The sequence below is a fragment of the Moschus berezovskii genome, chromosome 11 (assembly GCF_049115385.1).
Source record: "Moschus berezovskii isolate FMDL1 chromosome 11, NW_MosBer_1.0, whole genome shotgun sequence".
NCBI classification, from domain to species: Eukaryota; Metazoa; Chordata; class Mammalia; order Artiodactyla; family Moschidae; genus Moschus; species Moschus berezovskii.
In genome coordinates this window covers 57918164-58057850 of record NC_142470.1, presented here as the reverse complement: position 1 = coordinate 58057850, position 139687 = coordinate 57918164, and the positions used below count along the sequence as shown (strand labels likewise).

Here is a 139687-nt window from a genome sequence, read left to right as displayed (position 1 = left end):
CTGGAGTTCAAGGGACAGCCAAGACTAAAGATATAAATTTAGGAGCTGTCAGCATAGAGAGATGAACCTTAAATCTGTGAACCTGAATGAGGTCATCTGGGTGTGGATAAGGACAGAAAGGCATAGAAGGACTGAATCCTGGGCCTTCCAGGGTTTAGATGTCAGGAAGGTGAACAGGAACCAGAAAAATATACAGAGAAGGAAGGGCCAGTGATACAAATGGGAAATCACAGAAGAGTGAAGACCCAGAGGCCAAATGAGGGTGTGTTCACTGGCCGTGAACCCCTGTGTTACTCATATATTTTGTTTTATTTTTGGTCACACCGTATGATTTCCGGGACCTCAGTTCCCTGACCAGGGATTAGACCCAGGTCACGGCAATGAAAGCCCAGGATCCTAAACACTAGGCCACCAGGGAACTCCTGCTATTGCTCATATCATTGACAAAGGCCCACTATCAATATATACATGGGTCAAGTCATGGCGCAACTAAACCCCAGCACCACAACTACCGAGCCTGTGCTCTAGAGCCCTGAGCTACTGAAGCCTGTGTGCCCTAGAGTCCATTCAGTTCAGTCGCTCAGTCATGTCCGACTCTTTGCAACCCCATGAACCGCAACACGCTAGGCCTCCCTGTCCATCACCAACTCCCGGAGTCCACCCAAACCCATGTCCACTGAGTTGGTGATGCCATCCAACCATCTCATTCTCTGTCGTCCCCTTCTCCTCCTGCCTCCAATCCCTCCCAGCATCAGAGTCTTTTCCAGTGAGTCAACTCTTCGCATGAGGTGGCCAAAGTATTGGAGTTCCAGCTTCAACATCAGTCCTTCCAATGAACACCCAGGACTGATCTCCTTTAGAATGGACTGGTTAGATCTCCTTGCTGTCCAAGGGACTCTCAAGAGTCTTCTCCAGCACCACAGTTCAAAAGTATCAATTCTTCGGCACTCAGCTTTCTTTATAGTCCAACTCTCACATCCATACATAACAACAAGAAAAACCATAGCTTTGACTAGATGGACCTTTGTTGGCAAAGTAATGTCTCTGCTTTTTAATATGCTGTCTAGGTTGGTCATAATATTTCTTCCAAGTACTCCACGACAAAAGAAGCCATTGCAGTAAGCCCCCAAACTGCAACTAGGGAGTAGTCCCTGTGCAGCGCCAAGGACCCAGCACAGCCAAAATAAATACATAAATGCACATCGGTGATTCTACCAGCATCTTGTCCACAGTTTCTCAGAGGAGTGGTGTCATGATGGTTACAGGAAAGAAAGGCCACCATTTTTAATGATCAATGGTTGAACAAACCAATTCCATTTAATTTAATGGTTAAATTTAACCATTTATTTTGATTAGCCATGCCCTAATCCCAGTCAGGTTCCCCTGACCTCCCACAGGCACAGTGATGGAAATCTAGAGGGAAGAAGCACTGGAGGGTGGAGGGGAGCAGGTTTGGTGGGGGAGACCATGGCTGGAATTCCAGGAAGGCAGCTGGGGCCTGAGATCCCATGATAGAGCTTTGGTCTCCTGGAATGCTTGTGAGACTCAGATGAGATATGAGCCCAGACAGAGTGCCCTGGCCCTTCAGGATAGTGGCGCCTTGAGCTAGAATGAGGAAGCAGGAAGGGGAGCCAGATCTCAGAGCAGAGAAGTCCTTTGATTTTTAGTGTTACTCACGTCACTCAGTCACGTTTGACTCTTTGAACCCCATGGACTGTAGCCCGCCAGGCTCTTCTGTCCGTGGAATTCTCTAAGCAAGAATACTAGAGTGGATTGCCATTTCCTTCTCCAGGGGGTCTTCCCGACCCAGGGATTGAACCTAAGTCTCCTGAATTGCAGGCAGATTCTTTACCATCTGAGCCACCAAGAGTCCCTCTCTGTGACCCCTGACCTGCCAGACCTTGGAGTCACCATTTCCTCACCCATCTCCCCAAGCAAGAATTCCCTCTCTGATTCCCATTCTAACCTGCCCCACCTCCATCTGTTTTTCTCCCTCTGGCAGCAAGGCATTCCAGTCCTCTCAAATCAGCAGGCCCTCTGGTCCATGGGCCTCTCTGCCACCACCTCATCCCCGGAGTCCTTTACCCTACAGACATCCTCACACCCACCCTAGAGCTGAGCCTGAGTTCATACAATAGCCACAGCAGATACTGTCTGTTCTTTAAAATAAATAATGTCTCCCCTTGTTCCTGCTGTGTCACTAAACAGGCACAACTCATACCTTCTGAAGCCACTGGCCCTTCTTATTATCCTGCTTTCTGAGCACAGAATCCCTCTGGGCACTCTGTGACCTTTATTTCTTTAAAAAAAAAAAAAGAATTTTTTTTTCTGGCTACGCCGTGAGGCATGTGGGATCTTAGTTCCCCGACCAGGGATAAAACCCTCATCCCCTGCAGTGGAAGCGTGGAGAATAAACCACTGAACCACCAGGGGAGTCCCTCTGTGACCTTTCGAGAGAGACCTGCTTTACCTAAGTGAACTTTTACGTAAAAGGTGGGAGGATGGATCTGGGCTAATCCCAGAGAAAGCCTGGGGATCACAGGGGTGGGGTGGGGAGGAAAGGGGAGAGATGATGACGGAGGAAGTCACCTGTCTCCAGCCGGAGAACTGTGCACCCCATTTCATGGAAGAACAGTCTCTTTTTGTCTTGCATTTGTAATTTGCAACACTGTCTACAGTTCACGGAACACAGTGTTCCTTCTCGGGATGATTCCATCCCTGGGGAGCCAGTCCACGGCCTTGACTTTCTGAGCAGTGACATTAACCGAGACAACTGCGTAAGAAGAAAACCCATGAGGCGTGGGGCCTGTGGGTCAGGGGGTGTGGTGGCTAGGGATGTGGGTGTGTCCAGGTGCAGGCTACAGGGCCTTGGAGTGACCCTGCAAGAACAGCACGCCCTCTGCCTCTCTCAATTGCGGCAGGCAATGTCATCGGCTGCTGCAGAGGGGCCTCACAGGGTCCAGCTCAGAGTTCATCTTGGAAGGGGAGAAGGAGAGTCCTTGCCCCTGCCCTGGAGACGTCCATAGTCTAGTTGTGCCAATGAGATAGGAACTCAAGGTTGTTTGAAAAAGGGAAGATATTAAGGAGGTGGGGTGATGATAGGGGAATACTGGGGTGCCCCAGATTTACAGGACAATCTCGAGTCTCCTTAGCCTCCAGGCTCCTCAGCTTTCCTCTCTCAGGAATGAGGTCAAGGCCATCTGCCCTTCCTCCCCTCGGCCTGGAGCATCCACATAGCACAGGTGAAAGGTGAGGAAGGGGAGACACAGTTGGAACCTGGGCTCCTATGGGAGTTTCTCTCTGGTCACCTGCTGTCTGTTCTCAGGACTGTTCAAAGCTGGGGAGTTGACAGTTCTCACAATTGACCTATATGGGAACAGAATCTAAAAAAAAAAAGTGGATATAATATATGTGGGCTTCCCTGGTAGTTCTAGTGGTAAAGAACCTGTCTGCCAATGCAGGAGACAGGGTTCGATCCCTGGGTTGGGAAAATCCCCTGGAATAGGCAAGGGCAAGCCACTACAGTATTCTTGCCTGGAAAATCCCATGGATAGATGAGCCTGGAGGGCTACAGTCCATGGGGTCTCAGAGAGTCAGACACAACTAAAGCGACTTAGCATGTACGCACGTATGTATATGTATCACGTTCATTTTGCTGCCCACCTGAAACTAACAATTTATAAGTCAACCACACTCCAATAAAAATTAATAATAATCTTTTTTAAAAGCAGGGCAGTTGATCTTTCCTCCTCGCAAGCAGAAAAGTTCAGCAGGATATGACCTTGTTAGTTGAGCACCAATAATCAATACTCCAACGTGTGATGTAGCTTATCTCTGGAAAGATACACAATGAACTGGTAGCACTGCCTTCCTCTGGGGAAAACAAGGCAGCTGAGCGAAAGGGGTGGGGGAGGGAGGCTTGTTTTTCTCTGGAATGTATCCTTTTATGCTGTTTTCATGTAATATCATGTGATCATAATATATAATAAAAAATAAATATACTTCAAACTTGAAAGCGATTGTAGTGGTTCCAGGAACCGGTTCAAGGTTGGGCAGAGCCAGGAACTGGCTTTCCTGGGATTTTCTCCTTTAGATCCCCCTCCTCTGACCACAAGAGGTAGGTGAAGGGATAGGAGGGCAGATGAAGGGTTTGGAGGGTCCTGCAGGCCAGGCTTCAGGTGACCTCTGGAGCTGGGTGTCTCATCACTGAGGGCTGCCAATGAGAAGAACACACCTGCCTCCCTTTTCCCCTCCAGCTCCATCACAGACCTTCCCGCTAAGCCCGAGGGCCAAGATAGTGGGGGATGGGGGTGGCAGTTGGCACAGGCTGTACCCTCCCACACAGGGCACTGTGTGCTCACCACCCACCAGCCCGAGCAGTCTGAATGCATCAGCCTCAGAAGTTGTGTCGGCGACGAGAGCCACTGGGAAGGTGGGGAGGGTCATGAAGGTGGGCGTGTGGCCACCCAGGGAGGTCAGGCACTGCTTAGGGGAGAAGGCAGCCCAAGGCAGAATGGGGCAGATGATGAAGACAGCTTCATTCAACCTTGGCATCAACGGGGAAGCCAGAGGTGGCCGCTGCCACTGCTCCTGGGCCAAACCTGGAGGGCTCATTCCATCAGCCCCAGCCCAGCAGGTGCCAGCCCCTGGTCAGCATGGCCAGTGAGCCTCAGTCTGAATGAGCAGCTGAGGTACCGGAGCTGCAATCCCCGTGGCCCCTTCCCCCAGATCTCAGGGCTCCCCAGGAGGTCTTCCCATTGTGCCTCTACCCCAGATCCCCCAAGTCCTGTTCTCCCTGCCTCTTCCACCTACCTGCTCTTCCTTCTCCTGAAACAAGTCCCTCCCTCTGTCTAAACTGGGCCTCCAGGGACTTCCCTGATGGTCCAGTGACTAAGACTCAGTGTTCCCAATGCAGGGGGAGCCAAAGTTCAATCTCTGGTCAGGGAACTAAGATCCTGTATTTCACAACTAAGAGTGCATGCTGCAATTAGCGCAGACCTGGTGCAGTCAAGTAAATAAAATTTTTAAAAAGAGTTCACACGCTGCAACTAAAGATTCTGCATGCCACAGCTAAGACCTGGCACAGCCAAATAAATAAATAAAATACTAAAAAAAAAAAAAAAAACTGGGTCTCCAGGAAGCCTGCTTCCTGTTCGGGTGTATCCCTGGGAGACAGGATAAAGGCCACACGAGGATGTGGTGACACCCTGTGGGCGGGACTCCTGGTTCTGCCACATAACTTTCTAGGCCTCGGCTTCTTCATCGAGAGCCTCCCTACGTCACAGCATTGTCACCAGGATCCCTTGAGGCACTAATTCATCCTGAAAGCACTTTGTAAAATGAGGCATATGTGTCACCTGTGTTATGTTATTGCATATTAGGTAACTGTTACTGGCTCATGGGGATGCGTGTCGTAAACGGATGCTTAATGAATCTTCATCTTGAGCTGATGATGCCTTTAGGGTGCCTAAGAGGGTGGGTGCCCCCCCAGCATTCTTCCCGTGGGCCTAGGCTCTGAAAGTGAGAGGTGAGGGCAAGTAGAGGAAAATCCACCCTTCTAAAGGAATAGGAAGAGCTGGAGACTTCTTCCTAAAGAAGTGGTCTGCTGGCAGGGACAGAACCTGAGGGCCCGGGGTGCCCAGGCCCTGCCTTCCCACTGGGCAGGTCCAGGTCCCAGCCCTGTTCACAGGCCACCCATGGAGAGGAGCAGGATTGAGTCAGAAATGCTACCCTAGCCCCAGGTAGGGTCTACTCCCAGATCCTCAGGGGGCCCTACTCTGCTTGCGGAGAAAAGGAGCTGGAGACCTAGGAAGGCCAGAGCAGAGGGAAGTGAATGGGTGTGTTTTCCAGGGCGGGTGGAGCACAGGAAGCTCTGTGTGCCTGGGACAGGCTGAGTTCACCCACCCCTCGCCTTGCGTCAGCAGCTGAGCTGGCTGCCAGGCCCTGGGAATTAGGCAGGAGGCTCCCAGGAGATTCCTGGCCTTGCCTCCCACTCTCGGGGAGAGGGTGGCAAGGAGGAGCTGGGAGCCTGGGTCTCCACTTCCCGGTCACTCAGCTGCCCCAGCTCCTAGCTTCCCAGGCCGTGAATGGCCCATGTGATTAAGAACAGTACACACAGCTCTGGGCTGCAGAGGCTCACCCTACCTGCCCAAGGTCTCCTTACTGGAAGACTTCCTAGAGTTGGTGGCATCTCCCAAGTAGATCTGGGGACTTTGGAGCTGGTTTCTCTCTGACCTCTATCATCCATGCTTTAAAAATGACCGTCTACCTACAGCAGCAGTTGCTACAAACGTGGGCAGGATGTGTATTTCAACATGGCCTTCCACCTTGCCCCTGCTCTATTAATGATTCATCTCAAGTTAATTTTGACAGGCAATTCACAGAGGGACTCCTGACTATGGTGTTTTTTCCAGGACCCAGCTCCACTGTTTGGGATTTAATGCATTGGTGAGAGCTGCACGAGGACTTCCCAGGTGGCACTAATAGTGAAGAACCCACCTGCCAATGCAGGAGATGTAAGAGATGCAGGTTTGATCCCTGTGTCCAGAAGATCCCCGGAAGGAAAGCATGTCAACCCACTCCAATATTCTTTCCTGGAGAATCCCGTGGACAGAGGAGCTTGGCAAGCTACAGTCCATAGGGTCGCAAAGAGTCGGACACGACTGAAGGACTTCGCACTCATGCATGTGAAAGCTGCTGGCACCTCTTCTTGTCCCTGGATCCTTTTGGGGTGCAAAAGTGTACTACCTGGGGAGCAAGAGTCTGGATTTTTTTTTTCTTTTTTTGGTTGTGCCATGATGCTTGTGGGATCTAAGTTCCCTCACCAGGGATTGAATCTGTGCCCCCGACAGGTGGAAGTGCAGATTCCTGACCGCTGGATAGCCAGGGAAGTCCCAGGAGTCGGTTCTACGTGTAAGCACCACAACAGTCCCCCTTCACCTCCCCAATTCCAAGAGTTTCTCAACAAGAGTGGGTGGAGTTTACGGGTCCTCTGGAGGGCACTGATCAGTCCTCCTCACTCTCTGGCTATCCTACCAGCCTTCTGTGGCCAGTCTGGGGCCCACTTCTGGGTTGTCCAGAGAGCTAAGCTGAGGGCTATGGGCAAAAGAAAGGTGACCCGAGCAGGCGCCAGAGCAGAGACACAGGCAGGAGCAGGAACATAAGAGCTCATGGAGGGCCTGGATCAGCCCTAACTTAGTGCTTCTAGTCTCTTCTGGACCTAGTTTCCAAGTCTCTCTCTCTCAATTCCTTTCTCTCTCCAGGCTTATCTTCTGCTGACCTGGTGCTAGAGTGAAAAACAAACATGCCTCCTCCTGCCACCTGCCATCCAGCCTCCCCACCTCCCATCCCCCCAGTCACAGACCTCTCTGCCCTCCTGGGGTCTTAATCTCATCTGCAGAATGAGGGCACAGGACAAGGTGGGCTACAGCTCCCAGTTCAGGTGTCCAGACGTCATCCTCCAGCCAGAACCTGTTTCTTATGATGTTCTTCCCTTCTCGGCCCACTTCTCAGGCCTTGTTCTTGGTTTTTCCGCTCCTCGTCTTCTGTCCTTCGAATTTGATTCCCTCGTTATCTCAGGATGGACGTGAGGCTCTTCAAAACTCACGTTTGCCTTTTACAAACTGTGTCTCCTGGGTTATCACGTCATCTAGACTGCACCAAAGATGGGGTGCTTCTCCCCAAGGAGCACAAGGAAAGCTCAGCGGGAAGTCCAACCTGGTGGGGCTGAGCAGGGTGGGTTGGTGAGGAGATCGAGGGGGTGGGAGAGGCAAGCCAGGCGCTGATAGAGACAGAATCCCAGGCAGTGTGTACTTGGCCCCAGGCCCAGGGGAGCTGGGACTATCTAAGTTGGAAAAGCCCTTAGAAGTATCTAGGCCAACCTCCCTGCTCCTCCCACCCCATTTTAAAGATAATAATATATAATGTGTTAATTACTCAGTCATGTCCAAATCTTTGCAACCCCATGGATTGTAGGCACCAGGCTCCTCTGTCCGTGGAATTTTCCAGGCAAGAATATTGGAGTGGGATGTCATTTCCTACTCCAAAAATCAAGCAACAGGAAAGAAAGTATAATTTAATACCAAAAAAAGAAAGAGAAACTTGATTTTTCTTAAAAGGTGGTCCATTAAATTGTTCTGCTTCATTGAATATGTGGATACGACGAACTGTGGAAAATTCTTAAAGAGATGGGGATACCAGACTACCTTACCTGCCTCCTGAGAAATCTGTATGCAGGTCAAAAAGCAACAGTTAGAACCATACATGGAATAACAGACTGGTTCCAAATTGGGAAAGGAGTACGACAAGGCTGTGTCATGTCACCCTGCTTATTCAACTTACAGGCAGAGTACATCATGCAAAATGCCGGGTTGGATGAAGCACAAGCTAGAATCAAGATTGCCGGGAGAAATATCAATAACCTCAGATATGCAGATGACACCACCCTTATGGCCGAAAGTGAAGAGGAACTAAAGAGCCTCTTTATGAAAGTGAAAGAGGAGAGTGAAAAACTGGCTTAAAACTCAACATTCAGAAAACTAAGATCATGGCCCCTGGTTCCATCACTTCATGGCAAACAGATGGGGAACAACGGAAACAGTGACAGACTTTATTTTCTTGGGCTCCAAAATCAATGCAGATTTGAAATTTAAAGACATTTGCTCCTTAGAAGGAAAGCGATGACCAACCTAGATAGCATATTAAAAAGCAGAGACATCACTTTGCCAACAAAGGTCCATCTAGTCAAAGCTATGGTTTTTCCAGTAGTCAAATACAGATGTTAGAGTTGGATCATAAAGAAAGCTGAACACTGAAGAATTGATGCTTTGGAACTGTGGTGCTGGAGAAGACTCTTGAGAGTCCCCTAGACAGCAAAGAGACCAAATCAGTCAGTCCTAAAGGAAATCAACCCTGAATATTGATGCTGAAGCTCCAATACTTTGGCCACCTGACTTGATGAGCCGACTCATTGGAAAAGACCCTGATGCTGGAAAAGATTAAAGGCAAAGTAGAAGGGGGCAGCAGAGGATGAAATGGTTAGACAGCATCACCGACCCAATCGATGGCCATGAATTTGAGCAATTTCTGGGAGATAGTGGAGGACAGAGGATGCTGGCAGACTGCAGTCCTTGGGGTCACAAAGAGTCAGACATGACTTAGCCACTGAACAAAGACAACGACAATTAAATGGAATCATTTTGCTTCAGGAAGAACTCACTTCTCAGGTGGTGTTTTTCTCCTTTTTTTGTCACCTACTTGTGACATCCTCATCATGGTCCGTGGATGTCTGAAAACCAGACTTTCCCGAAATCCTTCTGCTCCCGACACCCCTCTCTCTCCTCCACTAGATTTGCACAGTAGAGAAAGGAAACACCTGGGAGAACTTAAAAACACTTCCAAAATGATTTCAGCAGGAATTCCCTGGATGTCCAGTGGTTAGGACTCCGTGCTTTCACTTCGGGGGGCCCGGGTTTAATCCCTAGTCAGGGAATTAAGACCCTGCCAGCTGTGCAGCAAAAGCTAAATAACTAAATAAGAAATAGATAAATAAGGAGTTGTTTTTTTTTAATGAGCTCAATATTGGCATGAAAGTGTTAATTGCTCAGTTGTGTTTGACTCTTTGTGACCCCATGGACTGTGACCTCTCTCCGTGGAATTCTTCAGACAAGAATACTAGAATGGGTAGCCAGGATTACCAAGAGGAGGGGGATAGGAAACACAGGTGGGCAGAAAGAATGATAATTATAACACCAACGATGCCTAAAGGTCACATGTGTATGTGTATGTATGTTTGTTTGTTGAGAAAACAAGTCAGGGAGCCCCTGAAAATGGAGCATGCAGTCAGGAATGCAACCAGGCTTGACCTATATTCACAGTTGAAAGTGAAGTGAAAGTGTTAGTTGCTCAGTGTCCAACCTTTTGTGACTTCATGGACATTAGCCCTCCAGGCTCTCCTGCCCATGGACTTCTCCAGGCAAGAATACTGGAGTAGGTTGCCATTCCCTTCTCCAGAAGATCTTCCAAACCCAGGGATCGAACCCGGGACTCCTGCATTGCAGGCAGATTCTTTACCATCTGAGCCACCAGGGAGGCCCATATTCACTGTTGGGACTGTTATTAGGTACCAATCATTCGACTCCAGTACACGTCAGGGTGTGTTAGGCTAAGTATACATTCAGTTCAGTTCAGTTCAGTTGCTCAGTCGTGTCTGACTCTCCGCGACCCCATTAATCACAGCACGCCAGGCCTCCCTGTCCATCACCAACTCCCGAAGTACACTCAAACTCATGTCCACAGAGTCGGTGATGCCATCCAGCCATCTCATTCTCCATCGTCCCCTTCTCCTCCCGCCCCCAACCTTTCCCAGCATCAGAGTCTTTTCCAGTGAGTTGACTCGTCGCATGAGGTGGCCAAAGTATTGCAGTTTCAGCTTTAGCATCAGTCCCTCCAATGAACACCCAGGATTGATCTCCTTTAGAATGGACTGGTTGGATCTCCTTGCAGTATAAGGGACTCTCAAGAGTCTTCTCCAACACCACAGTTCAAAAGCATCGATTCTTCGGCAATCAGCTTTCTTCACAGTCCAACTCTCACATCTATATATGACCATGGGAAAAACCATTGCCTTGAGTAGACGGACCTTGGTTGGCAAAGTAATGTCTCTGCTTTTTAATATACTATCAAGGTTGGTCATAACTTTCCTTCCAAGGAGCAAGCGTCTTTTAATTTCATGGCTGCAATCAGCATCTGCAGTGATTTTGGAGCCCAAAAAAATAAAGTCTGACACTGTTTCCACTGTTTTTCCATCTTAGATAGATAAAATTTCTTACTCTCACAACAACTCTAAAAAGTAGGTATTAATTGCCCCATTTTAAATGTAAAGAGACCAAGGTTAAGGTGACACAGACGTAAAGCAACTGAGCCTTATTCAAAGTTAGGTCCTTTAGCCCCCAAATCCCATGTTTTTTCCCAGGGATCAGACTGCCTTTTTATTTATTTATGACCGTGCTGCGTGTCTTGAGGGATCTTAGTTCCCCAGGGACTGAACCCAGGCCCTCAGCAGTGAAAGCAGCAAGTCCTAACCACTGGACCACCAGGGAATTCCCAGAGTGCCTCTTTAGAAACCAAAGTGAAAAAGCATGCTGGCAGGTTGCACAGAACACATTCTGAGCCCCACAGTGTGGTCTTGTCTGGGAACAGCCACACTTTCAGGCCCTCCCCAGCTACAAGCCTGCATGCCATACCCTGTGCCCTGTTGGCCCTTCCAGGCCACTAAAGACAGCAAAGCACTCTGGGTAATCCACAAGCTTCTTCACTAAATGGCATCTCTCCAAGACTTGATCCCCCAGTTGGTGACCGTGCTTAGAATTTTCTAGAGTCTAGTTCAGTGGATGAGGGGAAGTGGAAAGGGGGTGTTTGGAGGGTGACTGGCATGGTGAAAAACAAGGGGTGTCATCTATCATCCGGATCACAGAAATATGTGCAGCGCCAAACTGTTCTCCCTGCATCCGTGCTGCCCTCAGACCCACTCAGCACTTCACAGCTGACGCGATCCTCCCAAAATACCATCCCTCCAGCACCCGCATCCCCCAGCTCAGAGCCTCAGTGGCTCCCCTTTGCTCACACTCATTACGGAGGACCCAGCTGCCACCACCTTCTCCAGATTTCTCTCTCACCACTGCCCCTCACACTCGGGAAGTTAAGAGACATAGAACAATTGGATAGCCATGAACTATATGTGGCCATCTGAATTTAATTAAAATTAATTACATTATAGGGAATTCCCTGGCAGTCTCGTGGTAAGGACTCTGTGCTGTCACTGCCATGGCCTAGGTTCAATCCCTGGTTGGGGAACTAAGATCCCACAAGCCACATGGCACAGCTGCCCCCCACCCCCCGCCAAAAAAAAAAAAAAAAAACTTGAAAAAAAGTTAATTACATTATTGTTAAAAATTCAGCTCCTCGGTCACTGTCACATTTCAAGTGCTATTGTGGCTAATGGCTTCTGTAGTGGACAATGTAACTATAGAATGTTCGTATTATCACAGAATGTTCTATTGGAAAACACTAGGTTAGATTTTCCTCTTATAAAGGAAGCCCTGACAAGGAACATTATGAGCTTCAGAGAGATGCAGAGTAGACTTGACCTATTCAGTGACTCTCTCAAGAAATATTTGGCACCTACTGTATCCCAGGTCCTGGATACACAATAGTGGGCAGTTGTGGCAGCTGGTCCTTTCCTGGGAGTGAAAAGCCACTTGCCTGCAATTAGGTGCCATTAGGTGCCCAAGCCCAGGCTGGGGCAGCCAGGAAGGCTTCCTGGAGAAGGGGACAGACATTTAAGCACACACCTGCAGTCTGAGGAGGCACCAGCGAGGCTGAGTTGCTCTCCAGACCATGTTCTTTTTGGCCCTCTGGATCTTTTGTCACAGGCTGTCCCCACTGCCTAGGGAGGGAAGAAGTGAGAATAGTTCCCTCAGCTGGGACCAAGCAGAGTCTCTCTTGAGTCACTAACTCTGAGCTCTTTTCTACTCTCCTCCCACAGGCCATGTGGGTTCAGAGCTAGGTAAATTCAAGACTTGGTGAAAAACAACAACAACAACAACAAAAAAAACAGGCACTAGGGTGGAGGACTCCTCCTGAGAAGTCAAACCCACATATCTGGTGAGGGATGCAGGAGTCTGTACGTGTTGCCAAACTCAGGTTCAGCTGCTCACCACTCAGAAGCCAATAATTTGAGAGGCAAGTGTCAGTGAAAGGAAAGGTGCTTTAATCAGAGAAGCCGGAAATCTGGAGAGAAGGTGGACTTGTGTACCGACACCAGCTGTGAAGATTCTACTCAGCCATACCAGTTTTTAAAGGGAAAATTGGTGGGAAGAATCTCAGGGAATCATCTAGACAGGAGGTTGGGTTCTCCATCATTCTCCATTGTGTGCAGACTGGCTGACTTTGTCTTCAGATGCTATCTTGCCTGCATGATCTGCCTGCAGGATTACTAAGTGGGTTATCAGGGGTAGACAGCTACTCATTTTGTTTTTTAATTTATTTGGCTGCAATGGGTCTTAGCTGCAGCATGCATTATGTAGTTCCCTGCCCAGGGATGGAATCCTCACCCCCTGCATTGCCAGCGAGGAATCTTAACCACTGGACCACCACGGAGGTCTCCACAGAACTACTCATTTTTTAACTGCTTAATTTTTCACTCTTACTTCTTTTCATTTAGGAAAAGAATCAACAGTTTAGACAAGGCTTGGGCTTCCCAGGTAGTGCTAGTGGTAAAGAGCCCAGCTGCCAATGCAGTAGACTTAAGAGACACAGGTTCGGTGCCTGGAGGGAGAAATGGCAACTCATGCCAATATTCTTGCCTGGGAAATCCCGTGGACAGAGAAGCCTGGCAGACAAGACTGAAGCGACTTGGCAAGTATGGAGTGCATTCAGGAGAGCTAAGGAGTAAGTTTCAATTGCTTAGTGATCTCATTCTTATAATTGGATTCTGTTAAAGTTAGAGAAGAACAGAAGTGGGCCAACAGGAAAGGGGTGAAAGAGCTGCTTTCAATTCCCCACTGCCAAACATCATTTCATATCTATGGGACTAGGGGGCAAAGATCCATTTTCTGTAACTTTTTATGCTGACAATGGGCACAGTGTTTATTCTCAGAGTGGGAAATGTTAACATGGGTCTGTAGCCTGTCTTTGTTGACAATTTTAGTTCCCTGCTGACATATATGGGCAGAGTAAACTACAGTCAGTTTGATGCTCACAAAGATATAGGTTATTTTGAGAGATGTATGTTAAGCCCGTTCTCTTGAGGCCAGTTCTTAGAACTGTGCTAGCCATGGATTCAGAACTGCTCAAGATGGAGCAGCTTATGTCATGGCTACAGTCTGGTCATTATGCAGTTAGGGTTTTTCCCCTCTGTTGGTAGTTATAATATCTGTAAAACAACTCAGGAACGTACATCAGACACTGAGTCTGTGACTCTCTTGTCCTCATCAGTAACTGCTTGGTTTGGTACAGGCAGAGGGGTGAGGGAAGGGTGGGGCCACTGCAGGGTTCTAATAGATTCCATTAGTATTCTGAGGCCCACCCTAAGGTGGGTCTCCACCCTCTCCAGCCCTGAGTTCCTGCCTGAGTCAGTCTGGGTAAAAAGTGTAGGGAGCGGCCACTCCCATCCACAGTCTGGAGGGAGCCAGGGCTGGCTAACAGAGCAGAGGGAGTCTCACTTGGGGATCCTAAGTAACAGGAGGGAAAGGGGCAGGGCACAGCTTTTGAAAGAGTGACATGGCCCAAGGACACAACATAAACTGATTAGAATCAAATGGGACCAAGATGGCAGACAAGACTAGATCTAATCCTCAATCAGGAAGTGAAATGACACACCCAGAGGTGCCATGACAGTTCCAAGGCACTGTCAAGAGTAAGGAGTGGGTGGTGGCCGGAATCCTGGAAATCTCTGCCCCTTCCCCAAAATAGTTGGAATAATCCTCCCACTCTAACAGATGAAATGACCCAGCTTATAAAAACTAACCACGCCCCATTTGGCTGCTGCACTCCCCCCTTTGCCACGGCCTACACTCTGTGGAGTGTGCCTCTCTCTGTAGCTGAATAAATTCATTTCTCACCTATCACTTTGTCTCTCACTGAATTCTTTCTGCCATGCAACAAGAAGAACCAGAGCTTCATTAGGTCCTAAAACCAGGTACTGTGGGTTTTGGCTGGGTTAGAGTCCCAGCCACATGGGTTCAAGTCCCAAGCAAGGTTTTGACTGGGTTTGAGTCCCAGTCACGTGAGTTCAAGTCCCAATCTGTGGTAAAAGGTTTCACTATTATCCCCCTGCTCTACTAGAGCCCAGCTGCTAGTCGCCTCCCCAGATGGATGCGCAGCAGCATCCACCCCCGCCTCGCCCTGTGCCCTCTGCCCATCCTCCTCCTCCTGGTGCGGCAGTAATTCACTGACCCGAATTCACACGCGTGTTTTTGAGGGGAAAGAAGGGTCAGAGTGCAGCCCATTAGGCCCTCATCTTCCACATGGCTCAAACCTCCCAACCATGGGGTAACTGGCAAGGAGGAGTATCTTCACCTCCGTTACAGGGATTAAGGTCGGGAGGGGAAATTTGCCAGAGCCAGCTGTGGTGAAGGCAACAACGCTTTCCTGGACGCCTAGCCTGGACCCCCGTAGCGCCCACCCAGCCTCGTGTTTGCATTTCACCCGCGCGCCCTCCTTCACCACCTCCCCCTGGCTCCCTCCCCGGAGCCCCAGCCTTGGGGAGAGGGGGAGAGCGGGGATCAGGGGGCTCCCCGCCCCGCCCGGGTGCGCAGGGTCGGTGGGCGCAGAGCTCGGGCTACCGCTAGAAGCAGGGGTCCGAGACCTCCGTGCCAGCCCGAGCGCCGCTGGAGACCGCTGAGCCGCCTTTTGTTTCGCGCTTCTGCGGAGTCACGGTCACATGCGCTTCCGGCACCGGGTGTTCCGGGCGCAGCGCCAGAGCCAGGGGACTTGCCCGCCCCTCGGCCCAGCCCGCGCGGGGCCGCCCTTCTCCGCTCTCCCCGCGGGCCGCCGGCTTATCTCGGAGACGGCATCCCTGGAGCCTCCCTCCCGGGGGCGTGCCTGTGGGCAGCTCAGCTCCGATGGCCTCTTGTCTTCTCTGAACAACACGTGGATCCTTCCATGGCGGCCTGGCGCGGTCCATACCCAGATGTTTCCTGGGGTCCGCCCGTCTGCCCCACCCCAGACAACACCCAGCGCGCAAAATCGGGTGCATCCCTACCCGATGGAACGCTCGGCGATAAATGGGTGGTGGACAAGTACTGAGCTCTGTTCTCGTCATTTCATGGGGTGGCCGAGCAGCCCCGAGCCTTTCTCCTGCCCCGACCCTGACTCCCGCAAACAAAAAGAAACAAAACTCAGCCCACCCAGGGCGGCCGCCACAGACCATCTAAGGGCCAAAACCCCAGCCAAGGGGCAGAAAAGGGGCCGGCCCTTCTGGCCTGGCCTGGCCCCCACTGCTCTAGCACTCCCAGGCCCAGCCTGTACCCTGGGACACTTGAGAACCTCAGCGCCTCACGGAGGAGGCTGCCTCTGCTTTGCTCAACAGAATTCAAGAATTCATTCAACAAATATTTATTTAAAGCAAAACTATGTGCAGGGCCACCAAGTCTCTCCCAGAGGCCCGCTCCCTGTTAAACCTCCTACAAAATGTGAGTGGATTCTCCTTGTGTTCAAGCAGGACTGCCCAGACTCTTCCCCCTTGAGGTTGAGCTTCCCCCAGAAGGGCTTCATTCAGAGCAGCTTGTGAGGCCATGCCTGGGGGCTGAGAATAGGGGCCCTGCCTGTCCCCTGCTTCCCAGTGGAGAGGCAGCAGGGAGTAGCAGTGCCAGGCTTTGGGTGAGAATGGAGTGGGGACTTGGGGACACTTTCTGTCTCTGGGCCATCCTTCCCAGGGGCCTGGAGGGACTGGGATAAAGGATGGGATTTGGGGGGTGGAAAACTGGAAGAGGAGAGGGAGACAGCCCAAGGGGCAAACTATGGGACCAGAGGTGAGGCCGCACATATGCTGTAGCGTCAGGGCTTGGTGGGGAAGAGCAGGCAGGTGAGCTGCCGGCTGCCACTCTGTCTGTCCAGGAGCGGTAGGGGGTGCTGCGTGTAATGCTGGACCATGGCGGCCACGGAGGAGAAGAGCTGGACAGGGAGAGGAGGGCATCAGTGAGGCCCTTGAGCCCTGTGCCAGGAGAAACTTCCTGAGGGACCTGGGGGGACTCTGGCAAGGGTGCTTTTGGACATTTTTCTACGTATTTTCCTTCCTGTTTGCCCCATGAAGCTCCACAGCATCCTGCTGCCCCATTCTAGGCCTTCCTTGTGATGGCACCAGTGCGCATTTCCCCAAACAACTCTGGGGCCTCTGCCCGGCACCTCCGGCATGGGGACCTGAGGAGTGACTGTCGCTGGTTTGCAGCCTAGCAAATGCTGAGTGCAAAGTTGAGTTCTTGGTACAGACAAAAATCTGGACTACCTAGGCCCTGCCCTCTTCCCAGCTGGGTCCATACAGGTACAAATGCCCTGACCTGGGCCCCGGGCAGGCTGGGCCTTGCAGGAGGGGGCATCTCCTCCAGAGTAGAGTAGGCCTCTTCTCAAAGTGCAGGCTTTTGGGAAAGAGTTCAGATTTATGGCCAAGGATATTGATCACCCTTGGAGAGGATGAGATGGATGGCATCACCGACTAGATGGACATAAGTTTGAGCAGCTCAGGGAGTTGGTGATGGACAGGAAAGCCTAGCATGCTGCAGTCCATGGGGTCGCAAAGAATGGGACATAACTGAGAGACTGAACTGAACTGATCAACCACTCCAGAAAAAGACAAAAATGTGGGGTTTTCCCCAGGGAAATGCTCTTGGCTGGGCCCAGGGGCTGCTCTACTAAGCTTCACCACTTCAGCACCCACCTCCTCATGGTTCCTGCCCTCCCGGCCCAGGGCATAGTGGCGCCCGTCAGCCAGCCGCCTGATAGGAATGTTGAAGACTCGGCCATGGAGAAGTACTGCCAGGGTGAAGGGCTGGGTGCCGCGAGGGCCTGAGCTGGGGCGCACGGTGTAGGCTCCATCCTGGGGAGGAGTGCTCATCCATCAGTCTCACATTTCCAACTGCAGCCCCAACTCCAATCCCTGCTCAGCTGCTCCCACCTGCCAGCCACAGCCCCTGAGCAGAAGGGGTTTCTGGGAAGGCCCCGGGGGTCTGCGGTGGGTGGCCCACCTTCTGGCATCGGAGCAGGGCGCTCTCAGCAGCGTGGCGGTCACAGTTCCCTGAGTACCAAGGCTGGCCCAGCAGATTGCCTTCCTGTACACATACCCAGCAGATCAGTGAAACGCCAGGGCACCAGATCGGGGATGGGGAGCAGAGAACACCCCGGCAGCATGCAGTTGTGTTCCTGTCGGTCTTCCCCAGGCTGAGTCCACCCAAGTTCAACAAAACGTGTCCTGTCTAGAGCCGTGCACACACATGCAGCCCAAGAGGCTCCTGGGAGTAGACCTGGGCTCTGCTCCTGAGGGCCTCCCCTCTGCCCCCCAGCTCACTCGCAGCCCCTCCTCACCTGGGCAGCTGAGGTGTTCTGGGTGGCAGCTATAGAAGAAAGAGAGGTTCTCCTTTCTGCCGGAAGAAGCAGATTATAGCCCTGGGGCTGGCCAGGGATTAGACCTGGGAGGCTTTGGGCCCAGCTGCGAGGGTGAGGGAGGTCCCAGGAGGTGTGCCAAAGGCTTGCCAGTGCTTCACTCCTCCCCTCCTAGGGCTCCCAGTAGGACCCACCGGCTAGGCCACGTGTGACCTCCAAGTGAGGAGTGATGTTAAGGTATGGGCTGGGAGCTTCCCAATTTGGTGCAGACCCTGGAAAATGCCCGGGGGGGTCCTCTCAGACCTGCTCTCAGCTGGAGTCAGAGCTACAGGGACCCCCTCAACTAAGCAGGGTGCACAGGGGCTGGCAGGCAGTCTGGGGCCTGCAGGGCTGTGGCTAGGGAGGGCCCCATGTGAGTGCTGGGTCCATGCTGGTAATGCCTGTACTCACCTTCAGAGGTGTCCTTTGATGCTCCCTAGGACACAGGATGTTGAGTCAGGCCTGCTCCTTTGGGCGGGAAGTCCCGCTCTGAGCCTCCCTCTCCCCCTCACTCCCAACTCACCTCCGCCCCGCCCCCCAACTCCACCCCAACCCCAGCCTCTTACATTCTGAGCTTCTTGTGAGGTTATGGTGGGCCTGTGGGGAGCAAATTGGGAAACAAGAGCTCAGGGCCTTTACCTCCTTCAAAAAAAAAGGTTCAGTGATCCCAGAGATCTCAGGGTCAAGGCTGGGGAAGCCTGGGTTGGCCATTCCACCCCACACACAAAAAAAACTTGGGGCACTCACCTGGGCCCCATGGATATCCTTGGTAGAGGGACTGGGGCCGTCAGGACTGGGGAACTCAGAGTCTGAGTAAAGGCCGGGACTAAAACAGCAGGGCTGAGCATCAAGCAGGGAACTCCAGGAGGCTGGGGGGCAGCTGCAGAGTCTTCTCTGCTTCTCTGCAGCTTGACCTTTGGGGAGTCTGTCCAACCAGGCAGAGTGCTGTCCTGGCCACAATAGCTGGGAAGCCCCCTGCTCTAAGGGGGGTTCCCTCCTTGGCAGGCACAGTGTGGGTCACTCTAGACCGGAGGCGTGTGTGTGTGTGTGTCTGAAGGCAGATATGTGTTGGTGGGGTACTGAGAGAGGATGGGGCAGACACTGGAGCCAGAAGACTGTGCTGTGCTGCTGGTGGGCAGCTGAGGGCCTCAGGGCGGGGCGGGCTGGGTTGGAGGGAGGGGTTCACCTGGACTGGGCTCACACTCCACATAGATGTCCTCATCGGGCTCCTTCGCAGGGCCTGGCACCTAAAATGGGAAGGGAGTGTGGTACCCAGGGTTTGAGCAGTGAGCGGGAAGGAGGAGGAAGCCATCACTTGGGGAGCCCCTACCCCCACCCTAGGTGGGAACGGAATGACTAAAAGTGCTCTTTGCCCGGAAGAGGGCACCCATGAGCACCTCCTTTCCATCCTGGGCTCAGAGAGCCTAAGAGTCCAGGAGGAGTTCTGGGCAGGCACCTCCCCGGGACACTGGCTGACACCCTGCCAGAGCCTCTGGCCGAAAGGGAAGGGGCCTGCTCCAGGCCTTTTCCCCTGGTTTAAGGGATATTTCCTGGCCCTCCCACCCCAACCCACGACCACCAACAACTTCCTAGCCAGTCCTAGAGTGAGGGGCCACTCACCGCTAGGGCCGGTTCACCAGGCTCTGGTAGGAAAAGGAGAGACCCACCAGTCAGGAGCAGCAAGAAGAAAGGAATTCAGTGATACTTAGGCTGGAAAAGCAGAGCTTCCTTGGAGCTTCTCTGAGGGGATCCTCAGAGCCAGCTTTGAAGTCCCAGGAGAAAGCCCTCCTCACCCCTACTTCATACCCCAGGGTGCCCCTCACCTGACCCAGAGACCTCAGCAGGTGCCCAAGGGGCCGAGGAGCCAGGGACTCTGAGTGAGGGCCTCAGCCTCCTCCTAAACTGCCTGCCTTAGGGGATCAGTAGGTAAAAATGAGGAAAATTGGGGGATGCAGTGACTGGGCAAAGCATGAGACCAGTGTGAGGCCAGCTCCACTCTCCCCGCCAACCCCATGGGAGCCAGGATTCCCCTTCTCAGGGCAGGGAATGGGTGGGCCTCGGAACAAGACTGGACATCTCTATTACCTCGCCTTCCAAAGGGCCAGCTCTGCTTCAGGGCCTCCAGTGGGCTCAGCGCTGCCTTGGGCTGTGGGCACAATGCAGTGGCATGAGGGAGAACAAGGGTCAGAGAGCAGCAGCATGAGGAGGGCAAGGGTAGCAGGATGGATGCAGGACTGTGTATATCTGTGCAGCTTGAAAAAAAAAAACACCCCGACTCTTGTGACCCCATGGACTGGCCCACCAGGCTCCGCTGTCCATGGAATTCTCCAGGCAAGAATACTGAGTGGGTTGCCATGCCCTCCTCCAGGGGATCTTCCCAACCCAGGAACTGAACCCAGGTCTCTTGCTTTGACAGGCAGATTCTTTACCTACGGAGCTACCAGGAAAGCCCCTGCCCCAAAAAACTGCAACACAAGCGTTAATGTGCAAACGAGGCGGCTCTCCTCTTTGCCTCTGTTCTATGGCTCTTTCTTTGTTGTGAACCTCTTTTTCTTTTTATTCCCGTACAATATAGGATGAAAGTGGCAGCTCTCAAAGCCCACACCCGGGATCATGGAGGGATGACAGCTGGCAGTGCCTAGCAGCTGAGCGAGGGCTTTCTTCACTCCACAGGCAGGGAGGGTCCTGAGGAGCTCTCAGCTTCGAGAGGCAGCGGAGCTTCAACGCACCCACCCACCCCCACTCCCCACTCCTGGCCCAGGCGACAAGGCTGAGTCTTAGGTGATGCTGATGGGGAGGTGCAAGGACCAGACCAGGCAGGTGGGAGGAGCCACTCTCAACAGGGCTCTGGCTTCCAACACAGCTAATTTTTCAGGGGCCTCTTGAATGCAGATGTGGGGGAATCTTGCATATGGGATGACTCTTAGATTTACTCACTGGAAAATGGTATGCTGGGGTGGGCCGGGCGGGGAGGCTGTGTACCATCTCCGGCTGGGGCTGTGGTGGTGGCAGTGGTGATGTGGGAGGGCCCAGGGGAGCCGAGTGATCTGGAAAACACTCCAACATTGTGACTCCGTGGGCTCCTCCCACGTACGTTCCTGTTTTCCTCTGGCCCCCTAACCCAGGCTCTATTCCCTCCTCTCTCCCTCCCTCCCCTCCCTTGCTCTCTGGCTTCCCGACTGCCCCGTCGCCATGGCAACTGGAGGCGGCCAGCTTCCCTGCCCCCACCTGGCCGAGCTGGGAGCTGTGGGGGTGGGATGCCAGCAGCGACTGGGACTCTCCTGGCATTCCTGTCCTCGCTCCGAGTTGTACAGGGATCTCGGAGGGGGATGGCCAGGCCCCAGGGACCCTGGCAGGCCTCCTGCTTCCCCGCTGTTGCCGTGAGCCCTCCAGGCTCGTCACCCCTTCCCACTCATCGTCCCTCTCCCCTCCTCCCTCCCTACCTCCATCCCTCTGCCCAGCCTAGAGGCCTCAGTGACTGCCAGCTGAGACCTCCCCTTGCTGCCCGAGGCCAAACAGAAGGGGACGAAGCAAAACCGGGGCCCTCTCCCCTTGTGGGGAGCCTCCCGCTCTGCCTCAACTTCCCAGCCCTCACCCAAGTACAGATAGTCGTCCTCAGTGCCAGAAAGGTGGGCAGGGGCGAGGTGGTGGAGTAGAGCCTCACAGGGGGGCAGCTCATATTTATCCTCCTCCTCTGGGGCTTCCAGGAAGGGATGCTGAGCACAGGAAGGACAGAAGGGACACAGGAGCAGTGGCGGCAGCCGCCGCCTCCTCCCACCTGCCAGCTCCGGCTCAGCAGCTGGACTTACCATGTGTCTCCAGGTCCCTGGGACAGACAGAGGAGATGGACAGGGTTCATCTTTTCTCCAGGCTTGGGAGTCTGAACAGGAGATTGGTGAGACTGGCCTCATCTCCTCCCCGCCCAGCCCCTCGCTAGCATAAAGACTTGCTCTCTCTCCCAGATATAATAAACTATCTGCACTTTTCCAGAGGCCTCAAAGGAACCATTCATGATGGGCTTTCCCAACACTGCAGTAGGACCAGTGAGGCGTTTTGGAGATAAGGGGCCCTAACGGCCTGTTCCACTTATGCCAGTCCTCCACCCCATGTGTGCGTGCGTGCTAAGTCATTTCAGTTATGTCTGCCTCCTTGTGACCCCCAAGGAGTGTAGCCCGCCAGGTTCTTCTGTCCATGGCAAGAAAGTGGAGGGGGCTGCCATGCCCTCTCCAGGAGATCTTCCTGACCCAGGAATGAAACCCGTGCCTCTTGTGTCTCCAGCATTGGCAGGCAGGTTCTTAACTACTAGCCCCACCTGGGAAGCCTGCCAGCCCTCCAGCCCATGCAGCTCTAATCCTGAACCAGATAGATGAAAGAGCTAGGCCCAGTGACTTAGAAGTGCTGAACTATAATGGGCAGGAGGTATCCAGAACCCCCAGGGGAGACTCTGAAGGACCCCTGGACATCCCAGGCTACAGTCCATGGGGTCACCAAGAGTCAGACACAACTGAGTGCACACACACACACACACTACACATCTGGGGGGGGTGATCACTTACTTGCACATCTTGGAGGTGGAAGCGGTGGCCCCGACCTGCAATTGGACTCTAGTCAGCTCTGCCCAAGGGGCCCTGAGTTTGTGTCAGCCAGACATCGCACAGCCCAGGGACATTCACAGACATGGCAGTGTGAATGGCACCCCCTGGAGTTGTGCGACAGCAGCCTGGGATCAGGAAAGTGGGAGAAAGAGTTGGGGGGCAGAGCTCATGCCCCTGGGTGCACAGCTTGAGGAGTTGGTGCTCCAGGGAAGCTGGCAGCAGGGGAGCCCTTGTGTTCCCCGGGCAGTGGAGGCACATGAATGATCTTACTGGGCATGGAAGGACCAGGCAGAATCATCACCACTCTAAGGTTGGCTGTGCCCAGGAAAGTTGCAGCGAGGTGGAAACGAGAGGAGGGTGGAGAAAAGAGAGGAGCCCAAGGACTCACCTGGCCTTTTTCCTGCTGAGCTTCTCCTGTAAAGGGTCAGGGAGGGGAGTAAAGGGGTGATCAGTACATCTAGGATGGCTCTCCGTGTCCGGAGTCCTGGGGCCCCAGGGTGGGCAGGTCTGTATATCAGGGGCTGCCCCAGAACCAAGTCTCACCATGGCTAGGGTGAAGGAGCTCTACCTCCCCAGAGCCCAGGTTCTACCACAAATGGCCTGGAGACAGGGGCCCTATTGTTCCTATCATTTGCATCTCTCAAGCACCAGGAAGGAGGACCTGCTGTGGCCTCTAACCCCAGGCCAACTTCACCCATGCCACCCCCAGCCCTAGCTTCCCCTCACCTCCCTTTCATCGCCTCCCACAGCTGAATCTGTAGCCCCTCTGCCCCGCCCCCCAAAAAAAAAACCAGGAGGAAGAACTCCCTCTTCAAAGCCCTGGCCCACAATGCTGGACCAAGGGCCCCCCAGTTTCCTGATCAATGTTCCCCTCCTCCTAGAGTTTCAGACTCCACTCAGGATCAGCCAACCCACACCCTTTCCCAGTTCACAGAAGACAGAGCATTAAATCCAATTAAAAACTGGAGATAGGCTTTCCCTGGTGGCTCAGTGGTAAAGAATCCACCTGCCCGTGCAGGAGACAATGGTCTGATCCCTGATCCGGGAAGATCCCACATGCAGCAGAACAACTAAGCCACACTATTGAGCCTGTGGTCTAGAATCCAGGAACCCCAACTACTGAGCCCACATGCTGCAATAATGAAGCTTGTGCGCCCTTGAGCCCATGCTCTGCAACAAGAGAAGCCACTGCAATGAGAAGCCCATGCACAGCAACCAGAGAGTAGCCCCAACTCTCCTCAACTAGAGAAAACCTGCACAGTAACGAAGACTCAGCATAGCCAAAATATATAAATAAATAAAAATTAAAAAAAAAAAACAAAACAGGAAACGATCCCTGCAGACACTCTTCTTAAATCCTTTGTGCCTGCTATCATTTGCTGGTGACTGGTGATCGATGATCAAGGAGATAAAAGTTACTGAAAAGCTCAGAAATATGTAGTTGTATTTAGTTCAACTGCTTTCTTTTGATTTATTAATTAATTTATTTTTGGCTTCACTGGGTCTTCTTTGCTGTGTGTGCTTTTCTCTAGTTTCGGGGATCGGGGGCTAATCATTGCAGTGCTTTCTTTTGTTGCAGGGCTCAGGCTCTAGAGCGCAGGCTCAGTAGTTGTGGCAGACCGGCTTAGTTGCTCTGCGGCATGTGGAATCTTCCTGGAACAGGGATTGAACCTGTGTCCCCTACATTGGCAGGCAAATTCTCAACCACTGACAGCCAGGGAAGTCCCTGATTCCTTTCTTGATGGATGTAGTTATTCATTTGATAGGTAGTTATTGAACGTCCACTATACACGAGGCACCATTCCAGGCGCTGAAGGTGCTGCAGGCAAGCTGAACAGGCAGGCATTACACAGATATTTCATCACTGGATTCTCACAATAGCCTCATGGTGTGGTTCCTAATTGTTTCCCTGCTTTACTGATGAGGAAAATGAGCGTATTAGTCAGCTCAGGCTGCCATCAGAGAGTACCCCAGGCTGGGTGATTTAAACAACAGAAGTTTATTTCCTCACTGTTTTAGAGGCTAGAAGACCAAGGTCAAGGTGGCGTCAGGGTTGATTTCTGGCTAGAACTCTCTTGCTGGCTTGCAGACAGCTTCTTGCTGTGTCCTCACATGGCCTTTCTTCTGTGCATGCAGGGAGAGAGAGAATTCTGGAGAGAGAGGTTTCTTTCTTTTTTTTTTTTAATGTGGAGTATTTTTAAAGTCTTTATTGATATGTTATGGACTTCCCTGGTGGCTCAGACGGTAAAGCGCCTGCCTACAATGTGGGAGACCCGGGTTCGATCCCTGGGTCAGGAAGATCTCCTGGAGAAGGAAACGGCAACCCACTCCAGTACTCTTGCCTGGAAAATTCCATGGACGGAGGAGCCTGGTAGGCTACAGTCCATGGGATCGCAAGGAGTCGGACACGACTGAGCGACTTCAATGTCAATTGATATATTACAGTATTGTTTCTGTTTTGTCGTTGTTCAGTCACTAAGTCATGTCCAACTCTTTGCAACCTTGTGGATGGTAGCACACCAGGCTCCTCTGTTCTCCACTGTGTCCCAGAGTTTGCTCAGATTCATGTCCATTGCGTCCGTGATGCTATGTAACCATCTCATCCTTACTATCCCCTTCTCCTTTTATCTTCAGTCTTCCCCAGCATCAGGGTCTTTTCCAGTGAGTCGGCTCTTTGCATCCAGTGGTCAAAGTATTGGAGCTTCAGTCTCAGTCCTTCCAGTGAATATTCAGGGTTGATTTCCTTTCGGATTGACTGGTTTTGATCTCCTTGCAGCCCAAGGAACTCACAAGAGTTTTCTCCAGCACCACAGTTAGAAAGCATCAATTCTTTGGCCCTCAGCCTTCTTTATGAACCAACTCTCACATCTGTACATGACTACAGGAAAAATTATAGCTTTGACTATACGGTTTCTGTTTTAAGTTTTGTTTTCTAGTGGCAAGGCATGTGGGATCTTAGCTCCCTGACCAGGGGTCAAACCTGCACCCCCTGCATTGGAAGGCAAAGTCCTAACCACTGGACCACCAAGGGAGTCCCTCGAGAGAAATTTCTGATTTCTATTTTCCACCAGCCCTATTGAACCAGGGCCCCACCCTTATGATCTCATTTACCCTTTTTAAAAAAATTTTTTCTCTAAGCCTTTGACATATGAATTTGGAGGGAGACACAATTCAGTCCAGAGCACTGAGACTCAGAAATGAAGTGACCTTCCCAAGGTCATACAGTTGGTAAGTGCTGGAGGTGGGATTCAATGCAAGCTTTGCACAAGCTGGAGCCTATGCACTATTCACTGAGCATCCTGTACCTCACCTAGGATTGGGTCTTGATCCTCCTTTCCTGTGATAGAATTAGAAATGTCAGTAGTCACATGTTTCCTTTAGACGCCCATAATATCCTAGTGCTCTGTTGTTTAGTTGCTAAATTGTGTCTGGCTCTTTTGTGACCCCCATGGACTGTAGCCCACCAGGCTCCTCTGTCTATGGGATTTCCCAGCAAGAATACTGGAGTGGGTTGCCATTTCCTTCTTCAGGGGATCTTCCTGACCCAGGAATTGAATCTGCATCTCCTGCTTGACAGGCAGATTCTTTACCGCTGAGCCACCTGGGAAACCCTAAAGGAGGAGGGAGGGATAGATTGGGAGTAGGGGATTAACAGATATACACTACCATATATAAAATAGATAAGCAACAAGGATTTACTGCATAGCATAGGGAGTTCTATTCAATATCTCGCAACAAACTGTCATGGAAAAGGATCCAAAAAATAGAATATATATATATATAGCACATATATACATGTACTATATATATATATGAAACTAACACAATATTGTAAATCAACTATACTTCAATAAAAAAGAAGTTATGGAAAGTCATTGGGGTGGTTTGAGAGGTGCCCATTTGGTGGTGTAGGAAAAACTAAAAAGAAAATCAAGAAAGAATCTGGGCTTGGAGTCTGGGATAGGGGTTTCCTCCTGACCTCCCCTCCCCAGATGACCTTTGTTCTATATTTGGACCATCAAGCAGGGGCCAACTTCCCCCCACCCCAAAGGGACCTCCTGTCAAACTCAACAGGATTCTCTAAACACTATCCTGATGCGAACCCCAAACTGAGTAGTCTTCCCAGTCCAGACAGCCCTGGCCTCGGCCACCTTCTCTCCTGTTCAGGGTTTTGCATAGGCAAATGCCAGGGCCTGGGTGAGGGAAGGAGGACGGAATCCATGCCTTCTGGGTGGGGGCACTGGCTTGGCAGATGGCTTTGTGTCCCGCAGCCAGGCCTGTAGCGCCGCGCTTCCCGCTCGTGGCTCAGGCAGATTTGGACAGCCTCTTTATCCATCTTTGGCACAGCACTGTCTTGTGCACGTAACTATAGCTATTCCTTTGGGATGAATTCCTAGAAATGGAATTGCTGGAAACTCACATTTTAAAGGTTCCAGTGCCCCACTGTCTGGCAGCATCTGAGTGTCAATTTTAAGGTCCTCCCACAGCTCCCAGTGATTCTCAGCTGCTGATCTCCAATGATAAGAGGCCAACATCCTCAGGCGCAACATAATCTAAACCCACCCTAAGAAAACAAACAGCTCTGGAGAGCAGTGTTCCCCCCATTTGTATGATCACAAGAATCACTGGAAGGCTTATTAAAGTCTTCCAGGTTCCCAGATCTTCCCTGAGATCTTAAGAATCGGACGTTCCAGGAGGGAAGTGGGAATCTATATTATTTTAAATAAACATCCTAGATGATGCTTACAATCGTTCAAGTTTGAGAAAAGCTACTCTAAAGAAACGCTTCTCATTCTGAGAAGCTGCAACTCCTAGGACATCTTTAGAATCACAGACAGCCTTTAGCTCATTGGGAACATGGGGGGTGCCAGCAAAGAAGAAACGTGACACAGACCCCACCCTCCAGAGGTCCCTCCCAGTGACAGAGAGGACAGACCCCAGGAGACGTTCCATCTCGCTAGGCTACAGTTGTCCTCTGTGTCAATGGGGATGAGAACAGGGCATTCCTGTGGTGTGGGCGCTTCTGCTGAATAAGATGAAGCACATGAGACACATATTGGGCTTCCCTGGTGGCTCAGTGGTAAAGAATCTGCCTTCAATGTTAGAGAAACGGGTTCAGTCCCTGGTTGGGAAGATCCCCTGGAGAAGGGACTGGCAACCCACCCCAGTATTCTTGCTTGGCGGGCTTCTCGCAAGTCCATGGGGTCACAAAGAGTTGGACACGACTGAGCGACTGAGTCACGTGTGCAGTATCAGCTCTTCCTTGCTGAGGTCCATGGTGGTGTCGCCAGCAGACAGGGAGGGTGGCCAAGGTTGGCTGGGGTCCCCAGCGTGTGTGAAGCACTGAGAGTAGGACGGGGTGGTTTCTGAGGACCTGATGGAGGACAGGTCAGCGGGCTGTGGTCAGAAGTTTCGAGAGGTGGGAGGGTGTAGGCTACGGATCAGGAGACGCTGGGAACTGTGGACCCCTAAAGGCTGAAGGTCTGCCATTCCCACTGACTGTGGAGCAATTCCTGCTTTTGGGGCCGCCTCCGTGTTGTAACTTCTTGCCTCCAATCCCAGAAGCCAGATGAGGCTTTCCCCGGCCTCCTTAACTGCTGGGGTGCAGGCACTCTACCAGCCAGGTGCCCCCACACTGGGCTTTGTAACCAAAGCTGGCACCCCAGGGCCATCTACCCTAGGGACGGGGTGATCGCTGTATCCTGTTTCCAGAGGCCAGAGAGGCTGAGACCCCAGTGGAATCAGGACTGGGATCAGCTCGGCCATGGCCTTTGGGACCTTGTTCCTGGCTCGTTCTCTGGTCCTCCTGGTAATGTAACCAGCTACAGAATATTTTTAATAAATTATTTTCCAGTCTAAACTAGCTAGGGCTGGTTTCTCTTCCTTTCAGTGAAGATCTCTGATTGACAGATGGAGCATCAGTGGGATCACCACAGGAATACCAAGAAGTCCCAAACTGGAGAGTAGGAGGCAAAGTAGAAATAAGTGTCATAGCCTTATATTTCTATCATAACTCTATATTTCTATATATTTTTCTTGAGCCTAATTTTTAAAACTAATGGACTTTCCTGGTGGCTCAGAGGTAAAGAGTCCACCAGCCAACACAGGGGATACAGGTTTGATCCCTGGTCCAAGAAGATTCCACATGCCTCAGAGCAACTAAATTCATGTGCCACAACTACTGAGCATGTGCTCTGGAGCCCGGGAACCTCAGCTACTGAAGCCTGTGTGCTCTAGAGCCCATGCGCCTCCACAAGAGAAGCCACTGCAATGAGAAGCCCATGCATCGCAACTAGAGAGTAGCCTCTGCTTGCCGCAACTAGAGAAAACCAGCGTGCAGCAACACAAACCCAGCCAAAAATAATTTTTTAAAAAAGTCAGCAAAGGAGGGAGGGATGACCTGGATTTCAGCTATGGGGAAGCACCGGGAGAAGGACAACCGAGGGGAAGGGAAGGCCCCGGGAGTGGGGTGCAAGGCCAAGGGGAGGTTCTGAGGGGCACCACAGGACAGTCAAGGTCCCTGAAGCCAGGGAAGTAGGGGGACAGGTGGGAAAAATCAAAAGCATAGTGATAAGACAAGGTTTCTTCTCCCAGGAGAACAGGAATCCATCAGGGCAAGTGGAAGAGGGTGGGTAGAAAGAGGGAAAGAAAAACTTTCTTTTTTTTATATATAACTTATTATTTTTGTCTGTGCCAGGTCTTAGTTGGAGCATGTGGGATCTAGTTACCTGCCCAGGGATTGAACCCAGGCCCCCTGCACTGGGAGCTTGGAGTCTTAGCCACTGGGCCACCAGGAAAGTCCCGAAAGAAGAACTTTCTGACCTCGAGTCAGGACCACGTGGGTGGCAGAGGATGGGGAGGGGGAAGTGGGGAGGGAAGCAGGACCTCTGAGGGGTAAGGGAGAATGAATGAGTCTTGAGGATTCCTAAGGATATTTTTACCTGAGTGGGTGGTCTAGTTAGAAGCCCAAGAAGCAAGTAGAAAGAGGCGTTAGGCCAAGTGAACTGTCTGCAGATGGGTTAAAGTTGGTCGGGGGCGATCCTGAAGGAAGGTGGTTGGCAGGAGGGAGAGAAGGAGTCTTCCTGGGCTGATGAGAGGAGGGCAATGTGGGAGCTGGTTTAGCACAAGCTGGCAGAAGCCCTCCCCTACCCCCTCACCCCACTCCTGGCTGCCACCCTCTCAGGCATGCTGACTCAGCTTACACTGGTGGCAGCTGTGACACGTGATGGAGGCTGACCCATGACACACAGACCAGCCTCCTAAGAGCAGTCTCCGGCCCCTATCCCTCCCTGACGCACCTTCATTTATTGCTGCAGCTTCAGAGCTTTGTGACCAGCCCTCCCTCCATCTCCCTGAAGGGAGATACAAAACTCGGAGTTCAGTCGGTATTTTTCTAGAGAGCAGAGCATTAGCTTTCTACAGATTCAGCAGTAGTTAGAGTTGATGGCAAGCCACTCCAGTACTTTTGCCTAGAAAATCCCATGGATGGAGGAGCCTGGTGGGCTGCAGTCCATGGGGTCGCTAAGGGTCGGACACGACTGAGCGACTTCACTTTCACTTTTCACTTTCACACATTGGAGAAGGAAATGGCAACCCACTCCAGTGTCCTTGCCTGGAGAATCCCAGGGACGGGGGAGCCTGGTGGGCTGCCGTCAGTGGGGTCGCACAGAGTCGGACACGACTGAAGTGACAGCAGCAGAGTTGCGGCTGAAAGCTGAGGTTGGCTTTCTCTGGCATCTAGAGTAAAGCTAGGTCTCTGTACCACCCACCCTGCACTTCCCTGTTCTGGATCACTAACTCACAACAGATTCGGTCATGACTCAGCTCTGCCTGGAACCCTTGCTTGACCCTCCCCCACCCTCTGACCCCTTGAATGGAGACAAAGGCTTCCTGTTGCCTTGTCAGATCAGCCCTACCTATCTCTCCAGCCCCACCTACCTCTCCAGCCCCAGCCTTTCCATTTTTCCCCATGGATGCACTTTCGCTTATCTTCTGTCCGTGGTTCCACCATGATTGGGCCCCAGGTGGCCCCAGCTACACCCTGTTGACTTAGGAAATTTCATTTGGAAGAAATTTAGTTCTTTACTGTCCTTACGGAATATGGCAAAGAGGGAGGGCACTCTAGGGACCTCCCTGACTGTCCAGTGATTAAGACTCTGAGCTTCCACTGCAGGGGGCATGCGTTCCATCCCTGGTCAGGGAACTAAGATCCCACGTGCTGCATAGTGCAGGGTGGGGTGTCGGGAGAAGAGAGGACACTCTTCAATGAAGTTTAAAAGAGAAAGAAAGGAAGAGGGACCTCCCTGATGGTCCAGTGGCTAAGACTCTGCACTCCCAATGCAGGGGGCCCCGAGTCTGATCCCTGGTCAGGGAACTAGATCCCACATGCCACAACTAAGACGCAGCACAGCCCAATAAATAAATAAATATTTAAGAAAGAAAAAATTACTTTCTTATATGTATGTTCTACTTCAAGAATTGTTACCATCGCCCCCAAATCCACTCTCATCAACTGGCAAATTTCATAGATGGTGTAATCACCCTGTCCCTGCCCCCAGACTCCAGCCTTCTCCCTCCTCAACTCCTTATCATGCAGATCCCCAGAACTCCTTTACTGCTGCTGCTGCTAAGTCACTTCAGGCGTGTCCGACTCTGTGTGACCCCATAGACGGAAGCCCACCAGGCTCCCCCGTCCCTGGGATTCTCCAGGCAAGAACACTGGAGTGGGTTGCCATTTCCTTCTCCAATGTGTGAAAGTGAAAAGTGAAAGTGAAGTTGCTCAGTCGTGTCTGACTGGTAGCGACCCCATGGACTGCAGCCTACCAGGCTCCTCCATCCATGGGATTTTCTAGGCAAGAGTACTGGAGTGGCTTGCCATTGCCTTCTCCTTTAGCTGTCCTTAAACTTGATGCATTAACCCACTGCCCAGATTCTGCCTGTGGGAGAGCCCAGCAGGTGTCCCAGTAGCAGGAAGCCTGGATAAGGTGGTGGCAGGGAGGCTTCCCTGGTGGTTCAGATGGTAAAGAATCCGCCTGCAATGCAGGAAACCTAGGTTCCATCCCTGGGTCAGGAAGATCCTCTGGAGAAGGGAATGTCTACCCACACCAGTACTCTTGCCTAGAGAATTCCATGGACAGAGGAGCCTGGTGGGCTACAATCCATGGGGTCGCAAAGAATCGGACATGACTGAGTGCTTAAGATGCGCTTTCACACACAGGGTGGTTGCCAACATGTGTAATGGTAGCTGGTTTGGTTCATCCCTTTCTAGTCTCAAACAGGCTCCTTACCTGGGGGCTGTGCACTTGCCTTTCTTCTGCAGGAACAACTCCCGCCCCTTGCCTCCCTCTTCCTTCAGGCCACAGATTCTGTGACTCTCAGAAGGGGTCCCAGACCAGGGTAGTGTGTCCCCCCCACACATTCTCAGGGCTCCCACTGTAATTAAATCTGTGGGTACATTTCAGGGCTAGACTGTGAACTCCCACTCAACTGCAAGAGCTCTACACGGGTAGCGACTGCGTCTGTCCGGTTCATTGCTGAATCCCAAGTGCCTGGCCCACAGCTTGGCACATACCAGGCTCTCAAAAACATTTGCTGTAACTGCACATTCAGATGTTATTCACTCTTCACTGCCTGCTCAAAGCCCCACCCCTCCCTGCAAACATCCTCCATCTCTTCCCTGAAAGGCCCATGGCTTGCTGCTTTCCTGTCACGGGACACCAACCACAGGCCTAGGCTCAGCACAGTGTCCAGCAGCCCTTTCCCTGTTTACGTGGGTGCAGAGTCGCTCAGTTGTGTCCAAGTCTCTGTGACCCTACAGACTACAGCCCGCCAGGCTCCTCTGTCCATGGGATTCTCCAGGCAAGAATACTGGAGTGGGTTGCCATTTCTTTCTCCATTCTCTGAGTATCTGCTTCTTTAAATGCAAATGGTTACCAAGAACTCTTCTCTGGGTACCTCTGACCCTGCCATCACCCTACTGGGTCCTTTCCTCTATTTACCTTAATAAGTAGAGGCCGGGCATCTATTTCTACCCCCACGTTCCCTACGCTCCACCCCTCTCATTCCCCACCCCCACCTGCACCCCCTTCTTGGTCAGATATAGAAAGGCCCTACTTAGGCTTCCTACTTCAGCTCCTATCTGGAGAGCCAGGCATCTCCTGTTGGCATTGCTTCCTTGTTCTTTCCGCCCATGACTGATGAGCCAGAAAGAGTATGGAAAACCGACCTGGCCTTCAATCTCCCCCTCAGGAGAAACCAGGAGCTGTTGTGTCTCCGGTCACACATCCTTCCTTGATGGGTGTGGAGAGCCCTGAGATCACACTCCCCACCTTTACCAACGGAAAAGCTGAGACTAGAGCGGAGATGAATGCTGGGCCTTGGGCCAAAGCCATCTGATTGTGTACACAAGACCAAAGCCCTCAGTGCCCTCCACCCTGTCCCGGCCTGCCACTGGGACCTGAACTGTTGTTCCACGGCAAAGGACGACCCCTGGTGGTGATAAGAGGCATGGCGGTCTGTTCCTTACCCCCTAGACCGGCTGACAGAGGAAAGGGCGTGGCCAGCAGGACCGCAGACTTGGTCTTCAACCAACTGTTGGTGTAAGGACTTTGCTTTGAAAAATCAACAGAAATTTTTGAACTCCTATGCAAATGCAAGATTAAATATATACACACACATATATATATACATACAAACAGTATTCAAAACCTTAAAGATAAATTCAACTATAATTCGACTATAAGTGGAAAATATTACTAAAATAATGAATTTGTTTCGTTTTGTTTTTTAAATATTCACTTATTTATTTGGCTGCACGAAGTCTTAGTTATGGCATGTGGGCTCTAGTTCCCCACCAGGGATCAAATCTGGGCCCCCTGGATTGAGAGTGCAGAGTCTCAGCCACTGGACCCCCAGGAAGTCCCTGTTTATGGTTTTAAAATCCTAGTTTAAACATACATTTATTGAAACATAGTTTTATTCATGTGCCAAGGATATCTCTGCCAAAATGGAAATCTTGCTGTTGCATCCAGATGTGTAACCAGGATAGGTGAAAGTACTTTCATGTACAGAATATGTATGTTTCTGAGTTGCTCCCAAGGCCCTGAAGAGGAAAAAACTCAACTTTTTTCTAAGTTTTTCTTTTAATTTTTATTTATTTATTTTTGGCTGCACTAGGTTTTTGTTGCTGCATGTGGACTTTCTCTGGTTGCTGAGAGCAGTGGCTATTTGCTGTCAGGCTTCCCATTTCAGTGGCTTCTCTTGTTGCAAAGCATGAGCTTTATGGTGCGTGGGCTTCTGTAGTTGTGGCTCACAGGCTCAGCTGCCCCACAGCACGTGGAATCTTCCTGGATCAGGGATTGAACCTGTGTCCCCTGGATACCAGCGATTGAACATGTCTCAACCACTGGACCACCAGGGAAGCCCAAAAGAACCCAGCTTTAGGTACACCTTATCCTTAGATCGGAGAAGGCAATGGCAAGCCACTCCAGTACTCTTGCCTAGAAAATCCCATGGACGGAGGAGCCTGGTAGGCTGCAGTCCATGGGGTCGCTACCAGTCAGACATGACTGAGTGACTTCACTTTCACTTTTCACTTTCACACATTGGAGAAGGAAATGGCAATCCACTCCAGTGTTCTTGCCTGGAGAATCCCAGGGACAGGGGAGCCTGGTGGGATTCCGTCTATGGGGTCACACAGAGTCGGACACGACTGAAGTGACTTAGCAGCAGCAGCAGCAGCATCCTTAGATATATTTCCCGTAATGACTTAATAATGCTGCCCTGTGATTTTAACTGTGTCCTGCCGATTGGATCTTCAGGAAGCAGGGTTAGGTGTTAAATGACTTTGGCATATCCCTGGCAAGTCACACAGGCTCTTACTGATTCAAGAGTCTGGTGCTAAGTCTTGGAATGCAGGAGGGAATGGGCTCTTATAGAGTGACAAGGACTGTCTCTAAGTTTCTATGGCACCTATCTTTCATCTCTAGGGGCAGAGGGGCTACTCAGCAAAAGATTGGTTGTCTTGTTATTGAGCCTAGGTTTGGTTGCTCGCTGATCAGAAGCTAATTATTAGAGAGGCAAGCTTCCCAGGTGGCGCTAGTGGTAAAGAGCGCACCTTCCAAAGCAAGAGACAAGATTCCTGAGTCGGGAAGATCCCCTGGAGGAGGAAATGGTAACCCACTCCAGTATTCTTGCCTGGAGAATCCCATGGACAGAGGAGCCTGGTGGGCTACAGTCCACGGGGTCGTAAAGAGTCGACTGAAGCAACTTAGCATGAACAATCAGCACGAAAAGTCAGTAGAAAGGAAAAGTGAGTGATCTGGGGAGAAGCTGGACTCGTGTCTAGAGACCAACTCCGAAGGTTCTGCTTAGCCATGACAGTTTGTTTTTTTTTAATTTTAAATTTATTTTTAATTGAAGGATTAATCTGCTTTACAGAATTGTATTGGTTTTTTCCAAACATCCACATGACAGTTTTTAAAGGGAGAAATGTGGGGGAAGAATCTCAGTGAATCATCTAGGCAGGACTTGGGTTCTCTATCATTCTCCATTGTGTACAGACTGATTGACTCTGCCTTCAGAGGTTATCTTGCCTGCATGATCTGCTTGCAGGATTGCTAAGGGGGCTTTTGGGGGTAAAGCGCTTAGTCATTTTTAAACTGCTTAATTCTTTAATCTTCTTTTATCTAGGAAAGACTCAACAGGTTAAAGCATAAGTCAGGAGTTAGTTTCAATTGCTCAGAGAGCTCATTCCTGTAACTAGGTTCTTAAAAGGTTAGAGGGTGGGCTTCCCTGGTGGCTCAGACTGTAAAGAATCAATACAGGAGAACTGAGCTCGATCCCTCAGTTCAGTTCAGTTCAGTTCAGTCGCTCAGTCGTGTCCGACTCTTTGTGACCCCATGAACCACAGCACGCCAGGCCTCCCTGTCCATCACCAACTCCCGGAGTTCACTCAAACTCATGTCCATCGAGTCGGTGATGCCATCCAGCCATCTCATTCTCTGTCATCCCCGTCTTCTACTACCCCCAATCCCTCCCAGCATCAGAGTCTTTTCCAGTGTGTCAACTCGTCCCATGAGGTGGCCAAAGTATTGCAGTTTCAGCTTTAGCATCAGTCCTTCCAATGAACACCCAGGATTGATCTCCCCTATAATGGACTGGTTGGATCTCCTTGCAGTCCAAGGGACTCTCAAGAGTCTTCTCCAGCACCATAGTTCAAAAGCATCAATTCTTCAGCGATCAGCTTTCTTCACAGTCTAACTCTCACATCCATACATGACCACGGGAAAAACCATAGCCTTGACTAGACGGACCTTGGTTGGCAAAGTAATGTCTCTGCTTTTTAATATGCTATCTAGGCTGGTCGTAACTTTCCTTCCAAGGAGTAAGCGTCTTTTAATTTCATGGCTGCAATCAGCATCCGCAGTGATTTTGGAGCCCCCAAAAATAAAGTCTGACACTGTTTCCACTGTTTCCCCATCTATTTCCCATGAAGTGATGGGACCAGATGCCACGATCTTCGTTTTCTGAATGTTGAGCTTCAAGCCAACCTTTTCACTCTCCTCTTTCACTTTCATCAAGAGGCCTTTGAGTTCAAAACTAGTTGATCTGATCATATGGACCACAGCCCTCTCTAACTCAATGAAACTAAGCCATGCCGTGTGGGGCCACCCAAGACGGATGGGTCATGGTGGAGAGGTCTGACAGAATGTGGTCCACTGGAGAAGGGGATGGCAAACCACTTCAGTATACTTGCCTTGAGAACCCCATGAACAGTATCAAAAGGAAAAATGATAGGATACTGAATAAGGAATTCCCTAGGTCGGTAGTTGCCCAATATGCTACTGGAGATCAGTGGAGAAATAACTCCAGAAAGAATGAAGGGATGGAGCCAAAGCAAAACAAATACCCAGTTGTGGATGTGACTGGTGATAGAAGCAAGGTCCAATGCTGTAAAGAGCAATATTGCATAGGAACCTGGAATGTTAGGTCCATGAATCAAGGCAAATTGGAAGTGGTCAAACAGGAGATGGCAAGAGTGAACGTCGACATTCTAGGAATCAGTGAACTAAAATGGACTGGAATGGGTGAATATAACTCAGATGACCATTATATCTACTACTGTGGGCAGGAATCCCTTAGAAGAAATGGAGTAGCCATCATGGTCAACAAAAGAGTCCGAAATGCAGTACTTGGATGCAATCTTAAAAATGACAGAATGATTTCTGTTCGTTTCCAAGGCAAACCATTCAATATTACAGTAATCCAAGTCTATGCCCCAACCAGTGATGCTGAAGGGACGAAGTTGAACAGTTCTATGAAGACCTACAAGACCTTTTAGAACGAACACCCAAAAAAGATGTCCTTTTCATTATAGGGGACTGGAATGCAAAAGTAGGAAGTCAAGAAACACCTGGAGTAACAGGCAAATTTGGCCTTGGAGCACGGAATGAAGCAGGGCAAAGGCTAATAGAGTTTTGCCAAGAGAATGCACTGGTCATAGCAAACACCCTCTTCCAACAACCCAAGAGAAGACTCTACACATGGACATCACCAGATGGTCAACACCGAAATCAGACTGATTATATTCTTTGCAGCCAAAGATAGAGAAGCTCTATACAGTTAGCAAAAACAAGACCAGGGGCTGACTGTGGCTCAGATCATGAACTCCTTATTGCCAAATTCAGACTTAAATTGAAGAAAGTAGGGAAAACCACTAGACCATTCAGATATGACCTAAATCAAATCCCCTATGATTATACAGTAGAAGTGAGAAATAGATTTAAGGGTCTAGATCTGATAGATAGAGTGCCTGACGAACTCTGGGCGGAGGTTCGTGACATTGTACAGGAGACAGGGACCAAGACCATCCCCATGGAAAAGAAATGCAAAAAAGCAAAATGGCTGTCTGGGGAGACCTTACAGATAGCTGTGAAAAGAAGAGAAGCAAAAAGTAAAGGAGGAAAGGAAAGATATAAGCATCTGAATGCAGAGTTCCAAAGAATAGCAAGGAGAGATAAGAAAGCCTTCCTCAGCGATCAATGCAAAGAAATAGAGGAAAACAACAGAATAGGAAAAACAAGAGATCTTTTCAAGAAAATTAGAGATATCAAGGGAACATTTCATGCAAAGATGGGCTCGATAAAGGACAGGAATGGTATGGACCTAACAGAAGCAGAAGATATTAAGAAGAGGTGGCAAGAATACACAGAAGAACTGTACAAAATAGATCTTCACGACGAAGATAATCACGATGGCGTGATCACTCACCTGGAACCAGACATCTTGGAATGTGAAGTCAAGTGGGCCTTAGAGAGCATCACGACAAACAAAGCTAGTGGAGGTGATGGAATTCCAATTGAGCTATGTCAAATCCTGAAAGATGATGCTGTGAAAGTGCTGCACTCAATATGCCAGCAAATTTGGAAAACGCAGCAGTGGCCACAGGACTGGAAAAGGTCAGTCTTCATTCCAATCCCAAAGAAAGGCAATGCCAAAGAATGCTCAAACTACCGCACAATTGCACTCATCTCACACGCTAGTAAAGTCATGCTCAAAATTCTCCAAGCTAGGCTTCAGCAATATGTGAACCGTGAACTTCCAGATGTTCAAGCAGGTTTTAGAAAAGGCAGAGGAACCAGAGATCAAATTGCCAACATCCGCTGGATCATGGAGAAAGCAAGAGAGTTCCAGAAAAACATCTATTTCTGCTTCATTGACTATGCCAAAGCCTTTGACTGTGTGGATCACAATAAACTGTGGAACATTCTGAAAGAGATGGGAATCCCAGACCACCTGGCCTGCCTCTTGAGAAACCTGTATGCAGGTCAGGAAGCAACAGTTAGAACTGAACATGGAACAACAGACTGGTTCCAAATAGGAAAAGGAGTACGTCAAGGTTGGATATTGTCACCCTGCTTATTTAACTTATATGCAGAGTACATCATGAGGAACGCTGGGCTGGAAGAAGCACCAGCTGGAATCAAGATTGCTGGGAGAAATATCAATAACCTCAGATATGCAGATGACACCACCCTTATGGCAGAAAGTGAAGAGCTCGATCCCTGGGTTGGGAAAATTCCCTAGAGCAGGGAATGGCTATCCACTCCAGTATTCTTGCCTGGAGAATTTAATGGACAAAGAAGCCTGGCGGGCTACAATCCATGGGGTCACAAAGAGTCAGACATGACTGAGCGACTAACACTCTCACAAGGTTAGAGGGTAACATAAATGGGCAAACAGAAAAGGGGCTAGAGACTTCCCTGAAAATACAGTGATTAAGAATCCGCCTGCCAATGCAGGGGACATGAGTTCAATCCCTGGACTGGGAAGATTCCACATGCCTCGGAGCAACGGAGCCCGTGAGCTACAACTACTAAGTCTGTGTTCTAGAGTCCTCCAGCCACAACTAGTGAGCCCAAGTGCTGCAACTACTGAAGGCCATGTGCCTAGAGCCTTTACTCCTCAATAAGAGAAGCCATCGCAATAGGAAACCATCACACTGCAAGGAAGAGTAGCTCCCCACTTGCCAAAACTAGAGAAAGCCTGTGCAAAGCAATAAAGACCCAGTGCAGCCATAAATAAATAAATGAAAAAAAGAAAAGGGGCAAAAATGCTACTTTAACAGAAATACTTGGAAAACAAAATACTTAAGAACTTCCCAGGCAGCAATGGCATGTTTAGAGACCACCCCACAGTTAATATGACCCCTACTCCAGTTACCAAAAGGAACCTGGGCATTTTGCTTTCAATATCCTCTCTGGAGTTGTTTCTAACTGTTCCAAGATTAAATGGTATATTTATAGAAAGCAGCTAGTCTTCACCTAACTACAGAAGAATAAAATCTCATTGTGACATTACAGGATCATGGTTATACCTTTGTGTGTGTGTGTTAGTCGGTCACTCTAGTTCGACTGATTGTGACCCCATGGGCTGTGTAGTCCACCAGGCTCCTCTGTTCATGGGATTCTCCAGGCAAGAATACTGGAGAGGGTTGCCATTTCCTCCTCCAGGGATCTTCCAGACCCAGGGATGGAACCCAAGACTCTTGTGTCTCCGGCATGCCAGGAGGATTCTTTAACACAGCGTCACCTGGGAAGCCCTAATACCTTCATAAACTAGGTGTTTTCCACCTTGACGATCAGGGAACAGCAGCATATGACCAGATCAGAAAGTGTAAAAGCTGAAAATGAGGTTGAAGACAGTAAGTCCAATGTGCTGCTGGCCACTGTGGTGTCAGTGCTCTCGATAGGTGTAACCTGAACCCTCACTTGGGAGCCAGAAATCAGCCGAGAAGAGGCTTCGGGAGAGAGACTGCCCTGGTCCCGGAAGGTGGATGAAGTGTGGCCTCATCCCACCAGACAGGCTGGACCCTTGAGTTCCTGACTGGTACCGAAGGGACTGAGTAAGTCCTTGCTATAGTGTCTCAGCGGATCTTTATGTAAGGAGGGGAGTGCTGGCGCTAGACGCTAAGGTGTGAGCAGAGCACTTTGAGAGCGAGCATATCGAAGGAAAGTGCCCTGGTTATTAATTCCTGGCAGCCCCTCGGCCTTATCGGCTCTGCAATATACAGCTGATGCCGGGGCGCAGGGAGCTGGGAGCGGTCAGACACCGTGGACCGAATATCCGGACCTGCATCCCGGAATTCGGAGAACCCTGGCCTTCCCTGGGCTGCTCCATGAGATGTGCAGGCCTCACAGAGACACCCCCCCCCCCCCCACAAACAGGCTTAGTCCTGACTCAGGGTTCGGGCTACTCCTCCCTCCGGGAAAAGGGAGTTCGCTCCAGGCGGTGGAGAGAGGGTTAAGGAGGCAGACTGCGACCCAAGGCTGCTGGCCCACGCGCCCACCCGCCATCCGCTTCCCCGGCAGCCCCAGCCCGGTCGGGAAGGCGGGGCTCAGGCTCTCGGAGAACGGCTAGGGTCGGCGACCCCACGGTGGAGCCGCGTGTGCAGGGACGGGGAGCCGAGCCTCAGGGAGAGAAGGGACCTCTTCCACACGAGGCAAGGGGCGCCCCAACCTGGAGCCGGGGGATCCCACCGCGCCTGACACTCGCCAGACACTCGCTTCCGGTCGAGAGCACCTCCCTCCCGAGGCCCCGCCCCACGCCCACTGCCTGCTGGGATTTGTAGTTCGTAGAGGCGGGACACACAGGCCAGGCGCGCGTACGTGGGTCTGTGTGTTTGTCTGTGTGTCTGTGAGCGTGTCTCAAGGTCCGCTGTGGCGTCCCCATTCTTTTAACCTCAGTGAACCCCGAGGGCTCACTGCACAAAGGCAAGGCGCAAAGACCGCAGGCCGGCGCTCCCGAGGTCCTGCCCCACCCCCCACTCCTGCTGGGATTTGTAGTTTGGGCTGGGGTCTGGCCTCGGTGGGACCGGGAATTGGAGTCCCACCTGGGCCCGGCCTGGTGCCGTCCTTATTCCTGCTTTTTTCAGCGGACCCTGGATCTGGATAGTAGGCCTGGCGTGGGTCGCAATCTCGGCCAAGCTCCCCCTGGTCCTTCCTGCCGGCCTCCACCTCCCACCCCCCAGTTCACCAGCTCGACCTTTGTGCCAGCGCCTATGGAACCAGCCGCCAGAGTCGCAAACCAAAGCACGAAGAGGGGCGGAAGTCTGGGAGGGGTGGAAAGCCCGGAGAAAAAGCCAGAGTGAGGACTTGGCCTGGGAGCCCCAGCCCAGCTCTGCTGAAGCAGGCGATGATCCAGGGCCCTTTCAGTACTTAGAGAGTCTGTGATCAACGGTGCCCCAAAATGATGACCAGACCCGCCCAGGACTGGCTGGGCACATTAGAGCTGATTACCCTACAGGGTTGACAGATCACTATTTTTATTTGCCAAATTTAACAACCCTACAGGAGCCCAGAAATGGCAACCCAACTTCAGTATTCTTGCCTGGGAAATCCCTTGGACAGAGAAGCCTGGCGGACTATGGGGTCACAAAAAAGTTGAACAGGACTTAGCAACTAAACAACAACAGGATACCAGGGAGGGAGGAGGGCTCTTCTGACCATGAAAACCAAGAAATCGGTCAACCCTGGCACACAGGTTTGCTTTGAGGATCAAGTTGGGGGATGGGGGTTGTGTGTGGAGAAGGTGTTTTGTAAACTGTAAAGCCTTGGGTCTGGGTGAGGTGGTCTCTGCACTCTGAAGTGCTGGAGGAAAGGTGCCGGGGCTTCAGAAGACTCGCTTTAAAGGGGAAGGTACACGATAAAAGGACAGAAATTGTATGGACCTAACAGAAGCAGAAGATATTAAGAAGAGGTGGCAAGAATACACAGAAGAACTGTGCAAAAAAGATCTTCACGACCAAGATAGTCACGATAATGTGATCACTGACCTAGAGCCAGACATCTTGGAATGTGAAGTCAAGTGGGCCTTAGAAAGCATCACTACGAACAAAGCTAGTGGAGGTGATGGGATTCCAGTTGAGCTATTTCAAATCTTGAAAGATGATGCTGTGAAAGTGCTGCACTCAATATGCCAGCAAATTTGGAAAACGCAGCAGTGGCCACAGGACTGGAAAAGGTCAGTCTTCATTCCAATCCCAAAGAAAGGCAATGCCAAAGAATGCTCAAACTACCACACAATTGCACTCATCTCACACGCTAGTAAAGTCATGCTCAAAATTCTCCAAGCCAGGCTTCAGCAATATGTGAACCGTGAACTCCCAGATGTTCAAGCAGGTTTTAGAAAAGGCAGAGGAACCAGAGATCAAATTGCCAACATCCGCTGGATCATGGAGAAAGCAAGAGAGTTCCAGAAAAACATCTATTTCTGCTTCATTGACTATTCCAAAGCCTTTGACTGTGTGGATCACAATAAACTGTGGAAAATTCTGAAAGAGATGGGAATCCCAGACCACCTGGCCTGCCTCTTGAGAAACCTGTATGCAGGTCAGGAAGCAACAGTTAGAACTGAACATGGAACAACAGACTGGTTCCAAATAGGAAAAGGAGTAGGTCAAGGCTGTATATTGTCACCTTGCTTATTTAACTTATATGCAGAGTACATCATGAGGAACGCTGGGCTGGAAGAAGCACCAGCTGGAATCAAGATTGCTGGGAGAAATATCAATAACCTCAGATATGCAGATGACACCACCCTTATGGCAGAAAGTGAAGAGGAACTCAAAAGCCTCTTGATGAAAGTGAAAGAGGAGAGTGAAAGGGTTGGCTTGAAGCTCAACATTCAGAAAACAAAGATCATGGCATCTGTTCCCATCACGTCATGGGAAACAGATGGAAAAACAGTGGAAACAGTGTCAGACTTTATTTTTGGGGGCTCCAAAATTACTGCAGATGCTGATTGCAGCCATGAAATTAAAAGACGCTTACTCCTTGGAAGGAAAGTTATGACCAACCTTGATAGTATATTAAAAAGCAGAGACATTACTTTGCCAATCAAGGTCCGTCTAGTCAAGGCTATGGTTTTTCCCGTGGTCATGTATGGATGTGAGAGTTGGACTGTGAAGAAAGCTGATTGCCAAAGAATTGATGCTTTTGAACTGTGGTGTTGGAGAAGACTCTTGAGAGTCCCTTGGACTGCAAGGAGATCCAACCAGTCCATTCTAAAGGAGATCAATCCTGGGTGTTCATTGGAAGGACTGATGCTAAAGCTGAAACTGCAATACTTTGGCCACCTCATGCGACGAGTTGACTCACTGGAAAAGACTCTGATGCTGGGAAAGGTTGGGGGCAGGAGGAGAAGGGGATGACAGAGAATGAGATGGCTGGATGGCATCACCGACTCTGTGGAATGAGTTTGAGTGAACTCCGGGAGTTGGTGATGGACAGGGAGGCCTGGCGTGCTGTGATTCATGGGGTCGCGGAGAGTCGGACACGACTGAGCGACTGAACTGAACTGAACTGAACACTTAGTGTGGAATCCCTGGTGGCTCAACAGTAAAGAATCTGCCTACAATGTAGGAGACCTGGGTTTGATCCCTGGGTCGGGAAGATCCCCTGGAGAAGGGAATGGCAACCCACTCCAGTATTCTTGCCTGGAGAATTCCATGGACAGAGGAGCCTGGCAGGCTACAGTCCACGGGGTCACAAACAGTCGGACATGACTGAGCGACTAACACTTTCACTTTTCACACTTAAGTGTAATTAAGTAAGATGTCACCGTTAGGAAAAGCTGGGTGGTAATTACATGGAAACTCTCTATACAGTTTTTTTAAGTGGGGTGTAAATGGGTGGAGGCTGGTCTTACCAGTCAAAAGTTACAAAGCATTTCCTTTGATGACAGCTTTATTGGGTGTACAATTCAGTGTTTTTTTAGTATATTCTCAGAGTTGTGCAGTTATCACCACAGTGTAACTTTATAACATTTTCATCACCCCCAGAAGAAATCAACAGTTGCCCCCTAAAGTTCTCATCCCCTGGGATGCTAAACAACCACTAATCTACTTCCTGTTTCTATAACTTTGCTGATTTTGGACATGGCATGTAAATGAAATCATATAATATATGATCTTTCATAACTGGCTTCTTTCACTTAGCATGATGCTTTAAAAATTCAGGTTGTAACATGTATCAGTACTCTGTACTATTTTTGTAACTTCATGTGAGTCTAGAATTATTTTGAAATAAAAATTCTTTTTTGGGAGGCACTATTTCTGCCTCCTTCTGATGTCTATGTCAGAAGCTTTCTCTATCTCCTTTATCCTTTAATAAAACTTTATAAAAAAAAATTCTTTTTTTTTTTTAAAGCATGTTATCTAGAGGATGAGCAGAGGTAATCTTTTATGTGTGAAGGACTCAGAGCTGGCACTCGCATTCAATGCTGAGACCAAGAGAGGCCTTGGGAGAGGGGTAGAGAGAGCAGGGCCGGACAGGGAGGAGAGGGGCAGGTCTCAGTCCAGATGCACCTCAGGAGATCAGGGAGGCTGGAGGTCCTACCACCTGGCTCTGTATTTACTAAGGGTATCTTAGAGCAAGTTATTTCAACACCACTTTGCCTCCATTTCCTCATCTGTAAAATGAGGATAATGAAAGGATCTAGTTTAGGACTTCCCTTTTGTCCAGTGGTTAAAAATCTCCCTGCCAGAGGACAAGGATCTGGGGAGATTCCACAGGCCTTGAGGTAACTAAGCCCACAAGCAAGCCACGACTACTGAAGCCCGAATACCTAGAGCCTGTGCTCCTCAACAAGAGAAGCTACCGCAAAGAGAAGCCCACACGCCGCAATTAGAGAGTAGCCCACACTTGCCACAACTAGAGAAATCCTGCTCGAAGCAATGACAACTCAGCACAGCCAAAAAGAAAATAATTTTTTTAAATAGTCTAAAAAAAAGAGGATCTATTTTAGAGGGTAAATGGAAGGATTAAATGAGAAATCCATATGAAGGACAGCACCTGGCACTTAGTGCCAACACTCAAAAGAGTGTCAGCTATTATCAGGACCTTAGAGTGGTGCTGAGGATCCAGTGTGATCTTACCTGGGCAAACCTGTCCCGTCTTGGGCACAGTGCTCCATCTGAGCTTCTCTTGGCCTGCTCATTTGTGCTGTATTGGGCAGCCCCATTTTCCCAACTGGTCATCAAGGAAATTCGGGATATCACCATCCAGGAAGCCTCTGAGTACCCTTCAGTGCTTGAAAACAAACTTTTAAAACATCTATTTGTTTGCCTATGTCAGTTTTCAGTTTCGGCACATGGGCTCTTTACTGCATCATGTAGCATCTTTCATTTGAGGTGCAGGCTTCTCTCTATTTGTGGTGTGCAGACTCAGTAGTTGCAGCACATAGGCTTAGGTTCCCACAACATGTGGAATTTTAGTTTCCTGAAAGTGAAATAAGTGAAGTGTTAGTGGCTCAGTCGTGTCCAGCTCCTTTCGACCCCATAAACTGTAGCCCGCTAGGCTCCTCTGTCCATGGAATTCTCCAGGCAAGAATACTAGAGTGGGTAGCTATGCCCTTCTTCAGGGGATCTTCCCGACCCAGGGATCGAACCCACATCTCCTACATTGCAGGCAGATTCTTTACTGTTGAACCACCAGGGAACTAGCCCTTGTCCCCTGTATTGGAAGTCAGATTCTTAACCACTGGACCACCAGGGAAGTCCCAGAAACAAACTTTTAAATTGTGAGCTTTATCCAGAAAATGGACTTCCCTGGTGACACAGATGGTAAAGAATCTGCCTGCAATGCAGGACCCAGGTTCAAACCCTGAATCAGGAAGATCGTCCAGAGAAGGGAATGGCAACCCACTCCAGTATTCTTGCCTGGAGAATCCCATGGACAGAGGAACCTGGCAGGTTACAGTCCATAGGGTTGAAAAGAGTTGGACACGACAGAAGTGACTTAGCATGCACGTTCAGAAAAGATAACCATCCAGACTCCTGGATATTCCTCAGAGCAGCTGAAATGATCTAGAAAACTTCATTGTTGATCAGATTTAAAGGCTAGTAACATCCTGAGTCAATGTTTCTTCAAATGAACATTTTGGGAGAATGTGATATGGAATGTTTAGGTATTGTGACAGAACCCTGCCATCCCCCCAGGCTGAGGAAATGCAACAGTTCAGTCTGATTTGCTCTTCTGGACTGGCGTCAGAAGAGCCAGAAGAGGGTGGACACCAGGTGGGAGGATAGTGTCTAAGCATTCCTCAGGAGTGGAGTGGAATCCCTCGGTGTTGCCCAGATGGAAGTGGGTAGAACCAGACTTTGAATTATTTCCCTTACACCCCACCAGGCAGGTGGTGCTAGTGGTAAAGAACCCACCTGCCATTGCTCGAGATGTAAGAGACACAGATTTGATCCCTGGGTCAGGAAGATCCCCTAGAGAAGGGCATGGCAACCCACTCTGGTATTCTTGCCTGGAGAATCCCATGGACATAGGAGCCTCATGGGCTACAGTCCATGGGGTTGCATAGCGTCAGACGTGATTAAAGCAACTTAGCATGCACGCATCAGACCCCATGCATCTGGTCCCATCACTTCATGGCAAACAGACGGGGAAACAATGGAAACAGTAACGGACTTTATTTTCTTGGGCTCCAAAATCACTGCAGATGGTGACTGCAGCCATGAAAATTAAAAGACGCTTGCTCCTTGGGAAAATAGTTATGACCAACTTAGACAGAATATTAAAAAGCAGAGACATTACTCTGCCAACAAAGGTCCATCTAGTCAAAGCTATGGTTTTTCCAGCAGTCATGTATGGATGTGAGAGTCGAACTATAAAGAAAGCTGAGCACCGAAGAATTGATGTTTTTGAACTGTGGTGTTGGAGAAGACTCGTGAGAGTCCCTTGGACAGCAAGGAGATCAAACCAGTCTGTCCTAAGGGAGATCAGTCCTTAGTATTCATTGGAAGCACTGATGCTGAAGCTGAAACTCCAATACTTTGGCCACCTGTTGTGAAGAACTCACTCATTTGAAAAGCCCCTTTTGCTGGGAAAGAGTGAAGGCGGGAGGAGAAGGAGATGACAGAGTATGAGATGGTTGGAGGGCATCACCAACTGGATGGACATGAGTTTGAGTAGGCTTTGGGAGTTGTTGATGGACAGGGAAGCCTAGCATGCTGCAGTCCACGGGGTCGCAAAGAGTTGGACACGACTGAGCGACTGAGCTGAACTGAACCAGACCCCATCAGTGGGCCTTGGAGAAAGTCATACTGGTTGCAATTTTCCAAATTACTTGAAAAAGTCCTCTTACTTCTGGGTCAAGGGGCCATGCCCTAACCCTGGTGCCTCTTGTCAGCTGACATGTTTCAGGGGTTGGCCTGCTGTTCATGGCTCTCTTCATTCAAAAGCCAACGTGGGAGTGTGGACTGTTGGCCATTCACTTAAAGAAGACCTGGCCTCCAAGTATGGACACTGGCTGGGCTGTTTCCCTCTGAATAAAACGAAGGGTGGGGTGTTGTATCTCCTGCACCAGTTTGAAGCCACACTAGCCTGTATTAGAATCCTGGTTCTATTACTGAACTGGCCTGTGACCCTGGACCTGTGACCCACCCTCTCTGAGCCTCTCAGAGGATTGTCTATTAGGCAGCATAACAACAAATAGTTGTGAGGACTGAACGAGGTCACGTTTAAAGAACTGAATACAGGGACTTCCCTGGCAGTGCAGTGGTTAAAACACTGAGCTTCTGCTGCAGGGGACATGGGTTCGGTCCCTGGTGGGGAAGTAAGATCCCAAATGCGGTGTGGGGTGTTGTGGGGGTGGTGGAATAAATAAATAAAAGATTTTAAAGCACGGAGTACAAAGCAGGCACTAAAGGAGAAGTAGCTATTCCAGCTTAATCCAGCTCAGGGATCTAACAATTGAATAGGATGTGAACACAGTCTTGCTCTGGACTAGTTTCCCACATAGTAAGGTTGTTAGTTTCCCTAATATCAGCCCAAATTCTCAGTCCCTCTCCGAGCCTCCACCGGAGGGACTACCGCGAGGGGCCCGGCCCTCCCCTCTGACTCACTCCGGTTGGCGGGGAGGCTTCCCGCTGTTCACGTCGGGGGCGGGGGCTGGGCTGGGCTGGGCCGCGGAGGATGGGAGGGGAGGGCAGCAGAGACAGTGCCCGGAGCGAGCCAGCGGGGCGCAGACAGGCAAGTAGCGCTTGGGTTCTGACCAGCAGGCGCCTGAGATCCCCCTGTAGGCTTCTGAGGGGTCAGCCGGTCACGGGGCACCCTGATCCCCCCTCTTTGCTTAGGGGTGCACCCGCGTGTGTCTAGTCACCTCTCCTCCTTACCCCTAAGGAGGGGCGAGAGGGAGCGGGCCGTGCTAAAGAAATGTTTATTTTACTCCATTTGGGACCAACTGAGCATCTCTGACGGGGAGACCCGAGAGGGAGGAGGAATAGGAGGAGTCCGTTAAAAAGAAGTTTTAGTGTTTGGTTACAGATAATGGCAGCAATAGCCTGTGTACTGTTAGAGTTCCAAGAGGCTTGAGACTCCTAAATTCTTTTAAAGGACCTGCTCCTTTGTTTCCTTGTTAGTTTGCAAACCCTCCTCCGCCCTCCTCGGTGAAGGGGCCACCTTTTTTTTCAGCCAGGTGAGGCTCCAGTGTAGAAAGAGAGCAGTGAGTTGGATTCATCCTTGTGCCCTTGGTCACTGCGGAGTCTGAGTCCCAGAGCCACTCAGGTTCTGCACTGGTGCACCCTGGAGTGGACCAGCCTTGCTGGGGCGGGGTTCCGGAAGGGCAACAATTGAAAAGTCAAACCCCAGGAGTGATCTGGGGTTTAACTTCCCATCTCTCTGCTAAATTGTGAACTGTGGGAGGGGGCAAGGAGGATTGCTTCCAGTGATGCTGGGCATATGAACTGGGGTCCCGGGATAAATTCTCTGTTGGCCAGAGAAAGCCGTCTAGGTTTATTGAACATCTGTTGTTTGTTTAGTTGTTGCATAGTCGATCGGTCATGTCCAAATCTTTTGCGAATCCATGGACTGCAGCCCACCAGGCTTCTCTGTCCATGGGATCTCCCAGGCAAGGATACTGGAGTGGGTTGCCATTCCCTTTTCCAGGGGATCTTCCCAACCCAGGGATCCAACCTGCTTATCCTGCAAGTCTCCTGCATTGCAGTCGGATTCTTTTACCACCGAGCCACCATCTATTATTTGCTCGTTAATTACACCATCTCATTTAATCTGCTTGTTTATCTTCATGCCCATTTTACAGGTAGGACACAGGGAGGCTACAGAAAGTTAAGTCACTTGCAAGAGGAAGCAGTTGTGGTTCAGTCGCTCAGTCATATCTGACTCTGCGATTCCATGGACTGCAGCTTGCCAGGAAGACAAAGCAGAATCAATAGTAATCAAACTGTTCAGTCTTTCCATTACACCAGACCCTCTTTTTAAGGACCTGGAGACACCCAGGTACCAGCTAGAGTTTGTGTTCTTTGAAGAGAATATTTAACTTCTCATCTTGTTCCGGTACAGAAATTCTAGTATGTGGATTGATTCTTTTCCACTGCTACTCCCCAGATGGGGCCCTGAAGGCTGAATCTTATCTCAAACTAGTCTGTTGATTAGCCCTGGGCCAGGCCTGGCCTATATCTAGGGCAGATGGGCCAGAGTCCTAGGCTGAAAGGCCCTTGACTTCCTTTTGGAGCGTGTACAGATTCTAGCTGCATCCTCCCATACAGATTTAGGAGGGCATGGAGGCTTCTTCCCTTGCTCTGCCTGCCTCTCCCTGTGTGATCGTGGGCCAGTCACTTGTGCTCTCAGGGTCCCCCTAGCCTCCTCTGGAAAGAAAACAAGCAAGTTGGACAGACTTGCTCCAGGGCCTTATGATGTGCTGAAGGCAAGATGGCCTCTGGGTAGAGCCACAACCATGATTATTTTTCTTGCTATCTCTCAGAGCGCCTGAGGCTGAGAATGTATGATAGTCAACATCTGGTGAATGAGAAGCTGAGCAAGGGTAGACTTGAGAGGCGCCCAGCAAGCGTGGGTGCGTGCTAAGTCATGTCCGTCTCTGTGCCACCCTGTGGACTGGAGCACACCAGGCTCCTCTGTCCATGGGATTCTCCAGGCAAGAATACTGAAGTGGGCTGCTATGCCCTCCTCTAGGAGATATTCCCTACCCTGCATCTCTTATGTCTCCTGCATTGGCAAGTGGGTTCTTTACCACTAGCGCCACTTGGGAAGGGTCAGTGACTACAGGGCATTACAGACTAACTTGCACCCTTAGAATTACTATTGACTCATTAGGAATTTGACCAGGGACCTAAGCACTCAGTTAAGAGAGATTCAGATTCAGTGCTTGTTCCCAATGTCTGCGTGCGTGCTAAGTCGCTTCAGTCGTGTCCAACTCTCCGCGATCCCATGGACTGTAGTCTGCCAGGCTCCTCTGTCTATGAGATTCTCCAGGCAAGAATACTGGAGTGGGTTGCCATGCCCTCCTCCAGGGGATCTTCCCTACCCAGGGATTGAACCCGCATCTCTTTTGTCTCCTGCATTGACAGATGGGTTCGTTACCACTAGGGCCACTTAGGAAACCAGCATGCAGGACATCGCAAAGTCTGTGTCACCCGCCTCTGCCATTCCCTGGGAACTGAGCCTCAACAACTACAACAACAAAAGTCAAATGTAGTCATTCAGGCAAGGAGAAAGACAAGCCAGGGAGGAGGAAAAAGTGGTGCCGAGGCAGTGACCCAACCCAGGAAATGTGACTAATTCAGCTGAAGCCAGGGCCAGGCAGGCATGCCTGCCCCAGGCTGGTAAGCGGGGGAATGTGGCCAGTCTCGGCTTTCCTGTGGTTTTCCTTGCAGGCCCCAGACTCAGAGCTGCCAGCCCTGGCAGCGGAGGCCACTGTGATGGGGAGGCTCGGAGCTGGGGTGGGTTTCCAGCCTCCGGGCAGTGGCGGGGCTGGTCTCTGAAGAGCCAGCCTGGTCTCAGTGTTGCTCTCCTCTGTCAGCCCCTGCCTGGCTGCCCAGCACAGCCCACCCCTTCCTGTGGAGCACGGACCTCAGCACTAGCTGGGACAGGAGCCCAGGGGTGGGGCTGATGGGTGGGGCCACCTGGAGGAAGAGCTGAGGGAAGTGAGAGACTGAGGTGGGGCTGGAGGAGCCTGAAAAGCAGAAGTAGGAGGAAGCAGAGCTGCGCAGCACAGGTGAAAGTGGAGGAGGGCCGAAGGAGGTTTGGTGTGGGGTGGGCTGGCCGGGACCCTCTCAGGGGGGCAGATGAGGGCAGACATAGAGACTCACGTTTCTGGAAGTCACTTTGTCCAGGACTGGTGTGCCCCCTCTCCCAACACACACAGACACTGCTGTCCTGTCCAGTCACTGCAGCCTTGTGGCTTCCCTGTGTGGGATAAGGGACTCCTGGACCAGGGCTTGGCCTGGCTTGTGGAGAGTTGGTGTGTGACCTGCTAACAGAGGCCACCACACCGAGTGACCTGACTAGACTCCTGAAGGCCTTCCGCCAGCCCAGAGGTGCATTCAACTTTGATGATACTTGTTCCTAAGACAGGATGGTGGTGTGACAGCAGATGGGTGGGCTGGAATGGGGGAGGGGGCAGGCCTAGCATTTGAATTCAGACCAAACTATGCCTCAGGGTTCATTATTTTTGCAAATTTAAGAAGAACTCTGATGGGGATCTGGCCAGCTGCCTAGGGTAGGGTAGGGGGAGGCGAAGGTGGAGCCTGGAAAGGGTGGGTATGTGTGTAGGTGCATGGTCAGTCATGTCTGACTCTTTGCGACCCCGTGGACTGTAGCCGTCTAGGCTCCTCTGTCCATGGGATTTTCCAAGCAAGAACACTGAAGTGGGTTGTCATTTCCTACTCCAGATGATCCTCCAAACCCAGGAATTGAACCCGTGTCTCTTGCATCTCCTGCATTGGCAGGCGATTCTTTGCCAGCTGTGCCACCAGTTTGCACCTGGGAAAGGGTGGGAGTCCTGCTTGGTGTCTGGGGAGGGAGCACTGACTGAGGATCCCCAGGTGAAGCTTCTAGACCCTGCAGCTCCTGTGAAAGCCCAGGTTCCGGACTGGGACTAGCTGGTGTCGTCTCTAGTGTTGACACTCACTCCTGATTCTTGGGGTGAGGGGTAGGAGCTGTTAGCATTTTACACCTAAGGGCAAACGATGAAGGGACCTGTTGGGAATCAGTGGATTTGGAATCTGAGAAAGATGCAGACAGCATCGAGCACCTGTCATCTTTACAGCTGACAGGCATTGCTGGAAAGGTCTGCATAACCAACTCCCCCACTCCCAGCGTGCCCTCAAAGATCGGTTTCTTCCTAAGTCAGGGCCTTGGGACAGCCAGAAGGGCACCCATCCACCCCACCATCCCTGGCGCCTGATTTCTGCCTCCAGGGCTGCTCCTCCCTATTGAAATCCTGGGTTATCTCTTAGGCTCCATGTGGTCCAGTCATTGGAACTCAACAAGTCCAGTTAATCCTGAGTGCCTGCAGGCTACTGGGCAGAGCCCAAGGTTCCAGGCAAAATATGGTTCCTTCCTGAAAGGCTCTTATAGTCGAGTCAGGGAGATGGCCAGGCCTGTGACTCAGCACGCTGTGGCGGAGGGGGAAAAAGTAAAAGGTTTTAACATAAGAAGTATAGAAGCAGCTCCCCTGTGAGGTGGTGAGTTCCCCACCAGGAGAAGTATTCAAGAAGAAAATGGTGAGGGATGTAGGGATTTCTGTGCTGTGCTCATGTCTGGGTATGTGTTGGGAGGCAGATCTGGAGAGAGATTGTGTGTGTGTGTGTGTTGGTCTTTCAGTCATATGTGACTTTTTGTGACCCCATGGACTGTAATCCACCAGGCTTCTCTGTCCATGGAATTTTCCAGGTAAGAATACTAGAGTGGGTAGCCATTTCCTTCTCCAGGATATCTACTGGATCCAGGGATCGAACCAGGGTCTCCTGCATTGCAGGCAGATTCTTTACTGTCTGAGCCACAAGGAAACCCCGGTATTAAATAAAGCTCCTTCTAATGCTGACATCTGATTCTGTGACGTTCCGCACCTAGGGGAAGTTTTATGTGGTCTCCTGGAAGTGATGGCTTCCTCCTTCACAGCCCATCCTCTAGAGACCATGAGACTTGTGGGTTGTTCTTCATTTCTGGGCCCCTTCCCAATGCCAAGCTCCCAGCATAGACCTAGAATGGAACTGAATAGATCTTGTCATGGGCTGCTTGAGGAATGCAGAAGTGCCGGGCTTGTCCCCTGCTCTACCTGAGACACGGAGCTATCAGGTCATGCTCTAAGACAGCCTGTGAGCAGGAAGAAGGTTATGCTCCCAGGAGAGGGAGCTGAGAGAACTCCCAGAGAAGGACAAAGCCGCCAAATGACAGCTGAGGCTTGAAATGGGTCTGGAGGAGTGGCGGGGCTTTGATGGTCCTAAGGGTTGAGGTTTGCACTAAGGAAGCTGAGGGGCTGTGGGCTTGGGCAGAGGGATTGTGGGGAGAGGACGAGTGACAGGCCAGTGTCAGTGGGCGCTTGGTGGAGGCCGGTGAGCAGCGCTAGAGTCACCTGGAACTTCTCTAGCACTGATATTCCGGCTCCACCCTGGAGAGTCTGGTTTTAACTGGTCTGGATATGGGGATTTTTTTTTTAAAAAACCCCAGATGACTCTAATATGCAGGCAGATAGAGATGCTGTTCTGGACACAGTTAACTGGCAGAATCAGAACCACCTGGGACATAGTTCAAATGCCGATGCCCCACTCCAGAATCAAGTCTCTAGGCCTGGGCTTCGAAGTTTTTGTAAGTTCCCAACATAGTTCTGCATTGCAGGAGCTGCAAGAGACATGGGTTCAATCCCTGGGTGGGGAAGATCCCCTGGAGGAGGGCATGGCAACCCACTCCGGTATTCTTGCCTGGAGAATCCCATGGACAGGGAAGCCTGGTGTGCTACCATCCATGGGGTCGCAAAGAGTTAGACGTGAATGAAGTGACTTAGCACATGTACTCGCAACGTAATTCTAATGGGTGGCCAGGCTAGAAAGCCAGAGGGATGAGGGGCAGGCAGCCAGCCCCTCTCAACAAAACGCTGCGGTGACTCTCGGAGGCCGGCAGCCCCACGTGCCTGCTGTTGAGTTATAGCCTGAGCTCTTAGGTCAGGAACAACAACAGCAAAAAATAGCTGACAATGAGCACACCATTTCTGTCCCTGAGCTCTACCCACCCTGGCTTGTGCGTGGGGGCGGCCACCTCACCGCTGGCGTGAGTCACAGGCTGAGCTGTCTGTTGCAGGGGATGTGGGCATAGCATGTGACCCACTGTGGGACTGAGAATCATTGACGTTTCCTCCCCAAAACCTCCCCCTCACTGTCTACCCCCCCTCCCTTGGGGAAGTGTGATTCCAAAAAAATGCCTTCAGCTGTGTTTTGAGTAGGCCTTCCTCGGTGGCTCAGTGGTAAAGAATCTGTCTGCCAGTACAGGAGCCCCAGGAGACGTGGCTTCCATCCCTGGATGGGGAAGATTCCCTGGAGTAGGAAATGGCAACCCACCCCAGTATTCTTGCCTGGAGAATCCCCATGGACTGAGAAGCCTGGTGGACTAGAGTCCACGGGGCTGCAGAGTCAGACACGACTCAGCACGCACGTACTATGTTGTAAATTAGGAAAGAAAAGCAAAGTCATTACTCACATGGTATTTTACACCCACGGCCACTGCTCCTGTTTCTTTTTCGTTTCCTACTCAGTCTCCACACCCTCTGCTTTCCCTAAAAGTTCTCTTTGCACTTCCTGCTTCCCCAGCCCCCCAAGAGTCTCCTAATGGTGACTTTCAATGCTGAAATTCTACAGGTCCTTCTCTTGCACCACTGGGGCTTCCTGTTCAGTCGCACAGCATAAACTGTGACGGTTCTTGACTGTGTGAGCTCTGCATTTTTAGTCAAAGAAGTCCTCTAGAATTGGGCACAGAGGAAAGAGAGTGAGTGAAGCCATAGCTACTGCAGTTGCTAAGTTTTAAAAAGATAACATTTAAAAACAATTTGTTTATGTATTTATTGGCTACACTGGGTCCTTGTTGCCACATGCAAGCTTTCTCTAAGTTTCAGAGAGTTGGAGCTACTCTCTAGTTGCGCTGCGCGGGCTTCTCTTGTTACGGAGCACGGGTTCTGGGGCATCGGTAGTTGTCGCTTCCCGGCTTTAGAGCGTAGTCTCAGTAGTTGGGTCCCACGGGCTTAGTTGCCCTGTGACATGTGAGATCTCCCTAGACCAGGGATCGAACATCTGTTGCCTGCATTGGACAGCAAAGTCTCAACCACTGGACCACCAGGGAAATCCAGAAGACAATATTTTTTAAAATGCTTGCCTTGAGCATTTTTTTTTCCCTAAATAACTTTTGTCCAAAAAAGGTTGCTCTTACTGTCCTATAAAATAAAGATGATATTCATCATCCTGGTATTTGAGGGATGCTGGGCATATAGAAGTGATAGGTAATGCCTGAGAATGGAGGAAATTCCCTAGATAGGGGGTTTAGAATTCGAGAAGGCGCTAAGTCTAATGTTAGCTGTAGGTTTTTCTGTTTTTTTTCTGGGATTTTTTTGTTCAATTTTGGTAGATGCCTTTTATTAGGCTAAGGACATTCCCTTCTGGAACTTCCCTGGAGGTCTAATTGTTAAGACTGTGCTCCCATTGCAGGGATAAGACTAGTTAAGACTGGGCTTCCCTTGTGGCTCAGCTGGTAAAGAATTTGCCTGCAATGTGGGAGACCTGGGTTCAATCCCTGACTTGGGAAGATCCCCTGGAGAAGGGAAAGGCTACCGACTCCAGTAATCTGGCTTGGAGAATGGACTATATAGTCCATGGGGTTGCAAGAGTTGGACTGAGCGACTTTCACTTTCTTTCCCATTGCAGGGGGGCATGCATTTGATCCCTGCTTGGGGAGCTAAGATCCCATGTGCCCCACAGCATGGCCAAAAAAAAGAGGAAATTCCCTTCTACTCCTAGTTTGCTAAAAGCTTTTCCTAATAAAAAATGGATGTAGAATTTTTCTAAATGGTTTGTCTTTATCTGTAGAGATGATTTTATGTTTGTTTATATGGCTTGTCAATAGGGTGGATTACATTGATTTTCAGATGTTAAACAAACTTTGCATTTCTGGAGTAAACCCTGTTTAGTCATAATGTTTCATCTTTCTAGATATTTCTGAATTCCATGTGCTAAAATTTTGTCAGGTTATTAAGTACCATTTCAGTTTCTTTGGGGATTCCCTAATAGTTCAGTTGGTAAAGAATCCGCCTGCAATTCAGGAGACCCCAGTTCGATTCCTGGGTCAGGAAGATCCATTGGAGAAGGGATAGGCTACCCACTCCAGTATTCTGGCCTGGAGAATTCCATGGACTGTAAAGTCCATGGGGTCACAAAGAATCGGACACGACTGAGTGACTTGCAGTTTCACTTTCAGTTTCTTTAGTAGATATTAGAACCCTTCAGATAATCTATTTCTTCTTCTTTTTAAAAGATTATTTATTATTTGGCTGTGCTGAGTCTTAGTTGCGGCATGTGGAATCTTTAGTTTTGCATGTGGGATCTAGTTCCCTGACCAGGGATAGAACCTGGGACCCCTGTATTGGTAGCACAGAGCCTCATCCACTGGACCACAAGGGAAGTCCCTCTACTTCTTGAGTGAACTTACATAATTTGTGTCCTTCAAAGACTTTGCCCATTTCGTATAAGTTGTTGACTATGTTGGCATAAAGTTTTTGTGATATTCTCTTTATCCTTTTAGTACTCGTAGAATCTGTAATGGTGGTCATCTCTCTTGTTTCTGTATTGGAAATTTGTGTCTTTTCTTTTACTCAATCAATTTGTCAAAAAGGTCATCAATTTTTTCGATGTTTCCAAAACCCAGCTTCATTGATTTTCTCTATTTTTTTGGTTTCCTATCAACTGACTTTAAGTTATTGATTTTAGAGTTTTCAAATATAAGCATTTATTGCTTGGAAAGGCATATCCCAGCCTCTTGCAATGCCCAGAATTAGGACTCTTGTCTAGAAGCAGAAGAGGTCACAGCAAGGGGAAGAGCCTGGCCCAAGGAGTCCAAGACCTGGCTTTTGCTAGCCACTCACTAGTCACTGTGTCACTTGGGACTTAGACTCTCTGAGCCTCAGTTTCTTTGCCTGAATAATGGAGCCAGGCAAGGAAATCTGCTCTTGGGGATGAATTAATTGATGAATAATGAAGCACTTGGCCTCCCGGAAGGACCTCCCCAGACCAACGTGAAGGCTGGTACTCATGACATTGGTAATCATAATGGCTTTGATTCTGTCTTTGCAGATCCAGAAACAGCATGTACTCACCCATCCCCCAGAGGTAGGCTGTGCGCCCGTTCCCCTTCACCCCTGTCCTCTTCACTTCCAAGGGCAGCCCTCCTCTCCCCCACACCGCGGTCCCCAGGCCTGCCCCAGGTCTCTTGGCTGTCTCCACTGCATATGCATACGGCCTCGGCCTTCACAAACCCGCTCCCCTCCCGCAGCGGCTCTCCGTTCCCGCCGACCGTGAAGCTCCCTGGCCTCCACATATGGAGGGTGGAGAAGCTGAAGCCAGTGCCGGTGGCCCCTGAGAACCACGGCATTTTCTTCTCGGGAGACTCCTACCTGGTGCTGCACAATGGCCCGGAAGAGCTCTCCCACCTGCACCTGTGGATCGGTAAGGGAGGGATCTGGGAGGACTGGTGGTGGGGGTTGCTGGCCCTGGCAGGGGCCAGGCTGGCCTAGGTCTCACAGGCAGCCTCCCCGCACCCCAGGCCAGCAGTCGTCCCGGGACGAGCAGGGGGCCTGCGCCATGCTGGCCGTGCACCTCAACACCCTGCTTGGAGAACGGCCCGTGCAACACCGAGAATCACAGGGCAATGAGTCCGACCTCTTCATGAGCTACTTCCCCCGCGGCCTCAAGTACCAGGTCAGAACCCACTGCCCACACCCTCTCCTGTGGCTTCTCCTTGAGCTCCCCTTCCTGCTGATCGTGACCCTGCAAAAGGCCCAAGGCCACTCAGGGCCAGGGCCTCCCCCCACCCGCTTCCTGCTTGCCTGCTTTCTTTCCTGCCCAGTGGGAGGGGGTGTGGGATGCTGGCGGGAGGGGACGGGGGCCCACTCAGGCTGGCCACCCGGGCTGCAGGAAGGCGGCGTGGAGTCGGCGTTTCACAAGACTTCCCCAGGGACTGCCCCGGCTGCCATCAAGAAACTCTACCAGGTGAAGGGCAAGAAGAACATTCGTGCCACCGAGCGGGTGCTGAGCTGGGACAGTTTCAACACAGGGGACTGCTTCATCCTGGACCTGGGCCAGGTAGGTGGGCAAGGCTGACTGAGCACCCACTCATGTTGGCACTGTGTGTCTCTCTCTCTTTTTTATGTCTGTGCTGGATCTTAGTTGTGGCATCAGGGATCTAGTTCCCTGACCAGGGATTGACCCTGGGGCCCCCTGTGTTGGGAGCCCGGAGTCTTAACCATTGGACTGCACAGGAAGTCACTGAGTTTTGTTTTGTTTTTTTCAGTCACACTGTGCACACAGCTTGTAGGATCTTAGTTCCCCAACCAGGGATTGGAATGGCGGCCACAGCTGTGAAAGTGCCCAGTCCTAAGCACTGGACCGCCGGGAACTCCTTGGTGCTGTTTTAAAGGGCAGGGACTAGGAAGCTGGAGCAGAGGGAAAGGGACTGAGAAGCTGTAAGCCCATTCCAAGTGGGGTCACTGTGGCTGTTAGAAGACAGCCCTGTATTTGTTTGGACAGAAACCTCCCTCTGCTGTCTAGGCTTGGCCTCTAACACTGAGTCTACTCTCTAGTGCTCCTGGAACCTTCGAAGCTCTGAGTTAGCTGCCTCCCATCCCATGTGTTAATCAGTTCATTCATCTCTTCCCTTGGTGAATCTATGGCACCCGCTCTGAGCCAGCATGTGTGCATGCTAAGTCGCTTCAGTCGTGTCCAACTCTTTGTGACCCTATGAACTGTACCCCGCCAGGCTTCTCTGTCCATGGTACCAGGCAAGAATACTGGAGTGGGTTGCCATGCCCTTCTCCAGGGGATCTTCCTGACCCAAGGGTTGAACCCGCATCTCATGTCTCCTGCATCGGCAGGCAGGTTCTTTACCACTAGTGCCACCTGGGGACCACAAGCTGCTGGCCCAGGGCAGGCAGCAAAGGCAGGGTCTGTCACTGGCTGTATTTTAACCCCATGACAGGATGTGATAAGGGTCCTCTTTGGAGCAGTGGGATGGGCTGGGGGAGCTTATGGCAGTGAGGGGCCTTCTAGGTCAAGCCACTGCCCCAGGAAAGTGGCATTTGACTAGACTAGGGGAAATGCCATTCCAGGGGGAGGTGATGGGTGAGCTGAGGCTCTGAGCAGGAGAAGGGCATAGACATGCCTGTTGACAGCCAGGAAGGACGCAGGCTGACTTGGACCCAGGGTGGGGACAGGACCAGTGGGAGTGGAAAGTGCTAAGGAGCTGCGACAGGGCAGGAGGAGATTGAGTCTTTGAGGGTCTGGACTGCACCTGTCGTGCTAAAGATTTGGAACAGGAAGAGGAACCTGGATGCTGTTTAGAAGGAGGACTGGAAGCAGTGAGATGGAGGCAGGGGACCTGCTCAGTAGAGGTGATGAGGGCCATGCCTGGCGAGTGCGCAGAGACATCTGAGATTCTGGGCCCAGGGATGCCATTCACCTGTTCACCCATTCACCCTTTCATTGGCTCATTCACCCAATTCATTCATGCAATAAATATTTATTCTGGGCTTAAAGATGCACCTGTTTCTGTTTGGCACTGAGCATACAGCAGCGGGTCAAGTCATGCCAAACAAAACAAAACCCTCATGCCCTAATGAGGCTTACTTTCTAGTCAGGGAAAATAGATTATAAGTAAGATAAAGATGTTTCAATATGTGATGCAAGTGATGTGGAGAAAAATAAAGTTTGTGGGAGATGGGGGTATGGGGCAGAGAAAGACTCTCGCAGAGACTGTCATTCCTGTCCCCAGAGGCCTTGCTTCCCTTGCCTTCTTGCTTGTCTTTGATCGTCTTGCCTCAGTTCTGGAGAGGACAGGATGCAAGTGACTCTAACCTGAGCCTCCCCACTTCCTTCCAGAACATCTTTACCTGGTGTGGTGCGAAGTCCAACATCCTGGAGCGGAACAAGGCAAGGGACCTGGCGCTGGCCATCCGGGACAGCGAGCGGCAGGGCAAGGCCCATGTGGAGATCGTCACCGATGGGGAGGAGCCTGCCGACATGATCCAGGTTGAGAGATGTGGAGGTAGTGGGAGGATGGCCTCTGCTTGAGGCCACCAAGGGAGGCAGTGATCACAGCAGGAGGGCTGTAGGGGAATCTGGGGCCCTGCTTAGGGCTTGGCTGGCTCATCAGTTGCCTTGGTGGGACTCAGAGTCAAGTACCCCTTGGGATGAAGGGACTGGTATCTAGGGACCGAGCCCTCCCCAGCTCTGCCCGGTGCCTTTGTGCAGACATGGGTGTGGGGGTGGTCCTGGGCATGATAGGTGCCCTGGAAACGTGGCCTGCCCTCGTCCCTGCAGGTCTTGGGTCCCAAGCCCTCTCTGAAGGAGGGTAACCCTGAGGAAGACCTCACAGCTGACCAGACAAACGCACAGGCCGCAGCTCTGTATAAGGTGGGTGTCCCAGGCCTGCTCTGGGACCAGGCAGGGGTGTGATCTTGATGCTTGTGGGACTGAGAGGAGAGGAGAAAGCAGTGGGCAGGTGGGGCCAGGCCCCAGGGTGGTTTATCAGGCCGTGGAGTGAGGGGAGGATGGGAAGTAAACGGATGCTCAGCCCTCCTGGGGAGGTGAATGTCACTTCCCTTCTAGCCCATTCTTAGATATGGAGGTTTGAAACAAGCCAATGCTGAACTTTACTGTTTTTTTAAAATATCTATTTATTTATTATTTATTTGGATGTGTTGGGTCTTAGTTGTGGTGCACAGGCTTCTCTAGTTGCAGCCCACCATCTTCTTTCTGGCTGTGGGACTTGGGCTTAGTTGTCCCATGGCATGTGGGCTCTTAGTTCCCCAACCAGGGGTCGAACCTGCATCCCCTCCATTGCACACTGAAAAGAAGTGTTAGTTGCTCAGTCATGTCTAACTCTTTGCAACCCCGTGGACTGTAGCCAGGCTCCTCTGTCCATAAAATTCTCTAGGCAAGAACACTGGAGTGGGTAGCCATTTCCGTCTCCAGGGGATCTTCCCGACCCAGGGACTGAACCCGGGTTTTCTCCATTGCAGGCAGATTCTTTACCGTCTGAGCCACCAGGGAAGTCCCTGAACTGTACCTTTTTTTTCATTCTTTGCATTTGCTTGTTAATTTGGAGTCTAATTAATTTCCACAGATTCAGGGGCTCTGGGAGGTGGTGATTGAGGCTGAAGTGGGGGTGGGGGTTGTCTGAGATATGCCTATCAGCTTGCAGTTCTTCCCCTACCTCCAGTCTGCTGTTCAGCCTAGGGTGGTAGGTGGGACCTCTCCTGGAGGGGCCTGCTCCTTGGTGGAGGTCAGAGCTTTGAACTGCGGGAAGGAGGGTGACACAGCACTGCCCACTCTCCCCCAGGTCTCTGACGCCACTGGACAGATGAACCTGACCAAGCTGGCCGATTCCAGCCCCTTCGCCCTCGAGCTGCTGATACCCGACGACTGCTTTGTGCTGGACAACGGACTCTGTGGCAAGATCTACATCTGGAAGGGTGCGTGTGACTTCTCCACACCAGCCTGAGGCCCCTGTGGCCACTCTAACCAGGAAGGCTTCCCATGGGAGGGCTCAGCCAGCCCATAGACACCTGGCTCAGCCAGACTCCGTGGCTGACAGTTAATTCCTGACAAAGTTTCTGCATCTTCAGCCCACCTCTGAATCACCCTAGGGCCCTGTTAAGACCCAGAGCAAACCACACCCCTGAGACTCTGATTCTCAAGGTCTGGGCTTCCCAGGTGGTGGTAGTGATAAAGAACCCGCCTGGCAATGCAGGAGACATAAGAGACACAGCTTCAATCCCTGGGTAGGGAAGATCCCCTGGAGGAGGGCAGGGTAACCCACTCCAGTACTCTTGCCTGGAGAATTCTGTGGACAGAGGAGCCTGGCAGTCTACAGTCCATGGGATCGCGGAGAGTTGGACACGACTGAAGTGACTTAGCATGCATGAGACTTGGCAGGCTCTGGGAACCATCTATCGGGTTCCCGCTTGCTGCTGACTTTGTGTTGAGGACCACTTGCCACAGAGCTCTCCTCGGCCTTCAGTGCCGCTGGGACCCCTGCCTCTGCCTGTCTGCCTTGACTGTGACCAATTCTAGATATGAAATCTCACCTTATGCAAGGGTTTGGGTAACAAACTGGTAGGGCTTGTTTTTCCAATAGGTTGTATTGGCTGGAAATGAAACACCCTTGGGCAGAAGCCTGTTTGCTAGATCAGACTCTGAAAATATTGTAGCAAAGCTCTGAGTCTGTGAGTAATTCTCTGTGCTTGTCTTTTATTGTTCTTTTTTTTTCCCTCTGTGCTGGGTCTTTGTTGCTGCATGCGGGCTTTCTCTAGTTGCAGTAGCAGGGGCCTGCTCTTCGTTGTGATGCTTGGGCTTCTCATTGTGGTGGCTTCTGCTGTTGTGGAGCACAGGCTTTAGGTGGATAGGCTTCAGTAGTTGCAGCTTGCGGTTGTGGCGCATGGGTTTAGTTGCTCGGAGGCATATGGAATCTTCCCAGAGCAGGGATCAAACCTGCATTGGCAGGTGGATTCTTATCCACTGGAACACCAAGAAAGTTCTGTGTCTTTTCTTGTTCTTGAATGTGTCTCAACTGCCCAGATTATAAACCTCTTGAAAGGAATCACATTGTCTCTAGTGCCTTGACGAGATGGCATTTGCTCAGTAAATATCTGTGACATGAACCAGGGCCAGGAGAAACTTCCAGCCAGGAGGATGGAGAAGTGTTAGGTGTTGTAACTTGGCAGCCACTAGGCATCACACTCTTGCCTCAGGGAAGGATCAGGAGTGGCAAGGCGCAGGGCAGGTTTCTAAGAGGTGAGGAGGATGGTGGTGGGGGTGGGGAGGATTGTGTTGCGAGGGCTGTATTTGCACGCCAGGCTTCCCTGTCCTTCACCATCTCCAGGAGTTTGCTCAAACTCATGTCCATTGAGTCAGTGATGCCATCCAACCATCTCATGTCTTCCTGCCCTTCGTCTTTTTTAGCATCAGCGTCTTTTCTGATGAATCATCTCTTTGCATCAGATGGCCAAAGTATTGCAGCTTCAGCTTCAGCATCAGCCCTTCCAAAGAATATTCAGGGTTGATTTCCTTTAGGATTAACTGGTTTGATCTGGTTTGGAAGTGCCTTTCAGTTCAGTTCAGTCGCTCAGTCGTGTCCGACTCTTTGCGACCCCATGAATCACAGCACGCCAGGCCTCCCTGTCCATCACCAACTCCCGGAGTTCACTCAAACTCATGTCCATCGAGTCGGTGATGCCATCCAGCCATCTCATTCTCTGTCGTCCCCGTCTCCTCCCGCCCCCAATCCCTCCCAGCATCAGACTCTTTTCCAGTGAGTCAACTTGTCGCATGAGGTGGCCAAAGTATTGGAGTTTCAGCTTCACCATCAGTCCTTCCAATGAACACCCAGGACTGATCTCCTTTAGAATGGACTGGTTGGATCTCCTTGAAGTGTCTTTAGCCCCAAGCAAAGAATGGAGAAACCAGTGGGAGAAACAGGAAACTTAGGAGCTGGAAAGAGAGGCATCAGGCGATCGCAGAGGGAGGATGCAGCACATTCATCTCAGGTGTATTGTGGCTAACTAGAGTTTCAATAGCCTGGCTGAAGAGCCAACCACAGTTGACAGCATTGTTTCCTTGAAAACAAAGGAGCAGTGAGTTGGGAGAGGCTGACTTCTCACTGAGCCCCCTCAGGGTGTTCTTAGCACCTCCTGGTCCATTTGTTTTAAAAGTGCCAGTTATTCCATGGGTGTGTGTGCTCAGTTGTGCCTGACTCTGTGACCCCGTGGACTGTGTAGCCCACTGGGCTCCTCTGTCCATGGAATTTGGACCTCCTTAAATCTCCTCGAGATAAATGGGATGTGGGCTAGAGAGGGTCCCTGCTCTTTTAAAAATTTCTCCTCCTTATGATCCAGGGCGCAAAGCTAATGAGAAGGAGCGGCAGGCGGCCCTCCAAGTGGCCGAGGACTTTATCACCCGCATGCGGTACGCCCCAAACACTCAGGTGAGGAGCCCTCCTTGTGCCAGCACACCCTCTTCATAGGACTCTTCCCTGGCCCCCTGCCCCTTGGACTGGACAAGAAGGTTGAGAAAGCCCAGGGCACAGTCAGGAGCAGTCAGGCCTCCCCTCCCGGAAACACCCAGAGGGAAGGCCCTTCTCAGTCCTTCAGAGTTTTACAGTACACGTTATTTTCTTTCTTTTCTTTCTAACTTGATTTTTTAAAATTTGTTTTTAATTGGAGGATAATTGTTTTTCAGTGTTGTGTTGGTTTCTGCCATATGACTGTGTGAATCAGCCACAAGTATACATGTGTCCCCGCTCTCTTGAATCTCCCTCCCACCCTCTGCCCCCTGCTGCCACCCCGCACTCCATCCTGCCCCTCTAGGTTGTCACAGCCCCAGGCTGAGCTCCCTGGGTTATACAGTAACTCCCCACTAGCTATTTTCACATGTGCCAGTATATGTGTGTCAATGCTACTCTCTCAACTTGTCCCAGCCTCTCCTATCCCAGGTGTGTCCACAGGTCTGTTCTCTCTGTCTGCATCTCTGTTCCTGCTCTATAAATAGATTCATCAATATCATTTTTCTAGATTCCATATATATGTATTATTATACTACATTTGTTTTTCTCTGACTCACTTCACCCTGTATAACAGGCTCTAGGTTCATCCACCTCACTAGCACTGATTCAAATGCGTTCCCTTTCATAACTGAGTAATATTCCACAATATGTGTTCTTTTCTAAGAGGATGATGGGCAGCGCTCCCCTGGGAGTCCAGCTAGCCGGGTGTGCCTCTGGATGACTCATGTGGCTCCTCTGGGCCATGGTTTCTAGCTAGTTCTGCCACTTCTCACTGTTTTCTCAGCCCATGTCCCTGTAATTTTTTTTGTCTCTTGGCTTATCTGGAAGAGCATCACTGGCTGGAAGGCCTGTGGACTTGGGCCTGGTGCCCAGCACCCTCCTTCCTGGATCTGAAAGATGCAGAAGTGGCAGCCTTGTGAGCCAGACTCTCCCCTGCCGTCCCTACAGGTGGAGATTCTGCCCCAGGGCCGCGAGAGTGCCATCTTCAAGCAATTCTTCAAGGACTGGAAATGAGGGCGGGCATCTCCCTGCCCCTACCTCCTACACACTTGCTCCTCCTCTGGCCTCCTGGTCAGTGCTGAGGTGCCCCTGCCCGTGATCAATAAAGGAGACCAATGCTTTTCTTGCTCTTTGCCTGCATTGCCTGCCCTGGGCTAATACTCCCTGCCCCACTAGTCCCCCAGCTCCGCCCCTTGCTGGGCGGAGTAGAAGTGTTACATGTGTGCTCAGTCGCTTCAGTCCTGTATGACTCTGTGAGACCTATGGACTGTAGCCGATGAGGCTTCTCTGTCCATGGGATTCTCCAGGCAAGAATACTGAAGTGGGTTGCCACTTCCTCCTCCAGATCTTCCCAACCTAGCAATTGAACCTGCATCTCCTGTTGTCTCCTGCATTGGCAGGTGGGTTCTTGACCACTAGCGCCACCTGGTGACAACTCCACAGCCTGTGAGAGGCCAGAGATGGCTTTGCAGAGGGGCCAGCTCCTGAAGGGGCCAGGCGCTCCCAGTGGGCCTGGTTGGCACTACTGCAAACCCAATAGGGAAGTGGCATGGGGCCAGGGCTGGGATCACTTTCAGCCCGAGGTTCAGTTCAGTCTCACATTCCCGACTGGGGGCCGGTTGTGGCAACGGGCGTGAGCCTCCATCCAAGCTGGAATTCCCTCAGGTGCTCCAGTGAACCGTTGCCTGGCAGCTTCCAAATGATGTATGTTCACCAAGCAAGAGCATAGCTCTTCACATCCATGCAGGAGGCAGCTTGTCACGTCCTAAGTACACTGCATGGGCTCAGGGCCACGTGGGGTCATGGGAAAAGCACCAGACTAATGTCGAGGAGGGTTGTGGGTTCAGGTTCTCACCTGCCTCTCTTTGAGCTTGGGCAAGTTGCTTTTCCTCATCCAGGTCCTAGTTTTTTTGGCCATGCTGCACAGCGTGTGGGATCTTAGTTCTCTGACCGGGGATTGAATCCACACCCACCTCTTGCAATGGAAGTCTGCAGTCTTAACCACTGGACTACCAGGGAAGTTTCCCTAGTTCATTCTGTTGTGTACTGGGGTGGTGACTGGAATAGCAGAGAAGCTAGGGAGCTAAACAGAGGGAGAATGGAGTAACCCCAAAACAGTCCCACCCTGGGGTGTGACCTGGGGGCAGGAGCAAGGTGGGAGCTGGGTAAGCCCAGACTGGACGAACCAGAGTCCTAGAGGCTTGGCAGTGCTGCAGCCGTCCTGACCCAGGGTCACTCCAGGCCCTCAGCTGTATGGCTTTAAAGCCCTGACACACTGGCTCTTCCATCTGAAACAGAGTGGTGGCAGTAGCAGTGTTAGTCGCTCAGTCGTGTCCGACTCTTTGGGACCCCATGGACTGCAGTCCACCAGGTTCCTCTGCCCATAGAATTCTCCAAGCTAGAATATTGGAGTGGGTTGCCATTTCCTTCTCCAGGGAAACTTCTTGACCAAGAAACCCGGGACTCCTGTAATGCAGGCAGACCCTTTACCATCTGAGCCACCAGGGAAGCCTATCCCAAACAGAAATTCTGATCAATTTCATCTTAGTGGTTCTGTGCTGAGAAGCATAGAAAAATCAGCTCTTTGCATATCCCCCTTGTTCTCCAACTTTCTCTCCACACAGAGACATCCCGGTGATCATATGCAAAGAGCACTTGCCAGGGGTGAATTTTCAAAGGGGAAAGAGGGCTGTTTCCCTTAGAAACGGACATTTTTAGCATTGTAAAGCATTTTGGGTCTCTCATGAAAAACCTTGGAAGGTTTTTCCCAAGAAAAATGCACAGATTTAAGATTTTTGTTATCTATTTTCAGAGAGTTAAGGCATCCCTCCACAACCACAGAATTCTGTCCATCCACAGAATTGCAGCTTAATCCCTGGACAGTTATTGGTAATGTCTCCAGGTCCTAAGCTGTATGGAGAGCATCCCACTGGCAGGAACACGGACTAGGCTTCTGCAGGGGCCACTGGCCTCCACTCCAGCCAGAGGCTCTTTGGGCTGGTCCCTGCCGTGCCATGGGCTGAGCATTAATGGTCAAGGTCTGCTGAGTTAGCCTTCAGGTCTCAGAGCAAGGGAATCTGCAGTAATCACTAAACTTGACACTCCAAATTTGGGATGGGGTGCAGGGAGGGTTACATTCTAAGCCCACCAGGCCCAGTAATCTCTCTGCTGCCATCTCTGCTGGTCAGGACGGAGGAGGCCCAGGATTAATTCAGGTCAGGCAAAGACAACACAAAGCAAACAGCAGATCCGTTACCAGCCCTACACTTGAGGCATTCTGCTGACAGGGGCTCCCATACTTGGGTGGCCGTCTGTCATCTTCACCTTTGTGATGGGTCTCCCTGCACCCGGTCAGACTTGGAGATGCCTGTGGGGGCTGGACAGCTATCTTCCATGACTCTACTTGGGGGAGGTCAGAGGATAGAAGACAGGTGGGACTCTCGCCTGGCCCTTTCCGTAGCTCCAAAGCCCTAGAGGCCCCTTTGCGAGTGAAAAGTGCTAAGTAGCTTCCCCAGAAGCAAATGTGGGAAAAACCCTGTGTGGATGCCTCGTAACAGCCACCCTTAAGAACAGCCAGGGCCACCTCGACCAGTGGCTACAGTGTGCAGTCTCTGGGTCTTTAAGTGCAGCCAGATGAGGCTGGACAGCCTGTGAACTCGGCAGGTGTGTGGCCAGGGCACAGGGGCCTTCTCTACCGGGGCCTGTGACCAGTGCCGACAACTGGCTAGAGTGCCTGGCTCTAACGGGGGACCCTGGGATAACGGCCACAGGATGGTGCAAAGTGTGTCTGGAAAGAAAACACTTGAGATCCTAAACCTAGAATTATTTTATTCAAAAACTGCTGGTGCATGAATTCCTCCTTCCTTCAACTAGGCCAGAAAACCAGCCCTGATGGGACACGTGCAGCCTCCATGGGGGGAGCCCAGCTGCCGGCCTGGTTCCCTCTCACAAACAGTGGGAGGAGGGGTGGGCAGAGATGAAGGTGGGGTGAGCGCCAGACCAGAAAAGGCAGGCACTCTGTGGTTCACACCGCCCCCTGTCGGCTGCTGCCGCGACTACCCTCTCCCTTCACATTCTAACTACTCAGCCCCCGTCTGGTCCCTGTCCTGTGGACCCCAGGGCCTGAAAGACCCACTGCCAGGTTCCGGCGCTTCTACTTGGGAGCATCTTTGATGGAGGACTGTGTGGAACATGCATATAGGGTCTCCCACCTGATGATCCATTCGCTGTCACTGATATTACCTGGAATCCGACTATGGAAGCAGTCGCCCAACTAGTGTTACAGCAGAGCTCTCCTCGCCCTGAAAGCAGGGCTCCAGAGAGTGAGTCTAATCTAATGGCCCCTGATGTCTCAAGCGGGTGAGGGCCCTTGGCTCCACCCACCAGGCCCAGGGGCTTCCTACATCCCTTCCACTAGGGCCGGAAGGGGCAAGGCCCAGCCAGGATCCCCCCTCTGAAAGCCCCTCCAAGGCTTCCTGGCCGGTGGCCACCAGGGTTGGTCAGATCAACCAAGTGCCTTCGGACGAGTGTGATGGCAGGTCACACACGCCTGTGAAAGTGAGATCCTTGGAGTGAGGGGCTTGTGGCCCAGAGCACTTCTGTGTCCCCAACAGGGAGGCCTGTCCCTTTGACACTCCAGCCAAGTAGATCTCCAGGGTTTTGAGCAGCCGTCTGGGGCTCTTCTTGGCCAACATCTCCAAATCTGGAACAGAGAGGATTGGGGAACAGAAGGCTGGGGGAGGGGGCTCCAGGATGCACAACCCAGAGGCTCTGGAGAGGAGGAGGAAGGAGTTTTCCAAGATGGAGAGCTCACCAGAGAGGGGAACCAAGACACCAGGCTCGGGCACAGGGCCACACACTCTACCCTGTCTGGGGCGATCTCAATTTTGAACAGTCAGTCTAACTGAGCCGAAAGGTGGGACCATCTTTTGATTCAGAAAATAGAGTCACCAGAGGTGTTTGGCAAAAAGGGAGGAGAGCGGTAGGCTCCTAAGGGTGGGGTGATGGGGACCCGGGGTGATGATAGAGACCAGGGGTGACGGAGACCGGGGGTGATGCTAGAGACCTGGGGTGACGGAGACTGGGGGTGACGGAGACCTGGGGTGATGGAGACTTGGGGATGATGGAGACCTGGGGTGATGGAGACTTGGGGATGATGGAGACCTGGGGTGATGGAGACTTGGGGATGATGGAGACCTGGGGTGATGGAGATTTGGGGTGATGGAGACTTGGGGATGATGGAGACTTGGGGATGATGGAGACCTGGGGATGATGGAGACCTGGGGTGATGGAGACTTGGGGATGATGGAGACCTGGGGTGATGGAGATTTGGGGTGATGGAGACTTGGGGTGATGGAGACTTGGGGTGATGGAGACTTGGGGTGATGGAGACTTGGGGGTGATGGAGACCTGGGGTGATGGAGACCTGGGGTGATGGAGACTTGGGGGTGATGCAGACCTGGGGTGATGGAGACCTGGGATGATGGAGACCTGGGGTGATGGAGACTTGGGGGTGATGGAGACTTGGGGTGCTTGGGATGATGGAGACTTGGGGTGATGGAGACCTGGGATGATGGAGACTTGGGGGTGATGGAGACTTGGGGGTGATGGAGACTTGGGGTGCTTGGGATGATGGAGACTTGGGGTGATGGAGACCTGGGGTGATGGAGACTTGGGGAAGCTGAAACTTGAGAAGGTATGGATCGGGGTTAGGGGGAAGGGAAGCCGGCCAAAACCAGTCGAGCAACCACCCTGGGGTCCCTGAACCCAGGGACACTAGGAGTGCAGGAGCTAGGCACCCCAAGAAGAGCGAGCGCACCCTTGAGGACAAAGCCTGAGTCTGAGATGGTCTTGTGCTGTGTCCTCCAGACGTGCGCCAGGCGGAGGAAGGTGGCGGCATAGAAGCTGTTCACCACGGGGATCACTTTCTGTTGCCGATTACACTCCCTGCAGGACAAGGATGGGCATCCACTCAGCAGTGGACAGACACCTGAGGGCGCCTTCACCCTGTCCCCCAGGGGAGCCCTTCCCGGGGCAGCCTTCACATCTGAGGTCAGGGTTGAGGAGGAGGGATGGGTTGGGAGGCTGGTGCAGGGGTAGTCTGTCCAGGTTCCCCAGAGCCAGAAAGTTTGGAAGAGAGCTGGGGGGATAAGATGGTGGGGGGATGAGGTGGTGGGGTGAGGGAACCAGGCTCTGACAGCCAGGGCAGTGAGCAGCGTGAGGACTCACCTGGAGAGACACTCCTCTCTTAAGGCCTGGATGGCGATACGTGTGATATTCACAGACATCAAACAGAAGGGGAATTGCTGGAATGGATGGGGTACCAGGTCAGCGGCATTCCAGGTTCTCACCTTCTGTGCTTCCCATTGCCCATAATCTAGTCTGGCCCTCGGGAGATGACAAAAATCACAGCCAGAGGCAAACAGCTGGCATTACTGATGCTTACACTTAATCTTCACCATAATATTCCCATTTTACAGATGAGGAAACTGAGGCCTAATGACCTTAAGTAACTTTTCCTAAGGCACCAAACCAGGATTCCTACTGAGGTCAACACACTCCAAAGCTGGTGCACAAACCCCTGTGCTAGTTTTCAGCCTCTTCAACATTCCACCCCACCAGCTCTCCTTGGCCTTCATCAGACCCATCCTGTGCGCTGCCTATGGACCACATCACCCCCTGGGGTTGGATGGACACAGGAGGGGTGAGGTGCAGTTATCTAACTAATTCTGTAGGTTCTTAAAATCTCTTCTCTCTTCTGTAGGCTTCCGGTTATTTGACTGCTCATAAGTTCTTCACCCAAAGCTGACAGAGAAAGTACAAGTAGGCAGACAGTCAGCCTTGACTTGGGGTGCACCCCGACTCTTGGTAACACAGAGGCCCGAGAATGGGCTGTGCAGGTCACACTCCTGACAGGAACAGCCGGGGTCCACCAGAGTGCTTCACCAAAAAGGGCCTCGGAATGCCCTGTGGGGCCCACATGAATGCTGTATTTTTAGAGTAGCCACTTCCCATTCTTTTATAAAATATCTTTAAAAAATAATTTTATTTATTTTTGGCTATGCTGGGTCTTCATTGCTGTGTGGGCTTTTCTTTAGTTAGAGCGTGTCGGGGCTACTCTCCAGTTGCAGTGCATGGGCTTCTCATTGCAGTGGCTTCTCTTATTGAAGAGCATGGAGCTCTAGGCCTGCGGGCTTCAGTAGTTGCAGCACATGCGCTTAGCTGTTGCAGCTCCTGGGCTCTAGAGCACAGGCTTATAGTTGTGGTGCACAGGCTTAGTTGCTGCACAGCATATGGGATCTTCCTGGACCAGGGATCGAACCTGCATCTCTTGCATTGGCCAGCGGATTCTTTACCACTAAGCCACCAGGGAAGCCCCTTTCCTATTCTTTAACAACAAAAACCCAACCAAATGAAAAGGGGCTTTTCCCAGAGGATTTGCAAATATCACGTTAGTTTCGGCCATAGTACCCACACAAAGACGTTGGCTGAGAGCAACAGGTAGACCAGTGTGTCCCTTAGTTTAGAGCAAGAACCAAAATCTACATATTCTGCTTCCCCCAAAAAGAAAATCTGTTACATGATGTAGAACCATGCTGTCCAGTACAACAGCAAATAGCCACATGAAGCTACTGAAATGTTAATTAGTTGAAAATTAAGTAAAATTAAAAATTCAACTCCTTAGTCAAAGTAGCCAGATTTCAAGTGCTCAACAGCCACACGTGTTTAGGAGCTGCTACACTGGACAGTGCAGACAGAATATTTCCTACACTACAGAAAGTTCTGGTGGACACACTGAACTGTAGAGGGTCATCTGGCTTCACAAGGATTTTTCTCAGGGTCTTCCATGACACCTGGATTCCAGATGTTGGCCTGGCCATCTGTGAGCTGTGTGTCCTCAGGAAGATCACAGAAACTCCATGAGACTCAGCTCTCTCTTCTCTCAAAACCAAAAAGGAAATAAACATTGAGTGCTGGGACTTCCCCGAAGGCTTAGTGGTAAAGAATCTGCCAGCCAATGCAGGGGATGTGGGTTCCATCCCTGATCTGGAAGATCCCACATGCTATGTAGCAACTAAGCCTGAGCACCACAAATACTAAGCCTACACTCTAGAGCCTGGGAGCCGCAACTACTGAAGCCTGTGTGCCTAGAGCCCATGCTCCACGAGAGTGTGTGCACTCAGTCACTCAGTAGTGTCCTACCCTGCGACTCCATGGACTATAGCCCACCAGGCTCTTCTGTTCATGGATTCTCCACTCAACAGTACTGGAGTGGATTACCATTTCCTCTCCAGAGGATCTTCCTGACCCAGGGATCGAACCTGGGTCTCCTACATTGCACGCAGATTCTTCATCATCTGAGCCACCAGGAAAGCCCCACAGCAAGAAGCCCGCACACCGCCTCTAGAGAGTAGCCCCTACATGCGACAACTAGAGAAAAGTGCTCATGGCTATGAAGACCCAGCACAGCCAAACATAAACAAACATATAAATTTAAAAAACCCAAATACATTGAGTGCTATGCAGAAAATAGTGAACAAAGCAGACCTGTGGCTGCCCTCCTTAGAAAAGCATGCTTTGAAGGCTGGCATCTGGGAATCTGGATTTTGAGAAGGTTCCCACCACTCCCCAGGCTGACTCACTGTACCTAATCTGTTTGTGCAAACCATATAGTTTATGCTGAATACCTGCTTTCCATCCAATTCTGGAATTCTGGTACATGCTACACAGATGGTGGGCTTCCCAGGTGGTGCTAGTGGTAAAGAACCCACCTGCCAGTACAGGAGACATAAAAGATGCAGGTTTGATCCCTGGGTTGGAAAGAGCCCCTGGAGGAGGAAATGGCTACCCACTCCAGTATTCTTACCTAGAGAATCCCATGGACAGAGGAGCCTGGTGGGCTATCGTTCATGGGGTCACAAAGAGTTGGACATGACTGAAGCAACTTCACACACACACACACACACAGATGGTGCCTGCATGACCAGCCCCCAGTAGAAACCTCAGATACTGAATCCCTAGTGAGGACCCGAGAAGGTAACAGGCAGGAAGGACATGGTTTCCAAATGGAGGAAATAGGCTGCAAGTGTCAGACATTTTTTTCTCTCTCTTTTAAGCGGCAGGAGGAAACAAACTATAAGTGTGTCAGATATTTTTCCCTTCTCAATACAAAATTAAAAGGAGGTTTCTATTAAAATTCTGTTGCCATGACAACACCTGATTCCACCTGAACTTCACTTTTCTCAAACCTTGAGCTAACCAATGCATTTTTCTTACAGAAATGTTTTTCTTAAGCTATGTTAATGAACTATGTATTTACCTTAGACTGTCTTTCTTCAGGTCAGTTCCGCTTAAGACTCAGAACCCATAAGGGTTCAACAAACAAGTATGCCGTTGTTCTCCTAAACTATGTTAATGAAACTATATATTTACCTGGAAACCTGCCTTTCTTCAAGATTCATGTCAACTGTTTTATGGCCCAGGATGACTCACCTTGTGCCAGTGTTATTGCAAAGTGCATGTTGTGGGTGAGGGGCCTAGTGTCACTATAAGATTTGAGATATTTCCTTTCTCTAATTAACAGCTTGCTGATACGTATATAACATACTGCTAAAGGCTAGCAGAGGGGCACTCTTTCTGCCCCCTTCTGATGTCTATGTCAGAAACTTTCTCTATCTCTTTTATACTTTAATAAAACTTTACTACACAGAAGCTCTGAGTGATCAAGCCTCATCACTGGCCCCGGATTGAATTCCTCTCCTTTGGAGGCTAAGAATCCCGGCATCTTTCACGGCTCAGCAACAACCTTTCAGACCCTAGTTGGCAACATTCCACGTGTTGGTCAATTTGATGCTGCTGGAAGTCTGTGCTTCCCATGTGCCTACATGGGGAGAGGAAGCTCCTGGAAGCCTGTGTCTGGTGTCCGATGAATTTGTCCACACACTTCTTCCCTCTGCTGATCTTGCTTTTGCTGCAGTTAATCACAGCTGAGAGAACAACTATAGGCCAAATCCTGAGAGTCCTCTCAGTGAACCGATGAACCTGGCAGTAGTCCTGGGGACCCAGACACAAGGGCCATGCTGGGTGGAGTCAATTTGTTAACCATTACACAAACTCTCTGAGACAGCTTTTATGATCCACAGGCTACATTTTCTACTAGCCCACAACCTGCCTCACAGAGCTGCTCTGAGGAGTCATGCAGATCACACAAGCAAAATGCCAAGGGCAGCGCTGGCCTGAGGAGGTGCTAACAAATGTTCATAATTATCCATAGCTGAGGTCAGCAGCGGTGCATCTGTACATTCAGGTATTGACTACTTAATTATCACAATACTTGTATAATATCACGCCTTTCCTTGATTCCTTTCAGTCTAAATATGGTAACAAGAACATGTAGCAACATAATTAACACAGGATCTGAACTTAGCATTCATTCACTCTTGGGAACATTCTTTTTCTTTTCAAAGCACTTTATTTTATACAGTATCTTTTTTTTTTTTTTCTGGCTGTGTGGCTCGTGGGACCTTAGTTCCCCGACTAGGGTTTGAACACAGCCCCCACCCCCACCCCCACAGTAAAAGCACTAGTCCTAACCACTGGATCACCAGGGAATTCCCTCGGGAACATTCTTATAAAAACTTACTTCCTAAAAAGCCGTGAAAAACTGGAATTCAGAGCAGTTTCCTTTCCTTCAGCAGTTCCCTTTGGAACTGAAAAGTGTGGCTTTGAGTTAAAACATTACACTGAGGCGGTGTTTTGGGAACTGACTAAAAGAACAGCAGAAGGAATCAGACGTGGACACTTCTGAGTCTTCATTTGAAATTTCATTTCTCTTCATGCCTCACCTCTGAGCCCTGGAGCAGGAAGACCAAATCCAGATCGGTTGGGTTGTTTTTTATTGGCAGCTGCTGCCAACACAGCACCACCCCCTGGAGATTCCAGTTCAGTAGTTCTGTGGAGGGAGGGGCCTGGGCGCCTGAATTCCCTCAGGTGACTGTGAGGTGGGCTGCTGGCCGAGATCCCCACTGTAAGGAGCACACCGCTGGGCAAGCTGTCAGGAGACGGGAGTCCTCACGCCAGCTTCACCACTTCCTAACTGTCCAACTTTGTGTAGACACATTTCACCTCTCTGATTCTCGCGTTCCTTCACTGGGAAATGAAGATTTCCAAGGATCATCTCTGCCCAACCTCTTGGCAGGCTCATCATGTTGATGGAATAAAATAACAGATGGAAATGGCATGGAGGATGATACCAGTTGTTGACTGTGAGTAACTATTGTGATGAGCTGCTTCTCTGCCTGCCAGCAGTCAGCCCGATGTGCCCTGCATCTATCGCCATCTGAACTGTCAGCACGGATCACATGCTTCCACGGAGTCCCAGGGTCCCCCAGCATTTGTAGTGTCTGGCCAATTCCTCTTTGGCAGGATGTATCACAGGTACCTGAAGCCTCGGCTCTCTCCTTAGGGAACTATGCTGTCCTCAGTTGCTTCAGTCGTGTCCAACTCTTTGTTACTCTATGCACTGTAGCCTGCCAGGCTCCTCTGTCCAGGGGATTCTCCAGGCAAGAATACTGGAGTGGGCTGCCATGTCCCCCTCCAGGGGAATCTTCCTGACCTAGGGATCAAACCCACATCTCTTAAGTCTCCTGTATTGGGATTTCCCTGATGGCCCAGTGGTTAAGATTCTGCACTCCCAATGCAGGGGACCCAAGTCTGATTCTTGGTCAGGGAACTAGATTCCACATGCCTCAACTAAGAGTCTGCATGCCACAACTAAGACCCCATGCAGCCAATTAAAGAATCAGTTCAGTTCAGTCGCTCAGTCGTGTCCGACTCTCTGCGACCCCATGAATCACAGCACGCCAGGCCTCCCTGTCCATCACCAACTCCCGGAGTACACTCAAACTCATGTCCACAGAGTCAGTGATGCCATCCAGCCATCTCATTCTCTGTCGTCCCCTTCTCCTCCCGCCCCCAACCTTTCCCAGCATCAGAGTCTTTTCCAGTGAGTCAACTCGTCGCATGAGGTGGCCAAAGTATTGCAGTTTCAGCTTTAGCATCAGTCCCTCCAATGAACATCCAGGATTGATCTCCTTTAGAATGGACTGGTTGGATCTCCTTGCAGTATAAGGGACTCTCAAGAGTCTTCTCCAACACCACAGTTCAAAAGCATCGATTCTTCGGCGATCAGCTTTCTTCACAGTCCAATTCTCACATCCATACATGACCACGGGAAAAACCATTGCCTTGACTAGACGGACCTTGGTTGGCAAAGTAATGTCTCTGCTTTTTAATATACTATCAAGGTTGGTCATAACTTTTCTTCCAAGGAGCAAGCGTCTTTTAATTTCATGGCTGCAATCAGCATCTGCAGTGATTTTGGAGCCCAAAAAAATAAAGTCTGACACTGTTTCCACTGTTTTTCCATCTATTTCCCATGAAGTGATGGGACCAGATGCCATGATCTTTGTTTTCTGAATGTTGAGCTTCAAGCCAACCTTTTCACTCTCCTCTTTCACTTTCATCAAGAGGCTTTTGAGTTCCTCTTCACTTTCTGCCATAAGGGTAGTGTCATCTGCATATCTGAGGTTATTGATATTTCTCCCAGCAATCTTGATTCCAGCTTGTGCTTCTTCCAGCCCAGCGTTCCTCATGATGTACTCTGCATATAAGTTAAATAAGCAAGGTGACAATATACAACCTTGACGTACACCTTTTCCTATTTGGAACCAGTCTGTTCCATATTTTTTAAAAAGTCTCCTGTATTGGCAGGCAGGTTCTTTACTACTAGCGCCACCTTGTGGCTAACTGTATTTGGCCTTTGGGTAAGTTCTTCCAAAACTGAATGTCGAGCCCTTAAACTAATGCACTTTCTTTCCACCCAAATATTTACCAGCTGTAGTTTCAGCCTCTGAATTAGGTCTCTGGTTTTCTTTACTCCTGGCAGTCAAAGGTCTGTCAAAAGTCAGTCCAAAGTTAGGACTGGCTGCTGGCAGAGCTGTGTCCCTGAGCTGTTACTGTGGCTGCCATGTGCCTTCTGGAAAACTGTTATTTTCAAGATTCATAAGGGCTTGAAATGAAGTTTTAAGACACTGAAGGACTTAAGAGTTCAAAGAACTATAAAGGTGGAAGGGACCTTAGGATCATTTAGGCCAAATCTCTTATTTCATAAAAGAGCAAACTGATACCCAGAGAGGGTAAGTGCATTCGTGCTAAGTCGTTCAGTCGTGTCTGACTCTGTGCGATCTTATGGACTGTAGACAGGTATGATCCTCTGTCCGTGGGATTCTCTGGGCAAGAATACTGGAGTGGGGTGCCGTGCCCTCCTCTAGGGGATCTTCCAGACCAAGCAATTGAACCCGAGTCTCTTACATCTCCTACATTGGCAGGTGGGTTCTTTATCACTAGCACCACCCAAGAAGCCCATAGGTGACTTGCCTCAAATCACAGCTAAGTAATCATACCACAGGTGGAACTAGGATCTAGATTCCTGACACCTACACCTACTCTCTTATTATTTTAAGCTGCTGTTCCTTTTATTGTCTGGCATGCATACTGTGGAGTAAATATAAATTCACTGTAAACTGCACAAAGGCCAGCAGGCGAAGGGATGATGAACAGGTTAGTCAAAGTGGTCAGGCTGGTCTGTACCCAGATGGAGTACCCAGGGCTTCCTCTCTCATCCTGCTCTTCCTTCCCTCAGCCTGGCATGTTCTTCCGTTGGATATCCAGGGACCTGCCCCCCTCACCTCAGTCAAGCCTGTCCTTGAAAACAAACGAGGGATGCTGAACCCTCCACCCTGGCTTCCCTATTTCTATAGGAAGATCATACAAGAGAGCCTCAATACCCCACCAGAAGGGAGGCACTGAACTCTGAGATGAAATACTCATCAATTGTGGGACCTTGGGCAAGTCGTTTTCCCTCTCTGGGTCTCTCTCCACTGCCTCTACAACAAGAGGCTAGTTCATGATTGCTAAGCTACCTCTCAACCTTCGGGACACCTTTTCTTTTTAAATTATTTTTTATTTTTGGCTGCACTGGGTCTTCGTTGCTGAGCAGGGGCTGCTCTCTATGTGTGGTGGCTTCTCCTGTTGTGGAGCACGGGCTTGAGAGCTCAGGCTTTAGTAGTTGCAGTGCATGGCTTAATTGCTCTGTGGCTTATGGGATCTTCCCAGACCAGGAGTTGAACCCATGTCTGCTGCACTGGAAGGCAATTCTTAACCACTGGACCACCAGGGAAGTTCTGGGACCCTTATGATGAAGCAGCATCACTGCAGGAGATTGTATTTTCATAAGCTAACTGATTTGGTTCTTAAACTTGACCCAGACATTACCTCCCTGCATCGTGAAGACCACGGAACACTCCCACATTCTCAACTTGTGGGTCCTGATCTATCTCAGAACCAAATCCTCATGAAGGACCCTCTTGCCCCCTCCAGTGTCTCCTGGAAGAGACGGGCGAATGTGAAGTCATCAGATGTAATAAGTGTTTTTTCCTCAAAAGATAACAGAGATATTCAGTGAATATCAGAAATAAGAAAACTGCCCACATGATAGGAACTGTGTGATTGTTTTTGCAGTCCAGGTGGCACTAGTGGTAAAGAACCCACCTGCCAATGCTGGAGACATAAGAGATAAGGGTTTGATCCCTGGGTCAGGAAGATCCCCCGCAGGAGGAAATGGCAAACCACTCTAGTATTCTTGCCTAGAGAATCCCATGGACAGATGAGCCTGGCAGGCTACAGTCCATGAGGCCGTAAAGAGTCAGACACAACTGAGTGACTAAACACACACAAGAAGTTTTAGATTCAAACGGATATACTTTACAATGGCTGTATATATATGTGTATGATGTTGTGTGTGTGTCTGTGCACGCTTGTGCAAGTACAGGTACAATTTTGAAAACACAATTATGTATTACATATGTGTATATTATCCATAAGATGTGTATAAAAATGTATTTTTACTCATGGAAATCAAAAGTTACTATGATAACTAACACTCCTTGAGTGACTAATGTGCTTAGCACTTTATACAGTTTTTCTCCAACTCAGCATAAATCTATAGGGTTGGAATTATTTTCTCATGTTACAAAGGAAGAAACTGAGGTTCTGAGAATTAAGTAATAATGACCAACAACGTGCTTATTGGAGCAGTCTGTTCTTGCAGCACAGGCCGGCCTGCCCAGGCTCTAAGACACAGTGACCTGATGAACAGGCGGCAAGTCTCCCCTTTGGTCGCTCATTCTCAGCTCCTCTCTCTCAAGCAGCATGACACCCCACTTCCTGTCCTCTGTGAAGTGCACTGGCGGCTGGGGGTCCACTTACCCCTGGCGACCATTCCTATTAGAGTCGAGGGAATCAGGGACACATACATATCTCCTAAGCTCTGGCCGCTAAGAGGGCCTAGAAGCAGGGAGATCGTAATGGCAGTGGGAACACCAGCATTCAGATCTTGGCTTTCAGATGCCATTCTCCAACTAAACAACAAAAGCTCCGCGGAGAAGTGTTTGGTTTCAGGGCTGGGAATCACACAGAGAAAATAAAACATGAGCTGAGGGTGTCTTCTGGGATCTAGAAAGTAGAAAAGTGCTCAAAAAAGGACACGGCGTGTTCAAAGGGCACAGGTACCAACCTGAAAGAGCTCTTAAAGTGGGCATGGCTGGAGCAATTTGAGCAACAAAATACACAATACATAATGATAGTACTGGATTATAACCTATAGATAAAATAAATATCTGATATAAAAAGTACCTGAATAAATAAATAGCACAGATGCTTCTTTCTTATAGAAGAATTCCAACTAGTAAACGTAAGGGGAATGAGGGAAACAGAAAATCACCACTAGAACCAAGTCTGAGGAAAAACAGGATATTTATATAGTTTCAAGGTATCATCCTCCAAGACAGTGATTAATTATGGTGGCTCAAATGGTAAAGAATTTGCCTGCAATGCAGAAGACCCAGGTTCAATCCTTGGGTTGGGAAGATCCCTTGGAGAAGGGATCTTCTACCCACTCTAGTACTCTTGCCTGGAGAATCCCATGAACAGAGGAGCCTGGTGGGCTATAGTCCATGGAGTTGCAAAGAGTCGGACACAACTGAGTAACTAACATGTTCACGTTCAAAATATATTCCCCCAAGAGTGATTATTTACAAAGGGAAAAATAGTGACTTAACAGAGGAGAGACCTTGCTGCCATGGTCTCCATGTGTTCCAGGTCAACCTAATCAGCAGTAAGACACACTGACACAGGTACTCCCAACGTGAGGGCTGTCACTTCTGTAGGGTTCTTGCACAAAATGCATAACCTTAATCTAAAATTCATATGGCAAATGGAACTCCCGCCCCACACTTGTTCTCTTCCATTTCAGCTGGTTGCCACTACGGTTTTGCAGCTGCTCCAGCTAAAAAGCACCATTGACTCCTTCTTCTTATACCTGCATCCAATCCATCCAAAAATATGCTGGCTGTCTTCTCTACAGCCTATACACTCAAGATTCTGTACCCTGGATCTGATCACTTCCTACCTCCTCTGAAAAAATACTCTGAACCAAACCACCATCACCCCTAGCTTGATTGTGAAAGTCCTCAAGGGAGACCATTCTCAACTCACTGGCTGGTAGGATGCATTCAAGAATGTAAGGTGGACCCTGTCACTCCAGGCTGTTCAAAACCCTCATATGACTCAGAGTAAAAGCAAACGTCCTCATCACAGTCTATCAGGTCCGACACCATCTGGTCCCTGTTACCCCATCACCTCCTTCCCACTGCCCTCCCTACTCCTTCTGCTCCAGCTGGCCTCCTGCCATTCCTTCCCATGCCAGACACACTCCTTCCTGGAACCTCTGCTCTTGATGCTTCCTTTGCATGGAATGTTCTTCCTCTAAACACCAGCTTGGCTAACATCCAGCCCCCCAACTTCAAGGCATGGTTTAAGTCTCACCCTCTAATGAGAGCTACCCTAATACCCCATGAAAACTGTAATCCCAGGACTTCCCTGGTGGTCCAATGGTTAAGAATCTGCCTTCAATGCAGGGGATGGAAGTGGGTTTGATCCCTGGTTGGGGAACGAATGTCCTATATGCTGCAGGGCAACAAAGCCCAAGTGCTGCAACTAGAGAGCCTGTAAGCTGCAACTACTAAGGCTGTGCCGCAACTAGAGAAAGCCCCCATGCTGCAATGAGGACTCAATGCAGCCAAAAAGCCCCAAAACAAAAACCCACAGCAATCCATCCATATTCTCCCAACCTTGCCTACTTAGCACTTAACATACCCTATTATTTATTTATGTATTAGACTTACTGTCTTGTCCTCCCTGCTAGATGGATCTCACTGATGCATCCCAAGCACCAAGAACAATGAGTAGCACAGGGACTGCTGAGTAAATATCTGTTCAGTAAATGAATGAACTTCAGGCCCCATGAGTCTGGGGTAGACGAATGGCAGGAAACAGGTCAAATTTGTTGTCTAAAATCGAGAGACTACCACCTTTACTACAGGGGAAAACCCTGAAGAGGGGCCTGGATAGAACCTGAGTGCTACAGGAGCCACTTCTGATCTTTCAGTAAGCCCATGTGTGTCACCCGGCCTGGGAGGCAAAACCTCTCCTCTGGGCACATAAAGGCTGAATGTCCCTCCCCCAAGGTCAGGAGAACATGCCAGCGTCGGGAGGGCAGTATGCTGAAACACTGACAACAGGGCTGCGTCCAGTGCTGTGCACACGACCCCATTTAACTTCCCCAACTACACAGCCGAAGTTTCTGTGATCTCCTCTCTATGGATGAAGAAACCAAGGCTCTGAGCAGTTGAGGCACTGGCTTGAGACATACACTAATGAGCGGTGAAGCTCAGGGTCCAGCCAGGTCAGGGGAACGGGGGTGCCCATGTCTGTTTGTCTCAGCTGTCCTGAGGGCCCTCAGCAATTGGAGATCTACCTGAGAAGCTGTCCCCCCTACTCAGGACAGCCCTGTGCCCAGGTCCTAGCCCTGCAGCCTTCTCTGCTGGCTTCTCACCAAAGCCCCACCTGGATATGATGACGAGACAGGCGGAGAATCTCCCGGGCCATTAGCAAAGTCTTTGAGTCCATCACCAGGTACAGGAGATGCAGGAGGGCAAGGAAGCCTGCTCCTCTGAGGTCTGTGGCTGGATTTGTTCCTAAGACAGAAACCAAGAGAAAACTGAGGGAGTTTAATGAAACCCTTGAACAGTAAGGAGATCAAACCAGACAATCCTAAAGGAAATCAACCCTGAATATTCATTGGAAGGACTGATGCTGAAGCTGAAGTTCCAGTATTTTGGCCACCTGATGCGAAGAGTTGCCTCATTGGAAAAGACCCTGATGTTGGGAAAGATTGAAGATAAAAGTAGAACTCTGGGATGACAGAGGATAAGATGGTTAGATGGCATCGCTGACTCAATGGATATGAACTTGGGCAAACTTGGGAGACAGTGAAGGACAGGGAAGTCTGGTGGTGTGCTACAGTCCATGGGGTTCCAAAAACTTCGACACAACTGAGTGACTGAACAACAATAATGAAATCCCTGCTTCCTGAGTCAATGACCTTGATCACAGCCCAGGTGGAGAATCTAGACTTCCTCTGACTGTCTGCAGTGAGGTGGCCCTCAGCTCTGCTAGGACAGTCAGAGATGCAGGGAAGGGTCTTTTATCCTTCCCTGGTGCTAAGGAGCCCACCACTCTCTATGTGATGTCAGGGGAGGTGACATAGGAACAGCAATGAGGCACCCCTGCCCCTCCCAGCCAGTGGGATTAGTGGAGGCTCAGTGGGATACCTGGATTTCTGTCCCCATCTGGCAATAATGAGGTGACATCATCTTTCCCCCACTGCCCAGTGTCAGAGAAGGCCTGCTACAATAGAAAATTTAAAGAAGATCCACAGTGTCATTATATACTACCCCAAATATCTAGGACAAAATAAAAAAATCACTTATTACACCAAGAACTAGGAAAATCTCAACTTGAATGACAAAAGACAATTAATAGACAGCAACACTGCTGGGGGAAGGATGGGGGAAGGGATAGAGTTTGGGATGGTCATGTACACACTGCTATATTTTAAATGGATAACCAATCAGGATTTACTGTATACCACAGGGAACTCTGCTCAATGTTATGTGGCAGCCTGGATGGGAGGGGAGTTTAGTGGAGAATGGATACGTGTATATGTATGGCTAAGTCCCTTTGCTATTCATCTGAAACTATCACAACATTGTTAATTGGCTATACCCCAATACAAAATAAAAGGCTGCACAGCAAGGGGGAATCAAGATTACAGTCAGAATGAAGGCTGCCAATCAGGATAGGGAGACTACCCTTGCTATCTGACTGGGTCCAATGTAGTCAGTCATGTCCAACTCTTTAGAACTCCACAGACTATACAGTCCATGGAATTCTCCAGGACAGAATACTGGAATGGGAAGCTGTTCCCTTCTCCAGAGGATCTTCCCAAGCCTCTGATCAATTCCAGGTCTCCCGCATTGCGGGCGGATTCTATACCAGCTGAGCCATCAGGGAAGCCCAAGAATACTGGAGTGGGTTGCCTATCCCTTCTCCAGTGCATCTTACCAACCCAGGAGTTGAACTGGGGTCTCCTGCATTGCAGGCAGATTCTTTACCAGCTGCGCTACCAGGGAGGCTAGTAAAGTAATGCTCAAAATTCTCCAAGCCAGGCTTCAGCAATACATAAACCGTGAAATTCCAGATGTTCAAGCTGGTTTTAGAAAAGGCAGAGGAACCAGAGATCAAATTGCCAAACACACTGGATCATGGAAAAAGCAAGAGAGTTCCAGAAAACATCTATTTCTGCTTTATTGACTATGCCAAAGCCTTTGACTGTGTGGATCACAATAAACTGTGGGAAATTCTAAAGGAGATGGGAATACCAGACCACCTGACCTGCCTCTTGAGAAACCTGTATGCAGGTCAGGAAGCAACAGTTAGAACTGGACACGGAACAACAGACTGGTTCCAAATAGGAAAAGGAGTACGTCAAGGCTGTATATTGTCACCCTGCTTATTTAACCTATATGCAGAGTACATCATGAGGAACGCTGGGCTGGAAGAAGCACAAGCTAGAATCAACATTGCCAGGAGAAATATCAATAACCTCAGATATGCAGATTATACCACCCTTATGGCAGAAAGTGAAGAAGAACTAAAGAGTCTCTTGATGAAAGTGAAAGAGGAGAGTGAAAAGGTTGACTTAAAGTTCAACATTCAGAAAACGAAGATCACGGTATCCGGTCCCATCACTTCATGGCAAATAGGTAGGGAAAACAGTGGAAACGGTGGCTGACTTTATTTTCTGGGGCTCCAAAATCACTGCAGATGGTGACTGAAGCCATGAAATTAAAAAACGCTTACTCCTTGGAAGGAAAGTTATGACCAACCTAGACAGCATATTAAAAAGCAGAGATATTACTTTGTCAACAAAGGTCTGTCTAGTCAAGGCTATGGTTTTTCCAACAGTCACGTATGGATGTGAGAGTTGGATTATAAAGAAAGCTGAGCGCTAAAGATTTGATGCTTTTGAACTGTGGTGTTGGAGAAAACTCCTGAAAATCCCTTGGACTGCAAGGAGATCCAACCAGTCCATCCTAAGGGAGATCAGTCCTGGGTGTTCATTGGAAAGACTGATGTTGAAGCTGAAACTTCAATACTTTGGCCACCTGATGCGAAGGGCTGAATCATTTTAAAAGACCGTGACACTGGGAAAGATTGAGGACAGGAGGAGAAGGGGATGACAGCGGATGAGATAGTTGGATGGCATCATCAACTCAATAGACATGAGTTTGGGTAAACTTCAGAAGTTGGTGATGGACAGGGAGGCCTGGCATGCTTCGGTTCATGGGGTCGCAAAGAGTCGGACGTGACTAAGCGACTGAACTGAACTGAATGTAATCAGAAGAATCCTTAAACGTGTGACAGGGAGGTAGAAACACAGCATCAGAAAGAGGGATGTGAGGACAGATTCAGCTCTGAGAGATGCTTTGAAGGAGGAGCAATGTGGGAGGCCTCCAGAAGGCAGAAAAGGCAAGGAAATAGATTTTCTCCTGGAGAGTCTAAAAAGGAATACAGCCCTGCTGTGACCTTGATCTTGCCTCAGAGAGACTGTGTCAGACTTCTCAACTACAGAACCAGACGAAGGTAAATCTGTGGGTCTTTTTTCTTTTTGGGCTGCACTGTGCAGCATGTGGGACCTGAAGTTCCCACCCAGGGATCAAATCTGTGGCCCCTGCATTGGAAGCACAGAGCCTTAACTGCTGAGCTGCCAGGGAAGTCCCCTGTATTGTTTCAAGCCACTAAATTTGTGGTGATTTTCTGCAACAACAATAGAAACCTATAAATACCTTTGATAAAGGTCTCAGTAAAGAAATATTAGATGTAAAGAACCAAACAGAAGCTTTAGGACTGAAAAATAACTAAAATTAAAAACTCATTGGGTGGGCTCAACAGCTGAATAGAGACAACAGAGGAAAGAACCAGTGAACCTGAAGCTGGAACAATATAAACAGCCCACTCTGAACAACAGAGAGAAAAAACAGAACAGAATGAGTAGAGCCGTGCAGACCTCTGGGCTATACAGCCACTGCTGCTGCTATACAGACGTCCCCTTAAAGCGAACAGAGCCTCTGGGACTAAGAGGAACAGTAACAGAAGATGTAGCATCTGTGTGGTCGGAATCATACAAGAGCGGAGGAAGAGAAGGGCTGAAAAAAGTACTTGAAGTAATAATGGCTGATAATTTACCAAATTTGGCAAAAGACATAAACCTACAGATTCAAGAAACTGAGCAAACCCCTAATAGGATAAACCCAAAGAAATCTCCACTAAGACATATCATAGTCAAACTCCTACAAACAAAAGAAAAAAAGTAAGCAAAAAAGACCTTGAAAGTAGAGAGAGAAACCACTCCTCATCTACCAAGAAGCAATAATTCAAGTGCCAGCAGAATTCTTATCAGAAACTATGGAAGCCAAAAGGAAGCAGCCTATTTATTTTCAAGGGATGAAAGAAAAGATCTGTCAACCTGGAATTCTACATTCAGAGAAATTATCCTTCAGAAGTAAAGGGGAAATCGAGACATTTTCAGATGAAGGAAAGCTAAGAGGATTTATGCTGGCTGACCTACTTTAGAAAGTGGCTAAAGGAAGTTCCTGAAACAGAAGGAAGTGAAAAAAGAAGGAATCTTAGAAGATCAGAAAGAAAGAATAAGGGATAGAGTAAACATATGGGTAAGTACAACAGAATTTCCTTCTCCTCTTGCGTTACTTAAATTAATGGTTGAAAGAAAAATCATAACATTGATGTGATTCTCCATGTACAAGTCAATTATATTATAGACGAGGGATGGTAAAGGGACTTAAACACACTGTCAAAACCAACAGAGCAACAATAAATTTTGAGCATATAAAGTTTCCTTTTCAAATCAAGATGTTTTCCTGTTTTATACAAATGTAATTTTACATATGGTTTAGAAAAAAAATGGACAATTCCAAAACAGGTGAAATAATTTCATTTCACTCAAAAAGTGAAATAATGTAAAACACAATTTTCATCAAAACTAAAAGAAAAGAACAAAAAGAAAACACTAGAGGACTTCCCTGGTGGTCCAGTGGCTAAAACTCCAAGCTCCCAATGCAGGGGGCCTGGCTTGGAACCCTGGTCAGGGAACAAGATTCCACATACCACAGCTGAAAGTTCCTGTGTGCTGCAAGGAAGACTGAAGATCCCACGTGCTGCAACTAAGAACTTGAGCAACCAAATTAATTAATTAATTAAAAAAAAAAAAATTCTGGGTTCTAAATCATATCACTCCCATGCTTTCCATTGCACTAAGAGTAAATGTTTTATACTGGCCTGCAAGGCTCCAAGTGAACTATTCTTGTCCACTTCAGCCACTGCTATTTCTCAAAAAAGAGTTGCACACATTTCACTTCAGAGCCTTTGCATTTGCTGTCCCCTCTTCTGGGAATGCTTTGCCCCAGATATCCCATCTCATGGTGCTGGTGTGACAGGAAGTGGACTATCTGGGTTCTCACGCTAGTCGTGGAATAGGGAGTCAGGGAGAAGATGAACCGTTTCTCTCTCTTACCCTGAAAGCCCAGATCTTCCCAGTGGTCTCCGTGGAGGGCACAGTCAAACTTGGAGCCAGTCAGCTTCTTATAGATGGTCTGCAGGACTCGGCCATGCATGGGGTCTTGGCTATCCAGGCCACCTGCCCCAAAACACATCCATGCTCTGCTGGACTGGTCCTCAGGGGAGGACTGAGTGCTTCCCAGAGAACGTACAGCTGAGACAGACCCAGCCTGGATGCCCATACTCAGCCCTCCCCGCAACATGGTGAATGCAAGAGCCTCGGTTTAGTCTCAGCCACAGGATGGACAAACCGTTCTCTACCTGACCGCTCCCACAGCACCTGCCTGGTGGCCGTGCACTCACACTGAGCGATGGTCAAGACCAAGTCCCTTTCTTCACGGAGGCCGTGGTGGAGCTTCGGAGGCCCGAAGAGGTAGTGCCGGAGGGCAGCGAGCCCAGTCCTTCGGATGGTGGGCTGGATTCTTTTCTGGGGAGAAAGGTGCAGGAGTGGGCAGAGTGCTGAGTTCATTTGCTTTCATGACCTTACCATGAGGATCAGTACAGGACTGGTCTTGTAGAAACAAATAGTTCCCAACTAACTGGCTGGCCTCTGAGCCAGGGAAACAGGGCATAAGCTGTGAAGCGTCTGCTATTATTAAATCTCCAGGGGACTTCCCTGGTGGTCCAGTGGTTAGAACTTCACCTTCCGTTGGAGCCTTAGTTGGACAGCTAAGATCTCACATGTCTCCAAGCCAAAAAAAAAAGCATAAAACAGAAACAATATTGTAACAAATTCAATAAAGATTTAAAAAAATAAAAAAAATAAATCTCCAGGGAAAGGTTCTTCCAGCTCTCAGGTTCTTTTTAAGAAGAGAGATGTCCCTAAGCTCAGATCTAATCAGGCTGTATTTAGCCTGTATCATTATGTATTTAGCCTCTGGGCTTTTTAAGAAATGGCTCTGTCACTGACTTCCAAGGAAGCTAGAGGGGACTGGCTATGGGGACTGGCTATGGGGACTGGCATCTGATAGACAGACAAACACATGCCAGGCCAAGTCTCCCAGCAGGACTGCTTCCACCCTTTGTATGTCTGTTTGTCTCTGTAAAAGACATACAGTCTAACAGCCCTCTCAACTTCCAGGATAAGACAGTGGGTGAGAACGGGGTTCCAGGGAACTTTCTTGGAGCTGGATACCCCTGAGGGGTAGCTAGCGCCTTCTGTCCACACCACAGCAGCACTGGCTACACCAGCTCCTGCTGACGCCTCTGTGTTCAGAGCCACTGCTGCAGGGCTTAGGATACTCTGATTTCAGCAGCTTCCAGCTCTCTGGGATCAGTCTGATTCCTATCTTCAAACTCTCTCCTCGAGCCAGGCTTTAGGTTGAACATTTGAATTCACAGTCCTCTAAACTTACCACTTGGAGAAGGCAATGGCACCCCACTCCAGTACCCTTGCCTGGAAAATCCCATGGACAGAGGAGCCTGGCGGGCTGCAGTTCATGGGGTCGCTAAGAGTCGGACATGACTGAGCAACTTTACTTTCACTTTTCACTTCCACGCATTGGAGAAGGAAATGGAAACCCACTCCAGTGTTCTTGCCTGGAGAATCCCAGGGACGGGGGAGCCTGGTGGGCTGCCGTCTATGGGGTCGCACAGAGTCGGACATAACTGAAGCGACAGCAGCAGCAGCAGCAAACTTACCACTAGGCACTCAAGATGTCTGCCAGCTTCTCATTTCCTCAGCACTCTTTTTCCAACCCCACATATTTTTTAAATTCCCAAAGAGCTTCTAGTTCCTCTAGGATATGGGAAATTTTCCTGTAATAGCCATGAATCACTCAGCTCTCTGGACAGGCTACCCTGCTTCCTAGAATCTGATTCCAGACGCCCCCGTCCCTAGGACGGGAGAGTGGGGAGCAGCTCCACGGACTCCCATAAGACAGGACCACTAGAGCTCTGGGGACATAGTCCCTGAGACCGCATGACACCTGGGTCCTCGGCCACTTGTGATCCTGTACCCTGAGATTGCTCAGTTGGGACAGAGCCCTCGACTGGAAGCTTCCCTCTTGCCTGCCCAGTGCGCTATCCTGTGCTTAGTCACTCAGTCATGTCCAACTCTTTGCAACTCCATGGACTGTAGTCCGCCAGGCTCCTCTGACAATGTGGATTCTCCAGGCAAGAATACTAGAGTGTGTTGCCATGCCCTTCTCCAGGGGATCTTCCCATGGCCTATCCTGATGGGGTAGAAACCTGGCTTGGGGGAAGAAAGTGCTTTGCTCAAGACACCAGCGCCCCCCACCTCCAGTGTCATACCTTGAAGGAGGAGAGGTCCACTGTCTGGAAATGCTGCAGGGCCTCACTGAAGGAGATGAGCTGCCCAGGCTGGTCCATGCTGGCCCGGCTCCCTGTGGCAAAAGGGAAGACACTCCAGGACTTGTGACAGGAGCCACTCTATCAGCAAACATGTACCAAGGGCCTTCTGGTTGTCACCTCTAAGCCAGCACAGGCTTCCAGCTGTCAGTGTCAGACACCTACAGCTACAACCAACCCGGTGTCAGGGGGCTGGTGTTATTCACAGGGCAGACTCCCTTTCAGAGCTGGCCGGGTGGAGGTGGGCCAGGACGATCCCTGCAGAGTAGAAGCTGATCTGTAGGAGCCCCCAAGTTCCTCAACCGTGAGTGGGGTGCGTCACTGCCTGGAGGAGGGACCCACACAGAAGCATGCAACAGGTCTGTCTAGGGGCCTTTTCCGGTTTCTACTTCACCCCTTCACACGCCCTGGAGATGAATGATCTCTCCTCCAGCCTTTGTTCCCGGGAATTAACTCATCAACCAGCAATCCAGGTGATGGCTGATACAGCCCCTGTAACACCTGTCCAGGTGCCCAAGCGGGGCTTAGTTCTCCCCTCCCACAGCTCCATCCAAACCTCCCAAAAGGAACGAGACACAGTTCTGACATAGCCCTCAGTGCCTTCCAGCAGATGGCTTCAACCTCCATCTCCAGAGATTTCCTTGTACAGTGACCAATCTGCTCAACCTGATGCAGGGGTCCTGGCTGCCCACCTCCATCATCACCCTGCAGAAGCTGACCCTAACCATGGTCCTCCTCGTCTTCTCTCAGACCCCGTGGCATTCATCTCCCTTTCCTCTGGAGGTTGGAGGACATCACCTTTGAATTGGGAAAAGAGGTTTTATTCTATGTCACATATCAAAAATGAGAACACTCAGGAATTCTGCCTCCTAATCCCAAACAGAGCATCTGCCTTGTGGGTGGACAGTGCCTTTAGCAGCAGCGGGCTGTGTGGAGAGGGTGCCATTCCTCTAGTTACCTGTCTCTGGGTGGATGCTGTCCACAGCTTCCCATTCTTCTTGGGCTTGGAGGACTTCTGTACTCACAACTGCAATAGTGAGACAAGGACAGCCCCTGAGATCTAGGTATGTCTGGATCGCTGTCGTAGCCCCTGGCCTTTCCTGCCTGTCTTGCTAGACAGCTGCCAAAGTGAGCTTTCAAAAAGACCAGACCTGATGCCAGCCCACTGCACGGAACCCTCCGTGGATTCTTCGTAATTCTCACAATGAAATCCCAACCCACCCTCAGCTCCAACCCCTCCTGGCGCAGCTCCATCTCAGTCTGCAGCCAACTCCAGCACCACCCTCCCTTGGCACCTTTTTCAGCCTCTGGAATCTGCTTTTAGCAGCAGCACCATGAGAGTCCCGACACCCCAGTCTTGTCACAGTGTTGTAACTGTCCTGTCCGCTGCACTGGGAGCTACAGAAGGGCAGGGTTCTTGGGGTTCAATGTGTGCACCATGAATGTTTTTGTTGCTGTTTTTTGGCCATGCCGCCTGGCATGTGGGATCTTGGTTCCCCAATTACCTGGGATCAAACCTGTGCCCGCTGCAGTGGAAGTATGGAGTCCTAACCACTGGACCACCAGGGAAGTCCTCATAATGAATGTTTGATGAATGCATGAAAAGCACAATGAAAGGAGGGGGGACAGAAGAAAAGAACAGCAGGACAGGCACTGTCACTGCCCAGTCCTTTACTCCACGCCACAGCTGCTGCTCTCCGGAGCGAATTCTGGGGTCATGTCTGTCACTGGCTTTTCCCCTTTGCTAAAGAGGACACAGGCAAACCGTGGGGAGGATGGGGAGGCTTCTGTTCAAACCAAACTGGTGAGCCTTCCAGCCTGGATAGTGTAAGCAAGTTAGAACAGCTCCCCTCTGCCTTGCAACCATGGCTGAGGACTTTCTGTGACAGTGAACTGTTCTGGAAGTACACTTGCAAAAGGGCTTCCCTAGTGACTCAGACGGCAAAGAATCCACCTGCAATGCAGGAGACCTGGGTTTGATCCCTGGGTTGGGAAGATCCCCAGAAGAAGGGAATGGCAACCCACTACAGTATTCTTGCCTAAAGAATCCCACGGATAGAGGAATCTGGTGGGCTACAGTGCATAGGGCATAGAGTCAGACATGACTGAGTGACCAATACACACTTGCAAAATTGAAGAAAAACCTACCCCAAACTCAAAACACTAATGGATAATGAGGATGAGGAGGCAGCTGGAGAGCAGGAGGGGACCACAGTGAAAGCACCCTGTAGAGCCAAATGGCTTGTGAACTTTTTAGCTCCCTCACGAGCTGTGCTTCTTTAGGCAAGTTCCTCAACCATCTGTAATCATTCTTGAGATTACTATGAGAATACAGTCTAGTGGAGCATGTGGCCCAAGGTCACTTGCTCAGTGCACCTCAGCTAGCATGGCCGACCCAGGTGTGGACTCAGGTCTAGCAGGATTGTGGATGGTGGTAGCAGATGAGATGGATCTGGACTCTAGGACATTCAATCTTGCCAGTCCTTGCCCGGGGTAGCAGATAGTACAACAGGGCTTCCAAACTAGGTAACTTCAACAGAACACAGGATATTTGACCTGGGACAATGAGGAAAATAAAGACTTATGTCCAGCACACTGGACCCTCGGGAGGTGAGCGACAAGGACAAAGGGGTCGAACAAGAACAGTGGAACGGCAGCCATGGAAGTTTATCAGGATGATAAGAGTTTCCCCACCCTTCACCCCTCATCTACATCTAGCCCCCTTTACTGACTCATTAACCTTCAGATCATCACAATGCAATTAATATTTTACTCCATTCATCCTTGCCTGTAAACAAGTTGGTCAAAGGTTATGAACCAGGAGTAGGAACCTCATGGACAAGGGTGTGGGAGTTGACTGTGATAGCAGTGCAATCAAGAGTAATCACATGGTCTCAAGGGGCAACTTCAATCTGGTGCCCGAACTAAAGATAAACACCCAACCCATGTAAGAGCATATTGGTCCTTTCCTAGTTCCTTTAGGACTCAGGGAGACGACTCCCACCTCTGCACACAATCCTGGTGTAAATACTGTTTCCCCACATGAGCAGAAAAGCATGGAGCCAAAACCCAAATCTCCAGGAAGACAAATCCATTTCACGTTAGTATGGCTCTTTATCATTTTTCCTTTTGTCAATTACCTCCTTTACTTAAGCCCTTTTCTCTTTATTCACATGGTAAACAGCACTGCTGATTTAGTCGGCCTATTAATTTAAATTAGCTGAGTGCAGTCTGGAAAAAAAAAATGTCATTGTTCAAACATGTATGTGCGCATGCTCAGTTATGTCTAACTCTTTGTGACCTCAAGGACTGTAGCCCGCCAGGCTCCTCTGTCCATAGAACTTTCCAGGAAAGAATACTGGAGTGGGTTGCCATTTCCTTCTCCGGGGGATCTTTCTGACTGCAGGATCGAACCTCAGTGTCCCAAGTCTCCTGCATTGACAGGTGGATTCTTTACCACTTTACCACCTGGGAAGTCCAGTGTAATTGTTCAATATGATCAAAAATATCTGGCACACAACTGCCAGTTGTACTGAAACAAAAGATATTTTGGCATTTAAGGCAACGTCTCTAATCAATGTTAGGTTTGTCAACACGTGGTAAAGACAAAATTCAATTAAAAGAAACTTTATAGGGACTTCCCTAGCCATCATAGTGATTGAGACTTTGTCTTCCAATACAAAGGGTGTGGGTTGGATCCCTGATTGGGTAGCCAAGATTCCACATGCCCAAAGGCCAAAAAAATTAAAAACATAAAACAGAAGCAATGTTGTAACAAATTTAATATCCACATGGTAGGGCAGGGCAGGGAAGTTCAAAAGGGAGGGGATATATGGCTGCTTGTGACTGATTCATGTTGTTTGTGGCAGAAACCAACATAATACTGTAAAGTAATAATTTTCCAATTAAAAATAAAATTTTAAAAATGGTTCTCTTTAAAAAAAAGAAACTTTTGAGACCTTCAGATAATTTTTCTACACTGGAATATTTTTAATAGACTCCCATATTCTTGGAGATTACACATCCAGTTCATGGGAAATAGAAGGGGAAACAGTGGAAACAGTGTCAGACTTTATTTTTTGGGACTCCAAAATCACTGCGGATGCTGATTGCAGCCATTAAATTAAAAGACGCTTACTCCTTGGAAGGAAAGTTATGACCAACCTAGATAGCATATTAAAAAGCAGAGACATTACTTTGCCAACCAAGGTCCGTCTAGTCAAGACTCTGGTTTTTCCCATGGTCATGTATGGATGTGAGAGTTGGACTGTGAAGAAAGCTGATCACCGAAGAATTGATGCTTTTGAACTGTGGTGCTAGAGAAGACTCTTGAGAGTCCCTTGGACTGCAGGGAGATCCAACCAGTCCATTCTAAAGGAGATCAATCCTGGGTGTTCATTGGAAGGACTGATGCTAAAGCTGAAACTGCAATACTTTGGCCACCTCATGCGACGAGTTGACTCACTGGAAAAGATTCTGATGCTGGGAGGGATTGGGGGCGGGAGGAGAAGGGGACGACAGAGAATGAGATGGCTGGATGGCATCACCGACTCGATGGACATGAGTTTGAGTGAACTCCGGGAGTTGGTGATGGACAGGGAGGCCTGGCGTGCTGTGATTCATGGGGTCACAAAGAGTCGGACACGACTGAGCGACTGAACTGAACTGAACTGAAGATAACAAAACACGCCGATGAGTGCTCACGATGATTCTGTGTGCTAAGCACTTGCCATTATCTCGTTTAATCCTTACAAAATTTATATCACACAGGGTCTGATATAACTCCGGTTTTACAGATAAGTAAAGTGAGGGTTAGAAAGATTAAGTTCCTTGCTCTGGGTCATGGAGCTGGTGGGTGAAAGAGTCAAGCCAGAGACATCTGACTCCAGAAATGGTCCTTCTGAATTGGTGGAGTGTGCGTTCTTGTGCAGTATATCAGCAGGCAGAGTGAGCTTTAAATAGAGTATGGGAAGCGTCATATCAAGCAGGTAAAACAAGATTAACTTTTCAAAGCCTTTCCTCTACTCTGTATCATTTCAGAATCACAACATCCTTTAGAGCACAAAGGAGATATTGGTATCTCCACTGTAGACACAGAGATAGTATGATTTTCCCAAAAAGCAAATAAGCCACTAGCAGGGCTTTGGGGACCAAGTCAGAAATCAGGTCTCTCAGGACTTCCCTGGCAGTCCAGTGGTTAAGACTTCGCCTTCCAAAGCAGAGGGTGTGTGTGGGTTTTATCCTTGGTCAGGGAGCTAAGATCCCACATGCATTGCAGCCAGAAAACCAAAACATGTGACAGAAGCAATACTGTAATACATTCAATAAAAGACTTTAAAAATGATCCACATTAAAAAAAAAAACACCCTTAAAAAAGAAAGAATGAATTCAGGTCTCTTGACTCCTAATCCAGTGTCAGTTCTAATTTCCCTTGAAGAAGGATAAATCTATAAAATTCTATAGGAAAAGTAGTGAGAGAAATTCAAGGGAAGACATTCAAGGAAGGAAAGACCCACGAGCTCTGCCTTGAGTCCCACCCAGGCTCTGTGGGCCCTGAAGGGGACTTACCACCGGGCTCCCAGCCGTTCGCCTCTGCTGTCAGGGCCTGGAGGATGCTGTGGTTCTTCAACTCTGAGATCTGTAGGGGCAGGTGACCTTTAGTGTGAGGGCAGAGTCCACGTCCTCCTATCCACACAAACACATACTGCCCACTGTACCAAATGTTCTTGAAACTGGAAGCCATTAGAACCTGTCTTCCCAGATGGGTTGGTTAAAGCCAGTCTTTATGAGTGCGTGCTCAGTCGCTCAGTTGTGTCCGACTCTTTGAGACCCCACAGACTGTAGCCTGCCAGGCTCCTCTGTCCATCGAATTTTCCAGGCAAGAATACTGGAATGGGTTGCTGTTTCCTCCTCCAAGGGATCTTCCCTACCCAGGGATTTAACCCACATCTCCTGCATTGACAGGTGAGTTCTTTACCACTGAGCCACCTGGGAAGCTCAATCTTAATGAGAGGCACCTGGAAAATACCAACTATGATGGAGAAGTTGGGCGATGTGGGGACAAGTATATGACCTCCTTGAAGAGTAAATGGATAAAAATCTACCCAACTGAGATGGTGGTGAGCTGTTGATATCCCCACTGCACTTTATATTCTGTTTCATTACAACAATTTTCTGATTAGGCAGAGAGATTGTTTTGCATGTCTGTTCCCACTCCTACCCTCAAAGTATGTACTCCTGGAGGGCAAGGTCTGTGCCATCCTGTGTCCCGGCACCTGGCACCACATAGCAGCATGTTACACGAGCGTCTACTGACAAAAGACACTGGGCTGTGGGCAGTACGTACAGAAATTCCTCTGAAAGCCAGAAGAGCACTGTCCGTGTCACATGGTGGAGAGGACCCAGCAGACACACTTTCAACCTGCAAGGCAAACGAGAGTCAGTCTCTCAGGCACATATCAGTCCCCCAGAGATGAAAGCTTGAACAGCACACCCTTTCCCTTAACAGACACACAATGGATTAACCCTGGAGAAGTCAACCACAGGTAATACTGTAAGGACAACTCCTGTTTAACCTGGTCTGCAAAAAGCTTAATGTTAACATAATCTCATACAGATTTCTCGGCCCCAATCAAAGTCTCAGGGCTCCGAGTAAGTAAAGTTGAGTGAGGCGGTTTCCTTATGTTCTGCTCAGCCAAATCTCTCCCCTGCTGGAGCTTAAAAACTACCCAAAAAACCTTTTGCAACTCATAACAAAACACAAGGCTAATTTTCCTGTCTTTGGTGTTTAGTTGCTAAGTTGAGTCTGACTCTTTGCAACTCCATGGACTGTAAACCACTAGGCTCCTCTGTCCATGGGACTTCCCAGGCAAGAATACTGGAGTGGGTTGCCATTTCCTTCTCCAGGGAATCTTCCCGACCCAGGGATCAAACCTAGGTCTCCCACATTGTAGGCAAATTCTTTACTACTGAGTCACCTGGGAAGCCCTAATGCTCTTAATGTTAAAAAATAAAATAAAATCCTACACGTCAGTAAGAGAAAAAAAAAAAAAAGAAACCAGTAGAAAAATGGGCATGGGTGTAGATGGTTGGCATAAAAGGAAAGACAAACAGTTCTTAAACATGTGAAGAAACGCTCAACCTTACTCATAACAAGAGAAGTGTCAACTAAAATAAACTAAAACTACTCTTGAAATAACATTTTTCACTTACTTTATTATCAAAGATCAAGAAGCATGGCAACACTGTGCTGGCTAGAGGACCAAGAACTGTGACCCTGGAGAGTGAACTGTTACCACTTCTCCGGCTTGATAATACCTGACACCATCACGCGTTCTGTGTCTATTTGGGGCCTGCAACTGCATTTGAGGAATTTATCTAATATATATACTCATCCGTTTGCAAAACAACATGCTTGCAGGGTTATTCCTGGCTCTGTCTGTCTGCTTTTGTTGGCTTGTTCTGGCTGCACCGGGTCTTTGTTGCCACGCCATCTCTAGCTGTGGTTCGAGGGCTTCTCACTGTGGTGGCTTCTCTTGTGGAGCACGAGCTCTGGGGCACATGGGCTTTAGTAGCTGTGGCACATGGGGTGAGCTGCCCCTGTGGCATGTGGGATCTTCCTGGACCAGGGATCGAACCCATGTCTCCTGCATTGGCAGGCAGATTCTTAACCACTAGACCATGAAGGAAATCCATGGTTCAGTTCAGTTCAGTTCAGTCGCTCAGTCGTGTCCGACTCTCCGCGACCCCATGAATCACAGCACGCCAGGCCTCCCTGTCCATCACCAACTCCCGGAGTTCACTCAAACTCATGTCCACAGAGTCAGTGATGCCATCCAGCCATCTCATTCTCTGTCGTCCCCTTCTCCTCCCGCCCCCAACCTTTCCCAGCATCAGAGTCTTTTCCAGTGAGTCAACTCGTCGCATGAGGTGGCCAAAGTATTGCAGCTTCAGCTTTAGCATCAGTCCCTCCAATGAACATCCAGGATTGATCTCCTCTAGAATGGACTGGTTGGATCTCCTTGCAGTATAAGGGACTCTCAAGAGTCTTCTCCAACACCACAGTTCAAAAGCATCGATTTTTCGGCGATCAGCTTTCTTCACAGTCCAACTCTCACATCCATACATGACCATGGGAAAAACCATTGCCTTGACTAGACGGACCTTGGTTGGCAAAGTAATGTCTCTGCTTTTTAATATACTATCAAGGTTGGTCATAACTTTCCTTCCAAGGAGCAAGCGGCTTTTAATTTCATGGCTGCAATCAGCATCTGCAGTGATTTTGGAGCCCAAAAAATAAAGTCTGACACTGTTTCCACTGTTTTTCCATCTATTTCCCATGAAGTGATGGGTAGTACTGTTTATAAAACCAAAAGGCTAGAAAAACTCTCAATGTCCACTGATAGACTTATTTTATTTTACTTTATTTATAACACCCCCCCACCACTGTTTCAGAGATGTAATTGACATACATCACTGTATAAGATGCAAGGTGCACAGCATAATGATTGGACTTATATACATTATGAAACGATGACCAGGATAGGATCAGTGATCATCCATCATCATCTATTGATACTACATCAACAAACAAACAAAAAAATTTTTTTCCTTGTGATGAGAACTCAGGATTTATTCTCTTAACTTTCATTCTAACATAAAGTGGTGTTACCTTTATCATGATGTACATTATATTCCTAGTACTTATTTATCTTCTAACTGGAAGTTTGCACCTTTTCACTATCTAATCCCCCTTCCCCCATTCCCCTATCTCTGGTAGCCACAAATCTAATCTCTTTTTCTACGAGTTTGTTTTTGAATTATAATTCACTTACAACATGATGTAGTTCCTAGTGCACAACACAGTGATTTGATATTTCTATACATTTCAAAATGCTCATCATGATAAATTTAGTTGTCACTAGTGAACTAATTTTTGGAGAAGGCAATGGCAAGCCACTCCAGTACTCTTGCCTAGAAAATCCCATGGATGGAGGAGCCTGGTAGGCTGCAGTCCATGGGTTCGCTACAAGTCAGACGTGACTGAGCAACTTCACTTTTACTTTTCACTTTCACACATTGGAGAAGGAAATGGCCACCCACTCCAGTGTTCTTGCCTGGAGAATCCCAGGGACGGGGGAGCCTGGTGGGCTGCCGACTATGGGGTCACACAGAGTCGGACACGACTGAAGTGACTTAGCAGCAGCAGCAGCAGTGAACTAATTTTAAGTAAATTAAAGCATATCCGCTTAATGAGATCCTATACAGCCATTAAAAAAAAGAGTAAGAAAGTACTTTATAAATGATTTGGAACACTCTTCATGATATTAATATATTAAGTGAAAAAGCAAAGGGCAGGGTATACTTTACCATTGGATTTTCTAAAAAAAAAAAAAAAAAAAAAAAACCACATAAATATATTTGCTTGTCTTTACAGAGACTATTTCCAGAATTACAGTCTTTAAGGAAGTACTAACTGCCTCAGCAGGAAAACAGGGTGGCTGGGGAACAAGAGTGGAAGATAGTTTTTTCACTGTATGTACATCCTCCATACTTTTGGATTTTGAACCATGTACAGTATTATTTCCTCTAAGGCAGATAAAAGAAAAATAATAATAATTAAGGGAAAATAACTAATAAAGGTATCGTTGCAATATCAAGGCCCTGTAATCCCAGACTGTCCTGTTACTCTAATCCCACTTACATATTTTTGCCAACTAACACTCCTTAGACACAACTTTGATTTTTTGACTTCTTTTTGCCTTCATTTTTGCCAGAAGAATGAACCCATAAACACACATAGCAGAGCTGCTCCTCCACAACTGGCTTCCTGATGTCTGAGCACCATTATTTCCCACTTAGCTAAAGTGAACACACTTGCTGCAATTTCTCTCACCTCCAGCCCTTGGGTCATGTGGTCTCGCCCCCACTTCCACCTTCTCAGTTTTTTCTGGGCCTTTCAAGATCAGTTCCATCTCCTCAGCGTGGCTGGGCTACAATGGTTTCCTGCAGTTACAATGGTTTCCTCACATCTCTAAGTCCCATAGCCCCTCTGTATGTGGCACAAGGTCCTCTGCAAAAGACCCGTCTCCCCAGTCAGACTCTTCTCGTATACTTGTTTTGTATACGAGACCATCTGCACAGCACTAGGCTCAAGATGCTTCTCTGGTGGCTCAGACGGTAAAGAATCTGCCTGCAATGCAGGTGACCCGGATTAGATCCCTCAGTCAGGAAGATCCCCTGGAGAAGTGGATGGCTACCTATTCCAATATTCTTGCCTGGGAAATTCCATGGACAGAGGAGCCTGGCGGATTACAGCCCACGGGGTCACAAAGAGTCAGACACACTCGCAGGCTCAAGGTATGTTCTCAGTAATATCTGGTGAATCACCGTGCTGCACAACTCCCTGTAGGAGTCTGTGTGCTCAGGACTCATCGCATCCTCCTCTCCCCTCCAGCATCCAAAGATAAATGTTCTCTGGAAGAACAGTTCACCTGTCCTAGGACAGTGAAGAAAACCTCCCTGGGCTCCCAAAGCACAGGCTTTGTCCCCTTTCTGGCCACTGAACCCCCAAGGCTCCATTTAAGACCATTTCTGGGCAAGGTAGGGAGAAAGATGGGGAATACAAGGTAAGCTGCCAGGCTCACACAGAGACATAACACATGGAACCAGGGATCCTGAGGATAAACAGGTCAAAATGTGCATTTGAGAGAGAAAGGGCCTACAGTAAACAACCCAAACTGATTGAAATATATATTTCCTGGGAGAGTCCAATCGAAACTTTCCTTCCACCCAAGCAAATCCAAACCCAAATCCTATAACCTACTTAGAAAGCAAACTGTCAGGAAAGGCAATTGACCTAGAAGTGACTAGGAGCTTCTAAAAGAACAAGAGAACTGTAAAGAGAATTTTTCCTACACATTTCTAAAGGTCCACACCCTCTTGATATATGCTCTCTCTTATTATTATTAACAATACATCCCATACCAACACCTTCTTTCCCAAACAGATATGCTTGCTTACCTGTCCATCTCTTAATTCTTTCTCATGGAAAGAGTGAGAGTTTTCATTCATGACTCAAACTCATTTGTTCAAGAGACTTTTGTCCTTGGGCTCAGAAAGGAGTTTAACAAGGTCTGAGATTAGAAGCTATGGGGAGAGCCCGGGATTTGACTGTTCTACTGTTGCCCTCCTTCTTGGCAGTCGTTCAGACTAAGAACAAGAAAACAGTCCCTGTGTGCCATCACCAGGGTGGAGGTTTCTGTGAGTCCTGAAAGAAGTCCTTGAGGACTCACTCTGGAGTCTCAGCCCTGAAAAAAAAAAATTAAAGAAGAAAACTAGTTTCATCATTTATTTACGCCTCTGACTTGAAAAATCTTCAAGCAGGTACTTCCCTGGTGGTCCAGTGGTTGGGACTCTGCTCTTCAAATGCAGGAGGCACTGGTTTGATCCCTGGTTAGGGAACTAAGGTCCCACATGCCACGATCTGTGGCCAAATAAATAAATAAAAATAACATGATTATGGGATTGTAAATCATTAAAAAAAAATCTTCAAGCAGCTGTAAACATATTCTGAATAAACAGGCTGCCTTAGTGAATGCCTGCCTCTTACTATCCATGTAACGGGATGGAAAGAAGGGGTCCCTGCAGGAGTCTAAGGGCTGGATTCTCAGTGTCCAGGAGGCAGCACCACTGTAAGTGGTAGGGATCTGTTTTTCTATTTGCTTTTTAAATTTATTCTTAGTTGGTGGATAACCACTTTACAGGGATCTGTTTTTGACAATGAAGTTACTGAGATCTGGGGCATTATCTAAAAGTGAAAGTGTTAGTCGCTCAATCTTGTCCATCCCAGGGGCTGTAGCTTGTAGGTTCCTCTGTCCATGGAATTCTCCAGGCAAGAATACTGAAGTGGGCATCCCTTCCCTCCTCCAGGGAATCTTCCAGACCCAGGGATCAAACCCAGGGTCTGAAGAATTACAGGCAGATTCTTTACTGTCAGAGCCATCAGGAAAGTCCACGAGTCTCAAAAGGGTGAGGATAATTTATGGTGACACATGGGTGGGTGGTTTTAGCTGAAGTGTTCAGGCTTTACTCAGGTCTCAGACCTGGCTGGGTCTAACACTCAATTTGGTTCCTATGATGGTATTAACAGAAACTCAAAATGCAACACAATGCCTCCCCTTCCTCAGTGAGCACCACTACTGCACATGTGGCAGCTTCCTGGCCAGTGAAGCTAACTCGAAGTATTTCCTCCCATGAGTCCACCTCAGGCAGTGATTTGGGCAGGCCCACAGCTCACCATGGGAGAATGGGACATCATGAGTGCCTGTCACAACAAGAATCTGGGTAAGAGGGCAGGTGACAGATAGTCATACCTCACAGACTTGGTTTACCTTTTTTTTTGGCTGCACTGTGTGGCTTGCAGAATCTTAATTCCCCAACCAGGGATCGAACCCCAGCCCTCTGCAGTGAAAGCATGGAGTCCTAACCACTGGACCACCAGGGATTTCCCCAGTTGACTATGAAAGGCTGACTAAGAAAGAAAGGTGGCATTGCTCTGAGGTCAGGTCTTCAGAGAACACAATCTAGGTTCCCTACAAACTGGAGGCCAATAACAAGATGGACTCTTTGTCAGGGAGCTGGATGCACTGACTGTTCCTAACACCAAGAGCCACAGTACTTCCTGACTGTTGGACAGACACCTGGCTCATTGTAACAGGGGGAGGGCAGTGCCCCCCAGTTACAGCAGCTCAGGAACCAACTCTCTCTGTGTCCTCTGGCACCTCAGCATCTGCCTCCCTTTCCACTCCTTCCCCCTTGACCTTCTCAAGTGTTCTGTATATGACAAAACACTCACACATCGACCAACCTTGGGAAGATGATTGGCAGGTATGGAGACCACAAGCTCAGGGAGGCTCTTCTATTACTGGGCTTGAATTGAATCCAGCAGTGTTGAATTATGACCAGCTTTACATGCCTGCTAGTGCTCAGTTCTGGTTGGAGTCCTGCCAGGACTCCAAGAGGGACATTCACGATCTGTATTAGGGAAAGAAATGAGCAGAAACTGTCAAACGAGCAAGTACTAGAAGTTATAACGTCACTGCTAATAATATTAGGGAAGTTCCTTATGGCTGGGCCTGAGGAAATGGCCTTCCTATAAAAATGGATCGTTTTGAAATTAAGTATTTATGGCGCACCCACTGTATTTTGTTAATTAAAATTAAAAGAAAAATTGAAGTAGTGGCTACCCTGGTGGTCCAGTGGCTAGACTCCACGCTATACAGTAGATCCTTGTTAATTTTTATGGTGCACCCACTTTAGGAAAGGAGTTACATTAAAGGGAATGATTTTAAGTTTAAGCTTGCTGGGGCTTAAACGCTAAATAGATATTTAATTTGGAAATTGGGGCCACACCTTAAGTATAAATGCATACATAGGTAGGACAGTTCTTTCATCGGCCTTGCCGCTGGGCGCTCCCCGCCCCCTCCAGCTCCTACCCGGCCCCGGCCGCAGGCGTCGCCATCCCAGGGCGCCCGGGCCAAAAACTATTGACCAGTTTTAGGGTCCCGGAGTCCGGTGTTCGCCGGCTGCGATGCGCGGATGTCAAGGGAGATCTCAATCCAGCGAGACACCAGCCAGAGAGGGGCTGCGTGGGGACTCTGGCCAGAAACTTTCTCGACTGTTCGGCGGGGAAAACAGGAGAGCAACTTGCCACCGGTCATCCAGCGAGTCCGCGGCAGAGCGCAGACCACAACCCAGGTCTCCTGGCTGCCTGGATCGGGAGTCTCTCTCGGTCCTACAGCTCTCAGCCTTGTCTCGCCCCAAGGCGACCATTTCCGCCCCACATTCCTCCTCCTCTGGCCCCCGCCCGGGTACCGCCGGCCGAGTCCCCGAGTGCCCACTCCTTTGCTACTGGGGTCGCGCAGCCCCGCCGGGCCTCCTCCGCGCAGGAGCGCTGCCCTCCGCGCAGCAGGCGAGGCGAGTACGGGGAGCCGCGAGGGTCAATCTCCGCGGGCGCCTTCGCTGCTCCGCGGGCTGATCAGCGGGCATGGTTGACTCCGCCTCCCTAGTGGGAGGACTATCTAACCGAGCAGAGCCGCGGCGCCAGACCCCAGGCGCCGTCCACACGAAAGAGTTCTCTGTACCCGGCGCCGGCACGATGTGGGTGTCGCTGCTGCTACTGGCTGCGCTGCTGCTGGTCATCCTCGGCAAAGTTTACAAGGGGCTGTTCTCAGGCAGCTCCCCGAACCCCTTCTTGGAGGATGTCAAACGGCCACCCGCGCCTCTGGTGACCGACAAGGAGGCCAGGAAGAAGGTTCTCAAGCAAGGTGAGCGGGGAGACACCCCGGGGACCTAGGTAGCGCCCGAGCATCCGCACGGGTTAGCGTTTCCCAGGTGCAAAGTGCTGGGAGGGCATCTTTGCATGTATAGGCGCCCGCTTTAGAATCCACTCCTGGCGAGAGCCTTGGTCCCCGCAGGCCCGGGGAATCGTGGCCTCTGGGTCTCGGGCATCGTCCTCGGCGAGCCAAGTTCTTGTCATAGCCCCGCTCCGACCCTGCCACTTAGTAGAGCGATGGCTAACGGTTTAAACAAGAAGAGATCTTTCCCCCTCTTTGGCTTTAAGACCGTAACATTTTCACTTATCTTCCCCAGAGGTTCAAGGGCGTGGGAGAGCTGCACAGAAACCTTTGTAGGAAATTGCATTTGCTTCATCAAGGGATGTGACTGATTATGCTGGTTTCATCTCTTGTGGTTGAAGCAAGGCTCAGTAGGGTGCCTCAGGCTCAGAGCTCTTTGTTTATGGAGGATCTGCACTGTCATCTTTTAAGAAGTATTTGTGGGTTTCTTTTAGAGTTTAAAGAAAGAGTTCGGCTGCTTAAAAAATAAAATAAAGACAGTATTGTTGTAAGGGGAAGGCCTATTATTTCTGAAATCAGAGTTTTAACTGGACTCTGTCACTGTCTCTGTCACAGAGAGTCAAACAGGACTGAGCAACTGAACAACAAGCAACACTGATTTACTCTGTGAAAAAAGTGAAAGTAAAACTGTTAGTCACTGTCCGACCCTATGCGACCCTATGAACCGTAGCCCTCCAGGCTCCTCTGTCCATGGCATTTTCCACGCAAGAATATTGGAGTGGGTTGCCATTTCCTGCTCCAGGAGACCTTCTCCACCTAGGTATCAAACCCCAGTCTCCTACATTGCAGTCACTTTCTCTACTGTCTGAGCCACCAGGGAAGCCTGATTTACTGTGTAACCATTAGCAAATCACTCCATTTATCTGGATTGGTCTAAAGGTGAGATGATTTGTTTTTCAAACCAAGTGTTGATCTCTCGTAGTGGGTCATGAGATCAATTTCAGTTCAGTTCAGTTCAGTCGTTCAGTCGTGTCCGACTCTTTGCGACCCCATGAATCACAGCACGCGAGGCCTCCCTGTCTATCACCAACTCCCAGAGTACACTCAAACTCATGTCCATCGAGTCGGTGATGCCATCCAGCCATCTCATTCTCTGTCGACCCCGTCTCCTCCCACCCCCAATCCTTCCTAGCATCAGACTCTTTTCCAGTGAGTCAACTCGACGCATGAGGTGGCCAAAGTATTGGAGTTTCAGCTTTAGCATCAGTCCTTCCAATGAACACCCAGGATTGATCTCCTTTAGAATGGACTGGTTGGATCTCCTTGCAGTCCAAGGGACTTGCAACTAGCATTTTAAAATTAGGTCAAGTGGAAAATATCAGTGTATCCTACATAGTTCTGGTAAGTATTGTGAAACTTCTTTATATTTTACACTGACATATGTTCTGGGTTATGAAATGTATTTTTCACTGTAGGTCTTTTAAAAAATGTTTGAAAAGTTCAAAGCTTACCGAGTTCTCTGGCAGCTTGAAAAATTCCAAATCTCAGTTCTTCTGGAGTGATCTTGAAAGAATAGATCTCGTGTAGAAAGCACGCATACAGCACCATGGGCTGTCCAGTTTTGTCCTGTTTAGGTGCTTCCTCCTCAATCCCACATCCAGGCTTCCCCAGCGTGACGGGGTGGTGCTGTGATTTCTCAGAGGAGCTCTGTCCTGCCTCTGTATCAAGATCTTTAAGAACCATGATCTGAGTGGGCTGCACCACTACTGCCTGCAGATCCTGCATTTTCTGAAGATAACCTGCTTGTGAGTGGACTGTTGCATGAGCCACCATCCAGCCCCATGACACTCTTCTCCTGTCCCCCACCTCCTTGTTTTCTTTCTTCCCTAGCTCAGGCTCTGACTGCACTTAGGATTCTCAGCCTGGATCACGGTCAGCATTTGTGTGTGTGTGTGTGATAGTTTATGATTTATTCTTTCTTTGCAAGTAGGGAAAATCCTCAGCTACATAATGGTTTTGGTTAAATCAGTTCAGATCAACCTAAATCACTTTGTTCAACCTTCCCCGGCAGGTCCTGAGTATTTCCCAGGTAAAACGTTTGAGATATTTGAGTGAGGAGCCCTGTGCCAAACTGCTCTAGAAGTTTTCTGGAGCATCATATAAACTAGAACATTCTGCCTTGGTTTCCACCTCATTGTCCTTTCATTGCCCTCTCCATCTCCTTCTTTGCTGTAGCTTTCTCGGTCAGCCGGGTGCCAGAGAAGCTGGATGTGGTGGTGATTGGCAGTGGCTTTGGGGGCTTGGCAGCAGCTGCGATCCTAGCCAAAACTGGCAAGCGAGTTCTCGTTCTGGAACAACATACCAAGGCAGGAGGCTGTTGTCATACCTTTGGAAAGAATGGCCTTGAATTTGACACGGGTAAGGCTGCCAAGGCAAAGGGGTGGGAGCAGGAGGTTTGGAGCAGCCACAGTGGGACGATCCTGGGATTTTCAGTGGTTTTGGTGGTCCAGGTTTTCTTCTCCCTGGGCTCTGTTGGTCTGACAGTTTTCCTGCCCAAATTCCTTTTGAAAAATCCCAGTCTGATCTCAGATGAAGGGAAAAGGGGTTAGAGACACACCACATGTATCTCCATGGTCTGACAGCTGTACCTGCTGAAGTGGGCGGGGATCTGGTGGTTTCTGCTGCAACTCCCCTTTACAGAAAGGGTGGGTACCCCCTCTGTGGGTGTGGACTTGGCCCTGTAGGACTCCTCTTTCACCTTGCTTCCTTGTTGGAGCCTTTCCAGGGCTCAATTCCCTTATCCCTATCATGCCTTGTTTTTCTCTCAACAGGAATCCATTACGTCGGGCGTATGCAGGAGGGCAGCTTTGACCGTTTTATCTTGGACCAGATCACTGAGGGGCAGCTAGACTGGGCTGCCTTGTCCTCTCCCTTTGACATCATGGTACTAGAAGGGCCTGATGGCCGAAAAGAGTTTCCCATGTACACGGGGGTGAAAGCCTACATTCAGGGCCTCAAGGACAAGTTTCCCCAGGAAGAAGCTGCCATTGACAAGTATATGAAGCTGGTTAAGGTAACACGGACATGTGTTATTCCCAACAAGGCTCACCTTCCTCATTAGTGGAGTGACGGGTGAGGGAGGCAGGAAGGACGAACAGATATGTTTGTCTGGAACTCAGCCCCGGTCTGAGTTGACTTCTGTGCTCAGCCAGGCCCTCTCTCTGGAGCCTGGGCTCAGCAGCTGCCACTCACACTCTGGCCTGACCAGGTTACATGTGGTTACATCTCTAACCCCTTTTCACTTCATCTGAGACCAGATTGGAATTTTTCAAAAGGAATTTGGGCAGGAAACTGAAAAGCAAAAAAGGACTCATCTGAGGGGGAGAATGGGAAAAAAAGAAAAAAAAAAAACTTAGAGTATAGAGTTTTACGATCCAAATTTAGCCCAGTTCTGCTTCCCTGATGGCTCAGCAGGCTCAGAATCCAGTGCAGGAGACTGCCTGCAATGCGGAGATGCAGATTGGATCCCTGACTCGGGAAGATCCCCTGGAGAAGGAAATAGCAACCCACTCCAGTATTCTTGCCTGGAGAATCCCCATGGACAGAGGAGCCTGACGGGCTACAATTCATAGCATAGAAAAAGTCGAACATGACTCAGTGGCTAAACTGCCACCACCAAGTGTTGCTGGTCCCTGGGACTGTGCAGGCTGTTAGACAGGCAATTCCGTCACAGCGGGTCTGGAGGTGAGCCCTATTCCTCCCTGCTTACTCTCCTCCCAGGTGGTATCCCGTGGAGTCATTCATGGTGTCCTGCTGAAGATCCTCCCACTGCCCGTGGCTCAGCTCCTCACCAAGTGTGGGCTGCTCACCTACTTCTCTCCGTTCCTTCGCGCTTCCACCCAGAGCCTGGCTGAGGTCCTGCGGCAGCTCCCTGCCTCCCCGGAGCTCCAGGCCGTGCTCAGCTACAGCTTCCCCACTTATGGTGGGTCCTGGCCTTGGGCCCTGGGCAGCCCCTGGTTCTTAGTCTTTCTTCCTGAGCCTGGTTTATTCAGTTGCTCGGTCATGTCTGACTCTTTGCAACCCCATGGACTGCAGCTTGCCAGGCTTCTATGTCCTTCACTATCTCCTGGAGTTTGCTCAAACTCATGTGCATTGAGTAAGTGATGCCATCCAATTATCTCATGCTCTGTCACCCCTTTCTCCTGCCTTCAAACTTTCCGAGCATCAGGGTCTTTTCCAGTGAGTTGGCTCTTTGCATCAGGTGGCCAGGTATTATAGCTTCAGCTTCAGCATCAGTCCTTCCAATGAATATTCAGGACTGATTTCCTTTAGGTTTGATTGGTTTCATCTCCTTGCTGTCCAAGGGACTCTCTAGAGTCTTCTCCAGCATCACAGTTCAAAAGCATCAATTCTTTGACTCTGAGCCTGCCTAGCTGACTGAAGTGGAGCTGCACACACTCCAGGTCCTCTGGAGCTTAGGGAAGAAATGCCTGCCTTCCTGCTGGATACCCTGATAAAAGTCCCCCTCACCGATGTCCTGGATGGTTTTCTTTCCAGTCCACACTCCTCCCTGGCAGTATGGCAGTTCGCAGGGAGGTCATTCCCACTGGCCCAAGACCAAGAACGCTCCCTGTTTGCCTGTTTGGATAGAAAGAGGCTGTCCTGAGAATCACTTGGATCCTGGGAGACATAGACTCAGGTTGCATGTTTTCTGTTTTTTTTTTTTTTTTTGGTCACACTATGCAGCTTGCAGGATCGTAGTTCTCCAACCAGGCATTGAACCCAGGCCCCCCGCAACAGGGAAAGCACCTAGTCCTAACCACTGGGCCACCAGCGAATTCCCAAAGGCTGCATGTTTTCTGACAGGAACCTGTGTTCCTTTTTTTATTTTTTCATTGGAAGAAAATTACTTTACAATATTGTGTTGGTTTCTGCTGTACAGCAATGGGAATCAGCCATAATTATACACGTGTCTCTTTCCTCTTGAACCTCCCTCCCCTCCCCCCACCCCACCCCTCCCACGTTCTTCTCTGAATGGTGTTGCTGCCTGCTCTTGCCTCATCACCCCCTCCTTCCTTCTACAGGTGTGACCCCCAGCCACACCACCTTTTCCATGCACGCTCTGCTGGTTGACCACTACTTAAAAGGGTCCTTTTATCCCCGAGGGGGCTCCAGTGAGATTGCCTTCCACACCATCCATGTGATTCAGCGGGCCGGGGGCGCTGTCCTCACAAGGGCCCCTGTGCAGAGCATCCTGCTCGACTCAGCTGGGAAGGCCTGTGGTGAGAGCTCTGCCTCGTCTTCACGGTCCTTGGCGTGGGTGGGAGAGGCTGGGGGTGCAGAGCAAAGAAAGCACTGAGGGCAGAGACCTCCAAATTGGGGGTTACAGGCTGGAATCTGCATCAAGCTGGGGCCACCTGGGAATAGCAATTGACCTGGTCTGGAAGTGAAAAGGACACAGGAAGGATAAAGGGTGGTATGGTCCCCAGAGAACAGTATTTCATCATTTATTCAATAGAGACAAGTAGTTATCCTTAATCCAGGAGTTCCTTGAGTGTAGAGGCGGTGTCTTTTTTATCTTTATGTCTATAGACCTTAGTACATACTGGAGCCCAGTAAATGTTTGTTCAGTGACTGATGGAGTGAGTTGTAACCTGGGTGCTCCATAGGGTGGTGTGGAGGCTGCCAGGATGCCCTGTAAATGGCAGAGTGGGGCTCAGACTCTACCCTGGCTCAGGTGTCAGCTGCGCAGAGAGTCAAAATTCCACCAAGGATAAACTCTACAAGGAGAGGGTCTATGCAGGGAAGGGCTCTGGTAAATAGACAGGCCATTTAGGGTAACTTCAGAAGCCTCAGCAAAGGGAGAAGAGAGAGGCCTGAAGGAAGCAGGACTGGTGTGATGGTGAATTCACCAGAGTAAGCTTTCAAGGAGGAGGTGGTGAGTGGGTGGCCCAAGGCACCCAAAAGTCAAGGGAGAAAAGGCCGTCAGTGATCTTTGAGGGCGTATCTGTAGAAGAGACTGGAAAGTTCCCAGCAGTGAGGCAGGGGTGGCCATCAGCTGTGCAAGACTTTCTCTCACAGTCACAAACCAGTTTTCCTTCCAGCCGTCAGGTAGTCTGTGAACCAAGGAGGGTTTATCAGTTGAATTAAATTCAGTTCTGGATATATTTATGTTTTTCACATGCTATGTGATAAAAGATGGAGATAAAAGATAAGTAAATCCTAATCTCCAACTCAAGAAGTTTCCAGTCTCAGAGGACAGATGACTGAGATATAATCAAGGTGCCGCATGGAGGGATGCACTGAGGCTGGAGGTGGCCCAGGATGGTGGGACAGGGAGTCTCAGAGGGAGGTCGTGATGGGTGAGCGGAAGCTGGTCAGAGGGGAGAGGAGGTCATTCCAGGCAGGGGGAACAGAATGTGCAGAGGCACAGAGATATGAAAGAGCTGAGTTTCTTTTTTCTCTTTTTTGGCTGCACTGGGTCTCAGTTGCGGCACATGGAATCTTTGGTCTTCTTTTGTCATGTGAACTCTATCTTAGCTGTGGCATGTGGGATCTAGTTCCCTGACCAGGGATCGAACCTGGGCCCCCTTCATTGGCAGCTCAGTGTCTTAGCCACTGGACCACCAGAGAAGTCCTATGAGCTGAATATATTTAGGCATCTGAAAATGTTAGGTTGAATCATAAGAGACTGTCACATTTCTAGGTTAAAAAAATGATTGACTGTCAGCCGTTGGGGGCTTCCCAGATGACACAGTTGGTAAAGAATCCATCTGCAGCGCAGGAGCTGCAGGAGATGTGTGTTTGATCCCTTTGTCAGAAAGATCCTCGGAGAAGGAAATGGCAATCCACTCCAGTATTCTTGCCTGGGAAATCCCATGGACAGAGGAGCCTGGCTGGCTACAGTCCATGGGGTCGCAAAGAGTCAGACACACTGAGCATGAATGCACACACATGCTATTTGCATATAGTCCTATCTAATAGTTTGGTGAAAATGGTCAGATGGTCAGAGATGAGGCTGGATGCACAGAAGGGAACACATCACAGAAGGCTGATAGGAGAGTCTGGAGTTTAATTAGAGGTTGAGGTGTCACTGGAGGGTTTAAAAGAGAGTGTGTTAGAATCAAAAACTCTGGCAACAGTAAACAAGGACCTGGGATTCTAATGAAGGCTATCAGCTCATGGGCTCTGTCTGGGTTAGTGTGGAGGTTGGCTGGTGGCTGAAGAGAAGAGCTCCCATATCAGGTAGAGAGAGAGCTAGAAAGCCAGTGTGGGGACTGTGGGCCTTTTGGGCCTTGTAGGCAGTGCTTTGGACTGATCCCTCACTCTTCAGTTTTAGCTGGGGCCTACCTGCCTGGGTCAGTGTGGGAGAGATGGGGGTGGGGTAGGAATGGGGGCCTTTCTTGTCTTCTTGGAGTGCACAGAACCTCAGCCAAGCTCTTATGCCTGCAGGTGTCACTGTGAAGAAGGGTGAGGACCTGGTGAACATCTATTGCCCCATTGTGATCTCCGATGCGGGATTGTTCAACACGTACGAGCACTTGTTGCCGGAGCAGGCCCGCTGTCTGCCAGGTAAATGAATGAGTTGTGTGACTCTCCTCCAAGTGCCCTGGATCTGCCCTCTGCTTCCAGCTGACTCAGCCTGGCTGAGGCTTCCCCTAGCATCAGGGCTGCCCTTTGACCCTTCTTAGGCAGAAAAGGTGAGCGCAGCAATTTCTATTAATAATATCCGTCCCCAGCAGGCCTCTGTTTAGGGGGTGGGATCAACTTCCTTTGTACTGCATCCTCCCCAAAGACCCTTTAGTTTTTATCTCTCATTTCATCCTTGGCAAATTTACACCCTTTCCCCTGATAACCTCAACTGCATTTCCCTTTCCTCTTTTAAGTTTCCAGTCCCAGTTTCCCATTTCCGGTTTCCCTTGACCTTAGATCATCCCCCTGATTAGTTAATGATGGTGGATTGAGTCTTAAAGGAATGGTTCCTGGGTTTTTCATTAAGTTTGCCATGTGAATTCTGCTTCCTTCCTTAATTTTGTACTTGTTTGGTGTGGGGAAGTATGGTCTGACATTGCTGTTAAGGGAGGGGAAGGCTGGAGTGGAGACGAAGGTCTTGCTATCATTGCTGTGGGCCTTATTTGGGACCTGAGTTTATGTTTTCCTGCCTTTGTAGGAACCAGCTTTGTATTGGTGCTAAGGCTGCAAGGGTGCCCTCCTGGATTCTTCTCCTGGAGCCCTGCTCTCAAAACCTGGGACCCAGATAGAAATAAGCCTCAGTCCAGTCACTCTGGGTTTCCCAGGTGGCTCAGTGATAAAGAATCCATCTGCCAGTGAAGGAGATGCAGGAGACTCAGGCTCAATCCCTGGGTGGGGAAGATCTCCTGGAGGAGGAAATGGCAACCCACTCCAGTATTCTTGCTGGGATAATCCCATGGACAGAGGAGCATGGTGGGCTATAGTTCATGGGTTTGCCAAGAGTTGGACATGACTGAGCACACACACACATGCCAGTCATCTCCACTGACAGGCCGTGTCCAAAAATAAAAGCCTGTGGTTTTGGGTGGGGAGCCATGTCTGTGTGTGAACTTTACCTTTGTCCTTGCATTTGATCCTCAGCTGCTGGGTAGAAAGCTCATGTTGATGGCAGGGGAAATGGAGGCACACAGGTGAATCGCTGCCCAAGGCCCACCCAGCTGGAGGCAGCCAAGTGGAGAGGAAGAGGCTGATGTTTCTGACTCCTAAGCCTGGACTCCCGGTCCCCTCTGGGCTGGGAAACGTGGGGCTTCCAGAGAGAAGGCCCTACTAGAAGGAGGAGGAGAGTGGATCAGCTCACAAGGGTTGGAGTGGCTGAGCCAAGGTTAGCTGGGGCGTCACCATTTGGAAATGGAGCTGGCAGCTCCTGATGTGATTGAGGGAAGGAGGCCACTGGCCGGAAGGGGGCCAGCGATCTAGGAGGGTGAGAGAGAGGGGTCTGTGTCCAGGCCTCTGGCTGGGGCGGGAGGTGGGGAGTAAGGAGCAGCCCAAGATACATTTGGGGTGGAAACCTGAGGAGGACCCTAGAGCCCAGTATAAGGAACATCCACCCTGGAGGGTGGGCCCTTGGCTGCTCTTGGGGAACCCGGGAAGGAGACCCAGTAGAAAAGCGAGGTCTTGGCTTTCCTGGTCGGGGAGAGAGTCGGCAGCCACTGTGACTGTCTCTGAGGTACAGGACGTGTACTTGGGAAATAGGCCCTTAGCCCTTTCCCTCCTTTCACTGGGCCTCAGCCAATGTCTGCTGCCAGCGAAGGCCTCCCCTCTCTCAGGCTGGGTGAGCTGCATGGTGTGAGGCAGAGACTGCCCAGTGGCCTTTGGTACGTCCAGCCTCCCTCTCTCCTGGGACCTTTGAACCCTGACGCTGTCTCCTGATGGCCCTGGGTGCTCATAAAGTGCACTTCCTCAGGTGACAAAAAATCCACAAGGAAGGGAATGCAAATAAATGACATGGAGTTATTGGAGGGACACCTAAAAAAAAAAGAAAAAAGAAAGTATTTTCCTGTCTAGAATGATTCCTAGTTCCCTTTGAATCTAAGAGGCATTAAGAACATAATTTGCTTTTCGTTTGTGTGTGTGTGCTCAGTTGTGTCTTGCTCTTTGCAACCCCATGGACTATAACCTGCCAGGCTGCTCTTTCCATGGGATTCTCTTGGCAGGAATACTGGAATGGGTTGCCATGCTCTCCTCCAGGGATTCTTCCCCACCCAGGGATCGAACCCGAGTCTCCTGTGTCTCCTGCATTGGCAGGTGGATTCTTTACCCCAAGCCACATGTGTAAAGAACATATTTTCTGTTATACTTAATGTTCATACAACCTAAGTGAATAAGGAAAGGACCCTATGAGGGAGTTCTGTATTTTCTGGAAACTGTTTTCTGTGTTTAGAGATACAGGGGAAGATTAGTCTTATATTTGTGGGCTCTCCTTGTTCCAGCTAGTTATTGTTTAGTCACTAAATTGTGTCCAACTCTTTTGTGACCCCATGGACTGTAGCCTACAGGCTCCTCTTTCCATGGGATTTCCCAGACAAGAATACTAGAGTGGGTTGCCATTTCCTTCTCCAGGGGATCTTCCCAACCCAGAGATTGAACCTGGGTCTCCTGCATTGTAGGCAGATTCTTTACCGACTGAGCCACCAGGGAAGCTCCACCTTAGTCAACCTCTGGCCCCCCCAAAAGACAGTATATGGTTTCGACTTGGTTATTCCACTCCTGCCTTCTTTCCCACCCCCAAATTCTATTTTGGTCACATGGTGCTGGGTGCAAAAACAAAAAAGGGAGCTTGCCCCTTCTTCACTGGCAGGTACAGCTTCCACTGCTCCTATGAATCTCAGCCCTGAAGACAGTCTCCTGTGCCAGCATCCGCCCCCCTCTACCTGCTTGAACGATCAGCCACCCCTCCCAAGTGGGAGTTGGATGAATCCCAGTCTGAGAACATTTCAGACAGTGGTGGCAGTGATGCTCAACCTCGAGGCCCCAGAGATTCCTGATGTTTCCAGCTGTTTGGGGTAGAGATTCTGACAATTCTGTCTCTGTCTCAGAGATGGAAACAGAATATCTTGTGGCCTTGGGGACAAGGCAGTGCTGGTTGGGGTCAAGGGTATGGAGGTGAGGTGGTCAGACCGAGTCTTTGTGAATAGGAGTGCCTTTCTTAAATTCTGGGGCTGAGCTTGGACATTATTGGGGATGTTTTGAAGAGGACACTTTTTTGAGTGAGGAAGACTCATTGACAAAATAAGTAATGAGCTGAGGCTGGTCTGCAGCAGTAGGGTTTGGTCTCATCATTGTGTGACTGATTTGAGACCCAAGGTTCTTTTTTTTAATTGATTTTTTTATGGAGTATAGTTGCTTTACAGTGTTGTGTTACTTTCTGCTGTAGAACAAAGTGAATCAGTTATATGTACAGATATATCCCTTCATTTTTAGATTTCCTTCCCCTTTAGGCCACCACAGAACACTGAGTAGAATTTCCTGTGCTGTACAGTAGGTTCTCATTAGTTACCTATTTTATGTGTGTGTGGGTATGGGGGAGGGGTAAGTTAGTCACTCAGTCCTGTCCAACTCTTTGTGGCCCCATGGACTGTAACCTACCAGGTTCCATGGACAGAGGAGCCTGGCAGGCTACAGCCCATGGAGTTGCAAAGAGTCGGACATGACTGAGGGACTCACATTTTCACTTTTATTCATTAGATGGTTTGTATTCAACTTAACACTGAAGCCGAGGCTTATAGCAGCCTGCTGTTCACAGCCGTGGTCTTTGTCATGTGGAGCCCTGTCCTCTGCTCATAATAGTCATTTACTGGCTGCGCTGGTCTCTGTTGCTGCACGTGGGCTTTCTCTAGTTGTGAGCAGGGGCTGCTCTTTGTGTGGTGCACAGACTTCTCAGTGCAGTGGCTTCTCTTGTTTTGGAGCACGGGTTCTAGAGCACAGGCTCAGTAGTTGTGGCCCGCGGGCTCTGAGGTATATGGGATCTTCCCCAACCAGGGGTTGAACCCGCATTCCCTGCATTGGCAGATGGATTCTTTACCACTGGACCACCAGGGAAGTCCCTGCTCTTAACTTAGACATTAAGGTGACAATGGGACCATCACGCAGATGCTGCGAATGTCTCAGGGAGCTGGGCATCTCTCAAGGCAGTCAGTGCAGATGTCTGGGGCCGTGGCCATCACAGGCAGGAGACCGAGGAGCAGGCCGAGTTGTCCAAACAGCTGAGGCTGCGGATGAGGCGAGCAGGTGTCTGCTGGCTCCCCGGGCGGCGGCAGATCTTGGTGGGTCTCCTTTTCACAGACCTCCTAACTGTCTGCAGGTGTGAAGCAGCAGCTGGGGATGGTTCGGCCCGGCCTGAGCTTATTCTCTGTCTTCATCTGCCTCCGAGGCACCAAAAAGGACCTGGGGCTGCCGACCAACAACTACTATATTTATTTTGACAAAGACATGGACAAGGCGTAAGGCATGGGTGCACATGTGCAGGAAGGGTAGCAGCCTGGGCCCCCAGAGCCACGATGCTAGGGGAGAAGCAGCAGGATATAGGACGGGAGGAAATGGGCAAGAATCTACTCTGAAAGGATTTTTTTCCACTTGGGCTGTGCCTTGGCTTCATCCCTTGGGGGCCCCTGGGGGTAAGCTGTGCTCGGGGTGGGGCTGGTGGCTGTGGGGGATATGGCTGGGACCAACAGCCCCTCTCCTCCCCAGGATGGAGCACTATGTCTCTCGGCCTGCGGACGAGGCTGCCGCGCACATGCCCCTTCTCTTCATTACCTTCCCGTCAGCCAAGGATCCAACCTGGGAGGACCGGTACCCAGGTGAGGCTTGACGTGCTGGGGGCTGGGGCTTGGGTGTGGAGGGGCGGCAGCAGTGACCCGGCTGTGTCCCCAGACCGGTCGACAGCGATCTTGCTAGTGCCCACCCCATACGAGTGGTTCAAGGAGTGGCGGGACGAGCCCCAGGGAAAGCGGAGCAGTGCCTACGAGACCCTCAAGAGCTCCTTTGTTGAAGCCGCTGTGTCAGTCTTCCTGAAGCAGTTCCCACATCTGGAGGGGAAGGTAGGAGGGCAGAGTTGGTGGTCGGTGCATCTCCGCCCCTTCTGTGGGGCTGGGAATGAGGCCTGGGGTGACTGACTGCCAGGGGAGCCTATGCTGGCTGGCAGCTCATGCAGGGGCAGGGAAGGAAGAGGCGAGGGTCTCACAAAGTCCCACTCCCACTCTTCCCACTCTTTTGCCTCTTTAGGTGGACAGTGTGACTGGAGGGTCCCCGCTGAGCACTCAGTTCTACCTGGCCGCTCCCCAGGGGGCCTGCTACGGGGCTGACCATGACCTGGGCCGCCTGCATCCTTGTGCGATGGCCTCCATGAGGGCCCAGAGCCCCATCCCGAACCTCTACTTGACAGGTACACTGAAGGCCCCATTCTGCCAGGAAAACTGGGACCCTGGGCCTCACTGTCACTCCTCCGTTTCTGTTGCCTTGGTGGCTGGGGACCCTGGTCCTAGTCTGAAGGCATCTCTGTGGCCCTGGCTCAGGGGCCCGTCTCCCCACTACCCTGCTTGGAGGTGGGGTGGGGGGATGCTCACAGGCCTCCTCTGTTGTTTCCTAGGCCAAGATATCGTCACCTGTGGGTTGATTGGAGCCCTGCAAGGGGCCTTGCTGTGCAGCAGTGCCATCCTGAAGCGGAACTTGTACTTTGACCTTTGGAAGCTTGGCTCGCGGATCCAGGCCCAGAAGAAGAAGAATTAGTTGGCTCAGGGAGGAGTCAGAGGAACTGGCACGTCCCCTGCCTCACCTGTGTTTTTCTGCATTAGTTCCTTGATCACGTAAAGCACTCTAATTATTGTTTCTCATTTCTGGATACAGGCCCAACACACAGGTCTAGCACAGATGGTGCTTCTTAAACTGAAGCTCTTCCACACCTTTTAGAACATGCTGTTCCTACAAAACGCCCAGTGTGGGCTACTGACGTGGGTGGCTTTCATGGCCCGTCAAGCTGCGCTCTGCATCCCACACCCATACCTCCTAAGTCTGAACCATCAAATGGAATATTCTCATCAGGTGGCTAGAACCCTCAAGAGCATGGGTCGGCTGAAGCAGGGGGGTCCCGTTGGCCTGAGGCTTCTCCTCCCCTTCCCCCTTAGTGCCTCTTTGCAGGGGTTCTACACAAGAGAGGTGTCCGGTGAGCATGGTTTGGCTTGTAGTTCCACAGGCTCAGAGGATGCAGATCCTATTTTTCTGGTTCCAGTGGCTCTTCTGAGAGTGTGGGGAAACTCCTGTGATATGGTCCACGTGGATAGTTAGCCACGTGTTAGTTAGCAAGGTATATACGTTATGGGAGCATATCCAATTCGTATGCGGCTGGGGCCTAGGCTTGTTTTCCTTATGATTGGGTCACGCTGGGTTTTCACCGTGTCAGCACCAGGATACCCTCCCAGACCTCAGGGCCTGAGCACCAAGGCGTAGCTTCCCAAAATACACAGCAGTCAGGGCGGAGGCCTAGAAAGACAGCTTCACTGGGGTTGACACAGGCCAAAAGCATTCCAGCCATGGGTACAGCGAAGGACAACACTGGGAGGTAACGAGTGTTTTATGACGAGCGGCCCAGTTACCTCTGACCTAGAACCAGGGCTGCCTGGTGATGAGGAATGGGGTTGGAAGTAAGGATCAGGTCATGGAAAGTTACAGGATGTGTGCAATGCCTGGGAATGCATTTCCAGTGTGCTGGAACTTACATGGGGATCGGGTGGGAAGGTGAGTGAAAGTGCTAAAGATTAAAAAAAAAAAAAAAGACCTTTTCCTTACTAACATGCCTTATTTCAGTCAATTTTAATGCAGTACTAATAACCTTAATATTTAGAGGGGGATTAAGAGGTCCAATATAATCATTAATACTAAAATAACTTCATATGGGGACAAATGGTTACTACACTTATTGTGATCAATTTTGTAATGTATGCTGCTGCTGCTAAGTCATGTCAGTCGTGTCCAACTCTGTGCGACCTCATGGACTGCAGCCTACCAGGCTCCTCCATCCATGGGATTTTCCAGGCAAGAAAAACCTGGGTGGGGTGCCAGTGCCTTCTCCTTTGTAATGTAAACAAATGTCAAATCACTATGTTGTACACCTGAAACTAATACAATGTATATCAACTATACTTTTTTTAAAAAGAGGAAAAAATTAAATAATTTTATAGCTTTAATATTTGAAATTTATTTTGGTTTCTGTGCAGAGATACAAAACTACATGCTGATGGGATTCACAGAAGCTCAGTAAAACATTACATGGAAAAATACTTATCATTGGAACAAATAAGCTTTAAAGAAATCATCAAGTTACAAGTTAGAAAAATAAAACATTGCAAAACAGTGGTATTCTAATTGGGTGAACAAAAAAGAAGGGAAACAATTTCAGCAATCAACCATTTATTGAACACTTTAAGAGTTCTGAATTAAAGGAATACCAAAGAGTGTGAATAAGCTGGCTTTGTTGGCAGCTTGAAACCTGATAAAGCTCAGACCCAATGCCTTTATGAGGAGTTTCAAGATTGGGGTATTTGGGAAATCCACATGTGACTCCACAGAATTGGGCTGAGATTCAGTCTTGGTTCTGGATTACAGTTAAATTTGAGAAATCTCTCCCCAGAAATCTCTCTTCTTAAGCAAGGCAAGGCCAGACACAATGGTCCCACCCAGAATGTTTAGGAGATAGCTGGCAGAAGTGCAGGGTCTGGTGTACAGTGTACTCTCCTCCCTGCTCAAGTGATTCCGAACATGTGCAAGGTTTGCCAGCTTTCATCTCACATGCAGCAGCATTCCATATCAAGTCACCCTCCCAAAACCAGGGGCAGGCTTGTGAATTAAATGATGTGAAATGGGAGGAGGAAATGAGAATCACTGTTGGGAATCTGAGAGGTTTAGGGGTGTATCACCAAAAGTTTCACGAAAAGCCATCAAGTGGCAAGAAATGTGAGTATACGTAGCTAGCTGTCAGGTCTTTACGAGTTTAAAGACCTTTTTAAGTAGACTTAGCCTTTTTAAGTAGACTCTTCAAATGATTTTAAAGCAGACTCCTCCAAATAGAAACCACTCTTCAACCGAACACTGGGCGGCAAAGCAAAGCACAGAGCGGACTGGATAGGGCACCTCTCCTGCCTGCCCCGTGCCCCACCCCCAGCTAGAGAGATCCTCCTGCTACCACCAGCTCACCCTCATCTACACAATCTCTAGGAAAACATGCTTCAAAGAGTCTATCTTCAAAACAACAGTGACCCAGAAATCAACCTTTTCTTTGCTGTGGGAGATTTCTTTCAGTGCAATTTCTAAAGTGAAACTTAAACTCAACTGTGTTCTTTCACACAAGAAACCATCCTGCTCCGAGGCTCAAAAAGCAAAGCTACGTGGACTCCACAATACGTATGCGTCCACCTGGTGCCAACCTGCTCTTGGTGCCTGAAACCAATCTTGCCTTCTGCTCTCCTCCTTCCTAGCAAAGTTCATCAATAAGGGCAGCAACCGGCAGCCAGAAAGCGGTCTGTGAGGCGTCAGTCAGGTCACAGCCAGATGTCCTAAAGAAAGAACATGTCTCCTTTGTGAGGAGAAACGAACTCAGGTCCCCAGGGACTGCCCCATGAGAGGCAGATATGCAGATGGCGCCATGGGCGCTCCCGCGAGGAGATTCATTTTCTTGGGGAGACCAGAGATGTCAGATACTGACTGCTCTGCTCTAGTTCCAAAATGCACAAGTGACATTCTGTTTACTGGAGTAAAACAGAAAGAGCTGATCAGGTGGGGTGGGCGATTAGGAACATGCATGGGCAAACTGGAGCTGGGGCCTGAAAAAACAGGTTTTGGGGGAGGCAAAGGAAAGAAGAGAAGGTAGTGTGCCCTAATTGAAAAACAGCCACCAAAAGCCAGGGACTGGAGAATGTAGGACGTCGAGGCCTGATGGCTGCCTGACAAAAGGGGCCTTAGGACCTGGGAGGATGCAGGGAAAGACAGGACAGCATCAGCCTGCAGAGCTGTAAACACCAGGGTCCATGAGCCTGATTCTCAGAGCCACGAGACAGAAGCTTCAGATCACTCTGGTCTCTACACACACAAGAGGAAATGGACAAGAGATCAATGACGGTGGCTCCTAGGGGAAAAAAAAAAGATCCAGAAGGGTAGTGAGATGGGTGGGGGTGCGAGGCAGGGAAGCAAGGAAAATGGAAAGAAAGACTGTAGCTAGAGATATTTTTCTTTTTAATGGATAGGACTTTTGTGCCAAGAGATAAAAATGTCAGCTTGGAGTTGAGATGATTAAAAAGACTGAGCAATTGAGAGGGGCAGCTTAATGTGTAGAAGAAGAGAAATTCTGTTTCAGTGACAACAGGATGACAAGCTGAAATGTTCACTTCACAGCAGGACAGGTTTCTCTTGGAACTAGGCTGAAGATAGAAACTTGGGAGTCACTCATCCAGAGGCTAAAGACTGAGTAAGTTTCTGAGGAGACAAAGGGATAGACTTGTCTTTGCAGGTTTTCTCCCCCACCAGCCCAGGAAAAGGCAAAGGAGTTCTCAGAAGCCAGGGCACAGAGACCACAAGAAGGGAGGCTGAATTTGGATGGTGTAAGTGTCCAATTCTATTCAGGACAAGACTAAGCTTTGAGAACAAGCCACTCGATATGGTGATCTGAACCTCCGGGAAAACATTCTTGGCAGAAAGACAGGGACTCATGAGTTTGTAAAGGTTACGAGGAGGGTGAATGGCAAGGGAACTGAAGCTATACTTTCTGGAGAAGCTGAACGGCAGAATGGACCACAAACAAGATGGATGGGAGCAAGAGAATCTGGGCACACACATAGGTGGAAGGAAAATGGTGCCAGTGGAGATAGGCAGAAATAGAAAACATCGGAGGGGAGGAAGAAAGGCAGGGAAAAGGGAGACAGAGAAGGAAATGAAATAACCATGGTCTTAGGGGATGATGCCAAAAGTCTTCACTCCTCACCTTTACCAATGTCACCTGGAGAGGAGGAAGATCTCCACTCAGTCACGCGCTGTTTGAAGTGAGGTGGAAGATACCATGACAAACACTATGGCCCCTTCTTCCACCAGACTTCAACAGCCCAGAACTCACCCTCTTCCTCTCACTTCCCACTTTCTTAGAATTTCCCTGAGATTAGCTATTCTCTTTCAGTTTCTTCTTTGCACAAACAACTCTCTTTAGGCTCTCTATAATAGGGTAGCACAACATTTAAATGAAACTTCAAACAACGGTCTGATCTAGGAGGCTACCCTCGGTTACCCCAGGGAATTCTCTAAATTTCTTACACTTTAATAACCCCTGACATGGGACAGAGGGGGAATTTTTACTAATTAGCCTTGCCATTTTATATCAGATAAGATGACCCTTAACTAGACTTAGGTAAACAAGGGAGTATAATCAGTGTGTAAATATAAGTAAACATACATATTTTAGGCAGCAAAGGCAAAATAAGAATTTGTGGGAATCTTGTTTCTTAAAAGTCCTTTAAAAAAATGCAGACCCAAACCAAACGGTCCTACATGTTTTCAAAGCATGAACTCACTCTACTTCAGAAAGTTCCTGTAAGGATGGTAAGCAGGCATAAACACAATGTTTCGATAATCGTTAACTGTTATTTTTAAAACATCTGTGACAGGGAACAGTGGCTTTAAGCTTTCCTCCCAGAATCCCCGAGTTCAGTTTTCCGCTCAGTACAACCAAATGCAAGTGGATTCACTCTGTCTTAAGTGATATGAAACTGTCAGAAGAGCGTGAAGAACTTGCACTGGGCAGGCTGGACTCGAGGGCAAGAAAGCCCATTTTGTAGCTGCTGTTTCAGTTTGAAAGAGACTTTGAAGAGACTTTGAAGAGAATCGTGTTCACAGGAGCCCTCAGGCCATCAGCAGTTGCCACTTTCTGTATCTTTTGTGGGGTACACATCACCGCAAAGGAGAAGGCCTTGGCAACAATGGGCCTTAACCTGCAGCTTTCTCCTAGCCCCTCGAAGGTAAACAGTGTTGCGTGCAATGGTGTTTTCAAGGGCTAACCACCTTCAAGCCAAGGCCCCTGGCAGGGCACCTACCCAGGGCCAGGATCTCCCTTTGGTCACAGCTGGGTGGCCACATGCTCCTCCACTCACACTCAGAGGGGGACAGCCTGGAAGACTGTCATAAATAACGGCCAGCATAAATAACGGGAACACAGGAGGACAAGGTCACCAAAGTGCAGGTGCAAGAACTAAAGCAACCCCCCTTCCCCACCATCTCTGCTAGCCCCGACTTGCCGCCAAACCCTGGAGGAGGGGGTGTTTCTTAGGTCACAGTGTTTTTCTCTTCATTCTTCTTGATTTAGAGACAAATCAGCAGGGAGGACAAGGTTCTCAAGAACAGAAAAAATCAAATCTGAAACGAGAGCAATACCATCCATTGGTAACCTTCATCTGTTTGCAGAGGAATATATCTTACTGCTGGGATGCTGGGGCTGGGGCTGAGGGGAAGAGATCTCCTAGAATTTTCGGTTCAGGGGAAAAATTCAAAATGAAGACAAACTGACCCTCACTGTACAAAGAACAACAGATAAAAGAAAAGCTTTTAATCCCAATTCTCAGGGTGAGTCAAATGCCCGTGAAAACTTGTGAAGTGCTGGTCGCATGTGAAAAGTATAGGCAGGGAGTTGAGGGAGTTGCTCTGAGGTCTTGATTTTTCCAGAAACTAAGGGGGAAAAAGATCACGTGTTTTGGGACCTTCCAATGGGACTGCACTGGTCCAGTGATTAAGACACTGCCTTCCAATGCAAGGGTGCAGGTTCGATCCCCGGTTGGGGAAGTAAGATTCCCACATGCCTCCGCCAAAAAAACACAAAAGGAAACCAGAAGCAACACTGTAACAAATTCAATAAAGACTTTCAGAAAAAAAGGGGCACTCTTTCTGCCCCCTTCTGATGTCTATGTCAGAAGCTTTCTCTGTCTCCTTTATCCTTTAATAAAACTTTATTACACAGAAGCTCCGAGAGATCAAGCCTTGTCTCTGGCCCTGGATTGAATTCTTCTCCTTCGGAGGCCAAGATCCCGGTGTCTTTGTGTCATTCCGCAATAACCTTTCATCTTGGGGGCTCGTCCGGGATACTTCAGGACAAGGGAAGGATGCTTGGAGCTCTAGTTCTTTGTCTCCTAGTGAACACGTTTTCTGCTGTACTGTACTAACTCTACGGTGTGCTTGCGTGAATGAATGACATGCCCTGCGTGAAGCAAGTGAGGAGCCCTGCTCTGTGGTTCCATGGTGATCTTATGGCAGAAACCTGTCGGGGGCTGATACCGACCTGCCCATGCCAAGAGCACCCAATGTCTCTTTTGGGGAACCGACCAAAAATAGGCAAAGCGTGTGGACCGAACTCTCCTTTCTCGATCAAACTTTTCGGTAAAACGAAACTATTTGTATGGTAATCTGCCCTTCTACAAGATTCAAGTTAATCATTTTATGGCCCGGGATGAATCATCCGGTGTCAAAATTATCCCAAAATGCATCTTATGGGTGAGGGGCGTGGTGCCATTCTAAGCCTTAAGATATTCCTTTCTTTCATTAACAGACTGCTACTGACTATATAACATCCAGCTGAAGACTAGCAGAGGGGGCACTCTTTCTGCCCCCTTCTAATGTCTATGTCAGAAGCTTTCTCTATCTCCTTTATCCTTTAATAAAACTTTATTACACACACACACACACACAAAAGAAACAAACAAACAAACAACCACAGTGTTTCTGGGTCTGAGCTTCCTCATCTATTGAAGGAAGAAGACGCTGCACAGAGGTCCTGAGACTTCTAGTACTAACACTGCAGACATGTTTACAGGGATGTTTGTATGCTGTGGTCTGAGAAGGACAGAGGCAATGGCAAACAGCACCCCCAGAATCAGCTGCTGCCGCTATACCAAACACAAGCCCATGGTTGGGGCCATCTGAGATTGTGTATTTCTCCCTCCTCTCTTACCTTCTGGTCCAAACGTTGGTAGTCAGTGGCCTTTGGCCGCCGTGTAACTTTGGATCTTTTTCCTTCCAGGACGAAAGCTATAATCTGGGGAAAAGGATAAGAGACTGATTAACAAGTGACTTTATGGTGACAGATTTCAGTCTCTGAAATTAGAGGTAATCACCTGGCAGCCCACTTGTTAATGATCTTGACAGCAAAAAGAGTAGACCATTCACAGAAAGGCCCTATTGACAATTATAAGGAGGACAGGGCCTAGTTACATCAGGATCCTTTATCCTAAACAGGAAATGACAGGTGCAGGACAGCTGCTCTAGGCTCTAGCCAGCTGGGAGTCTGTGTGATTTACTCAAGAGAACGCAGCCTATTTAAAAGCAGAAACATCACTCTGCTGACAAAGATCTGTACAGTCAAAGCTATGGTTTTTCCAGTAGTCATGTATGGATGTGAAAGTTGGACCATAAAGAAGGCTGAGTGCTGAAGAATCGATGCTTTTGAACTGTGGTGCTGGAGAAGACTCTTTAAGAGTCCCTTGCACTGTAAGAAGATCGAGCCAGTCAATCCTAAGGAAAATCAACCCTGAATATTCACAGGAAGTACTGGTGCTGAAGCTAAAGGTCCAATACTTTGGCTGCCTGATGCAAAAAGCCAACTCACTGGAAAAGACCCTGACGCTGGGAAAGATTGAGGGCAGGAGAAGGGGGTGACAGAGGATAAGACGGTTGGATGGGATCATCGACTCAATGGACATGAGTCTGAGCAAACTCCAAGAGATTGTGAAGGACAGGGAAGCCTGACATGCTGCAGTCCTTGGGGTACAAAGAGTCAGATGGGACTTGTTGATTGAACAACACAGTGAAAAGAACTGCCAACTCCTCCCCAGCTGAGACTCCTCCAGGCTAAGCAAGTCCCCCTTTTATCTTAATATTAAGCACTAATTACTTCTAATCTGCAGATGTACTCTTTCACCGCACACTTTACTTCATCTGAACCTTACCACTCTCATTTCATACTTAAGGTTACTCTCCATGATAAGCACTTGGATGTAGAATAAGGAATGTACCTTTAAAAAGAAAAATTTTTTTTTCATGGCCACATTTATGTGGCATTGGGGATCTTAGAACCCCAACCAGAGATCAAACCTGTGGCCCCTGCAGTGAAAGCATGGAGTCTTAACCCCTTAACTGTCAGGGAATTCCCAGGAATGGACCACTTTTACTAAATGTCTTTTCTCATTTCTCACAGCCCTAGGCCTTTTGACTATCATGAACTGAACCCTTCAATTTTAGTCAGACTATTAGAAACTACTAAATTCTTAGGGCTCATAAGAAATGCAATCATTTGGGGAAGAATCTGAAAATGAATACATATATATATATATAAAACTGAATCACTGTGCTGTACACCTAACAACATTGTAAATCAACGACACTTCATGTATTTTTACATTTCAGTTAAAAACAAAAAAAAAATGCAATCATTTTGTCGTTGGGAGTGGTTACTAAGCAACACAACAAACCCTGCTGAAGTAAAAGATGAGTGTATTCATGCAGTTTCTGGACTTTCTTCTAATCAGAAACTCAGCTGCAGAACATAGACCCCTGGGTGCTCTGCTGCTGGTTCTGAAGACTCTGTAACCATTCTTTCTGTTCCTGCAGATGGAAGACAAAGGCTTGGGAGAGGAGGCTAGAAATAAGAAGACAAGAAGCACTGAAAACAGGAAGATCACTGCTTTAACTACATACAAACTGCCAGGTCCTCAGGTCCTCCTCTCAGGATGTGAAAGATTATAAGTTCAAAGATTATGGGAGGAGACCTTCATTTGGGTCAAATCATAATAATGTCCTAAGCTTCACACCTGACGCAACAGCAGAGGGCACTCAGAGGAAACAGATGTGAAAATAAATGATTTCTAAAACAAAGAGGGGAAAAAAAAAATGAACACTGGAAAACCCAATAGAGAACCCTGGCAGGATCTCAGGGAAAAAAAAAACGGAAGTTTGTTTCTTCAATTCCCAGGGCTTACAGGCTGATGAGTGACGGATACTCACACATCAGGCTTTTTGGGCAGAGGAAATCCCACTCCTCCTTTTAAGGCCATTCTTGCCTTACCTTCCGCTTATTGTGGTAGGCGATATAGAGGGCAGCGACGAGAATGGCGGCTGTCACCAGATATGCAAAAAAGTGGCTGCTCTCTGCACTGGCATTTTCAAGGTTATCCTTATAAAGGTCATCCTTCTTACTCCAGGTATTCGAAAGTGTCTCTTCACGGTTCTCCCTGGAGGCAGGGCCAACCATTTCTTTCTCTTCTTTGGGTGGTGCATCTTCCTCTGGCTCTGTATCCCCTTCCTCAGTCTCCTTGGGCTCCACATCTTCAGTTAGTTCTAAGGGCTTACCTTCTCCTTCCTGCTGGGGAGAAGAAGGGTCTGCCAGCACTTTTTCCCCAGGTTCAGTTCTGGAAGTCTGCAGAGCTTTGCCAGCTACTGTGTTTACATGAAGCTTGATGGACTCCTTGTTATCAGAAGAGGGGCTGGAGTCCAACTTGTTGGATTGGTCTCTGGGAGAATTGCCAGGGTCGGTTTTCGCGGGGCGCTGCTGCTCGGCTCCCGAATTGTCAGGGCCGGGTTTCGCGGGGTGCTGCTGCTCGGCTCCCGAATTGTCTGGGTCGGTTTTTCCGGGGCGCTGCTGCTCGGCTCCCGAATTGTCAGGACCGGGTTTCGCGGAGTGCTGCTCCGCTCCAGAATTGTCAGGGCTGGTTTTCGCGGGTTGCTGCTGCTCGGCTCCCGAATTGTCTGGGTCGGTTTTTCCGGGGCGCTGCTGCTCGGCTCCCGAATTATCAGGGCCGGGTTTCGCGGGGTGCTGCTGCTCGGCTCCCGAATTGTCTGGGTCGGTTTTTCCGGGGCGCTGGTGCTCGGCTCCCGAATTGTCTGGGTCGGTTTTTCCGGGGTGCTGCTGCTCGGCTCCCGAATTGTCAGGGCCGGGTTTCCCGGGGCGCTGGTCGGCTCCTGACTTATCAGAGTGGGTTTCCGTGGGGAGCTGCTCAGTTCCCGAATTGTCAGGGCCGGTTTTCGCGGCGCGCTGCTCTGCTTCCAAATTGTCAGGGTCAGTTTTCTCGGGGCGCTGGTCGGCTCCGGAACTGCCAGGGTCGGTTTTCGCACCGGTCTGATTAACAAAGGTTTGGTTACTGCGTTCTTGCCCAGACTGAGCGATCAAGACGTTAGGCCTGGAGCTTCCTGCAGAAGCTTGATCTTCCTTCGGAGCGGGTACTCCGGCGACTGGAGCAGAACTGAGCAGCAAGTCTGAAACAGAGAAACTATCTGGCTGGAGAGAGGCAGTCGGGGAGAAAGGACTCCTCAGAACATTGCAACGGGTAAACGGGAGGGGAGAGCTGGCGAGCGGAGCGGTGGCGAGGTTCGGGCAAGGAAGAAGTGAGGTCAGGGGCCGACAGGCCACGGTGAAGATGACGGGCCCTGGGTGAGAGTGGGATTACTGGGGTCTGGTCTTGGGACTGTGGTGGGGTGGGGGCGGGGAGGAATTCTTACCCACTGCCGCGACGCTCAGTAACACGAACGCCACCGGGAACCGCATCCTTCACCAACTGCGCTTCCGCCCCCTAATGCTCTCGCGAGATCAGCACGCGGGCTTAGTGTTATGTCCCGCCCCTTCCTGTGTGCGTCGCCGCAGCCCCACCCAGGCAAAGGGTAGGGATTGGAAAAAAGGCCCGGCGAGCTGATGTTCCGCTCCTTCCCTCGTGGTGTGCCTGCTTTTCCTGGTGGCGGGCTGTATTGTTGGGCGTGTAGAAGGCGTATTTGTCTTTTCCTGCTTTCTTAGCTCCGCAGCGGCCGCTACAAACTTAGTCCCCCTTTCCTTCTTTGCTCTCGTACTTATTACGAGACAATACTGGCGGAGCAGGAGCCCCTGGCCCACGGACGTACCCATGGGAGTGACGTCGTTGGGGCCTGGCTCTTGCTCGCTCCCATCCTCTACCTGCCTTTCTACCTTCTCCCTGCCTCATGGTTCTTTCCCTGCAATGCACAGACGTGTGGAAATCTGGAAACAGACACCCACCCCGTCACCTTTGTAGCGGGAGCCTTCGCAACCCTGCTCCCTGCTCTTTTGACCCCCGCGGACACGATGTCAAAGATCTTTTCTAAAAAGTTCATCTGTTTTCTGAACGTGTAAATTACACATTCAAGCTACAAAATTCACTGAATGTGTACAAGTAGAAAACAGAACCTCTGCCCCACGCTTCCAGAGTAGTGACTATCAACGTTTTAGTGTATTTCTGTCTTGCAAACTATTTTTGATTAGGTAATATAATCTAACGGTTGAAAAATCAAAATGGGGTTTATTTTTTGAAAAGTTCACATTAGAAAGTTACTGAAGAAATTATCTTTAAAAACCTCAAAAATTCTGTGGGATTTCTCTTGTGGTTCAGTGGTTAAGAATCCACCTGCAAATGAAGAGGACATGAGATCCATCCTTGGTCCAATCGGGCCTCTAAGCCGGTGGGCCACAACTACTGAACCCAGTGACCTAGAGCCAGCGCAACAAGAGAAGTGGCAATGAGAAGCCCCTGTTCTCTGCAACAAGAGGAAGCCTGAGCAGTGAATAATAAATAGATAATAATAATAAAAGAATGTTTTTGCTCTCTAGCCCTCCTCCACAAGTTCCTATTTAGTGATTTTTAAAAGCAAATACTAGTAGGATAAATATAAATATACTCCCGCCCCTGCTTCTTAAGTAGTTGTTTTCACAGTCTTTTATTCTGTAATTATTTTCTCCAAAATTGCAATGATTGGATATATAGTTTTGTATCATGCTGTTTAAAATTTCTGTTGTGTTCATACAGACGATGGGAAGAAAATCGTGTGTTTAGGAGTTAAACATTTAGGAGGCTGTTGCAGTAGTCCTAGAAGGACTAGCATAGGTACAGTGAGAATGGAGGGAAGTGGTTGGACTCAATACAAATTTGGGAGGAAATACCAGCAGGCCTTGGAGATAGATTGGTTATGGGAGGGAGGTACGATGTGAGGAAGATGTGGAAAACCAGATTTAATACGATTGGGGCACTAAAAGTGAATTTCTTCTTGCCTGTGAGACAGTCAAGTAGAAATAACAGAGAGGTAGCTGGAAACATGAGCATCAAACGTGAGTTCAAGGGCACTCTCCCCTAATTAATTCAAATATTGTCAAATATGACTTAATGGTTTCATAAAAATTTCTATCATTGATTTTGTGACAGTTTCCTTATTATTGGAGTTCTGAATTATTTTCAGTTTTCTACTGTTAGTGATTACTGTTTATAATCAGGTACTGATTAGGTGCATGAGACAGAACCTCAAAAAACTTAAGCAGCTATTATCTTACCCATCCTTGGTAAGTGACTATGCTTAATCTGCTAATTTGATAGGAGAAAAATAGTCCTTGTTATTCTTGTTATTTTTTAAGTTACTTAAAAAATTTTTTTATTTATTTTTGGCTGTGCTGGGTCTTCAGTGCCGCGCAGGCTTTCTCTAGTTGCAGTGAGTGGGGACTACTCTTCGTTGCAGTGTACGAGCTTCTCAAAGTGGCAGTTTCTCTTGTCCTGGAGCACAGGCTTCTAGGGCAAGCAGGATTCAGTAGTTGAGGCGTTTGGGCTCAGTATTTGTGGTTTCCAGGCTCTGGATCACAGGCTTAATGGTTGTGGTGAAGGCTTAGTTGCTCCAACGCTTGTGGGGTCTTCTTGGACCAAGGACTGAATCCATGTCTCCTGCATTGGTAGACAGATTCTTTACCACTGAGCCACCAAGGAAACCCATTATGCTTTAATGTTTACTGCACAAATAATTCACCTGACTTTGGGCAATTGTTTTAGATATCAATTTCTTCATTATGAAATGGGAATGAAAGTGTTGAGGGTGAGATAATTCATACAGAGTATTTAACAGTATCTAGCATATAATTCGGAGAAGGCAATGGCACCCCACTCCAGTACTCTTGCCTGGAAAATCCCATGGATGGAGGAGCCTGGTAGGCTTCAGTTCATGGGGTCACTAAGAGTCAGACACGACTGAGCGACTTCACTTTCACTTTTCACTTTCATGCATTGGAGAAGGAAATAGCGACCCACTCCAGTGTTCTTGCCTGGAGAATCCCAGGGACCGGGGAGCCTGGTGGGCTGCCGTCTATGGGGTCGCACAGAGTCGGACACGACTGAAGTGACTTAGCAGCAGCAGCAGCAGCATATAATTAAGGCTCCCCCAAATTGTTATAATTAATACATTCACTATAGAAAAATTTAAAAATATAAAGATAAGCCAAAGTAAGAAAATAAAAAGGTCCTGTTCAGTTCAGTTCAGTCGCTCAGTCATGTCCGACTCTTTGCAACCCCATGAACCGCAGCACGCCAGGCCACGCTGTCCATCACCAACTGCTGGAGTCCACCCAAACCATGTCCATTGAGTCATTGATGCCATCCAACCATCTCACCCTCTGTCGTCCCCTTCTCCTGCCCTCAATCTTTCCTAGCATCAGGGTCTTTTCAGATGAGCCAGCTCTTCGCATCACTTGGCCAGACTATTGGAGTTTCAGCTTCAACATCAGTCTTTCCAATGAACACCCAGGATTGATCTTTAGGATGGACTGGTTGGATCTCCTTGCAGTTCAAGGGACTCTCAAGAGTCTTCTCCAACACCACAGTTCAAAAGCATCAATTCTTCGGCACTCAGCTTTCTTTATAGTACAACTCTCACAACCATACATGACCACTGGAAAAACCATAGCCTTGACTAGATGGATCTTTGTTGACAAAGTAATGTCTCTGCTTTTTAATATGCTGTCTAGGTTTAACTTTCCTTCAAAGGAGTAAGTGTCTTTTAATTTCATGGCTGCAGTCAGCATCCGCAGTGATTTTGGAGCCCCAAACAATAAAGTCTGACACTGTTTCCACTGTTTTTCCATCTATTTCCCATGAAGTGATGGGACCAGATGCCATGATCTTTGTTTTCTGAATGTTGAGCTTCAAGCCAACCTTTTCACTCTCCTCTTTCACTTTCATCAAGAGGCTTTAGAATTCCTCTTCACTTTCTGCCATAAGGGTGGTGTCATCTGCATATCTGAGGTTATTGATATTTCTCCCAGCAATCTTGATTCCAGCTTGTGCTTCTTCCAGCCCAGCATTCCTCATGATGTACTCTGCATATAAGTTAAATAAGCAGGGTGACAATATACAACCTTTGAGTACTCCTTTTCCTATTTGGAACCAGTCTGTTGTTCCATGTACAGTTCTGACTGTTGCTTCCTGACCTGCATACAGGTTTCTCAAGAGGCAGGTCAACTGGTCTGGTATTTCAGGTGGTCTGGTATTCTCATCTCTTTCAGAATTTTCCACAGTTTATTGTGATCCACACAGTCAAAGGCTTTGGCATAGTCAATGAAGCAGAAATAGATGTTTCTCTGGAACTCTCTTGCTTTCTCCATGATCCAACGGATGTTGACAATTTGATCTCTAGTGCCTCTGCCTTTTCTAAAACCTGCTTGAACATCTGGGAGTTCACGGTTCATGTATTGCTGAAGCCTGGCTTGGAGAATTTTGAGCATGACTTTACTAGCGTGGGAGATGAGTGCAATTGTGCAGTAGTTTGAGCATTCTTTGGCATTGCCTTTCTTTGGTATTGGAATGAAGACTGACCTTTTCCAGTCCTGTGGCCACTGCTGAGTTTTCCAAATGTGCTGGCATATTGAGTGCAGCACTTTCACAGCATCATCTTTCAAGATTTGAAATAGTTCAACTGGAATTCCATCACCTCCACTAGTTTGTTCCCTTGGTATCTCTAATTTTCTTGAAGAGATCTCTATTTTTTTCCCATTCTGTTGTTTTCCTCTATCTCTTTGCATTGATCGCTGAGGATGGCTTTCTTATCTCTCCTTGCTATTCTTTGGAACTCTGCATTCAGATGCTTATATCTTTCCTTTTCTCCTTTGCTTTTCACTTGTCTTCTTTTCACGGCTATTTGTAAGGCCTCCTCGTACAGTCATTTTACTTTTTTCCATTTCTTTTTCTTGGGGATGATCTTGATTCCTGTTTCCTGTACCACGTCACAAACCTCCGTCCATAGATCATTAGGCACTCTGTCAGAGCTAGTCCCTTAAATCTATTCTCACTTTCACTGTATAGGGATTTGATTTAGATCATACCTGAATGGTCTAGTGGTTTTCCCTACTTTCTTCAATTTAAGTCTGAATTTGGCAATAAGGAGTTTATGATCTGAGCCACAGTCAGCTCCCGGTCTTGTTTTTGCTAACTGTATAGAGCTTCTCCATCTTCGGCTGCAAAGAATATAATCAATCAGATTTTGGTGTTGACCATCTGGTGATGTCCATGTGTAGAGTCTTCTCTTGTGTTGTTGGAAGAGGGTGTTTGCTATGACCAGTGCGTTTTCTTGGCAGAACTCTATTAATCTTTGCCCTGCTTCAGTCTGTACTCCAAAGCCAAATTTGCCTGTTACTCCAGTTGTTTCTTGACTTGCTACTTTTGCACTCCAGTCCCCTATAATGAAAATGACATCTTTTTTGAGTGTTAGTTCTAAAAGGTCTTGTAGGTCTTCATAGAACCACTTGACTTCGGCTTCTTCAGCGTTTTTGGTTGGGGCATAGGCTTGGATTACTGTGAGGCTGAATAGTTTGCCTTAGAAATGAATAGAGATCATTCTGTTGTTTTTGAGATTGCATCCAAGTACTGCATTTCAGACTGTTTTGTAGACCATGATGGCTACTCCATTTCTTCTAAGGGATTCCTGCCCACAGTAGTAGATATAATGGTCATCTGAGTTAAATTTACCCATTCTAGTCCATCTTAGTTGCTGATTCCTAGAATGTCAGTGTTCACTCTTGCCATCTCCTGTTTGACCACTTCCAATTTGCCTTGATTCATGGACCTAACATTTCAGGTTCCTATGCAATATTGCTCTTTATAGCATTGGACCTTACTTCTATTGGGCACTTACTTGGGGAGTTCATTTTTCAGTGTCCTATCTTTTGCCTTTTCAGACTGTTCATGGGATTCTCAAGGCAAGAATACTGAAGTGGTTTGCCATTCCCTTCTCCAGTGGACCCAGAATTATTAAGAATAATACTTTCTTGGTTCTCCTTTTTTTATAGGCAACTATGTGCATATGAACAGTATCAAAAGGCACAATGATAGGATACTGAATAAGGAATTCCCAAGGTTGGTAGTTGCCCAGTATGCTACTGGAGATCAGTGGAGAATTAACTCCAGAAAGAATGAAGGGATGGAGCCAAAGCGAAACAAATACCCAGTTGTGGATGTGACTGGTGATATAAGCAGGTCCGATGCTGTAAAGAGCAATATTGCATAGGAACCTGGAATGTTAGGTCCATGAATCAAGGCAAATTGGAAGTGGTCAAACAGGAGATGGCAAGAGTGAACATCGACATTCTAGGAATCAGTGAACTAAAATGGACTGGAATGGGTGAATTTAACTCAGATGACCATTATATCTGCTACTGTGGGCAGGAATCCCTTAGAAGAAATGGAGTAGCCATCATGGTCAACAAAAAAGTCCGAAATGCAGTACTTGGATGCAATCTTAAAAACGACAGAATGATTTCTGTTCGTTTCCAAGGCAAACCATTCAATATTACAGTAATCCAAGTCTATGCCCCAACCAGTGATGCTGAAGAAGTCAAAGTTGAACAGTTCTATGAAGACCTATAAGACCTTTTAGAACTAACACCCAAAAAAGATGTCCTTTTCATCATAGGGGACTGGAATGCAAAAGTAGGAAGTCAAGAAACACCTGGAGTAACAGGCAAATTTGGCCTTGGAGCACAGAATGAAGCAGGGCAAAGGCTAATAGAGTTTTGCCAAGAGAATGCACTGGTCATAGCAAACACCCTCTTCCAACAACACAAGAGAAGACTCTACACATGGACATCACCAGACGGTCAACACTGAAATCAGATAGATTATATTCTTTGCAGCCAAAGATGGAGAAGCTCTATACAGTTAGCAAAAACAAGACCAGGAGCTGACTGTGGCTCAGATCATGAACTCCTTATTGCCAAATTCAGACTTAACTTGAAGAAAGTAGGGAAAACCACTAGACCATTCAGATATGACCTAAATCAAATCCCTTATGATTATACAGTGGAAGTAAGAAATAGATTTAAGGGTCTAGATCTGATAGATAGAGGGCCTGATAAACTCTGGATGGAGGTTCGTGACATTGTACAGGAGACAGGGACCAAGACCATCACCATGGAAAAGAAATGCAAAAAAGCAAAATGGCTGTGTGAGGAGGCCTTACAAATAGCTGTGAAAAGAAGAGAAGTGAAAAGCAAAGGACAAAAGGAAAGATATAAGCATCTGAATGCAGAGTTCCAAAAAATAGGAAGGAGAGATAAGAAAGCCTTCCTCAGTGATCAATGCAAAGAAATAGAGGAAAACAACAGAATAGGAAAAACAAGAGATCTTTTCAAGAAAATTAAAGATATCAAGGGAACATTTCATGCAAAGATGGGCTCGATAAAGGATAGGAATGGTATGGACCTAACAGAAGCAGAAGATATTAAGAAGAGGTGGCAAGAATACACAGAAGAACTGTACAAAAAAGATCTTCATGATGAAGATAATCACGATGGCGTGATCACTCACCTGGAACCAGACATCTTGGAATGTGAAGTCAAGTGGGCCTTAGAGAGCATCACTACGAACAAAGTTAGTGGAGGTGATGGAATTCCAGTTGAACTATTTCAAATCTTGAAAGATGATGCTGTGAAAGTGCTGCACTCAATATGCCAGCACATTTGGAAAACTCAGCAGTGGCCACAGGACTGGAAAAGGTCAGTCTTCATTCCAATCCCAAAGAAAGGCAATGCCGAAGAATGCTCAAACTACTGCACAATTGCACTCATCTCACACACTAGTAAAATCATGCTCAAAATTCTCCCAGCTAGGCTTCAGCAATACGTGAACCGTGAACTTCCAGATGTTCAAGCAGGTTTTAGAAAAGGCAGAGGCACCAGAGATCAAATTGCCAACATCCGCTGGATCATGGAGAAAGCAAGAGAGTTCCAGAAAAACATCTATTTCTGCTTCATTGACTATGCCAAAGCCTTTGACTGTGTGGATCACAATAAACTGGAAAATTCTGAAAGAGATGGGAATACCAGACCACCTGACCTGCCTCTTGAGAAACCTGTATGCAGGTCAGGAAGCAACAGTTAGAACTGGACATGGAACAACAGACTGGTTCCAAATAGGAAAAGGAGTACTCAAAGGTTGTATATTGTCACCCTGCTTATTTAAGTTATATGCAGAGTACATCATGAGGAACACTGGGCTGGAAAAAGCACAAGCTGGAATCAAGATTGCCGGGAGAAATATCAATAATCTCAGATATCCAGATGACACCACCCTTACGGCAGAAAGTGAAGAGGAAGTCAAAGGCCTCTTGATGAAAGTGAAAGAGGAGAGTGAAAAGGTTGGCTTGAAGCTCAACCTTCAGGAAACGAAGATCATGGCATCTGGTCCCATCACTTCATGGGAAATAGATGGAAAAACAGTGGAAACAGTGTCAGACTTTATTTTTTTGGGCTCCAAAATCACTTTGGATGCTGGTTGCAGCCATGAAATTAAAAGATGCTTGCTCCTTGAAAGGAAAGTTATGACCAGCCTAGATAGCATATTAAAAAGCAGAGACATTACTTTGCCAACCAAGGTCCGTCTAGTCAAGGCTCTGGTTTTTCCCGTGGTCATGTATGGATGTGAGAGTTGGACTGTGAAGAAAGCTGATCACTGAAGAATTGATGCTTTTGAACTGTGGTGCTGGAGAAGACTCTTGAGAGTCCCTTGGACTGCAAGGAAATCCAACCAGTCCATTCTAAAGGAGATCAGTCCTGGGTGTTCATTGGAAGGACTGATGCTAAAGCTGAAACTCCAATACTTTGGCCACCTCATGCAACGAGTTGACTCACTGGAAAAGAGTCTGATGCTAGGAGGGATTGGGGGTAGGAGAAGACGGGGACAGCAGAGAATGAGATGGCTGGATGCCATCACCGACTCGATGGACATGCGTTTGAGTGAACTCCGGGAGTTGGTGATGGACAGGGAGGCCTGGCGTGCTGTGGTTCATGGGGTCGCAAAGAGTCGGACACGACTAAGCGACTGAACTGAACTGAACTGATGTGCATATGATCAATTATTAACTGGAAATGAAGCATGTCACAGAATCACATTTGGAATTCTCATCTTGCAGGTCTCTTTGTCACTTTAGTGACAACTAGTCATGTCACCTCTTTTGGGACACTAACATCTCCTTATTTTCCATTTTCTTTTTTTTTTTTCCTCCCACAACAAGGAAAATGTGATTTAATTCTACAAATTTACAAGCCAAGATAAAAAATAAATGTGGAAAACCCCACAAGGCCAGCAGTCCAAGACTTGAGGTTGTACCCGTGGCAGCCCTGTGGCAGTGGTGCCCTGGTCCAGAGTCTGGACCCAGACAGCGCATCCAGCACCTGCGTGGTCGATGCTCCCCAGGATGGGTCCAGGTCATCTGGGAGCCTCAGAACTTGAGGCTGAAGCCGGGGCCCGCGGCCGAGGCCCCCTGGTCTGTGGTGGTGAGGTGGAAGCCCGTCTCCTTCAGGTCATCGTCATCCAGCTGGCTGTAGCCCGGGCCTCCCTGTGGAGGTCGTGGGATGGTGCCTCGCTTCACCCTCTGCTGTTCGCTCTTGGCCGGCCACATGGGGAACATGGAGGGGTCGATGGGGAGGGGGGTCTCGCGGAAACACTCGTGCTTGAGGCCGTCTTCTGCGTTGACTCTTCGCCCAGGGAAATATGTCAGAAACTTCTTAATGAGGTCGAAGCCCTGGTCTGAGAGCAGAGCCCCGAAGCGCTTGAGGAGGTTGTTATAGGGGTACTCGGTGAAGGTCATCTTCTTGACGGCTGGGAGGTCGTTGTAGCCAGGCCAGATTTTTTCACTGGGGGTCCCCAGGTCCTTGAACACTTTGTTGATCTGATCGATTTCTGACTTCCCAGGGAACAGTGACTTCTGAGTCAGCAGCTCCCCAAAGATGCAGCCCACCGACCACATGTCCACGGCCGTGGAGTATTCCTTGGCTCCCAGCAAAAGCTCGGGGGCTCGGTACCACAGCGTCACGACCACTGGGGTGTAGGCCTTCAGAGGGGACCCATACTCCCGTGCCGGCCCGAAGTCCCCCACCTTGAGGATGCCCGCGTGGCTCAGCAGCAGGTTGGACGCCTTGAGGTCTCGGTGCAGGATCCAGTTTTCTTGCAGGTGCTTCACTCCGCGCAGCAGCTTGATCATTCACCTCCCCTGGCAGGAAAGGCTGCTTCATGGTCTCCATGAGGCTCTTGAGGTCATGCTCTACATAGTTCATGACGATGTATTTCTTGTCCATGTTGCTGCCCACGACAGTCTCCCTGACAGTGACGATATTGGGGTGCTGCGCCTTGAGGACGGTGTTGATCTCCCTCAGTGACGTGATTGGGAAGCCCTCCTTCTCCTTCTCCATCTTCAGTCGCTTCAGAGCCACAATTTCATCTGTCTTCTTGTCCTTTGCTCTGTACACCACCCCGTAGGTGCCTTCCTCAATCCTGTTCAGACACTGGAACTCCTCCACACTCCGACAGCCCTGAAGGGCGGGCAGGTACTTGGGCAGCTCCTGAGTGAGCTCGATGGGCGACAGGGCTGGGGAGTCAGGCACAAAGTCCCCTTCGGTGAGGGCGCTGCTCTGGGGGGTGCCCTCACCCACCTCCTCTTCCCCCTTTTCACTATCTCCAGAATCGTGGTCAAACCGTGACTCTGGAACAACCAAGACGTGGTTCTCATTCTCTCGCTCATCTTCACTCATTTCTTCTTCACTCACTTGGGCTGACTGTCCGGACACATCCTCAGAGTTGCTTCCGGTCTCCTCCTCCTCCGCTTCTTCCTCCGACTCTTCACTGCTGCTCCCCTCTTCCTCCTCCTCCTCCTCCTCAGAACCTGACCCCGACTCCGCTGAGGAGGGCTCAGCGGAGCTGGTCTCCCTCTCGCTGTCGCTGACGTCCTGCAGGTCGGACAGCAGGTCTCTCTCTTCCACTTTCTCTTCTTTCACTGGCTTCCGGCTGGGCCCAGCTCAGGCCTTTCTCGAGGGGGCTGGAGGGGCTACGGCTCCAGTGGCTGGCTCTCACCTTGTCGCTGTCGTCCTCTCTCACGGTCCGGTGATGTGCAGACACTTCCCGACGGGCCTCCCGCTCCTCGCGCCTCTCCTCCGCCCGCCACTCCCGCTCCTTCTGCTCCCGCGTCTCGCGTCCCGTTCTCGCTTCCTCTCTAACTGCTCGAGGCGGTCCCTCTCCCGGCGCGAGTGCTCCCGGGCCAGCTCCCTCCGAGCCTGCTCCTCCCGGTGCCGCTTCCGGCGCTCGTGCTCCCGCTCCTTCTCTTTCACTCTGGCAGGCTTCCCCCCTTCTGCTGAGTGACTGCGATGCCTATGTTTCTCTTTTCTCTTCTCGTCTTTCCTGTGATGTGCTTTTTCCTTCCGAGACATCTGCTGCGGTGGTTTGATAGCCAAAGAATCATCTTCCTCTCCTCTGTCTTCCATGGAGTCCTCTCTTCCATGGAGTCCTCTCTTCCATGGAACGGCGAGTTCCACGCGGTGGTCCCTCAGCTCCCCCTCCTCAAGGGAATCCCGCTTGGAATCCCGGTCATCAGAATTTTTTAAGCGTTTTATCTCTGCTTTCTTCTCTTGTTCCTTCCGTCGTTTCTTTTCCTGAAGAATTTCATCTAAAGTTTTCACTTTCCAAGAGTCCTTTTCATCACCCACTTGAGTTAAAATACCCTGCGCCGCCGCCGCCGCCGCCGTCCCGGAGCCTGAGAAGAAGCATTTTCCAGTTTCTTTACTCAGCATCCCTTGAGGGCTCACAATTGTCATAGAACTCTTTTCAGAAGGATAATGAACTCGACAGCACAGAGTTGAAGTAAGATAAGGAGTTATTAG

General features: G+C 49.3%; 5 protein-coding genes and 1 pseudogene across 12 annotated transcripts; 2 read left to right on the top strand and 4 right to left on the bottom strand.

The window, feature by feature from the left end:
* Positions 1 to 16155: 16155 nt before the first annotated feature.
* On the bottom strand, positions 16156 to 23276 carry SH2D6 (SH2 domain containing 6). Its single transcript, XM_088841739.1, has 16 exons — positions 23119 to 23276; positions 22692 to 22726; positions 21945 to 22015; positions 21731 to 21851; positions 21073 to 21182; positions 20221 to 20281; positions 19756 to 19778; positions 19322 to 19382; positions 18883 to 18961; positions 18702 to 18732; positions 18547 to 18571; positions 18291 to 18368; positions 18079 to 18134; positions 17742 to 17825; positions 17435 to 17593; positions 16156 to 16674 (listed from the first exon to the last, which is right to left on the bottom strand). Exons 1-16 carry the CDS (start codon positions 23274 to 23276, stop codon positions 16558 to 16560), a joined length of 1269 nt encoding a protein of 422 aa, XP_088697865.1. The 3' UTR covers positions 16156 to 16557.
* Positions 23277 to 48190: 24914 nt separating this feature from the next.
* Positions 48191 to 65489, top strand: CAPG (capping actin protein, gelsolin like). Of its 3 annotated transcripts, none has more exons than XM_055400536.2 (10): positions 48191 to 48268; positions 57385 to 57420; positions 57584 to 57756; positions 57854 to 58008; positions 58225 to 58392; positions 60184 to 60333; positions 60625 to 60717; positions 61646 to 61778; positions 64200 to 64288; positions 65315 to 65489. In XM_055400536.2, exons 2-10 carry the CDS (start codon positions 57398 to 57400, stop codon positions 65378 to 65380), a joined length of 1050 nt encoding a protein of 349 aa, XP_055256511.1. In that variant the 5' UTR covers positions 48191 to 48268; positions 57385 to 57397; the 3' UTR covers positions 65381 to 65489. The 3 variants fall into 3 exon arrangements, with proteins under 3 accessions (XP_055256511.1, XP_088697455.1, XP_055256510.1); XM_055400535.2 differs by lacking the exon at positions 48191 to 48268 and adding an exon at positions 51157 to 51269; XM_088841329.1 differs by lacking the exon at positions 60625 to 60717.
* Positions 65490 to 68157: 2668 nt separating this feature from the next.
* On the bottom strand, positions 68158 to 103685 carry ELMOD3 (ELMO domain containing 3). Of its 5 annotated transcripts, XM_088841328.1 has the most exons (15): positions 103330 to 103531; positions 102702 to 102868; positions 100856 to 101142; positions 99729 to 99825; positions 96180 to 96254; positions 95402 to 95471; positions 90792 to 90860; positions 89777 to 89868; positions 87827 to 87950; positions 87480 to 87602; positions 82391 to 82521; positions 73054 to 73137; positions 70595 to 70671; positions 70185 to 70312; positions 68158 to 69068 (listed from the first exon to the last, which is right to left on the bottom strand). In XM_088841328.1, exons 4-15 carry the CDS (start codon positions 99744 to 99746, stop codon positions 68866 to 68868), a joined length of 1194 nt encoding a protein of 397 aa, XP_088697454.1. In that variant the 5' UTR covers positions 99747 to 99825; positions 100856 to 101142; positions 102702 to 102868; positions 103330 to 103531; the 3' UTR covers positions 68158 to 68865. The 5 variants fall into 5 exon arrangements, with proteins under 5 accessions (XP_088697454.1, XP_088697453.1, XP_055255663.2 ...); XM_088841327.1 differs by lacking the exons at positions 99729 to 99825; positions 103330 to 103531 and adding an exon at positions 103545 to 103685; XM_055399688.2 differs by lacking the exon at positions 99729 to 99825 and having other exon boundaries at positions 103247 to 103531.
* Positions 103686 to 103876: 191 nt separating this feature from the next.
* Positions 103877 to 118531, top strand: RETSAT (retinol saturase). 2 transcript variants are annotated; one of them, XM_055399753.2, is made up of 11 exons: positions 103877 to 104160; positions 106426 to 106608; positions 107022 to 107263; positions 107971 to 108172; positions 109275 to 109472; positions 111643 to 111762; positions 116024 to 116162; positions 116410 to 116519; positions 116593 to 116759; positions 116944 to 117103; positions 117308 to 118531. In XM_055399753.2, the coding sequence occupies exons 1-11, from the start codon at positions 103881 to 103883 to the stop codon at positions 117445 to 117447; spliced, it is 1941 nt and encodes a 646-aa protein (XP_055255728.2). In that variant the 5' UTR covers positions 103877 to 103880; the 3' UTR covers positions 117448 to 118531. The 2 variants fall into 2 exon arrangements, with proteins under 2 accessions (XP_055255728.2, XP_055255729.2); XM_055399754.2 differs by lacking the exon at positions 109275 to 109472.
* A 1715-nt stretch (positions 118532 to 120246) lies between these two features.
* TGOLN2 (trans-golgi network protein 2) lies at positions 120247 to 128342 on the bottom strand. Its single transcript, XM_055399755.2, has 4 exons — positions 128230 to 128342; positions 126800 to 127986; positions 124691 to 124774; positions 120247 to 123105 (listed from the first exon to the last, which is right to left on the bottom strand). The coding sequence occupies exons 1-4, from the start codon at positions 128273 to 128275 to the stop codon at positions 123100 to 123102; spliced, it is 1323 nt and encodes a 440-aa protein (XP_055255730.2). The 5' UTR covers positions 128276 to 128342; the 3' UTR covers positions 120247 to 123099.
* Positions 128343 to 137256: 8914 nt separating this feature from the next.
* On the bottom strand, positions 137257 to 139349 carry LOC129539276 (cyclin-dependent kinase 11B pseudogene; annotated as a pseudogene).
* Between the last annotated feature and the right edge of the window lie 338 nt (positions 139350 to 139687).

Bases quoted from the DNA above. Each gene is read 5' to 3' on its own strand.
- SH2D6 (XM_088841739.1), bottom strand. From the start codon at position 23,276: ATGGTGAGACTTGGTTCTGGGGCAGCCCCTGATATACAGACCTGCCCA. The intron at 19,383-19,755 runs GTGAGTGGCCCC...TTCCCATTTTAG, and splicing joins CTGGTGAACCGGCCCTAGCG to GTGCCAGGCCCTGCGAAGGA. The intron at 17,826-18,078 runs GTGAGGAGGGGC...GTATGTGTACAG, and splicing joins AGAACACCTCAGCTGCCCAG to GAAGGCAATCTGCTGGGCCA.
- CAPG (XM_055400536.2), top strand. From the start codon at position 57,398: ATGTACTCACCCATCCCCCAGAG. The intron at 58,393-60,183 runs GTAGGTGGGCAA...ACTTCCTTCCAG, and splicing joins TCATCCTGGACCTGGGCCAG to AACATCTTTACCTGGTGTGG. The intron at 60,718-61,645 runs GTGGGTGTCCCA...ACTCTCCCCCAG, and splicing joins AGGCCGCAGCTCTGTATAAG to GTCTCTGACGCCACTGGACA.
- ELMOD3 (XM_088841327.1), bottom strand. From the start codon at position 100,906: ATGAATGAAAACTCTCACTCTTTCCATGAGAAAGAATTAAGAGATGGA. The intron at 90,861-95,401 runs GTAAGTCCCCTT...TCACTATTGCAG, and splicing joins GAACGGCTGGGAGCCCGGTG to TTGTGAGTACAGAAGTCCTC. The intron at 82,522-87,479 runs GTAAGAGAGAGA...TTTCTGTCTTAG, and splicing joins GGAAGATCTGGGCTTTCAGG to GAACAAATCCAGCCACAGAC.
- RETSAT (XM_055399753.2), top strand. From the start codon at position 103,881: ATGGTTGACTCCGCCTCCCTAGTGGGAGGACTATCTAACCGAGCAGAG. The intron at 108,173-109,274 runs GTGGGTCCTGGC...TTCCTTCTACAG, and splicing joins CTACAGCTTCCCCACTTATG to GTGTGACCCCCAGCCACACC. The intron at 109,473-111,642 runs GTGAGAGCTCTG...TTATGCCTGCAG, and splicing joins CTCAGCTGGGAAGGCCTGTG to GTGTCACTGTGAAGAAGGGT.
- TGOLN2 (XM_055399755.2), bottom strand. From the start codon at position 128,275: ATGCGGTTCCCGGTGGCGTTCGTGTTACTGAGCGTCGCGGCAGTGG. The intron at 127,987-128,229 runs GTAAGAATTCCT...TCTCTGTTTCAG, and splicing joins ACTGAGCGTCGCGGCAGTGG to ACTTGCTGCTCAGTTCTGCT. The intron at 124,775-126,799 runs GTAAGGCAAGAA...CCTTTTCCCCAG, and splicing joins CCTACCACAATAAGCGGAAG to ATTATAGCTTTCGTCCTGGA.